A 142419-nucleotide genomic window follows, 5' to 3' on the forward strand; every position below is an offset into this window, starting at 1 on the left:
ATACAAAATCTACAGCTCTAAACCCTGACCGAGCCACTAACTTCAAGTTAATGTAACCTCATGAGTTTCAAGAGGTGTCTCTCTCTCCCCTTTTCTCCACCTCTCTGTCTGTCTCAGGTGCGTCATGTAATAGAGGATGGTATGCTCCATTTGTACATTTACTCTTTGAGGTCCATCAGCAAAGGCACCGAGATCACCATAGGCTTCGACTATGACTATGGCTGCTGGTAAGCAGGGTGGAATTGATCACCTAGTATCGTGCACACACACACACACACACACACACACACAATATCTCAGCAAAAAAAGAAACGTCCTCTCACTGTCAACTGTGTTTATTTTCAGCAAACTTAACATGTGTAAATATTTGTATGAACATAACAAGATTCAACAACTGAGACATAAACTGAACAAGTTCCACAGACATGTGACTAACATAAATGGAATAATGTGTCCCTGAACAAAGGGGGGGGTCAAAATCAAAAGTAACAGTCAGTATCTGGTGTGGCCACCAGCTGCATTAAGTACTGCATCTCCTTCTCATGGACTACACCAGATTTGCCAGTTATTGCTGTGAGATGTTACCCCACTCTTCCACCAAGGCACCTGCAAGTTTCCAGACATTTCTGGGGGGAATGGCCCTAGCCCTCACCATCTGATCCAACAGGTCCCAGACGTGCTCAATGGGATTGAGATCTGGGCTCTTCGCTGATATTCTTGTCTGGCAGGAAATCACGCACAGAACGAGCAGTATGGCTGGTGGCATTGTCATGCTGGAGGGTCATGTCAGGATGAGCCTGCAGGAAGGGTACCACATGAGGGAGGAGGATGTCTTCCCTGTAACGCACAGCGTTGAGATTGCCTGCAATGACAACAAGCTCAGTCTGATGATGCTGTGACACACCGCCCCAGACCATGACGGACCCTCCACCTCCAAATCGATCCCATTCCAGAGTACAGGCCTCGGTGTAACACTCGTCAGTGAAGAGCACTTTTTGCCAGTCCTGTCTGGTCCAGCGACGCTGGGTTTGTGCCCATAGGCGACGTTGTTGCCGGTGATGTCTGGTGAGGACCTGCCTTACAGCAGGCCTACCAGCCCTCAGTCCAGCCTCTCTCACCCTATTGCGGACAGTTTGAGCACTGATTGAGGGATTGTGCTTTCCTGGTGTAACTCGGGCAGTTGTTGCCATCCTGTACCTGTCCCGTAGGTGTGATGTTCGGATGTACCGATCCTGTGCAGGTGTTGTTACACGTGGTCTGCCACTGCGAGGACAATCAGCTGTCCATCCTGTCTCCCTGTAGTGCTGTCTTAGGCGTCTCATAGTACGGACATTGCAATTTATTGGCCTTGCCACATCTGCAGTCCTTATGCCTCCTTGCAGCATGCCTAAGGCACGTTCACGCAGATGAGCAGGGACCCTGGGCATCTTTCTTTTGGTGTTTTTCAGAGTCAGTAGAAAGGCCTCTTTAGTGTCCTAAGTTTACATAACTGTGACCTTAATTGCCTACCGTCTGTAAGCTGTTAGTGTCTTAACGACCGTTCCACAGGTGCATGTTCATTAATTGTTTATGGGTCATTGAACAAGCATGGGAAACAGTGTTTAAAACTTCTTATGGACAACATCCGGTGAAATTGCAGGGCGCCAAATTCAAATTAAATTACTATAAATATTTAACTTTCATAAAATCACAAGTGCAATACATCAAAATAAAGCTTATCTTGTTGTTAATCCAGCCACCGTGTCAGATTTTGAAAATACTTTACTGTGAAAGCATACCATGCGATTATCTGAGGACCGCGCTCAGCACACAAAACATTAAACAGTAACCAGCCAAGTAGAGGAGTAACAAAAGTCAGAAATAGCGATAAAATTAATCACTTACCTTTGATCTTCATATGGTTGCACTCACAAGACTCCCAGTTACCCAATAAATGTTTGTTTTATTCGAAAAAGTCTTTCTTTATATCCAAAAACCTCAGTTTTGTTAGCTCTTTTTGTTCAGTAATCCATTGGAACAAAGCGCGGTCACAGCAGGTAGACGAAAAATCAAAAAAGTACCATAAAAGTTCGTAGAAACATGTCAAACGATGTTTATAATCAATCCTCAGGTTGTTTTTGTCATAAATAATCAATCATATTTCAACCGGACAATAGCTTCGTCAAAAGAAAAGGAAAAACACGAAAGGCATGCTCCCGGTCACGCGCTGGACTCATGTCTGGAAATTTCCACTGTCCTCTCATTGAAAGTGGTGTTTCTCCCTAATTTTTCAGAGTTAAAGCCTGAAACAATGCCTAAAGACGGGCCACATGTAGTGGAAGCCATAGGGATCGTGAACTGGGTCATAAATAAGTCTTTGTATGGTGGATAGGCTTTCAATGGAAAAACAGCCATTTCAAAATAATTATATGCATATCCTAGCTTCTGGGCCTGAGTAGCAGGCAGTTTACTTTGGGCACGCTTTTCATCCAAAATTCCGAATGCTGCCCCCTATCCCAAAAAAGTTAAACCCTTTACAATGAAGATCTGTGAAGTTATTTGTATTTTTACGAATTATCTTTGAAAGACAGGGTCCTGAAAAGGGGACATTTCTTTTTTTTGCTGAGTTTATATATAAACACACACACACACAACAAGATTGGTCAACCTCAACCATGTTGTCTTTCTACCTTTTTTGTCCCCCTTTCTTTTTCTCCCTCGATCCTTCCACCCCTCTCTCTCTTTCCGTCTTCCCCCCTTCTCACTCTCTCTTCTCCCCTCTCTGTAGTAAATACAAGGTCGACTGTGCATGTGTGAGGGGGAACCCAGAGTGCCCAGTGCTGAAGCACAACCTGGAGCCCACCGAGAACCTGGAGGCCAGCAGCCGCCGGCGGGGCCGCAAGGACAAGGAGCCCATGATGCAGAGAGGGGACCACCTGGACCTGGGCCAGAATCAGAACATGACCCTGGACTGTGACGGCAGGGCCAAGGGCCTGGGGGCCGACGGCAAGCAGAGGAAGCTATCACCCCTCCGCCTCTCCATCTCCAACAACCAGGTAAGATTTCCCTGGCATCACCGCACGCTACCCCCATCACCGCACGCTACCCCCATCACCGCACGCTACCCCCGTCCCCATCACCGCACGCTACCCCCGTCCCCATCATCGCACGCTACCCCCGTCCCCATCACCGCACGCTCCCCCCGTCACCGCACGCTCCCCCCCGTCCCCCATCACCGCACGCTCCCCATCACCACACGTTCCCCGTCCCATCACACACAGCCCCCCCGTCCCCATCACACACAGCCCCCCCCGTCCCCATCACACACAGCCCCCCCCGTCCCCATCACACACAGCCCCCCCCCCGTCCTCATCACACACAGCCCCGTCCCCCCGTCCCATCACACACAGCCCCCCCGTCCTCATCACACACAGCCCCCCCCGTCCCCATCACACACAGCCCCGTCCCACCGTCCCCATCACACACAGCCCCGTCCCCCCGTCCTCATCACACACAGCCCCGTCCCCCCCGTCCTCATCACACACAGCCCCGTCCCCATCACACACAGCCCCGTCCCCATCACACACAGCCCCCCCCGTCCTCATCACACACAGCCCCCCCGTCCTCATCACACACAGCCCCGTCCCCCCCGTCCTCATCACATACCCTTCACCCACTCCCACTTCTCCATCACTCTCTCTGTGATGGATTGCCCCATAGGAGCCTATAAGTTGGCTTTCCCCTTAAAGACCATTGTGTTATCATATTTAGCTTGTTTTCCATTTAGTTAGCGTCCAATGTCCATGCGTGTAGCCATTTTTCAATGTTTCTGTTATATTTGCTGCGTTTCTGTTTTATTTGTGTTATCCATTAGTAGACTACTTGTATTCCTCTATCATCCATCTTGGTTCCCCCTCTCCCTGGCCCAAAGCACACTCCTACACCCAGCCATCTCTCACCATGCCATGTCACGCTAGTGGCAGATGAGACATGCTATCACACTGTGTCCTCCTGCTGCAGTAGCTCCTGAATGCACCACTAGGCATCCCTCTACTCAGTGTTACACACAGAGAGAAAGCCCTCTGTCTCTACGGTGGTCCCCAACGTTGTGTTCAGTAGATGAAACTGAGAGGAACAATCTGAACCTGTCCAGTAAGAAATGTCTGTTTTCCTATTCCATTGCTAAACAATTTGTTGCGTTGTCTAATAACCCCAACCCAGGCCATAGGTCTGATCGTCAAGCATGTTGCTTCTGTGGTAGGGACTGGTAGTTCCCTTTTTAAGGACTGATTTGAGGGAAGCACACAGAAGCATGGTTTATGGAAACTGGTTAGACTGATGTATGGTCTAGAACAGGCCTGGGCAACTCCAGTCCTCATGGGACTGATATGGTGTCACACTTTCCCCCAGCTAACACACCTGCCTCCAATAATCAACTAATGGTGATCTTCAGTTTAGAATGCAATTAGTTTAAATCAGGTGTGTTTGCTAAGGATGGGGGAGAAGTGTGCCACCAATCAGGCCCCCGAGGACTGGAGTTGCCCAGGCCTGGTCTAGAATGAGGAACGGTGAAGAGAGGCTCTGACGTCAGAGATGAAGTGCGAGGCATCTCTATCGGAACAACACACACAAACCATGAACTGAACATGCTGAATAGGGAAGCTGTCCACATCTGTCATTGTGCGCAAACAGACCTTCGTGTGACCACAAGAGCCACAACTTGACATATGACAGGTTAGTTGTTGGTGACAGGTTAGTTGTTGGTGACAGGGTAGTTGTTGGTTACAGTCGTAGTTGTTGGTTACAGGGTAGTTGTTGGTGACAGGGGAGTTGTTGGTGACAGTCGTAGTTGTTGGTGACAGTCGTAGTTGTTGGTGACAGTCGTAGTTGTTGGTGACAGGGTAGTTGTTGGTGACAGGGTAGTTGTTGGTGACAGGGTAGTTGTTGGTGACGGGAGTTGTTGGTGACGGGAGTTGTTGGTGACGGGAGTTGTTGGTGACAGGGTAGTTGTTGGTGACAGGGTAGTTGTTGGTTACGGGAGTGGTTGGTGACAGGGGAGTGGTTGGTGACAGGGTAGTGGTTGGTGACAGGGTAGTGGTTGGTGACAGGGTAGTGGTTGGTGACAGGGGAGTGGTTGGTGACAGGGGAGTTGTTGGTGACAGGGGAGTTGTTGGTGACAGGGGAGTTGTTGGTGACAGGGGAGTGGTTGGTGACAGGGGAGTGGTTGGTGACAGTCGTAGTTGTTGGTGACAGTCGTAGTGGTTGGTGACAGGGGAGTGGTTGGTGACAGGGGAGTGGTTGGTGACAGTCGTAGTTGTTGGTGACGGGAGTGGTTGGTGACTGTCGTAGTTGTTGGTGACAGGGGAGTGGTTGGTGACAGTCGTAGTGGTTGGTGACAGGGGAGTGGTTGGTGACAGTCGTAGTGGTTGGTGACAGGGGAGTGGTTGGTGACAGGGGAGTGGTTGGTGACAGTCGTAGTTGTTGGTGACGGGGAGTGGTTGGTGACAGTCGTAGTGGTTGGTGACAGTCGTAGTGGTTGGTGACAGGGGAGTGGTTGGTGACAGGGGAGTGGTTGGTGACAGGGGAGTGGTTGGTTACAGTCGTAGTGCTTGGTGACAGGGGAGTGGTTGGTTACAGTCGTAGTGGTTGGTGACAGTCGTAGTGGTTGGTGACAGGGGAGTGGTTGGTGACAGGGGAGTGGTTGGTGACAGGGGAGTGGTTGGTTACAGTCGTAGTGCTTGGTGACGGGGGAGTTGTTGGTTACAGTCGTAGTTGTTGGTGACAGGGGAGTTGTTGGTTACAGGGGAGTTGTTGGTGACAGTCGTAGTTGTTGGTGACAGTCGTAGTTGTTGGTGACAGTCGTAGTTGTTGGTGACAGGGGAGTTGTTGGGAGTGGGCTCAAAACAATATATCACAAGGCACTACAGAAGTGAGCCTGGTCTCTCGCTCTTCTTTGATAAGGGGTACGATTGCATTTCACTGTTATTCTGACTGCCTAGGACCGAATATAAGCTCTGAGCAAGTTTGTGCACAGACAAACCCACAACGTCCCCAGTCTCCCCCAGACCCCCCCCCCCCACCTACCACCTCACTACTCTAGACCCTGTAGTCTGTAGCCAGACTGCCTGTGGTTGGTCAGTGCCATGATAAAGCGCCTCTCCCCCTCTAACAGGATCCTACAGAGTTAGAGGGTGTAGAAGACCAGCCTGATCACTCCGTTAACAGTGAAGTAGAGATGGAGTCAGAGGAGACCATTGCAGAGAGAAAGAGGAAGATGGTAAGTTCCGTGAGCCAGGGCTGCAGCGCGCCCTGCTGTGTGCAGCCCATAACCCCCCCCCCCATAGGAAAAAGCTCATCCTTGCTGGTATGGGTCACTGTTTGTGTGGTGGTGGTTTCCCCCACGACCGCCCCCCCCCTCCCCACCTCCCTGCTTCTGCTGCTGTCTCTGCCTCATCCTGTTGCTGTGTAGTCTAGCCCGCGGCCCCCCCCCCCACTGCTCTCTGTCGCTCACTCACTTCCTCTGGCAGAGCCCTCAAACACTGAGGCTCTGTGTTTTGGTCATCATTATACATATTTTCCTCATTTATTTAATAGTTAATTTGCTAAACCATCACACATTGCACCATTCCGGGCCCTCCAGAGCCACAGGCCCCCCTACCCCCTCCTCCTCCCCTCTAATTAGCTGAGTAAACAAGAGCCCTAGCCTCAACACACGTAAGCACTGGAACACTCCCTGTGTGTCTGAGTATGACCCTCACGTACAGAATTGGCCAAATGTTTTGAAATGACCAATTACTCTCCTCTCCCCTGCTAAAGAGCTCTGGTGACCCAGAGAGTTGGGCTCACACACACTCTGGCACGCTCTCCCTCTTTCATATATACACACACACACACACACTCTGGAAATTACCCTGCTGTCAGCTCCCTTTCACACGACGAGGCCCAAGGTGTAAAGCGCTGACTCATCGTTCTGGCCAATGGACTGGCTTGCTCTCTGCTAAATAGCCCTGGGTAAAGCGACTTCTCTGTTGCCAGGGCCTTATTGAGTCTGGGACATCCAATGGCCTGCCTCCCTCCAAGGGAAGCTGCAAGCTGGTCCAGGAGGAGGAACCCTCCCCTCTACTGTGGAAGAAAGAGCTTCTGGATGCACTGTCGCCCTCTGGCGTAACTGTCGCCCTCTGGCGTAACTGTAGGCGTGCGTGCGTAACTGTCGCCCTCTGGCGTAACTGTCGCCCTCTGGCATGCGTGCGTAACTGTCGCCCTCTGACGTAACTGTCGCCCTCTGACGTAACTGTCGCCCTCTGACGTAACTGTCGCCCTCTGGCGTGCATGCGTAACTGTCGCCCTCTGACGTAACTGTCGCCCTCTGACGTAACTGTCGCCCTCTGACGTAACTGTCGCCCTCTGGCGTGCGTGCGTAACTGTCGCCCTCTGACGTAACTGTCGCCCTCTGGCGTGCATGCGTAACTGTCGCCCTCTGGCGTAACTGTCGCCCTCTGGCGTGCATGCGTAACTGTCGCCCTCTGGCGTAACTGTCGCCCTCTGACGTAACTGTCGCCCTCTGACGTAACTGTCGCCCTCTGACGTAACTGTCGCCCTCTGACGTAACTGTCGCCCTCTGACGTAACTGTCGCCCTGTGACGTAACTGTCGCCCTCTGACGTAACTGTCGCCCTCTGGCGTGTGTGCGTAACTGTCGCCCTCTGACGTAACTGTCGCCCTCTGGCGTAACTGTCGCCCTCTGGCGTAACTGTCGCCCTCTGGCGTGCGTAACTGTCGCCCTCTGGCGTGCGTAACTGTCGCCCTCTGGCGTAACTGTCGCCCTCTGGCGTAACTGTCGCCCCCTGGCGTGCGTGCGTAACTGTCGCCCCCTGGCGTGCGTGCGTAACTGTCGCCCTCTGGTCTGGTGTATGTACGGTGTTCAACCACACATCCACAACAATGCCCTGTCCCCATGGGCTCCTAACACTGGTGATGTGTGTGTTAGGCATGGTATGTCTCCACACTCATGTTAAAGATACAGACAGGGCATGGAACACACAGTTAATATGTTGAAGGTTGCACTAAGCTCTGGGTTTGGGTGTTGCAGATGATATGTAGTTGCTTGTCATCGATCTTGGTGAAAGTTGGTGATTGGGTTGGTTGCTATTGTCTTTGTTTTCTTTCCATGTGTCGTTGGTTCAGTATGTGGTTTATGACACTGGTGAGGTGGTGAACATGTGGCTGAGTTCCAGTGGTGGTGGGTTGTGTTGAAATCACTGTTCATTCATTCAGCCCAAATAAAGTCTTCCTACTGGATATGCTGGTGTAAGCAGACAAGGTGAAGAAGCCCTGACTTGACACTCGTCTACAGGCATATGGCAGCCATTCTCCCTATCTGCACCCCTCTTCTCTCCCCTCTTTAATAACCCTGTAGTGGCCAGGTCACCTCTCCACACCCCCACCTGTCTCAGAGGATCCCTGAGGGTGGTCGGCGACACACCCCTAGAGTGGGGAACCGTGGTGGAGTGTGTATGTTCTATGTGTGTTATTGGGGGGGGCCGGGCCTCTTGTCTTCTAAACCAGGCTGTCTCTCTGTAAACCATTCAGGCCAGCCCAGCGGAGGAGTCCCAACTGCAAGGCGTGGGGGCCTCCAGCTGTCTGGGACTGAGTAAACCGGAGGTAAACCTGACCCACCAACCCCCAAACATACCCCACTGCCTGCCTTCCCCTCCACCTCATAGGGGACCCCACTGACTGACAAACATACTAACCACCCCCACCCCCACCTCCATCTGCTCTCCACTGACCGGCCCTGTGGCAGACCCCAGTGTGTCTCTGCTGCTGGGGGTGGTAAAACTAGTCTGTTGGGGTCAGCCGTGGTGTTATAAACCACACCCTGAATGGTTTGGTAAGGGCTAATGTTACGTTTCCACCTCCCAGATCCAGTTAGTTTGGTCTCTCACATCAACAGGGTTTTTACTTGTTCTATCTCCATTGTTTTTTCCTCCACTGGAAGGGGAAATGGTGGTCCTTTTTCTGTCATTCTGCACCGCCGCTGTTTTTTTCTCTGCCAGCTAGCCAGCCAGACTGCCTCTTGCCTGTCCTGTGTTGCAATACGTGTCCCTCCCCCTCTAGGCCCAGTGGGGCAGGAGACTAGGCCACGTGGACTAACGCTTACCACTCTGTCTTCCTCTCCTCTACAGACCCGTGAAGAGAGGAAGATGGAGGCCATCCTGCAGGCCTTTGCCCGCATGGAGAAGAGGGAGAAGAGGCGGGAGCAGGCCCTGGAGAAGATCGGCACCAAGTCAGAGGGGGGCATCAAGGAGGAGCCCCCTGCCACCCCCGAGGCCGACATGCAGTCTCCTGGTATCATGACGGTAAGTGATAGTTGACTCAACATGTTCTTTATGCCTGCACTCTCTCTGACACATTGGTTCCACCAGGTCGTTAGTATAAAAGAGGATGTTGTCAATAATCTGAAGGGTTAGCTGAAGGTGACTATAAACCCATCCAAAACTATGCTACTGTACTATCCTAACCCTGTCTCTCCCAGCCCCTGCTAGAGGTGAAGGAGGAGCCGGGTCTCAACAAGCCCACGCCGGCCAAGCTGCGAGGCAGCAAGCAGAGGAAGAGCTTCTCGCGGAGCCGCACCCACATCGGGCAGCAGCGGCGGCGAGCGCGCACCATCAGCACCTGCTCTGACATACCTCCCGGCTCGCCCGGGGAACTCCTGGACCCCCTGGCCAATGACAGCCCAGACGTAGAGGCTTCCAGGGACCCTGAACCAGAGGCCCTCTCCTCCCATGCCCCCGACACCAGCCCCCCTTACAGTGGCTCCCCGGCCCCTGACAGAAACCGCTCCGGGCAGAAGTACCCCAAAACTAAAAAGGTACCATAGCCACTGCTCAGTGCTCACCCCTAAACACCACTAGTCACTATTCTATTTAGACTAATAGGAATGTTCTATTCCTTCTAGTGAAATGTTACTCAATACTTTAGTCAAATGCAGTGTGCTTGTGATTAAGCTCTCTCTCTTTGTTTCTCTACAGCACTTAGTGAGTGAGTGGTGCGTCGACAAGCAGGAGCGGTCATTGCGGACCCCAGAGCCGGTCCCGGAGAGGCCCCTGAGGATCAGCAGCGACCCGGAGGTGCTGGCCACCCAGCTCAACGCCCTGCCCGGCATGGGCCCCAGCCCGCATGTCTACAGCACGCCCAAACACTACGTCCGCTTCTCCTCACCCTTCCTGGCCAACCGCAGCCCCACCACCCCTGGGGTGCCCACCGGACGCCGGCGTTCCCGCGAGCTGCCCGACACGCCGCCCACCTCAGGCTCCTGCAAGAAGGTATGTTGTTCACCAGCTCACAGGGGAATGGAGAGAGTGTTAACTGTCAGGTATAGCTGCAGGGCAGAGGGACAGACTGACGGGGTTAACCGGCAGAGGGACAGACTGACGGGGTTAACCGGCAGAGGGACAGACTGACGGGGTTAACTGGCAGATGGACAGTATTATTGTCAGTAACAGAGACTTAGGTTTTCTAAGATGTAGCTGCCTTGGAGATCAGTGAATGTGATTTATATTTGTGGTTGACATGTCTGTGTCTTCTCCCCACAGCGCTGGCTGAAGCAGGCTCTAGAGGAGGAGACCACCACCCCTCCACCCAGCAGCGGCCGGCCCACCCTAGTCATGCCCAGCGAGGGCCCTCTCAGCCCCCCTATCAACGGGGACTCTGACAGCCCCCTCCCCTACAACGGCAGCTGCACCTTGCCAGGTGAGGACTCTGGTGAGGACTCAGGAATGTGTTTCTCATCACTTAGAAGGAACATAAGTCTTGTATGCAAGACTTGTCTGTTTTTTTTGCATGTGAGTAACCCTTCCTCTCTCTCTTTGTGTGTGTGTGTGTGTGATAGAGTTGCCCACTCCTCTGAAGAAGCGGCGCCTGGGTCTGTGTCCGCTGGATGCCTGCATGTCAGAGAGCTCCACCCCCTACGGCTCTCCCTGCGCCACGCCAACCCGGACCGACCTATCAGAGATGCCGGGTACACCCCTGCTGCTGGCCACGCCACCCAGCATCACCCGTACGGAGGAGCCGAGCCCCGAGCCTCTACCTAGCACCCCCACACACACACTCAGTGCCCCGCAGGAAGTAAGACACACACTCTCACCTACAAACACACACACACACTCATAGAGGGAAGTGAACGATGTGTTAATATCTCTGTTCCTGTGTCCACAGAGCGAGTCTTCCCTGGACAGCTCACCAGAGGGCAGTCGCAGACCCAGCCCCCAAGAGGCTGAGTGGCCACCTTCGCTGCTCTCCTCCCCCTGTGTAGCAGTCAGGGCTCCCAGTCTGGATGCGTTGCCCCCCCACGAGGCCAAGACCAGCGCCCCCTTGAGCCCCCAGCCCCCCACCGCCGAGTCCCAGGACTGTGGGGGAGAGGAGGGGCCAGAGACGGAGGCCGAGGGCAGCAGCGAGGCCCCCTCTTCCTCCACAGATCCAGCCTCTTCCTCCCTCCTCCCCCCCTGGATGAAGAGTCCAGAGAGAGTGGGTCTGTCAGGGCCAGGGGGTCTGTCCTTCTCCCCCATCAACTCTAACCTGAGGGACCTTACCCCCTCACACACCCTGGAGCCCATCTTGGCCTTCAGGCCTGAGGCGGTGGCTGTGGCTGGGGCTGGTGTTGTGACAGTACCAGTACCCTTGGCAGCAGGACCCTTCACAGAGGCTGCAGGGTCTCTCTTCTACCCTTGCCCTGAGGAGGGGGGAACCCTGGCCTTCTCTCGTTCACTAAGTGGAGACAGCACCGGAGAGGGAGGGTCAGGACAGAATCCCCCACAGAAGAAAAAGGTGAGTTGTTATATTCTCTATTCAGCTTGCCCATTCAAGCTGTGTTACGGTTGCTGGACTGATAAAGGTATTTCTGTTTTCGTGTGATGTCATGTGTTTTCCCAGGTATCTTTGCTGGAGTACAGGAAACGTCAGCGCGAGGCGCGGCGCAGCGGCTCCAAAATGGAATGCGGCTCGCCTGTATCTACAACACCTACCCTGGTGGAGATGTTCCCTCTGCCCTTGGAGACCACCCAAGAGCCTCCACCCCTGACTCCTGCTCCGGCCCAAGCTCCAGTGGCCCCTGCTGCAGTGGCCCCCACCCCACCTGAGTCAAATACCCCCCAGCCCAGCGAGGACACAGAGCCCCCCGTCGAGGGGGAGAGAGAGGGGGGAGAGGGACAGTGGACCTCGTCCACCTCGGTGGAGCAGGCAAGAGAGCGTGGCTACCACAGAGCCCTGTCGCTTAGTGACCACAGCAAGGACAAAGGTACACACACACACACACACCACTTGGACATAACTTCTTTACTGATGGTAGTTTAATTGTAATAATGTGCGCTTGTTACAGATGGAGAGACCGAGGGCAGTGAGGCCCCAGTCAGAGATTGTTCATCTCCTAGCCTGCAGAGGACCCCAACCCACACGGTAAGAAACATTCTGCTTTCTGGCTCAAACAGTAGTGTGAAGTACATGCTGCTGCCAAACACACAGCCATCACACAGCTTATAGTGTAGACCAGGGGTCAGTAAAGTTTGGATTTTAGTTTTTGGTCTGTAAAATTCTGCAAAAAATGTGTTTAATTCAGGAAATCTGTTCTCAAGTATTCCCACAAAGAATAAGAGACGTGATGGTGTCTGTGTAATCAAGGTATAACATGATTGTTATTTTCAAATACAATCTCTTTTTGTAGTCAGTTTGCAGTGTGCCCCCCGACCATTCGTTCCAACAAAGATCCTCCCGCGGCTGAATGTAGTTGCCTACCCCTGATGTAGGCTGTTATTGTTCATGACTTACCCGTTCCCTCGCTCAGTCTCTCTCTCCTCCCTAGCCGTGTTCTCCTGGTCCCAGCAGCCCGTCCCAGCCTGGCAGTCGCCCAGTGAAGGAGGAGGAGAGTGACAGCCGGCCTCGGACCCCCTCCCAGGCCGCCCCACAGCAGCCCAGCAAGCCTGCCGTACCCAAGACAACCCACCTGACCCCCACCAAGCTGCACCCTGCTGCCCCCCTCCCTCCTCCACTCCCCCCAGGCCCAGGGCTCCCCTTACCGCAGCCAGAGGGCCTTCCTCTTTGCTCCTCCTCAGTCCCAGCCACAGGCTCAACCAGGGCTGCCCCCCTTTTCCCAGTACAGCCCACAGTCCGCTCCGCCTCCCCCTCCTCCACCAGCACCTCCAGCCTCAGCGGCCTACTTCCCCAGCCAGTCAGCCCCCGCCGTGGGATCCTTCCCTGGGTTCAAGCCTGCCGTGACGTCCCCATTCCCCCCTGGAGCCCAGCCCCTCCTGCAGACTCTTCCTCCCCACGCCCTGCACTACCAGAGCTCTACCACTCCCCCTCCCCCTCCCCCACCACAACACCCTGGGCCCGGCCCAGCCCTGCTGCACGTTAACCTGCAGCCTCCTCCTGTCCAGCAGCACCAGCTCCTTCTGACCACAGCCCCCCAGTCCTCCCCCCCCCCCCCCCCCCCCCCCTCCCCCACAGAGCCAGACCCACCAGCTGCAGCAGCCCAGTGCCAGCACCCTCCTGTCACTCAACCATGGCCTGCCTCTTCCTCCACCCCCACCCCCTCCTCCTGCCTCCTCCACCGGTGTCCCCATGCAAGTGCAGGCCCCTCACCACTTTCAGAACTTGGGGGGCTTTCCAACCCCGCTGATGCACACAGGCGGCACAGCTAACCCCTCTGTGCCCCCCTCCACCTACCCCCCGCCCCACCAGCAGACTGGACTGCCCCCCCCCTCCTCCCCCTCCCCAGCAGCAGACTCAGCCGGCCCTGGCCGTGCCCACCGCCACTCAGATGCCCAGCGGAACACGTGGGGCCCCTGCGTCCCCCGCCCCCTTTCACAACGCTGGGTACCTGGGCACAGGGTGGCACTGACCGCCTCCCCCTTGACCCTGCCAGCCCCTGTGAACTCACTCTGAGAGGAGCTTGACGACAGACCGACAGACAGAGGAACACAACAAGCAACAAAAGCTGTAAATATTTTCTATGTACCTGAACACACGGCCAATGGAAAAACAGGAGAACGTGGGATAAAGGGGTGCTTTTTAAAGGACAAACTGAAAACAAGGACTGTGAAACAATCTTATTAAGAGACTTTGTGTTTGAAATGAAGATGGACGATTCCCCCGGTGCTCATCCCACTCTCTCCGACGTCCCTCCCTCCGTTTTCTTTTCAATTTCCCTCCTGTGGCGGAGAGAGTGCCTGACCGTCTGTCTGTCTGTTTTGGACTTCTATTGTAAGGTCCCGCACTTTCTGTATCAATGTACATTCCAGCCTCCACCCCCCTTTGTCAGTTAGTCCGCCTTTCACTTCTTCCTCTCTTTGTCTATTGTCTGCTCTTCTACACCGTTTATTTGTTTTATCTAGTGGCTCATTATAGCAAACAGAAAGCTTTTTGTATAGAGAAAAATTACAGAGTTATTTTTATTCCTCTGTGTAACAAATATCTGTGCACCGCTGCAGTGATTCAGAAAATACTCTTCTGGGAGACCGCTTCACTGCCCCAGGAGGCTGTGTGTGTGTGTGTGTGTGTGTGTGTGTGTGTGTGTGTGTGTGTGTGTGTGTGTGTGTGTGTGTGTGTGTGTGTGGACTGTATGTGTGTGCTGTGTGTCAGTGGGAGAAAGGGGAGTGATAGCGTGAAACGAGTGCAGTAGTCTTCTGAGGTAGCCAGAGTGAGGTCTCATCCGTAGGTAGGACGTTAGCGGTTTATTTTTCAATATCAATGGTTATTTGTAGAAATTGTAATTTAATGTATAGGTGGTTACTCCAGCTTTCTCCGGAAACAGGTTGTATATATTTGCTTCTTTTCTTTCCTATGCTTGTACAATTGGCTCCCATCCCATTTTGGAATCTGGTTGTAAATACGAGCGCTCTTCTTGGCAAAGATGAATGTTTCTGTGACAATAGCACTTTTTATTTAGTTTTTCCTCTCTGGACTATTCAGTGTAGTCTTTTTTATTATTTGTGTGTGTGTGTGAGTATGTTTGTGCAGAGGAGAGAGACTCAAACACTGCACTGGTTGGCTATTTTCATGGTTCATTATAATAAATCACTGTAATGACAGTTTTATACCACTGGTGGTGTTGGGTCTGTCTGTATGTTCTGTCTGTATGGTCTGTCTGTCTGTATGTTCTGTCTGTCTGGGAGAAGGAAGGCTGACATGTTGGCATCACTTTCAAACGGTTTAACGGATGCCTCCTACCTGACGTGGTCCTTGTTATCCGGGATCCTTGGGACGTCCCTACTTCATTGAAGTTACCGTTGAAAATGGCCAAGGAAAGGGTTAGGTAAGGATTATGGTTAAGTTTAGGGTAAGGATGTCCCAAGGAACCCCGGGTAGCACTAACCTACCTGACAAGCCACCAGCAAGCTGCCTGTCGCCTCCAAATAAAACACCTGTGAAAAACAACTTCACCATATCATGGAACCGTAGAGACCTGAACCATCTTCAGCATGTCCCCTGAGAATTCCTTTACAGAGTGAATTACCTTTCAGGTTTAAGGAACATGTACCATCATGCCAGCAACAGATATGCCCATTAATGAATATTTCTTTAGTGGTTGCCTCCCATCTTACTTATCACAACAGATTGTAGACAGTAACATCAGGAGAGCAATAGTAACTGCATCTAATGAGTGCCTGCCTCTCTTCCTGACAGGGGTGCATGTTGGGTAGTGGTAGTTCATCATTGGTAAGCAGATGGTGCGACATCTCTTTTTGATCTGGGATGCTGTGTGCATATCAATGCGGACACTCCGGTCTTGATGAACATCAATGATTAAACAGGCTCTTCATGGTTACAAGTGCTCTCCTGTCCCCGTTATGCATGACTAACCAGCACAAATGAGCTTCACAACAACACACCACTCGTGGCTTTGGAGTGTTTCTCCCATGTTCACAAGGAGACAATCCACAGTTCAGGGACATGTGGTCTAGAGAGGACATGTGGTCTAGAGAGGACATGAGAGGACATGTGGTCTAGAGAGGACATGTGGTCTAGAGAGGACATGTTTGATGAGAAGTCTGCAGTTCAATGCCTGGCCCAGTTCGTTTTGCATGGTCCGGTGCCCCGGGTGGGTGGAGTTTGCATATTTTAGATCATTCCATCGGTCCTTAAGTGAATTCTCCGCCCACCCGGGGCACCGGGCCATGCAAAACGAAATGGTCCAATCAGAATAGGGCTATAAGGGTTGGGCAAGTGAGTGCTCTTGGGTTGTGTATAGTTAATTGTTCCAGGAAGATAAAGTGCATTTTCAAAGTCATTTCTCTGAAGTGAAGCTAAAATACAGTAAATTGTGCATGAGACCAAACTCCCCAGCTCTTTCGAAAACTGTCTCCTATTTCTTTGGACCTCTTTTAACCGCACTAACAGAAAGAACAACACAAATCTTATCCACAAACACATGCAGGTGAGTTTGTGCTACAGTAGGCCAACGTTAACTATCAAGAGCTGACTGATTCCAGGAAATGTTTTATGGTTTTACCTTGGTCTCTGTCTAGATATGGCGTCTTCCAGCAGTGTCCTTGCTGAAGAGCAGTTCCTGTGCTCCATCTGTCTGGATGTGTTCACTAAGCCGGTCTCTATTCAATGTGGACACAACTTCTGAATGGCCTGTATCAGGAAGTACTGGGATAGCAATGACGTGCCAGTGTCCCGTGTGTGTATAAAAAAATAAAAAATAAATGTTTATAGGAGACCAGATCTGCTCATCGATACAATCATTTCTGAGATGGCTGCTCAGTTCAGGAAATCAGTTCAAGTGAAAGCCACCAGCAGCTCAGACCAACTGCCAAATCTGGAGAAGTCTACTGTGACATCTGCACTGGGATGAAGCTCAAGGCCCTGAAGTTCTGTCTGGTGTGTCAGACCTCTTACTGTGAGACTCATCTGGAGCTTCATCAGAGAGTCCCAGCCTTAAAGAGACACAAGCTGATCAACCCTGTGGACAACCTGGAAGACAGGATGTGTAAGAAGCATGACAGACGCCTGGAGCTGTTCTGTAGGAGTGATCAGACGTGTGTGTGTGTGTGTGTGTGTGTGTGTCAGACCTGCACTGAGGCTCACAACACAGTCCCTCTAGAGGAAGAGTATGGAGAGAAGCTTGCTGAACTGGGGAAGATGATGGCAGCAGTACAGCACATGATGCATACAAAATCTAGAAAGGTTAAGGAGATCAAACACTCTGTAGAGCTCAGCAAGAGAGTTGCAGAGAGAAAGATATTAGACAGTGTGCAGGTATTTGCTGCTCTGGTGCGCTCCATTGAGAGAAGTCAGGCTGAGCTCATTGAGGTGGTCAAAGAGAAGCATAAAAAAGCGGAGAGGCAGGCTGAAGGGCTCAGTGAAGAGCTGGAGCAGGAAATGAATGAGCAACAGAGGAGAAGCACTAAGCTGGAGCAGCTCACACACTGAGGACCACCTCCTACAGAGCTTACCATCTCTGCACCCTTCCACCCCCCAAGACTGGTCTAAGATCAGTGATCTGTATGTGGGGACTGGGAGGAGAGTTGTGTCCCAACTGGAGACACTGAATAAAGAGATGGATAAAGTCATTGAAGAGGGTGCAGCGCTATGCAAATCAAATAAAAGTTTATTTGTCACGTGCGCCGAATACAACAGGTGAAATGCTTCCTTACAGGCTCAAACCAATAGTGCGTAAAAAAAGGTAGGTGTGTGTGGGTAAGTAAAGAAATAAAACAACAGTAAAAAGACATTTGAAAATAACAGTACCAAGGCTATATACAGAAACCGGTTAGTCAGGCTTATTGAGGTAGTATGTACATCTTTATTTTTTTTCCTTTATTTAACTAGGCAAGTCAGTTAAGAACAAATACAATGCAAATAGTCCGGGTAACTATTTGGTTACCTGTTCAGGAGTCTTATGGCTTGGGGGTAAAAACTGTTGAGAAGCCTTTTTGTCCTAGACTTGGCACTTCGGTACCGCTTGCCATGTGGTAGTAGAGAGAACAGTCTGTGGCTGGGGTCTTTGACAATTTTTAGGGCATTCCTCTGACACCGCCTGGTGTAGAGGTCCTGGATGGCAGGCAGCTTTGCCCCAGGGCCGTACGCACTACCCTCTGAAGTGCCTTGCGGTCAGAGGCCAAGCAATTCCCGTACCAGGCAGTGATGCAACCGGTCAGGATGCTCTCGATGTTGCAGCTGTAGAACCTTTTGAGGATTTCAGGACCCATGCCAAATCTTTTTAGTTTCCTGAGGGGGAATAGGCTTTGTTGTGCCCTCTTCACGACTGTCTTGGTGTGTTTGGACCATTCTAGTTTCTGGTTGATGTGGACACCAAGGAATTTGAAGCTCTCAACCTGCTCCACTACAGCCCCGTCGATGAGAATTGGAACGTGCTCGGTGCTCCTTTTCCTGTAGTCCACAATCATCTCCTTAGTCTTGGTTACGTTGAGGGATAGGTTGTTATTCTGGCACCACCCGGCCAGGTCTCTGACCTCCTCCCTATAGGCTGTCTCGTCGGTGATCAGGCCTACCACTGTTGTGTCATCAGCAAACTTAATGATGGTGTTGGAGTTGTGCCTGGCCATGCAGTCGTGGGTGAACAGGGAGTACAGGAGGGGACTGAGCACGCACCCCTGGGGAGGTCCAGTGTTGAGGATCAGCGTGGCAGATGTGTTGCTACGTACCCTCACCACCTGGGGGTGGCCCGTCAGGAAGTCCAGGATCCAGTTGCAGAGGGAGGTGTTTAGTCCCAGGTTCCTTAGCTTAGTGATGAGCTTTGAGGGTACTATGGTGTTGAACGCTGAGCTGTATGAATAGCGTTCTCACATAGGTGTTCCTTTTGTCCAGGTGGGAAAGGGCAGTGTGGAGTGCAATAGAGATTGCATCATCTGTGGATCTGTTTGGGTGGTATGCATATTGGAGTGGGCCTAGGGTTTCTGGGATAATGGTGTTGATGTGAGCCATTACCAGCCTTTCAAAGCACTTCATGGCTACGGACGTGAGTGCAACATGTTTGTAGTCTTTTAGGCAGGTTGCCTTTGTGTTGTTGGGCACAGGGACTATGGTGGTCTGCTTGAAGCATGTTGATATTACAGACTCAATCAGGGACATGTTGAAAATGTCAGTGAAGACACCTGCCAGTTGGTCAGCACATGCCCGGAGCACATTTCCTGGTAATCCATCAGGCCCCGCAGCCTTGTGTATGTTGACCTGTTTAAAGGTCTTACATCAGCTACGGAGAGCGTGATCACACAGTCGTCCGGAACAGCTGATGCTCTCATGCATGCCTCGGTGTTGCTTGCCTCGAAGCGAGCATAGAAGTGATTTAGCTTGTCTGGTAGGCTCGTGTCACTGGGCAGCTCGCGGCTGTGCTTCCCTTTATAGTCTGTAATAGTTTGCAAGCCCTGCCACATCCGACGAGCGTCGGAGCCGGTGTACTATGATTCAATCTTAGCCCTGTATTGACACTTTGCCTGTTTGATGGTTCATCGCAGGACATAGCGGGATTTCTTGTAGGCTTCCGGGTTAGAGTCTCGCACCTTGAAAGCGGCAGCTTTACCCTTTAGCTCAGTGCTAATGTTGCCTGTAATCCATGGCTTCTGGTTGGGGTATGTACGTACAGTCACTGTGGGGACGACGTCCTCGATGCACTTATTGATAAAGCCAGTGACTGATGTGGTGTACTCCTCAATGTCATCTGAAGAATCCCGGAACATGTTCCAGTCTGTGATAGCAAAACAGTCCTGCAGTTTAGCATCTGTTTCATCTGACAATTGTTTTATAGACCGAGTCACTGGTGCTTCCTGCTTTAATTTTTGCTTGTAAGCAGGAATCAGGAGGATAGAGTTGTGGTCGGATTTACCAAATGGAGGGCGAGGGAGAGCTTTGTACGCGTCTCTGTGTGTGGAGTACAGGTGATCTAGAATTGTTTTTCCATCTGGTTGCACATTTAACATGTTGTGGATGTGACTCTGGACCCTGATACAGCAAAACCCTATATCATCCTGTCTACAAGTGGGAAAGAAGTGAGATAAACAGAAACAACAATATCTCCTTGACAACCCAGAAGTTTTCCACCTGTCCCTATGTCCTTGGAAATAAAGGCGTCTCCTCAGGAAGATTTTACTATGAGGTGACTGTTAAGGGAAAGACTAAGTGGGATTTAGGAGTGGCTAGAGAGTCCATCAACAGGAAGGGAAATATCACCCTGAGTCCTAAGGATGGATACTGGACTGTGGCACTGAGGGAGAGGTATAAGTACCTAGCCTGTACCTCCACACCTGTCCTCCTCTCCCTGAGGGAAAAGCCCCAGAAGGTGGGGGTGTTTGTGGATTATGAGGATGGTCAGGTGTCCTTTTATGATGTAGAGGCCAGGTCTCACATCTACTCTTTCACTGGCTGCACCTTCGCTAAGAAACTATATCCATACTTAGGACCTTGTGCTCATTTTGGGGATGAAAACTCTGCTCCTCTGATTATCTCTCCTGTCAATCACACAGACTGGGGATGACGTTTTGACATTGCAGAAGTGTGGCGATGTTGCCAAACATAATGGTATCCTGACAAATACTCAGCATAGACCTTGATTCCATTAAGTTTAAAATACATCACATGAATCACATATAAAAAAAAACCTGCAAATATTTTGTTTAATATTAGATTAAATTGTTCCAGTCTCTTCTATGGGGTCATTTCTTAGATGTACATATACATAAGATGTGTTTATGTAATAATGTCGTGCTGATGTGACTGTATTGTGATTTATTTCATGTAATCTCTGATATCAATGATTTAGCAGCCTCTTCATGGTTACAAGTGCTCTCCTGTCCCCATCGTGCATGGGGACAAAGCTTTACAACACAACACACGACTATATTTGGAAGTGCCTTTCTCGTGTTTGTTCTGTCTTTGTAACAAAAACTCCTCACATGTCATTACATTTGAAAGAAACACAAAAGCAGTGAGTATGTTTTAAAGTTTATTTATTTCCCCCCTGTTTTGATCCTCTAAATTGTTTTGTATTCTTAGGGTAATATTTACATGTTTTTATGTATATGGGATGGTTGGGACAAACCCATTTCCCTGGTTCCTCACCTCTTTTGTTCATTTATCCCAAACTTTTATACACACTCACACACTGCATGAAAAGGCACATTTACGGGTCTAACATTGTCCCGTACATCTCCGATTACATATACATGTCCGTAAATGTCCACACACAAAAGTGGTCTGTTATCGGATATGTACGGGATGTGTGCAGAGATTTTCGGACTGTGCACTCCAGTGTTTACCCGTAAATACACTTTTTCATGCAGTCAACTCCTCCAGCTCCACTTGGAAACCGCCTGGAACATATCACTGCTTGCAGACCAGACAGCCAGTATAGTAAGGTCGGTGGGGTTTGGACTAGCCAGTATAGTAAGGTCGGTGGGGTTTGGACTAGCCAGTATAGTAAGGTCGGTGGGGTTTGGACTAGCCAGTATAGTAAGGTCGGTGGGGTTTGGACTAGCCAGTATAGTAAGGTCGGGGGGGTTTGGACTAGCCAGTATAGTAGGTCGGTGGGGTTTGTACTAGCCAGTATAGTAAGGTCGGTGGGGTTTGGACTAGCCAGTATAGTAAGGTCGGTGGGGTTTGGACTAGCCAGTATAGTAAGGTCGGTGGGGTTTGGACTAGCCAGTATAGTAAGGTCGGTGGGGTTTGGACTAGCCAGTATAGTAAGGTCGGTGGGGTTTGGACTAGCCAGTATAGTAAGGTCGGTGGGGTTTGGACTAGCCAGTATAGTAAGGTCGGTGGGGTTTGACTAGCCAGTATAGTAAGGTCGGTGGGGTTTGGACTAGCCAGTATAGTAAGGTCGGTGGGGTTTGGACTAGCCAGTATAGTAAGGTCGGTGGGGTTTGGACTAGCCAGTATAGTAAGGTCGGTGGGGTTTGGACTAGCCAGTATAGTAAGGTCGGTGGGGTTTGGACTAGCCAGTATAGTAAGGTCGGTGGGTTTGGACTAGCCAGTATAGTAAGGTCGGTGGGGTTTGGACTAGCCAGTATAGTAAGGTCGGTGGGTTTGGACTAGCCAGTATAGTAAGGTCGGTGGGGTTTGGACTAGCCAGTATAGTAAGGTCCGGTGGGTGGGTTTGGAATAGTAGGTCGGTGGGGTTGGACTAGCCAGTATAGTAAGGTCCGGTGGGGTTTGGACTAGCCAGTATAGTAAGGTCGGTGGGGTTTGGACTAGCCAGTATAGTAAGGTCGGTGGGGTTTGGACTAGCCAGTATAGTAAGGTCGGTGGGGTTTGGACTAGCCAGTATAGTAAGGTCGTGGGGTTTGGACTGAATGAATATGTTCGCATGTTGATTAGTTCACATCACAGGAGGTTGGTGGCACCTTAATTGGGGATAACAGGCTCGTCGAGGTGATGACTGGAGTGGCATCAGAGGAATGGTATGATGCCATTCCATTGACTCCGTTCCGTACATTATTATGAGCCGTCCCCTCAGCAGCTTCCTGTGGTTCACATGTTAAGTTGAGCTTGTTTCAGCCCAGAAGCCCTAGAAGCCCTAGAAGAACACTAGGCACATTTACGACATAATGAGAGTGGATTTATAAAGCACTTTACACTCACCAGCTATCAGATGGAAAGTGATATATGCCAGTTAGGAGGATGATCAGGTGGCCAGGTTGGGAATTTAACCCCCTACTCTTACAATAAGTGCCATGGGATTTTTAATGACCACAGAGAGTCAGGACACCCATTTTACATCCCATCTGAAAGACAGCGCCCCTACACAGGGCAACGTCCCCTTCCCTGCCCTGGATCTCCTTAGACCAGATGAAAGAGTGCCTCCTACTGGCCCTCCAACACTACTTCCAGCAGCATCTGGTCTTCCAACCAGGACCAACCCTGCTTTGGTTCAGGGGCAAGCCAGCAGTGGGATGCAGGAAGCTATGCTGCTGGCAGTAGACTGCTGACATACTAGTTATAAAGTTGTGTTGCAGCCCTGTTTGTGTGGCAGTGGTAAGCTACGTGACTTGAGTTTACATGGGCTCTGGAGACTACTGATCTTTTCAAACACTTCTGTCCCTTTAAAATGGCCATAACATCCACATTTTGACCTTCAAGAAATTGTATTTTCATTCATTGATAAATGTGCTGGACAGAGAGCAAGAATGACTTTCTGTTAACGACACATTCTACTAGTGATAAAGTTGCAGATGGATTCTAAGGTTATAATCCCAGATAATACAATTCAAGACACTGAGCCACACTTTATGGAAACACTTCTTCCCATAGTAAAATGGCAATACACTACAATACTGTCGGTATATATTGTATGGCACACACATCTGAAGTGAATCAATAACTTTAACATACTGCATCGATTGTAAATATCATAGTCGAGACGAGATAATATTCCAACACTTAGAACAGCTATTTGTATTTGTTAATAGGCCTATTCTTCTACTTAATACATTGTTCTTCAGCGTGGTTTTCTCCAGGGTTGCCGAGGACACTGATTGGCAGCCTGCTCTAGACCTCTGGTCCTACATGGCTCTGATCTCTACCTCCCTGATTCTATCACAACAGTCATTCATTACAGCTACAACGTTTCTTCTTTACCTTCAACTTAGTCACATTTAATGTGGTGACAGCGGTGGAGCATCAGTCTCTGTTCAGCCGTTGTCTTCCAGTGTGGAAAAGGGATCCTTGGGACGTCCCAACTCTGATGTCACCCCATTGAAGATTAGATTTCAAACGGTTAAGGTAAGGGTAAAGGTTAAGGTTTTGGGTAGGGACATCCAAAGGTTGCCGGGTACCGCTAACCTTTCCACCACAGAGTCCAGTAACGTGGCTCAGCAAGCCAGACAGTTCTCATGGCCCACGCTCACCCACTGTAAACAGTCTTACAATGATGAGTCCAATGAAGAGCAAAGAGTGGAACACAAGTCAAGAAGGAATCCACAGGTCAGGTGCATGTGGTCCAGAGGTGAGTTTCCTCTGTTTGATCAGACGTCTGAACAATCCAATGCTGTAGCCTAGCGGTTATGTGTGGTCATGAGTTAGTTCACCGTTTCCCAAACTCGGTTCTGGGGACCTCGAGGGGTGCACGTTTTGGTTTTTGCCCTAGCACTACACAGCTGATTCAAATTTTCAAAGCTTGATGATTTGTTAATTATTTTATATCAGTTGGGTCAAATGCTAGGGCAAAAACCAGAACATGCACCCCTTGGGGTTCCCAGGACTGGGTTTGGGAAACGCTGGGTTAATTAGTGTTTTTCTATGGTAGGGCCTTGAATGGTGGGACAGAATCTCATGTTCTTTTTCACAAACAAACTTTCCTCATGTGACTTGGTAATATGTTTTATTGTCACACACCCGATAGGTGTAGTGTAATGTGTTGTTTTACAGGGTCAGCCATAGTAGTATGATAGGTGTTGTTTTACAGGGTCAGTCATAGTAGTATGATAGGTGTAGTGTAATGTGTTGTTTTACAGGGTCAGCCATTGTAGTATGATAGGTGTAGTGTAATGTGTTGTTTTACAGGGTCAGTCATAGTAGTATGATAGGTGCAGTGTAATGTGTTGTTTTACAGGGTCAGTCATAGTAGTATGATAGGTGCAGTGTAATGTGTTGTTTTACAGGGTCAGTCATAGTAGTATGATAGGTGCAGTGAAATGTGTTGTTTTACAGGGTCAGTCATAGTAGTATGATAGGTGCAGTGTAATGTGTTGTTTTACAGGGTCAGCCATAGTAGTATGATAGGTGCAGTGAAATGTGTTGTTTTACAGGGTCAGTCATAGTAATACAGCGCCTCTGGAGCAAATCAGGGTTAAGTGCCTTGCTCAGGGGGCACAACGGCAGACTTTGTTTCACCTTGTCGGCTCAGGTATTCAAACCAGCGACCTTTCGGTTACTGACCCAATGCTCTAACCGCTAGGCTACCTGCCTCCCCCCCACCCTAACCGCTAGGCTACCTGCCTCCCCCCCACTCTAACCGCTAGGCAACCAGCCTCCCCCCCACTCTAACCGCTAGGCTACCTGCCCCCCCCCCCCACTCTAACCGCTAGGCTACCTGCCGCCCATTAAGCTATCTGACTACTGGGTCCACTCAGTAACGGATTTCATTTCATAAAACAATGTGAAGTCTTCCATCTGTTGTTGCCAATATCAAGGTCATGTCTGGATGAGAAAGGGGCCGTAGGGGTTGGTCTTTACTAAGTGGGTTCTCTTAGAGTGGATGTCTCCTTTCTTTCATTCGTCTTTTTCTCGTTCTGTTCTTTCCGACAGCAGTAGCTCTCCTTTCCACCTCCAGAGTGACGGTATGAAGCTGGATCGTTGTGTTACATTATCTTTCCCTCTGACGGGCACCGACACCTGTGAACAAAGAACACAACTAGATTTACCAATGGCAATGTAAGCATATGGATACTGATCCCATGAAAGTATATCAGATAATTCACAAAAAGCATACACACCTTTGTACAGCATTTGACTGTTTATATGGAATTACCAGTCTCTGTGAGGAGAGAAGAGAGAGGTTAGCATTGGTAATGTCACTATGAATACCACTACAGCTTGTGTACTTGTAGTAACAGAGACACACCAGTGGGTGGCAGTAGTGAGGAAAAGTCACCAATCAGTAGAAGGTAAGGACATTCTTATCTAAATGGCTCGAAGACCTCCTTTATAAACATAGTTAATCAGTGGACTGACGCCTACGTTACTGCAACAGAACAATTAATCACTTTGCCAAAATGAGACTCAGTCATTGTGTTCTCTCTCTCTCCTTATAGCTGATTATGTGAAGTCAGACATCTTGAAACCCTTATAATATCGATAATTGAGGGCGTCTCGGATTTTGGAAGCAGAGTCTACTAGACTTAATTTGAATGTGTGCCCAATTGAGACACACACTCTCTCTCTCTCTCTCTCTCTCCTCCTGTCCCATAGCTGATAATTGCATCCTCGCTCTGTTCCATGGCGTTCTCCTGCACTACCAGGCAGCCCTAGCCAATGCTGATCCAGCTCATGTGATTCATCTAGACAGGCTGACAGCCAAGCTGTGTAAACAGCCATTAGTGATTCATGACTCTGTAAATTCTCTCACTTTTTCTTCCCTCTTATTTTCTACATCTCCCTCTCCTTTCCATTTCTTTTTCATCTCTCTCTTTTTTCTTTTCCTTCCCCCCTTCTTGTCGTTTAGCCATTCTCTTGACTCTGCCATCTTGTTTTCTTATCTTCCTCTCATTCTCACACTTCTCTCTCTCTTCTCTCTCTCATCTCTCTCTCTCTCTGACTCACCAATTCCCAATCCCATTGGTAATAACAGTAAGCAGGTGTTATGTGAGAAGCAGTTAAAATACGTGTTAATTGCTGGTGGCTCGGGTGTGTGAAATTATGCTGATAATATTTGCATAAAAAGGGACATAATATCAATGTCTACCATGTGGGATGTGGGATTTTCACAGCAGGGTACAGTTGTTAGCTTTGATACACACCCGCCCCATGCTATGGGCTTTGGAGGAGGGGGTTGATGAGAAGTGTGTATTTATTAGCCTAAATACATTAAAGCCCAAGATATGGAGGAGAGGGGGCTCAGACTTCAGTTACAGAGGTTCTGTTATTCTGTGCAACAGTGTTCTTCACTCCTGGTCCCGGAGACCCAAAGGGTGTGCAGGTGTTTGGTCCAGCCCAGCATTAACACATCAGTATGGCGCTGCCCTTCAGAGACAGATAGACACCCTTGGGGTTCCCCAGGGCAGGATTGAAGAGCATTGCTCTATGACCTTACACAGACCTGAACTATCACACATATCACTTTGTGAGACAGCCTCTGTATGGCATGCTCATATGAGGAAAGTCCACAGCTCGTATTCACAAAGCATCTCAGGGTAGGAGTACTGATCTAGAATCAGGTAACCCCTCTCCAGGTAATCTTATTCATAATGACCTAAAATCACAAACTGCTCTTAGATCAAGTGTTGTCCTTACTATCCAGCAGCTCATCAGCCATCAGCCCATCCTGACGGTTTCCCAGGACGAAGGCCAGGAAGGAGAGTATCAGGGCGTCCATGATGCCCATGATAGCCAGGATGTAGGCCCAGCGCACGGAGCACGCTCCCAGGGTGTATTTGTCTGTCTGCTCCCCACACATCCTCTTCACCTCGTCACTGTCCCAGCCATCTGGGTAGATCATACAGCCCAGAATCAGGCACGTACCTGGGAGAGGGGGAGGGAGGGAGGGAGGGATGGGGGGGATGGAGAGAGGAAGAGGAGTGAGAGAAAGGGGGAGATTACAGAAAAGAGAGTACAGGAGAAATACAGAAAGATGGAGGGAGAGAGAGAAAGAGACAAAGAGAGAGAGAGTCAGCTTAACCCATACAATATCTACGCAGCATTCTAAATTCATCCACTTGCAGTCTCTCCTCTCCTTTCCCCCAGTAGTCTCTCCTTTCCCCCAGTAGTCTCTCCTCTCCCCAGTAGTCTCTCCTCTCCCCCTCCACTTGCAGTCTCTCTCTCCCCCCTCCCTCATCTAGTCTCTCCCCCTCCCTCATCTAGTCTCTCCCCCTCCCCCTCTAGTCTCTCCCCTCTCCCCCTGTAGTCTCCCCTCTCCCCCCTGTAGTCTTTCCACTCCCCCTCCACTTGTAGTCTCTCCTCTGCTCCTCCCCTGTAGTCTCTCCATGCCCACGTCGTCTCTCCTCTGCTCCTTCCCCTGTAGTCTCTCCTCTGCTCCTCCCCCTGTAGTCTCTCCTCTGCTCCTTCCCCTGTAGTCTCTCCACACCCACTGTAGTCTCTCCACACCCACTGTAGTCTCTCCTCTCCTCCTCCCCCTGTAGTCTCTAATCTCCGCCTCCCCCTGTAGTCTCTCCTCTCCGCCTCCCCCTGTAGTAGTCTCTCCTCCTCTCCTCCCCTTGTAGTCTCTCCCCCCCCTCACCTTGTAGTCTCTCCTCCCCCCTGTAATCTCTCCTCCCCTCGCCTCCCCTCCCTGTAATCTCTCCTGTCCCCCTCCCCCTGTAATATCTCCTCTCCTCTGTTCACTGGCTGATTGATTCCCTCTCCTGACCACTGTCAGAGTGACCACTGCAGCTCCTCATGGACACAAACTGTACACCCACCCACTCCAGCCAGAGACACTGGGACTGTCTTCAATTCAATTCACTTGTTCAGAGCATGTGACAATAACACAGAGATGCAACACAGAGATGTCAGTGCGGGCTGTGGTAGCAGATCAATAAGAGTATTGTCAGATGATATCTAGCAGTCCCACACAGTCACAGCAGCAGAGTTGGTAGTAGAGGCATTTGTGTGTTGACAGTCGTGGAAGGGTACATTGCTGTCAGAGGCTAAGCTAAAGAGACAGAGAGACAGTACAGAGAGATAAATAGATTTAATTGACACACAGATAAATAGATTTAATTGACACACAATCTCAGGAAATGAAAGAGCAGCCCTCTCTCTCCATCCCTCTCTCTCTCTTTCCTTCCTCCCCCCTTCTCATTCACTCACAGAATCTCAGGAAATGACAGAGTATCACAGAAGCAATATTTGTGACCTGTTGCCACAAGAAAAGGGCAACCAGTGAAGAAAAAAACACCATTAAATACAACCCATATTGTAAATACAACCCATATTTATTTTTATTTATTTTCCCTTTGTACTTTAACTATTTGCACATTGTTACAACACTGTTATAGGACATAACATGATATTTGAAATGTCTATTCCTTTCAAACTTTCGTGAGTGTAATATTTTTAACTGTTCATTTTGTATTGTTTATTTCACTCTTGTTTTTAAAAAAATCTATTTCACCAGCTTTGGCAATGTTAACATATGTTTCCCATGCCAATAAAGCCCCTTGAATTTAAATGAATTCAATTGAAAGGGCAGAGAGGAACTGGAGAAAGTGAGAAAGAGAGACGTGGTTTCCTGTTAGTCTGGAGTTCAACAGGACATGTGGTTTCCTGTTAGTCTGGAGTTCAACAGGACATGTGGTTTCCTGTTAGTCTGGAGTTCAACAGGACATGTGGTTTCCTGTTAGTCTGGAGTTCAACAGGACATGTGGTTTCCTGTTAGTCTGGAGTTCACAGGACATGTGGTTTCCTGTTAGTCTGGAGTTCAACAGGACATGTGGTTTCCTGTTAGTCTGGAGTTCAACAGGACATGTGGTTTCCTGTTAGTCTGGATTCAACAGGACATGTTGACTTCCTGTTAGTCTGGAGTTCACAGGACATGTGGCTTCCTGTTAGTCTGGAGTTCAACAGGACATGTGGTTCCTGTTAGTCTGGGGTTCAACAGGACATGTGGTTTCCTGTAGTCTGGAGTTCAACAGAAGTGGGGTTTCCTGTTAGTCTGGATTTCAACAGACATTGATGATATGGATCAGAATTGTGGTAAATAATGACAAACAATGTTAACTGGTCTTTAATAATGCTCAACGGATGTAAAGCAATGTAATAGCTCTAATCTAATCCCACACCTCTACACCAGGGGTCCCAATTACATTCAGCCACGGAGACGAATGGTCAAGGGGCCGGAACAATCATTTACAAATCCTTGTACTCTGCAAATTGACCGGAGTAGCCCAAACCGATAGCATTTGACAAAAACATAATAATTTCAACCTTGATTACATTGGGATATGATCACATATGCCTCTCTATTTATGAATCATTGTGAGCAGATTTTCCTAGCCGTGAGTGTTAGCGCTGCGCCAGACTCCGGCACTGATGATCCACATTGCTAATCACTGTTCTAGGATCTGAGGATGGAACACCTCTGAGTTTCTCTCATTTTCAACACTGATCTTGTTACTAGGTGCCGTGTGTGAGAGAGCGTTAGATTGGATGCTCTGCATTTGACTACGGTCCTCTCACTTCCAGACCTTTTCATAAATAACACAATACGGTCCTGAGGTGGTCTTATAGCTTGGATCCAGACTGAGAGGAGGGAAGTCATTCTTAACTCTGCACTCATCATAAATACAACATATTTACCCGTTCACTTCCTCTTGCAGTGAGCCAGGGAGATGGAGAGTGAGGAGAGAGCATGGGATCCTACAGATTTAAGATCTTAAGTTGATCACTTTTGTGATCAATTTTCCTGCACCACAGGAAATGCAGATGAGCCTCGTGATTTACAAAAGTCCCTGAAAATCCACACGAACGCACGTTTATATTAACAGTATGGCACTTTTCATGTAGCCTACTTTTGGCCAGCTAATAGCCTAACCAGCAAACAGGCAACATCAAACGTTCAAATCCTGTTGTTGCAGGATTATTTTACTGTGACAATACGGGTTAAGATCCTACATCTGTAATGAACAAGGAGCCTAAAGTTTAAGTCTCCAGCAAACATTGAATAGGTCGAATTAATAAGCCAATGACAATTAATGAGCCACTGACGCCACCATGGGGCACTCTGTTCACAACGTTGACATCAGCAAACCTCTCGCCTACACAACGCCATACACGTGGTCTGCGGTTGTGAGGCCGTTTGGACGTACTGCCAAATTTTCTAAAACGATGTTGGAGGCGGCTTTGGTGAGGGATGGTGGGGTGGGGGAGGGATGGCTGGTTCAGGGCTCTATTCACACTCAGAGCTCTCTCTATGAACAAAAATATAAACGCAACATGCGGCAATTTCATAGATTTTACTGAGTTACAGTTTATATAACGAAATCAGTCAATTTAAATAAATTCATTAGGCCCAAATCAATGAAAAATGGGCCTCAGGATCTCGTTGTGGTATTTCTGTGCATTCAAATTGCCATCGATAAAATTAAATTGTGCTTGTTGTCCATATTTAATGCTTGCCTGCCCATACCATAACCCCACCACCACCACCACCATGGGGCACTTTGTTCACAATGTTGATATCAGCAAACCTCTCGCCCACACAACACCATACACGTGGTCTGCGGTTGTGAGGCCGGTTGGACGTACTTCCAAATTCTCTAAAACGACGTTGGAGGCGGCTTATGGTAGAGAAATTAACATTCAATTCTCTGGAAAGTGCTCTGATGGACATTCCTGCCGTCAGCATGCCAATTGCATGCTCACTCAAAACATCTATGGCATTGTGTTGTGTGACAAAACTGCACATTTTAGAGTGGCCTTTTATTTTCCCCGGCATAAGGTGCACCTGTGTAATGACCATGCTGTTTAATCAGCTTCTTGATATGCCACACCTGTCAGGTGGATGGATTATCTTGACAAAGGAGAAATGTAAACAAATTTGTGCACACATTTGAGAGAAATAGCTTTTTGTGCGTATGGAACATTTCGGGGATCTTTTATTTCAGCTCATGAAACATGTGTCCAACACTTTACATGTTGTGTTTATATTTTTGTTCAGTGTATACATCCTTCTCTATCTCTAGATCTTCCCCTCTCCCTCCTCTCTACTCCCTGCCTCTCTCTCTTTCCTTGTCTTTTCTTCCTCTCTCCCCATCTTTCTCTCTTGTCATCTTATCTCTTTCCCTCCCCCTCTCATGTGTTACCAGCATCGAATGTGGATCTAGTGTTTGTCTGCCAATCTTTCTGCATATCCCAGCTCTCCCTGTTCACCGTATAATATATATCCTTGCCTCTGCTTTGAGGTTAGATAGCAAGAGAACATGCCATTACCACATATTGCATACTATGTTTTTAGGTAGTTTCTGAAGATTCTCTAACCTTCTCTCATTGAAAGTTAAGAGTCTGTCCTTGTTTTCTCTCTTTCTCCTAACTCACCTTACATCTTTTTATTACCTCTTTCTGTCTCTGTCTCTCTCTCTTCTCCTCCTCCCAGCCGATAGCTGTTGGCAGGGTAGAGGCCTGGGGGGGAATCAGGGAGTGGAGGAGTCAGAGTCTGGACCTTTCAGTCCTCGTCTCCATCCTCCCTCCAACTGTTGCTGCTTCTCCTCAACACAGACAGCTCCTTAATCACAACTAATTACAGTCCCAGTTCTTTGCCCTTTCACTCCACGGCTGCTTAATGTCTTGATTGAGTCTGGCTGGTTGGTTGTGATTGAGGCTGGCTGGTTGGTTGTGATTGAGGCTGGCTGGTTGGTTGTGATTGAGGCTGGCTGGTTGTGATTGAGGCTGGCTGGCTGTTTGGTTGTGATTGAGGCTGGCTGTTTGGTTGTGATTGAGGCTGGCTGGTTGTGATGGACGCTGGCTGGTTGTGATGGAGGCTGGCTGGTTGTGATTGAGGCTGGCTGGCTGGTTGGCTGGTTGTGATTGAGGCTGGCTGGCTGGTTGGTTGTAATTGAGGCTGGCTGGCTGGTTGTGATTGAGGCTGGCTGGTTGTGATTGAGGCTGGCTGGTTGTGATTGAGGCTGGTTGGTTAGTTGGTTGTGATTGAGGCTGGTTGGTTAGTTGGTTGTGATTGAGGCTGGTTGGTTAGTTGGTTGTGATTGAGGCTGGTTGGTTAGTTGGTTGTGATTGAGGCTGGTTGGTTAGTTGGTTGTGATTGAGGCTGGTTGGTTAGTTGGTTGTGATTGAGGCTGGTTGGTTAGTTGGTTGTGATTGAGGCTGGTTGGTTAGTTGGTTGTGATTGAGGCTGTGTTTGTGCATGCAGGTTTTCTTTCAGTGTGAAGGTGAGCCATGCATATATAGAGGGTGTAAATTGGGGCTGAGAAAAGTATATGTAAATTGGGTGCTCTCCTCTCCCCCCTTTCCCTCTCTCACACCTTTCCCCTCTCCCCTCAATCCTCCCATAGTGCTGCTGGTCAGAGGGTCAGTGTGTTAAGGCTGAGGGTAATGTGGGGATGCAGGCTGTGTGACATGGATGCTGTGCCGTCTGCTGCATATGGCCAGGCTCATCAGCTCATGAAATGCACAAATGCAAACACCCATGTGCAAGTTGACTGTACAATTGACTGTACAAACAGAACAGTCAATGTGATTACAGCCAAAGAGATTCATTTTAGACCGTTGAATTGTAATGCTAGCAGGGAGCTGTCCAATCAAGAGGTGCTGAAACCCCCCACTGGAGACCTGCTGCATTCACTCAACTGGTTTACATGAGCTGCTCTGTGGTTTGGATTAGAGTGCATTCTTCCCCCTCATCTCTGTATGCAGCCAACACACCCCGGCAGACTATAGCATTGGCATGCTTCTTTTTCTCTCTCCCTCCACGACAACTTGTTTCACTTGTCATTGGGGCCGATAAGGATTTTACAAGGAGGCAGACAGAGAAGGAGAGGGGGAAAGATAAAGGAATGAGATAGGAAAGAGAGAGGGACAGAATGAGAGAGGGAAAGAGCTGAGCACTCTGTCTCTATGGCTCAGGCTCAGAATGACATCAATTGCAGCTGTTGCTTCTCTACTGTGCACAGGTGGAGCAGGAAGAGAGAGGGTCAAAGAGCATCATGTCAGGAACACGCACTTTGAGTTCATACAATGAGTGTCTGAACAGAGTAAGTGTTATGAGGTGCCTGTTGCTTTCTTTCCTAGGGAGAGAGGAGAGGAGGAAGGTGGGAATACATAGAGGGCGTGTGGATGGGGGAGAAGATCGAGGGATAGAGGGAGGGCTTGCTGAATGGAAGTACCATCGGGAGGTTACAGGGTTAGAATCCCAATGCGTCCCATCTGACACATAAAGAGAGGAAAGGAAGTGTTCAACTAAGACTAGTCCATCCTGTCCTTAATTGAGCAGCAATGGTGGTTCTTAATTAAACCAATAGATACTGTTGAAGTCAGAAGTTTACATACACTTAGGTTGAAGTCATTAAAACTTGTTTTTCAACCACTCCACACATTTCTTGTTAACAAATTATAGTTTTGGCAAGTCAGTTAGGACATCTACTTTGTGCATGACACAAGTAATTTTTCACAGACAGATTATTTCACTTATAATTCACTGCATCACAATTCCAGTGGGTCAGAAGTTTACATACACTAAGTTGACTGTGCCTTTAAACAGCTTGGAAAAATCCAGAAAATGACGTCATGGCTTTAGAAGCTTCTGATTCAATTGGAGGTGTACCGGTGGATGTATTTCAAGGCCTACCTTCAAACTCAGTGCCTCTTTGCTTGACATCATGGGAAAATCAAAAGAAATCAGCCAAGACCACAGAAAATAAATTGTAGACCTCCACAAGTCTGGTTCATCCTTAGGAGCAATTTCCAAATGCCTGAAGTTACCACGTTCATCTGTACAAACAATAGTACGCAAGTATAAATACCATGGGACCATGCAGGGAAGAAGCCATTGCTCCAAACCCACCATAAAAAAGCAAGACTACAGCTTGCAACTGCACATGGGGACAAAGATCGTAATTTTGGGAGAAATGTCCTCCGGTCTGATGAAACAAAAGTAGAACTGTTTGGCCATAATGACCATCATTATGTTTGGAGGAAAAAGGGAATGCTTGCAAGCTGAAGAACACCATCCCAACCGTGAAGCACGGGGGTGGCAGCATCATGTTGTGGGGGTGCTTTGCTGCAGGAAGGACTGGTGCACTTCACAAAATAGATGGCATCATGAGGAAGGGAAATTATGTGGATATATTGAAGCAACATCTCAAGACATCAGTCGGGAAGTTAAAGCTTGGTCGCAAATGGGTCTTCCAAATGAACAATGACCCCAAAGTTGTGGTGAAATGGCTTAAGGACAACAAAGTCAAGGTATTGGAGTGGCCATCACAAAGCCCTGACCTCAATCCTATAGAAAATGTGTGGGCAGAACTGAAAAAGCATGTGCGAGCAAGGAGGTCTACAAACCTGACTCAGTTACACCAGCTCTGTCAGGAGGAATGGGCCAGAATTCACCCAACTTATTGTGGGAAGCTTGTGGAAGGCTACTTGAAACGTTTGACCCAAGTTAAACAATTTAAAGGCAATGCTACCAAATACTAATTGAGTGTATGTAAACTTCTGACCCACTGGGAATGTGATGAAAGAAATAAAAGCTGAAATAAATAATTCTACTATTATTCTGACATTTCACATTCTTAAAATAAAGTGGTGATCCTAACTGACCTAAAACAGGGAATTTTTACTAGAATTAAATATCAGGAATTGTGAAAAACTGAGTTTAAATGTATTTGGCTAAGGTGTATGTAAACTTACGACTTCAACTGTATGTTGCATTTGTTCTGCAATTCATTACTATGACCTTTGAGTCTTTTCTACCCTGATCGGGAAAAAGTCCTATCCTATTCACACCAGAGAAATCTGCTTCTGTTCTCCATTCCTAAAGTAGAGGGGTTTATGGACGGTCCCTGGAGGACAGTGTGCCGTAAAAACGATAGCGGATCAAATTAATAGCCCAATCATTCTGTAGCAAGCCGCCCACGTCTGTATCAGCCCCAGGCCCAGGCAAGATCACAGCAGTTATAGTATTATTAGCTATTCATAATAGCCAGGGGGGGAATAAACAGTCGACCGAAACCCAATATTCTACATGCCTTATTCCGGGTACACTGTTGTGATTCCTCATGAAGAATATTTCAGATAATTTTGCTTTCAGATATTTTTTTATTCCGTCATAGAAAACGCAGAGCGTTATAGGATACGCCCTTTAGCAGATGATTTTTATCTGATTTTATCTGCTGATTTACAGTCGTGTGCATACACCTTTTTTCCGTAAGGGTGGCCCCAGTGGGAATCTAACCCACAATCCTGATGTTTTTCCCGTATGGGTGGCAACAACAAAATGACCCATTGTCAGACACAGCAATAGAAAAACCGTCTGTCTTTCATCACAACATAAATCTGCATGAATCATTATGATAATCCTCATAGGCATAAATATTGTTTTTCTGGTTTAAATCCCTCTATGAAAGCCCACTGACTGACCTCCTCTGGTTTAAATCCCTCTATGAAAGCCCACTGACTGACCCCCTCTGGTTTAAATCCCTCTATGAAAGCCCACTGACTGACCCCCTCTGGTTTAAATCCCTCTATGAAAGTCCACTGACTGACCTCCTCTGGTTTAAATCCCTCTATGAAAGCCCACTGACTGACCTCCTCTGGTTTAAATCCCTCTATGAAAGCCCACTGACTGACCTCCTCTGGTTTAAATCCCTCTATGAAAGCCCACTGACTGACCTCCTCTGGTTTAAATCCCTCTATGAAAGCCCACTGACTGACCTCCTCTGGTTTAAATCCCTCTATGAAAGCCCACTGACTGACCTCCTCTGGTTTAAATCCCTCTATGAAAGCCCACTGACTGACCCCCTCTGGTTTAAATCCCTCTATGAAAGCCCACTGACTGACCTCCTCTGGTTTAAATCCCTCTATGAAAGCCCACTGACTGACCCCCTCTGGTTTAAATCCCTCTATGAAAGCCCACTGACTGACCTCCTCTGGTTTAAATCCCTCTATGAAAGCCCACTGACTGACCTCCTCTGGTTTAAATCCCTCTATGAAAGCCCACTGACTGACCCCCTCTGGTTTAAATCCCTCTATGAAAGCCCACTGACTGACCTCCTCTGGTTTAAATCCCTCTATGAAAGCCCACTGACTGACCTCCTCTGGTTTAAATCCCTCTATGAAAGCCCACTGACTGACCTCCTCTGGTTTAAATCCCTCTATGAAAGCCCACTGACTGACCTCCTCTGGTTTAAATCCCTCTATGAAAGCCCACTGACTGACCCCACTAGAAGCAAAAGTTGACCAGGGAGAGTAAAAAAGCATTTCCACCAATCAGAAGTAGTCAGTATTTGCCACCAATGGTGTCTTCTCCCACTGAGATCTGTTTAGAGGTGGCAGAAGCAGATGCATCGTCATGGTGACTGGCGGCCTGCTGTCAATCCTGTGATCCGTACAGGAAATGACATATGTGCATGTGGGTGACTACAGCCAAAGATTGTTTATTATATTGACAAGATAGTCAAGTGACCACTCTAACAATGGAAATGCATGTTCTCAAAGATGGAAGGCAGGCAAGATCAGGTGGGGCCATTCTAGCCAATGAGAGGACATGTATGCATGTGAACAAAAGGGATAGATAGAGGGCTCATCTTTGTATCTGTGCCATTATAGCATCTGTCACAGCATGGGCTCCATTTTAAAGTAGTCAATTTTCTTCTTCATTGGCTAATTGTTCCAAGCGCATAGGAATCCACACCCAGTTGACTACTATAAAATGGTGGAAGCCCTCAATGGCAATGTCCATGCTAAAACGGGTTATATCCATGATGAGTCCTATCTCTATGGCAACAGGCTCTGATATAAAGTTGCAGAAATGCCATGTGCGTCCACTTATATTAGTACATTCATAACAACTTAACCATTACAAAACTTCTATTCGATCAAATAAGCCACACACAGCAAATCAACAATTACATTTTTTGTTGACACTCTCATAGACCTCTGTATAAAAATTCCTAATTTCATTGGCTTTTTTTCATGGACAGATTTTGGGCGGAGTAAAACCTCTTGCGTCGCCTCTTCCTGACTCTCTCAGGTAGCTGAGAGAGTCACACACTCCTGACACTGTGACAGAGGACGACATGAGTCACACACTCCTGACACTGTGACAGAGGACGACATGAGTCACACACTCCTGACACTGACAGAGGACGACATGAGTCACACACTCCTGACACTGTGACAGAGGCCGGCATGAGTCACACAGCCAGCTATCTCCCATTTCCTCTCCCTCTCTCTCTTATTTTCCACTTCCTCTCTTTTCCTCTCTTTAATTCCCTCATTCTCCCTCTCTCTCTCTCTCATGAGTAAACCCAACCCTGCCATATGCATCAATCCCTACTAATGAGTCATGAACACTCACACTCAACCCTTCTCTCAGATATGACTAGCCCTTTATCATACTCATAAAGAGCTGTAGTATTACAGTAGCCCTACACATTGCACAGAGGACACTGTTTCCCATGAACCTCTAGGGCGGAAGAGCAGAAGAGGTGATTGGGAACAGGTGTTCCAATTAATTACCGGCGGCAGACCCGCCGAGTATCAAGCGCCTGCCAACGAGGAGCCACAGTGACAAGAAATGCAGCCTCACAGGGAAAACAACATTTGTTGATGCACTGTATAATCATGTGAGTAGAGATGAAGAAAAAAAAGAAGAAAAAAAAAAAAAAAAAATCAGCCTAATAATGTTTTGATGCGCTTCCATGAGAGGCATAAGCTGAGTAGTAGTTATATAGTATCATAAAGTAACAAGGCTTTTTGGATGGGACCCAGCTACAGACTGGGGACTGCTTACTGACTGTGCTGAATGAGCAGCAATAGAAAAGCCATTTCCTCCACTCTGATGGAGAGCTGCAAGCCTCCAAGACAATTCACCCACAGGGTTAGTTCCTCATTGCACCAATCAACCCAGGTGTCTCAGCAATGCTTGATGTCTAACAAAAATCCTTTCCCTGAGTTTGTAGTTTAACAGAAAGAGATGGGCACTAGTATAGCCTCATCATCTCTCCATTAGATTTGAAGAACTTCATCACTATTCAGCGTGGATCCTTCCTTTCTTTCCCAAGTTCCTCAGATGTGGTGACAGGGTTCTGGAAGTGGAAGATGGCGAAGGCAGTTCCTGTGTCTGTTCTAGATGTCCTCGTCCCCCCCCACCCCCACCTGGCGCCGTTTGAAGTTGGCTGATGGGATTGTTTTAATATTCCTCTGATCTGGGCTGACGGAAGGGTACATGTGATGTGATCCTCTCTCTACTGCTTGGAGATCAGTTTGGAAGTACCAAGCTGACTAATGATGGACAGAGAGGAGGGGATAGAGGGAGTGATCTTGCACTGTCACTTTATGCAACCGTCTCTGTTGTGCTGTAATCATGAAAATAAAATTCAGCTGAAGTGGGAAGAGAATGTTGAAAGGGACAATAGTGAGAATCTGGAAGCAGAGTGTCACAGCGAGACAGTGGAATACTGAAATAATTGTGGAATTTAAATGTGTTTATAAAGCTGAAAATGTCTACAGAGTGAGAGATGTGAGTGGCTGAATCTAGTTTCCATGCTAAATGATGGACTGTCAGTGGTTTCTTTGTCGGTGTCTCTCTCTGCCCACTCTGATCGTATGTCATGATGATCAACAAGAATGATCAGCAGGAGCTTGGTGAGTAGTGATGCATGGCAGAGCTGTATCAGAGGGAAGGCTTTGATGCCAACCAGTGTCCATGGGGCGAGGGCAGCAGGGAACGGCTTAAAGGGCAGACGGGTCCATATCCGGCTGGTTGCCATGGAGACACACCTTTTAACTCTCCAGCGGTGCCGTTCATGCCCATCTCCCAGCAACAAGAGAGACAGGAAGCGAGCGTGTAGTGTGCTGTATCCATGGCAGCCCAGGGGAGTGATCGAGCCAAGCTCGGAAAGAATATTGACTGCAGAGCTGGCAGCGAACAACGGTGAAACAGCGCATCTCTCTCTCATCCACGCATCCTCCGAGCAGTAACCCCCATAAACAGGTCTGTGTAAACGAACTGGGTTACAGCTAGATCAACACCGCAACACAAAAATAACTTAACTACAATGCTAAACCACAAGCTATAACATAGACAATCTCATTAAAGTATCTCATTAAAGAGAAGTATGGTGTTTGAACCCAGGGGTGATTGTATAATAAGTCATAAGTGCAGCAATGCACACACAACGTGTCCTCATCCAGCCTCCCTGGAGTATCAACCACCCGTTCCCGGAGACCAATATACTGCGCTAAATTTATCAGATAACAACCTCTGCTGTTGTGCTGCTCGGCGAGTGCCGAAGCCGTTTGATGTCCTCACAACACAGACCTCATTTGTACAAGTTTTTTTTGCCCACAGTCTTGGCAGGGCACGCTTTGAAAGAAGCACTCTGTCAACATCATTAGCTGTTTCTTTCACAGCGGGAACATTGTTCCTCAAAACCAGCTCCGCTCGGTACTACCAGTCCTTTAGATATCGCACCAATTAATAAAAACGTCTTGGCTTAAAGAGATCCAGATCCCTTTAAATATACACCGGATCACATACAATTGGTGCTAATTTCCCACTGGACACAGCGGTCAGTTCAACGTCTAGTTTTGATTTACATTTGGTTGAGTTGTCAACTAACGTGAAATTAAAAATTTCACAATGTCATTGGATTTAGGTTAAACGTTGGGAGAAAAAAAGAGTAAATGCCCTTACGTTGATGACTTGTTGCAAATCCAATCAGTTTTCCACATTGATTCAACGTCACCCCAATGCTTTTTATTCATTGAAATGACATGGATAGAACGTTGATTAAACCAGTTTTTGCCCAGTGGCTAGTTTCCCATTCACATGACTGCACTTGCCTTCCTTCACAGTAATTACTGTTCGGGGCAATTCCCCAAGGGGTGTTAGTGCTTACTTAACAATGACAGGGTGCTCCAGGAAAAACATCCCTGCTGGTCGCTTATTAGACCCCTATGCCAGGTCCCGGTCTCTGTGGCCGGCTAGCAATAGGCTGTCATGTTTCCCATCAACTCTGGGGTCAGCTGACCACCTACATCTTCACAGGCTGCTTCTCCCAGACGGGGAGAGACTTGGTGCTAGCTAAGGTAATACAAGCTGGAGGCACGGCAACATGCCAGCCAAGCCCAGGAAAACCCAATCCATTATGATGTATTGATTGATGAGCAGATTAAAATGATGGGTGTCGAAGTGCTGGGAGATAATGAGGCAGCCATGTGAGGATAACATGGAGAATGAGATTGCCCTCAGGGCTTGGGTTTACGGTTGAAAGAGGTGGTCGAAACGATGACTGATTGATTAGCCATGGGTCAGGAGGAGCAGGGGAGAAAGAGAGAGACCGGATGAGTAGGATGAGACGTACGCGCTCCAACACAGCGGATGGCTGCCCAGGTCCAGCACATCAAAGGATTTGCCCTGTGTCCTCCTTTGATTGGTGTGAAAACTTAAAATGGATGCCGCCGGCGAGGACTGAGAAGTAATGAATAAAAAAGTTAAAAGGTCCCTGAAAACTTTGGCTGGTACGAGACAAGTCACCACTGCCCACACAGTCAGATATCAAGCACACAGTCTCTTAAAGATGAGCAGTTTACAGGTAGTGGTGTTGTTTTCTAGACCTGAGTAACTGGGCCAAGTAGTCTTACCCTCGCTGCATCTCATTCATTCACCATAAAAATCACCCAACAACAGAACCCAAAAATGACAGCCAGGTGTCATAACCAGCCGGTTGGAGAGACTGATAATGACAGCCAGGTGTCATAACCAGCCGGTTGGAGAGACTGATAATGACAGCCAGGTGTCATAACCAGCCGGTTGGAGAGACTGATAATGACAGAAACAGGAACTGCGCGACAGTCTCTTAATTAACAAAGCAAACTCAGACACACCAACATCACACACACGCTGCTGCTACTGCTGCTGTCTCGCTACTTTTTAATGGTTCACCTTGTCCCTCCCTCTCTCCAGAAGAGGGGGATAAATCAAACCCCTGTCTCCTTTGCTTGGCTCTGGTGATCCAGGAGATAAACACAGTTTGGAAATCTATAAAGCCAACTCCTCTGAACGCTGGCTGGGACATAGAGACTGGAGGAGACGTGGGGGTCAATACATCTATAGCCTATCACTACTTAGACTACAACAACACTGTCGGGACTGATGGATCAAACAGTGATTTTATCTAACAGCTGGTCTCATGGAATAAAAGGTTGAGAGCAGAAGGTTTGGTGGTGAGAAGAGTTCACCATGCTGTATGCTAGATGTGCTTGTCATAGTTTATCAACATGGCCAATACAAGTCAATGTTAATGGAGAGCTTCATAGCCCCCGTTTTAGGGTGTTGTAGCCTCATCAAGAATATCCAGCATAACAAACAGATCTTGTTCACACCTGTTTTCATGTGTGTGTCTTGTGGTTTGTTTGATTGGCACATGTAGGCCAAGGTCTGAGTTTTTAACAATAATGATCTCAATTTCAATCAGAACACCCTCAAATCGAATCAAATCCCATTTTTTTGTCACATGCGCCAAATACAACAGGTGTAGACCTTACAGTGAAATGCTAATTTACAAGCCATTAACCAACAATGCTGTTTTAAGAAAAAAAAGTATTAAGAAAGTATTTACTAAAATAAACTGAAGTAAAAAATGTATAAAATAAAAAATAATTAAGGAGCAAAAATAAAATAACAGTAGCAAAGCTATATACAGGGGGTTAGTCGAGGTAATGTGTACTCGTAGGTAGAGGTAAAGTGCATAGATAATAAACAGAGTAGCAGCAGTGTAAAAATGGGGGTGGGGGGGGGGGACAATGCAAATAGTCCGGGTAGCCATTTGAGTAGCTGTTCAGGAGTCTTATGGCTTGGGGTATAAGCTGTTAAGAAGCCTTTTGGACCTAGACTTGGTGCTCCGGTACCGCTTGCCATGCGGTAGCAGAGAGAACAGTCTATGACTTGGGTGGCTGTAGTCTTTGGCAATTATTTTGGCCTTCCTCTGACATCGCCTGGTATAGAGGTCCTGGATGACAGGAAGCTTGGCCCCAGCGATGTACTGGGCCGTACGCACTACCCTCTGTAGTGCCTTGCGGTCGGAGGCTGAGCAGTTGCCATACCAGGCGGTGATGCCACCAGTCAGAATGCTCTCGAGGGTGCAGCTGTAGGACCCATGTCAAATCTTTTCAGTCTCCTGAGGGGGAATAGCCGTTGTCGTGCCCTCTTCACGACTGTCTTGGTGTGTTTGGACCATGATAGTTTGTTGGTGATGTGGACACCAAGGAACTTGAAGCTCTCAACCTGCTCCACCACAGCCCCGTCGATGAGAATGGGAGCGTGCTCGGTCCTCCTTTTTCTGTATGCAAATTGGAGTGGGTCTAGGGTTTAGTCTAGGCCTTTCAGGTTATGTCGATATAGAACTCGTTTTACTGTGGATATAGATAATTTTGTACCTGTTTCCTCCAGCTTCACAAGGTCCTTTGCTGTTGTTCTGGGATTGATTTGCACTTTTTGCACCAAAGTTTGTTCATCTCTATGAGACAGAATGAGTCTTCTTCCTGAGCGGTATGACGGCTGCGTGGTCCCATGGTGTTTATACTTGCATATTACTGTTTGTACAGATGAACGTGGTACCTTCAGGTGTTTGAAAATTGCTCCAAGGAATAACCAGACTTGTGGAGGTCTACAATTTGTTTTCTGAGGTCTTGGCTGATTTCTTTTGATTTTCCCATAATGTCAAGCAAAGAGGCACTGAGTTTGAAGGTAGACCTTGAAATACATCCACAGGTGTGACACAGTGAATTATAAGTGAAATAATCTGTCTGTAAAAAATTACTTGTCGTCATGAACAAAGTAGATGTCCTAACCAACTTGCAAAAACTATAGTTTGTTAACAAGAAATTTGTGGAGTGGTTAAAAAACGCGTTTTAATGACTCCAACCTAAGTGTTTGTAAACTTATGACTTCAACTGTATGTACGGTCACTGTGGGGACGACGTCATTGATGCACTTAATGATGAAGCCAGTGACTGATGTGGTGTACTCCTCAATGCCATCGGAAGAATCCCAGAACATATTTCAGTTTGTGCTAGCAAAACAGTCCTGTAGTTTAGCACCTGTGTCATCTGACCACTTCCTTATTGAGCGAGTCATTGCTGTTTCCTGCTTTAGTTTTAGCTTGTAAGCAGGAATCAGGAGGGTAGAGTTATGGTCAGATTTGCCAAATGGAGGGTGAGGGAGAGCTTTCTACGCGCCTCTGTGTGTGGAGTAAAGGTGGTCTAGAGTTTTTTTTCCCTCTGGTTGCACATTTAACTGGTAGAAATGAGGTAAAACGGATGTAAGTTTCCCTGTATTAAAGTCCACGGCCACTAGGAGCTCTGCATCTCTATATGAACATTTTATTATTTGTTTATGGCCTTATACAGCTCGCTGAGTGCCGTCTTAGTGTCAGCATCGGTTTGTGGTGGTAAATAGACAGCTACGAAAAATATAGATGAAAACTCTCTTGGTAAATAGTGTGGTCTACAGCTTATCATGAGATACTCTACCTCAGGCGGGCAAAACCTCGAGACTTACTTAATATTAGATTAATATTAGATGGAACGAAAACCCAGCCAGCTGTATGTTATCCATGTCGTCGTTCAGCCACGACTCGGTGAAACATAAGATATTACAGTTTTTAATGTCCCGTTAGTAGGATAGTCTTGATCGGAGCTCATCCATTTTGTTATCCAATGATTGCACGTTGGCTAATAGGACTGATGGTAGAGGGGGATTCCTCACTCACCGACGGATCCTTACAAGGCACCCTGACCTACGTCCCCGATATCTCAGTCTCTTCCTCATGAGAATGATGGGGATGTGGGCCTTGTCAGGTGTCTGAAATAAATCCTTTATCTGTAGTTAATTGATACCCTTTTTCCTCTAGTCATAATTAAACAACTCTAAACTGTCATTATTTCTTAATTATGAAGTCAGGAAGGGAAATGCTTAGGACTGGGGTTTTTTTACAAGAAAGCTGACAGGGAGAGAGAAGAGAGAGGTCTCTATAGACCTTCTCACCTGTGGTTGAGCAGTGAGATGCTGCTTGCTGGAATGGGCTGCAGCATTGTGTTTGAGTTCATGTGATTCAAAAGAGCAACTGAGTTTATTTTCTACCTGCTATCCCCTGCTTACAGCAGATATGAATGTATTTGCACGACTCATGATTGCATTTCATCTAAAACTGCTCCCACAGGGCAACTTGAAATACCAAACGCCTTCAAAGCCTTTCATTCATATTTGACGCAACTATAATTTATTCACAAACCAGAGTTACGCAGTGTTATTGATATGGCTCACGCATTTCTAAAAGACCGAAAGGGATTCAAGATGATTCAACACATTCTACAAGGTCATGTACTTTGCATTTCGGCATTCTGCATTTTTTTTTTATGGATAAACAATTCTGACAGTGAGATCTCGATTGTGAATGCTCTTTCTGCTAAGGTTCACAGACCTGGGGGAAATTCAGCCAAGAGAAAGTCACTCAATTGTGGCTCTATAGAGAAATCCTTGTTAGATACGCCAAAGTTAAAGTAATGTCTTAAACATACATGTCTACATTAAGAACACAATTCTGAAACTAAATGCCCTGATTTCTAGTCTTATCTTTAGTGGTTGGTGTTTGCAGCAGAGTGTTTCCATGGTTATTTGACGTTCTGAGGTTATCTTGTTTCAGGTTGTCTGCTGTCTGACTGCGTTAGGGAATCTCCTGCTTGTAGAGCAGGGTTTCTTAAACTATGGGTCGGGACCCAAAGTGGGCCCCGGGCATGTGAGAGGTGGGTCGCAGTTATGAGAATACATCTATCATCACACACTTTTTTTTCTTAATTTGGGTCGTTGGATGACGATTTGGGTCACGGGAGGATGGTCAATTCCTCACTTAGGTCTCGTGCTGAAAAGGTTTAAGAACCCCTGCTGTAGAAAATTAAGTTGTTGATATATAGATCTCTAAGCGCTGGGGAGGATGAGCTTGACAGGGCCAGAGCTGCAATCAGGACCTCAGGGTCTGCTCCTTCTCTGTAGCAGCACTAATGACCTCTATGGAACCAGGGTAATCAATTCTTAATGAACCGTGGAAAGACTTCTGTCTGTCACTTGACATGTCTACTGCTGCCATCTTAAATCCTACACCACCACCAGCCACTATCTCCACATTCAGTGTTTCCCCTAGCATTTCTTTCACCAGCAGTGGCAGAAGTAGCGGGGGGGGGGGACACACACTGTGGACACACTTCCAGGATTACAACCTAGCTAGCTAGTTACCTTGGAGGTTTCTCGGACGATCTGACGTTTTAACGTGTCACTCTGATCTTAAAAGCGCGTCTCGGCAGACATTTGGTGCACCACTGCTAAATGAATGTAGGACAAACACTGACATTTGATGTTCTTGTCAATGCTCTATTAAAGTTTATTTGAGCACATATGTCAACACTTGACCATAGCAAAAAGGTTTTGTCTAGCTGCAGTAAGACAAACTTCAAAATTACAAGTAGGTTGTGTCAACTTATTTTTACAATACTACAGTAGATGATAGCTACTTCTACAATTAAGTTCTATATTTGGCATAAACCCACCTGCTTTAAATAAGTCAGCTTCTCTCACAATGATCAGGGTTAGCTGAGTTGTATCAGAGAGAGAAAGTGAGAGACAGTATTTTCGCTTATGCTCCTTGAGATGATCACTTTCCCCTGCTGGGGGATTTTTCTCTGATCCCTTGTGCAGTGGTGGGTAGCCTAGCTATTTAGTGACGCTCCCTTGGGGGCGGATGATACAGATGTAGGATCTTAATTTGATCACCCTGTTGCAGGAGAACTTAACTGCAATGCAGGAAATGTAAAACGTGTAGTTTATTTGATGTTTATTAAAAGCCTTCAGAAGTTTAATTTCCACTTTAGATTTTTACTTACGAAAAATGTAAAAATAAAAATACAAAAATGTCCATTAATTATAATCCACATAATAATTCACATTTCCTGTTGCTACAGGATTATTAAGGATTACTATTAAACAAATCAAATTATATTTTATATTTGAGATTCTTCAAAGTAGCCACCCTTTGCCTTGATGACGGCTTTGCACACTTTTGGCATGCTCTCAACCAACTTCATGAGGTAGTCACCTGGAATGCATTTCAATTAATAGGTGTGCCTTGTTAAAAGTTCATTTGTGGAATTTCTTTCCTTCTTAATGCGTTTGAGCCATCAGTTGTGTTGTGACAAGGTAGGGTTGGTATACAGAAGATAGCCCTATTTGGTAAAAGACCAAGACCATATTATGGCAAGAACAGCTCAAATAAGAAATGACAGTCCATCATTACTTTAAGACATGAAGATCAGTCAGTGCGGAAAAATTCCAAGAGCTTTGAAAGTTTCTTCAAGTCCAGTCGCAAAAACCCATCAAGCTCTATGATGAAACTGGCTCTCATGAGGACCACCACAGAAAAGGAAGACCCATAGTTACCTCTGCTGCAAAGGATAAGTTCATCAGAGTTACCAGCCTTAGAAATTGCAGCCCAAATAAATGCTTCACAGAGTTCAAGTAACAGACATCTCAACATCAACTGTTCAGAGGAGACTGTGTGAATCAGGCCTTCATGGTTGAATTGCTGCAAAGAAACCACTACTAAAGTACACCAATAAGAAGAAGAGACTTGTTTGGGCCAAGAAACACGCGCAATGGACATTAGGCCAGTGGAAATCTGTCCTTTGGTCTGATTTTTTGGTTCCAAGCACTGTGTCTTTGTGAGACACAGAGTAGGTGAACAGATGATCTCCGCATGTGTGGTTCCCACCGTGAAGCATGGAGGAGGAGGTGTGATGGTGCTTTGCTGGTGACACTGTCTGTGATTGATTTAGACCTCAAGGCACACTTCACCAGCAAGGCTACCACAGCATTCTGCAGCGGTATGCCATCACATCTGGTTTGCGCTTAAATGTTTAACTTTATTTAAACTAGGCAAGTCAGTTAAGAAGAAATTCTTATTTACAATGATGGCATACCGGGGAACAGTGGGTTCACTGCCTTGTTCAGGGGCAGAATGACAGATTTTTACCTTGTCAGGTCTGGGATTTGATCCAGCAAATCCTAAGGCTCTAACCACTAGGCTAACTGCTGTGTAAGAGCTATTTGACCAAGAAGGAGAGTGATGGAGTGCTGCATCAGATGACCTGGCCTCCACAATCACCCGACCTCAACCCAATTGAGATGGTTTGGGATGAGTTGGACCGCAGAGTGAAGGAAAAGCAACCAACAAGTGCTCAGCATATGTGGGAACTACTCCGAAGACTTGGAAAAGCATTCCAGGTGAAGCTGGTTGAGTGAATGCCAGGAGTGTGCAAAGATGTCATCAAGGCAAAGGGTGGCTACTTTGAAAAATCTAAAATATATTTTGATTTGTTTAACACTTTTTTGCTTACAACATGATTCCATATGTGTTATTTCATAGTTTTGATGTCTTCACTATTATTCTACAAATATAGAACATAGTACAAATAAAGAAAAACCCTTTGACTGGTATAGTACTTTAGCTCTAGAGAGAACCTTGTCTCTCCACTCTTTTACCCATACCGTGAGTGTCTGACTTGGAGTTGCCAATCTTCTTCCTTCACCCACCACCCCCTCCATGTTCCTTAGTGCTAGGTCCCTCTGTGGTGCTTCTTTCTTCACCCACCACCCCCTCCATGTTCCTTAGTGGTAGGTCCCTCTGTGGTGCTTCTTCCTTCACCCACCACCCCCTCCATGTTCCTTAGTGGTAGGTCCCTCTGTGGTGCTTCTTCCTTCACCCACCACCCCCTCCATGTTCCTTAGTGGTAGGTCCCTCTGTGGTGCTTCTTCCTTCACCCACCACCCCCTCCATGTTCCTTAGTGGTAGGTCCCTCTGTGGTGCTTCTTCCTTCACCCACCACCCCCTCCATGTTCCTTAGTGGTAGGTCCCTCTGTGGTGCTTCATGATTAGCATGATTAGTACTGTTACTGAGCTGTAGCTTTCATCAGCAACAGCAGACTGACACATACACCATGTGAATCCTGCAGGACCTCTAGGAAAGGCTGTGTTATCTCTCCTGTCAGCTGTACCAGCGTCTCAGTCAGTCGACCAGTCCTAATCCCATTACTAACCCCCCCATTGAAAGAGCAACAGCAGGAAATAACACTAACGCTAGCTGGCCGGTGCCACGGAACCAGGGCAAACACAGTGAGTTACCCCCACCCACCTGTGGCACCGAGGCTGATACCCCAGGAGAAAAGGTCATCCAAAAAGACACAGCTCTTTAGGAAGCGTGACATGCACCGGGGAAAGCCTTCACCTGAAAAATCACAAAGTTCAATTTGTGATTCAACTGTGCCGGTCTACAATGAAAATCCACTTTAATAGCTATTAGAGCATTTGAATGACTACCTTACTGGAAGTTGGTTTAATGATGCAGTAGAGTCAGAGTACCCGTGGTTACGAAAGCTTGAGTTTGACTTCAGAGAGAAACAGCTTATTGACAGATAGGCCTCCATCAAATATAACATTGCTCTGAATTTTCCCTGTCGTATGGCTGATGCTTGCACTCCATACCAAGCACATTTGATTGGCAGGAAATTGATCATAAGATAGTTGAGTGTTAGAACCCATTTTGAATGAGGCTATATTGTACTCCCAGAGGACTAACTGTTCTTTACGGATTTGCATTGTCATGCTATGTTAGATGTGTCTCTCTGGAATCGGCTGTCTTTCAAACCTCTCTTCTGCTTTACATTTCTCGCTCTCTCTCTCTCTCTCTCTCTCTCTCTCTCGTCACCTTCTTATCGTCACCCTCTTATATCTAAATCATAAGTCAGTCACAGTTTAGTCCCAAAAGACCGTGCAACTCTTCAATCAGAGATGTCACTCTCACTTTATTTCTAACAGGCCTAGCAAGTCCTCCATCACAGCTGCCAATCAAACTCATGACAAATTGACGAGCTATTTTATCAAAGTAATTGTGTGTGTACGATAAGATCACAACACCTTAAACTATTTCCCACATCTGAATAATAAGACTGCATATAAACCACCAGATCTAGTAATGAAATGTTGTTGAAGCTAATCCCAATAATGGCATCTACAGTCATCGCAGATACACAAGCATGGGAGATTCTCTCCTCTTAGCACAAACCCATCTTATGGGTCGTTGGCAGGTACAGGATGTGTCAGAATGACATCCTAAACCTGGCACTGTATCTGCCACCTGTATCTCCCACCTCTAATCCACAGGAAGAGACATAAAACACCTCCTGCTCTGACACCTTCACACCTCCTGACGCACAACGTCTGCTTTCTGATTTATTTACCAGCAGACAGATCTATTAAGAGACATTCTATGCTGATCATTTGGGAGCAGGGTTTGAGAAATCACACATTTCATGCCTGACAGGCACACCATGTAACTTCCTGATGACTGCATTGGAGGCTTAAATGTTCATTGGCCCATTGTACATAACATTACTCTCTAAAAGGATGGTGTGTGTGTGGCTGACAGCGGGGCCTGGTCCGGTGCTTTGCTGAATGGGGAGGGAACGGAGAGAGGGATGAGTTAAAGAGGAGAGGGATAGAGGGGTGGGCCCTTTTTCTCTCTCTCTCTCTGGAGTATACTGTGGGAGAGTCTCTGATCTGTGGAGTATGCTGTGGGAGAGTCTCTGATCTGTGGAGTATGCTGTGGGAGAGTCTCTGATCTGTGGAGTGTGCTGTGGGAGAGTCTCTGATCTGTGGAGTATGCTGTGGGAGAGTCTCTGATCTGTGGAGTGTGCTGTGGGAGAGTCTCTGATCTGTGGAGTGTGCTGTGGGAGAGTCTCTGATCTGTGGAGTATGCTGTGGGAGAGTCTCTGATCTGTGGAGTATGCTGTGGGAGAGTCTCTGATCTGTGGAGTATGCTGTGGGAGAGTCTCTGATCTGTGGAGTATGCTGTGGGAGAGTCTCTGATCTGCGGAGTATGCTGTGGGAGTCTCAATGGGCTTCCAAAGAGCTGGAGTAGTGAGCCGGCTTTCATCAGCCCCATTCACAACTCCTCTTGATGTCCCACCACACTACTACTGCTGTCCTCTAAAACTCTGACTAATGGCGCTAGAGTGAGTGTGTGTGTGTGTGTGTGTGTGTGTGTGTGTGTGTGTGTAACTGGGACTCCCGTTTGGTCATGTTACATCATCTCCCTAATCATCTCAGGCCCAGCCAGCCAGTCCATCACGTTACCACTGACCGGAAGGATAAGAGCTGGTTGATGTCATTAGCTATTGACTTTAGTGGTACTATGACACACAGCAACTGCCCACTGGCTAAGTGCACAACATTGTAAAGTTGTGAGTGGAGAAGGAGGCTAAGCTCTCATTTATGGCAGGTCATATTCAGTTCAGAAAGACATTGGTGAAATATGTAGCCTGGTCCCAGATCTGTCTGGGCCCGAGCTTGAACTTCTAATGGCATGGCTTTCTTCCTGACCTCATCTCTTGATAGTACTTTTCAGCATCAATATTTTAACTCTTCTTCTCTCTGTTTTTTTCTCCAAATCCTTCTTTCTGACCATCACTTTCCATGTTCTTTAATGTGCTTTTATCTTTTCCTCCCTGCTGGTCTTCATCCCCTCCCTTAGTTGACATCTCTTATCCACCTCCTCTCTTTCCCCCAACAAGGCACCATGTGATGTCTCTCACTTGCCTCTATTTTAAAGAAATGTGAGAAATGGAGAGCCACACTGTGCAAAGATCCCCAACAGCAACAGTACTGTATGAGTGCTGAACAGACTGTGTGTATTTAAATGCCAAATCATGCAATCTCATGCATAGGCACGAGGTGGCCCAATCCACAGACTGAGGGGTTGTGACAGACACCTATGATAAATTAAAGACACGGTAAAGAGAGCACACACACGCAGACACGCACACACTTGAATAAATAGACAAATAAACAGTACTGCCTGTAAGCAGCAGAGGAGCCAGACGGTGACAGCAGCTGTCTCCCATTAGAGGAGCTTTGTGCTGTTCTGCACAGAAACCTCTGGATCAATAAACCATGAGCAACCAAATGGGCCTTTTAATGTTTGATGCTAATGCCAGCTTCCGTCTCAGGGGGCCCATTGGACCAGTACTGATTGCAGCAATGTGCGGCCACTTACCCGTATGGGCAGCCTAGTAGTCCAAACAGAGCCAGGAAACAGGTCATTGAAATGCCTACACAACACACTCAAGAGCCCCCCTGGTTCCTTTGTTTGCTTGTGGAAGCCATATCCAAACTGAGCATGGAGCCCCTGCTGAATACATGAATGATAATCACCTTCCTGTGTGTTCAGGAATTTGCCTTGGTGAGGGTCTGAAATAGGGATGGTCAGCGGAGTTTTTGTTTCCATCCAGGATGGCGAGCCGAGCACCAATCTGCTACCCCACTAGAGCCAGACAGGCAGGCATTGTCATGCTGCCAGAGCCGACCCATCACATCCTCCACTAGAGTGGAGAAGCGCCTGGCATTTGGTGGAAGTTGTCACAGGATGAGTGTGATTATCATCGACCGACCATGCAGTGTGGTTGTCATGGAGGGGGCTGCCTGTCAGTCTTAGTTTGGGAGTTAATTGGTCCGCAGTGAGCGGGGTAGTCAAGGTGACGCAAGGGGGGAGAGAGGGAGGATGGAGGGAGGCAGGGCAGGGCAGATGGTCCAGCTGCTCCAGTTTGCAGGCAGCTACTGGGCTGAGTGCAGACTGGGCATGTCTACCTGAGAAGTGCAGTGCGCAGTGGGCCAGTTTAGCAGATTATTCAACAGTGTTAATCGTAGTAAGGAGACTTCTTCAGGTTTTGCTGCAGCCTGCAGGGGTGGGAACATGTCAGTTGGTTTCATGTACATTTCCTTGAAAAACACACCTGCACAGAAGCAGACATTTAGAGAGCACTGTTCTAGGGTTGCTGGTCAAATGCCTGCAGGTGGATTGTTCTCATCAGATGTTCAGCCTCTCCTCTGCTTTTAAGGAGAGGTGCCTCTTCGCTATCTGCCGTCTTTGACAGACACAACAGCCAGTAACTCCTGGATAGAAGTCTGACTACACTGAGCCTAGAAGGATTTGACAATCATACCTGGGATCTGTGGCTGCAATGAGAAAATAAAAAGTACAATATATTTCCAATTACTACTCCCCAGGAACGTCTTAATAGCCAATTTCACAGTGACCTCAACATGACATATCTGAGAGAAGGAGAACGGAGAGAGAGAGAGAGAGAGAGAGAGAGAGAGTCAGTGAGTGAGTTGAATGAGGCAGCGACTGCCTGAATGCTGATGATACATGTCATTGCCATGAGCAAAGTGCTGTGATGGATCAATAAAAGACAAGGAAGCAATGAGCAGCCAATAGGCCCAGAGCACTCAGACCTCTCATTGTCATCGCCAATGTTGACTCCTCACCACACAGCACTCCATAAAACCACGCTCTGCAGCCTTACGGCAGTGTGGTACACTGTGATGCCATATTTCTTGACAGAGCCTTTGGGACACACACACACACACACACACACACACACACACACACACACACACACACACACACACACACACACACACACACACACAGACTGTTGAGTTCATAAAACATATTTGTCACCTGTATTTTTGGAGAATCTCATTGGTGAAAAGGCCCCATTACTTGGCAGAGATCATTAAAAAAAAATCTTAATTTACATTTTGTAAATATTTACAATATGTTTAGTAAAGTGTGTTTTCTGGCATCATACAGGCCGTGTTAGTCAGTTTGTTGATCACCCCCTGTATAGTCTGAACATGATCAGATCTGTACCGTATTATGAAGACCGTATCCAGAACATCTGAGTAGGACTGCTGATCTAGGATCTGTCCATATAATCATACTCATTATGATCTAAAATGCTAAACTGATCCTAGATCGGCACTCCTACTCAGAGATGATTTTGTGGATATGGGCTCTTCCCTGTGAGGGAGGGGAACCAACCAAGTGGTTTCCACTGAGGGAGAAGCAGTGTCTTTCTTTCATGTGGAAAAACAAGGTGAGGATATGAACACCCAGGCTGTGCTCATTGGGCAGGGCTTCTGTTTTAACTCAGTCTGGGACGAGAACGCTGTGGAGTCCTCCGGATAATCTCCATGCTGGTGTTTATGTTCAACATGGATTTACAGCGAGGCTCCTGCAGCTATACAGACGGATGGTGTTGTGGGTCTCAGACCAACATCTGGCAAGCATCATTAACACCATTCAGAATTTCTTTTTATCAGTGGTTTGTGTTACTTGTTACAGAGATGAGTTGAAGGATCATTGCCTTTGATTGATCACTGGTTGATTGTATACACCCGCTTTAAAGCCACAATCTGGAGTCTGTGTGCATTCTTTACCAGCTTAAATTCTGCAAAGTAACTTTCACTGTGATGCTTGTTTACAAGCTTGGGTAAATTCTGATGTAAGAGAGCATCACATGCAGACTACACCACGGGAGTGCGTCCGCATGCCACTGGGATTTTATCTATCTGACAAGATGCAATCATGACATGTAGGTTAAAACTCAAATCAACTGTGCATCAATTACATTCATTTTGGGTGGGTCGAAACACATGAAACATTAATGGATATTTAGCTGGGAGATTAACATTGGGTTGTTATTTTACCTAACATTCATATGGTTCTCTTTTAAGATGGTTCTTTGTAGAATTTTGACCTGGAGTCATACATAATCTTGTGTTTTTCTACTCCAAGGATTCATCTACAGATAAAATGGGAAACCTAGTTAGTGTTTAGTTATCTTTAATGAATCTCTTATCGTGTGTTTTTCAAGCGTCTATGTGGGTTTGTATCTTCCTGATATACAATAAGGAGGGGACCTGCAGCACCTGGAGCATCCCAAATAGAGCCAAGTCTGCGCTTGACACCTGCGTGTGTAAATGTATTTTTGCAAGGCTTGTACACGCAACTTGGCCGGTGTGGTTTGCGTGTCCGGCTGTATTTATTGTGGTTGTCTTTGCTCCATTAATATGTGTTTTAAAGATAGTGCGACATTGTATGATGATTTAAGACAGATAAACAAACATGGCTGTCATCTGCAAGGAGCTTTTGCTCATTTTATAGAAATATTTTTGCTTAACCTACCTACTTAACCCCCGACATACACTTCTTATCAAACTGATGTCAAGTATAACACTATCAACCACACTTAAAGCTAGAATCCTTCATTTAAACAATAGCAAAGGGCATCCCCGCCCGTTCTGCAAAAACATATAAGGGATTGGGCTGGAGAAATGGAACCACTCTAAAATTCATAGACAGAGCTATAGATGCAAGGACTAACCACCAATGATATCGAATCCATAGTTTTAACCATGTTTTAGGCCATACCGTGTTTGTTTACATTTCCGTTGTTTACAAACACTGGAGTAAAACAAGCTTATATTTAGGGTTCTGATGGGGCACGACAGTTGAACTAAACTCATGAGGCATTTATCAGTTATATTCTTCAACAATCAATTGGCAGTTTATAATTTACAAGTCCACGAATGGATGTAGCAACTAAGGATTCTAGCTTTAACACAGAGTTATAATTGTTTCTACCTGGCTGATTGAACAGCTGGAATACAGAGATTTCTCTCTGGTTGTAGAACTGCTGAAGTTCTGAACTCCTTCACCCTTCAAGGAATCAATATGCAGACGGGGGAACTTACCCGCAGCCAGTTGCATCCAGCCGCAGATCTTGTAGACCGTGCCTGTGCTGCAGAAGAAGAAGAGCGTGAAGCAGCCGATGCACCCGATGACCAGCGCCATGGACATCCCGATGAAGAAGGACGCGGCTTTGAAGGCGCCGGAGGGGATGGTGCTGAACTCCATGAAGCTGCCCTGGCACGTCAGGTCCCGGGACAGCCCGTTTCCGATGCAGTAGTGGAAGAGGCCGAAGTAGCCGGCCTGCGGCGTGTCCATCCCGTCTCCGATCCAGTAGGGCTGGATGAAGCACACTACGTTGACTATAGCGAAGAGGATGGTGAAGATGCCCCACAGAACCCCGATAGCGCGGGAGTTCCTCACGTAGTTGGTCTGGTAGATTTTGGCAGCCTCGGAAGCGGGAAGCATGGTTGTAGGAGCCCCAGGCACCATCATTCAGTCTCTAAAGGTTTTTATATTTACGAACTGTTCACACACAGAGCTTTAATCAAGCACAAAGCACATCCCGGCCGCGTCAAAGTGACACGATCTCCCAGAATAAACTGCTCCCTGCAGAGCGAGTGTTTAGCCTACTGGATATTACTAAAGCCTCGCAGCTTGCAATGTGCTTGTGTCCGCCACCGTTTTTCTTGTCTTTATTGAATGGTAGGCTGGGTATCCGAGAGATATTACGATTAATACTGAGGAGGAATCTTCTGAATGAATGATCACTGAGATAACAGCATGTAATAATCACCGGGTGTTAATTCGAAACGGACATGTATTTAGCAAATACTCTACAGCCATGGTAGGCTAAACAAACATCCTACGGTCAGAACTGCATTCGATTGAGGGCGCACAGAGATGAATAATCCATGAAAAATGCTAAAGTCCACCGAGAGCGGCTGAGATCCCCCTTCACAGACGCGGCTACAACCTCATCTTCCACCGAATACCAATGTTGCTGAGGTGGAGGAGGTGCATTTAACTGAGATGATGAAGTCGCGAGTGTTGACAATCTGCTCACTGTGCATCATGTGCTCTGCGTCCATATTTGACCAAAGAACACCTGTATTCCAGACAGGCGCAGTCCGACTGCCACAACCGAAAGACCTATCAAAACCCCTCTGATAAAGCACCATGCGCAATACAGCCTATCACCTTATCCCACTCTCATGCCCCAGTGCAATGATGGAATAGGAGACATCTAAAATAAAATCGTTAAATCTAAAAAGCAACACTCGTATTTGATTTAGTCTAGATTGGCTCTGACTCGTGAGGCAGAATATTGAAGTCTCAGCTCTCTCTCTCCACGTCGCCTCTCTCTCGGTGTTGAACTATGTCCACCGAAATAGGATGGCTTCTGTAGCAAAACAAGACGCGCTGGTATTTAGCGCAGTGAACAAGTACACATCAACAAAAAGGGCAGGCTATAAAACTCAACCCTGCGACATGGCATTTTATCACAAAGTCATGATAAAGGCTAATTGGCTAAACTTAATCATGATTGCAATAACTAGGTAATCACTATAAATGCATCACCTGTTTGATAGCCTACTCCAAGTCTCCAACTTTGTGTGCTATGCAGTGGGCAACAGTATGCACAGTACTCAGTGGTACGGTTGACTTGATGCTCTTCTTGTTGATCACTTGATGATTCTGAAGTGGATTCGACTGCTCTGCCAGTACCTTCTCTCGGTGCAGTCTATTCTTATTCAGGATTAGCCTTCTCAAAGCTGCATGTGGCATATTCCTCCCCTTGGCACGGTAGAGGTAGCCTATTGGTCTAACAAGAAAAACAAACAACATGTACACAGGCAGGAAAGCATTTTATGTTCATTATTTAGGAGAAGACATGTGGTTACAATTATTTTGAAACTGAGAAAATAACTTTATATTTACAGTAGCATACCTATGAGTTTATGAATGGTGTAAGACATATTTAATCATTCTCAATGTGAAAAAACAAAACAAAGAAATTAAACTTCATAGCTGTAAAAGACAAGGAGCCCATCCACACAGACTCTGAGCAAAGTGTGTGTTCAGGTTTCTTAGATGGGTGACCCGTTGAGAATCATGAAAACTATGAAACCTTGTGCTAGAATGTCTGTCATCCTGTCAGTTATAATTCAGCAATCTAACTTTGTGTTAAAAGGAAGTTATTGTCAGTTAAAAAAATATAACCATATAAACATGTATTTCTCGAAAATCAAATGTGGTACGGCTGTCAGAATGATCGGACCAACGCGCAGCATGGTTTTAGTTCTACATCTTTTTATTTATAGTGAAACGTTGCAATACACCAAATACTAGAAATACAAAAACCAACAAACCGTGATGCAGAGAGGTAAAACACACTACTCAAAATTAACAACCCACAAACCCAAAAGGAAAAACCCCCTACATAAATATGATCTCCAATTAGAGACAACGAGAACCGGCTGCCTCTAATTGGAGATCATCCCAATAACCCCAACATAGAAATAGAAAACTAGAAAACCCACATAGAAATAGAAAACAAGAAAACCAACCAAACACCCCCTGTCACGCCCTGACCCATCTACTACAGAAAATGACCTCTTACAAGGGTCAGGACGTGACACACTGGGACCTTTTTCAGCTACAAAAATGCACAAAATAAACCTTTAATTAATTTCCTTCATTCGATATTCTAACATATATTGAAATATGTTGTTGTAGTTGTTCATAACATCTCAAAATAAATTCTAGAGGCTATATATCACGTAAACAGCATAGGATGATGGTGGAAGGAATTGGAGGAAAATAACAAGGGTAAGGATGGATAGAAAGAAAGGACCATGACATGTAAGAAAGAGAGAATAGAAAAATGTATGATTTTTTTTACGAATGTATGAAAAGGGACAGCATTTGGGGAATAATAGAGGTGTTCCAGGATCAATTAAAAGGTGTGCAGACTCATTTTTGTTAGATTTTTACCAAGAGGTTGGAATCTCCCCAAATCAATATTCAAATGGCATGGGGTGAGTCTAGTATAAGGTTACTGTCACAAAATGGTGAAAACTTGAGCGTGTTTTATACAGTATATAGGCCTAAGCCTCTACAAAGTCATATAAATGATTTCACAACAAGTGCCAGGTGAAGTGGGACATTAATGCATTTCTAATGAGAAAATGTTGTCCCACCTCATCTACTAACGAGCCTGCAGTGTCCCACTGTAAACGCTATATCAGCTTTTCCCACCAGGCCGCCGATACAGATCTGTATAGGGTTGCAAAGCTACCGGTAATTTACCAACATCAACATCTTCGGTAATTTGGGTACTTAACAGGTAATCTATTACAGTCTATGGTAACTGGTAATTTAGGACTATACTTGAATAACTATTTAAAAAATGTATTCATATATAGTATTCCATTTGTATTAATTTGTCCATATTGTGGGGCTTCTAGTGGAAAGACCATATGTTCAAGAAAAAATTGCCTAATTAAACTAATGAAAAAAGCATCAACAATGGCATTATTTTCCAAAACATTTACAACAAATAAGTGTGTAAAAACATATAAAGGTTATTTCATGCTAAAACCCTCATATTAAACACCAATGGTATTCAGTAAACTGGTGGTTTATTTAAGTGATAATGCCCGAGAAGCCGGTGTTTGAACATTTTTGCAATAAAACGAAATGTCCTCAATTAAATCACTCGCTTTCATACATCCAAAACATCGCAAATAGGGGTGATGGCATTTGGTGATAGAAAACTACAACTCCCAGAGTCAACTGCTTTAACCTGGCGGTGATTGGCTTGTTATGAAACAGGAAATTGTGACGCACCATTTGGAGACGCGGGAAACTCTTGACATGTATACAGGGATGTTGGATACGGCTAATTTCACTGCATGAACTCAAACCAGGTAACGTTTTTCAGTATGCTTGCAGTAACAAAATATTAACTTTCAACAACTAAACATTACCCTTGAGTTTCCACGAGAGCTACACTGTTGTTGTCAGTTGAGTTAGCTAGCACTGCTGCAGAGGAAGGAAGGCAAAGACAGACAATTTGCACAATGCACTGCTAACGTTAGTTTGTGAAGAGTTACCTTGTTCTGTAACCGTCTCTTTATCTCTATTACAGGCCAAACTACTTTAAGTCATACACTTTACGGTTCGGTGTGTGTCTAAAAGCAGCCTAAACAATGGCAGCACAACTTCAGCACCTAGGGTATGAGGATAAAAAGTTGCAGCGCGTGATGGAGAGGGTGCCTTGCAGAGATGTCCAGGCGAGCACGCTGCTGGCGTTGATGGGAGAGGTCTGTCTGATTTGAAACATTGTAACATCAAGTTCCTTATGGTAAACAGTTAAATAAAACAACAGAGGGATGCTATGTTAGTTAGCTGGCTATGACTATCCAACACTGGAACTCTTCCAAGTCAAGGTAAGCTTTAGGTTTTACTAATTTATTGCCATCGGGGGCGTCAGTTTAACTGCTACACTGCTTACATTGTACTGCATGATTGTAGCAGGGTTACTCACTTGTTAGTTCTATTAGCTATGTTGACTATGATGGTACTTTAGCTAATATGGTGGCAATGATGTAGGCTGTGTGTAGCGGTTATGAAAGGGTTTGGCTCGGACAGTTTTTTCCGCCTGGTCTCAGACAGCTGATGTGTTTTGCGTTGAAGTCCACAAGCAAAGGGAAAATGTGAGCGGAGGAAAGCACGAGAAGGAATACAACGTAGCTGCTATGAAAGGGAACTATGTTAACGTGTGATCAGGGGTGTATTCATTCCGATGATTCTGTTGAAAAACGTTTCTTAAACTGATGGAAACGGGGATAAACATGCATGTATTTGTCCAATAGAAACACTTGTTTGGACTAATGATTACACCCTAGTTCAATGAGCTAGATGCAATATTGAATGTGTCACTGTCTGTCACCTCAAAATGTTCTCTTGAACTGTGTGCATCTACTTTGTAAACTTTCATTCATATGCTAGATTGTAGCAACCTCATGATGGGTAATGGGAAAATTCTAGTATCATGTAGTAGCCTAAACCTATCGATGTTACATTGAACTGGGTGAATGGAATATGAATGACAAACATCCAATATGCTGTAATAGAAATAAGGCCATGCTCATAAATCATCCTTCATCTTAAACACCACCCATCGCCACTATTAAATAATACATTTAAAATGTTTTCTTGCCCAAATATGAGTCATTGTATTCACACTTTAATACATTTTGTGCCTACAGCCAGAGCAATGCAGCTACCCTTCCATTTTCATTTATGGTCATCGTGCCACAGGAAAAAGCCATGTGATGCACACCTTGCTGAAGGAACTGGAGCTTCCCTATGCCACAGTGAGCTGTGTGGAATGTGTCTCTGTAGGACTGCTGTTTGAGCAGGTTCTCCTCTCCCTCTTTGGCTCCGACTCTGCCTCCCTACTGTCCCGCAGTCCCTCCCTGTCAGACTTCGTACGAGTCTACAAACAACTGTGTGTCCAGGCCTCAGCCAAGCAGACACGATACATTGTGAGTACAAACCACCCTCACCTGTGATATTCCTGCTTGATAATCCACTTCTTTTAAAAATTGCATCCTCAGTTACAATGCAGATTCTCTTTCTGATGAAGTATAGCATGAATTGTTATAAAGCATAATTTGTGGTATATAATGTATGATGAAACAGTTACAGTGACCTCTGCTGTGTGTATCTGGGTAGGTGCTGGACCGGGCTGAGCTCCTTAGAAATATGGAAACCAATCTCCTCCCTGCCTTCTTGCGCCTTCAGGAACTGGTAAGAGTCATGTTACCTGTTGAGCATACTACCTCATTAAGTTGCAGACAGACCGTGACTGATGGATGGTGAACTAGCGCAGAAGGGTCCCTTTTTGATAGATAAGCTTGAATTGAAGGAGGCACTCGAATAAGTGCTTTGAAAGGCAGAGATGAGGAAGAATGACAATCATTCTTGATAATCATTCTTTGCATATTAATTCTGAACATCAAAAATGCAGTTAGACGACCAGAATGTTTTGGTTTAGTTTTTAAAGCTGAATGCCTCCTGTTTTTATCTTGGTAGAAGTGTTTTAAACAGCTGTGTGAATGGCATGTAGCTAGTGCAGTCACGGTGACAGATGTGCAGTCACGGTGACAGATGCACCTTTTGAGGTGATAATCCGAAGCAGTATTGTAATGTGAAGTGTTGGTAGAATGCACTTGGACAGCTGTCTTCATAACTGTCCTCCCTCTTTAGTTTACTCCGGTTTGAAGGAGGAAAACACATCGCCTTGCATTGATGTTGTAAAGGTGTTGTTGACTACCAACATAGTTGTATTCTTTGTGAATCCACAATGCAATGCCAAATAACTGATCTGTGATCAGATTTTGTACCTCTACGTAAGTGACACTGTTTCTCTGGCAGGTTGAGGACAATGTGACGGTGATCCTGCTCAGTGAGATAGTATGGGATAAGTTCCGACCCAACACTGGCTGCTTTGAACCACTGCTGCTCCACTTCCCTGACTACAGTAAAGGTACAGCTGTCAACAGACAAGCATCTATGGCCTTTAGCATTGAATTAGGTACAGATGGATTAGTGGCAGTGGAGGCTGCTGAGGGGAGGACGGCTCATAATAATGGCTGGAACGGTGCAAATGAAATGGCAACAAACACATAAAAACCATGCATTTGATACCATTCCACTGATTCTGCTCCAGTCATTACCTTAAGCCCGTCCTCCCCAATTAAGGTGCCACCAACCTCCTGTGATTAGTGAGAACTCTTTGTACCTGTGGTTTTGCACCAACACATGAGAAGTGACTGTGACAGAACACAGCAAACAAAGGCATCCGGTCGAGATAATTAACACTTAGGATTTAATCAATGTTTGAAAAAATGTATGAGTTCCTGTACATAAAATGACAAAAATCGTGTATGAGGGAGTCTTTGTGTGTGACTTCATTTGAGGCAGGCGTTGACTGTGTGTGTGTGTTGTCCCTGTGCAGGGGAGCTGCAGCAGATCCTGTCTGAGGACAGCCACCCATCCTACTCCCCAGAGCTCTACTCAGCCTTCATCAACATCCTACTGGGAGTCTTCTACTCTGTCTGCAGGGACCTCCGAGAGCTCAGACACCTGGTCAGTTACACACACTCATAGTAACACTGAACTCTCACACACATGCTCACACATTCAGACCACACTCAGTAAGGACACAGACACACTCAAAGTAACTCTCAACTAGCTGTTAACACTCTCCGTCATAACACGCTCTGAGAGCCCAGACAAAGAACTAGCCCTTGCACCTCTCTCTAGATGTGTCTTGATGCCCCCTTGTCAGTCTGAAATAAATGTATGGCTTGCACACTTATCCAGTCCTTTAAGATGTATTCTGGGGGCTTAAAGAAGTGTCAATAGCTTGGTGCAAGGGGTTCATTTCAGATTAGGCAACAGTTTGCTCTGAAAACTTTACACACACTCTTCATGCTACCCTTTGAGGATTCAGTATGAGTTTGTTTCCAGGCTATCCATCACAAGTTTATTTAGTCCACTTGAGTTACTACTTTTAAGGATTGGGATTTTCTTTGATATGCAGAATTTTAATAATGATACAACTTTGGCAGACATGTTTACATTCGCATAGGACTTGTTGTCCTTTCATATTTTTAATTCTCCTTTCAAACAGGCTGCCCTCAATTTCTCTAAATTCGTTGAACCTTTGGAGCAAGGCAAAGGTAATATATTCATATTTCTAGAACCGTAACCACATCAATATTTAAATGACTTCGCTGTCTTCCCTTAGTCTCTCTCTCTGTACTTTAATTTGATGATGGATTCCTTTCATGTCACCCTAACTCTAGCTTGTCTCTCAGATTATCAATGTTTAAATTCCACCCTTCATTTTCTCTGCCCTCAGTGAAAGAGGGTGACACTCACAAGCTGTGGAGGAACATCGAGCCTCACCTGAAGAAGGCCATGCAGACGGTGTACCTGCGAGAGGTGTCCAGGTCTGTCTGTGTACATCTGCCTCAGCCAAAGATGATCGACTCCCATTGATTTAGCTTCCGTGACCGACCTCCTTCTCTCATGGACTGATGACAAACGGGCTTTATTACACAACAGCGGCTCAGTGCTGCTGGCTCTGTAATAGTGGTGTGTCCCCTGACTTTGTCATGTCTCTTCTGCTCAGTGTGCAGTGGGAGCAACAGCTGCAGATGGAGGAGAAGGAGGCAGGAGCCGTGAGAGGTAGGCAAGGAGAAGTGTGGACACACAGATACACACAGATACATAGGCACGCGTGCACTGGGAACAAGACCGGTGGAAATAACCTAGTTAGAATCTAGTGACCAGGACCAGTTCAGACCCCAGCTATCTCCTCCTTTGTGTTGCTGCTTGTCCCCAGCCTGAGAGGGAGTTCAGGGGAGTGGACCCTCTAAACTACCCCTATGTTTATCCCTGAATGGAGGGCCCACTCCAGACTCATTGGTATTAGATACCCAGACAGTGGAAACAACAGCAGATGATTCTCTCGTCTCCTATCCACAAGCCATCTGTAGATGATGCTGTTGTACATGTTTCCCAGGTAATGACATTGAGAGCTTCCTCTGCCTTTCTCAGGTCTGTCTGCTCATGCCCATGTGGAGCTGCCTTACTACTCCAAGTTCCTGCTGATAGCTGCGTATCTGGCCTCCTACAACCCTGCTCGCACTGACAAACGCTTCTTCCTCAAGGTACCTGCTCTCTCCTCAGCACCTGAACCTCATTCTCCTCAGCACCTGAACCTCATTCACCTCACCGTCTCAAAAGCTAGACACGTGATTGTCAAGTCATGGTTGGAATAGGAGTCAGTTGTTAAACATCAATGCTACCTGCTATTCACCAACTCTGTTTGCCTGCTACTTTGCCTACTCATATTTATAGATCAGCTTTAATATTGCAGATGGATTGTAGTTTCTATCAATGTAATTGTTTGCATAATTTCCCCCCATCCTTGTGTGTGTTTTTTAGTTATTGGTGATTGTATGATTCTCTCTTGCCCAACAGCACCATGGCAAAATAAAAAAGACCAACTTTTTGAAGAAACATGAAAAGGTGATTATCTTTAGCTGAAGCTGTTGTACTATTCTTTAGGTTTAGTCAATGAGATGTTCTACCTAGTGAATTCACCTCCTTCCCATTCAGACCAGTAATCACCTGCTGGGGCCCAAGCCGTTCCCTCTGGACCGTCTCCTGGCCATCTTCTACAGTGTGGTGGACAGCAGAGTGGCCCCCACTGCCAGTGTTTTCAGTCAGGTCAGCTGAGACACTCATGCTTTCTGCAGTGTCATCCAAGGGATAATAAAAATAAAAAAAAATGTAACCTTTATTTTGACAGGGAGTCATGCTGAGATCAAGGACTCTTACATATGAGCCCTGTATCAAACATACACATCAATATACACTATACACATGAATATACACATCAATACATGAAAAGTAAAACGCAATCATAAATACTGAACAAAAATATAAATGCAACATTCAAAGATTTTGCAGAGTTTCAGTTCATATAAGGAAATCAATCAATTGAAATATATTCATTAGGCCCTTATCTATGGATCTCACATGACTAGGAAGGGGAGCGACATAGGCCCACCTACTTGGGAGCCGGGCCCACCCACTGGTGACCCAGGCTTGGCCAATCAGAATGAGTTTTCCCCACAAAAGGGCTTTATTACATATAGAAATACTCCTCAGTACCCCCCCCATGATCCTGCAGGTGAAGAAGCTGGATGTGGAGGTCCTGGGCAGGAAAGATTTCTGGAACATTTCTAGGATCTTTTATTTCAGCTCATGAAACCAACACTACATGTTGCGTTTTATATTTTTGTTCAGTATAAAACAAATTCATTCTTCAGTGAAAAGGTCAGCTCTGACTCTGAACTGGGATCATGGAAAATGATGTAGCAATGTTATTTAGTGGAATTCCTGGAATAGTCCTGTGATGGTAGTATTAGTGTATGATTGGATGATTCTTATTCTAATTCACCAGCTGTCCCCTTGGCTAGATTATTTCAACCCCTGAACTGCTCTTGAATTGATGTGTGGTATGGGCTAAATGTGAAGTGATTTTAAAATGATTTGATCTCCAGTCTGAATTCTCTATTTGTGTAAAGCCAAATGAAACATGGTTGATGACAAGCCCTCATACCCCCTGCCCAGATCTCCTCCCTGGTGACCCTTCAGCTGTTGAATCAGGTGGGCCACGATGACCAGCTGGATGCGCCCAAGTACAAATGTGCCGTCTCTCTGGACTTCATCCTCGCCATCTCCAGGTGTGAATGTTACTGTTGTCTTTAGTGCAGGGCTCTCCAACCCTGTTCCTGGAGACATACCCTCCTGTAGGTGTTCGCTACAACCCCAGTTGAAACTGACCTCTTTCGGTTCATCAGCTAATTATTAGAACCTGGTGTGCTAGATGAGGGTTGGAGGGAACCTACAGGAGGGTAGCTCACCAGGAACAAGGTCAGGGAGCCCTGCTTTAGTGTTTTCACCACAGATCTGTTTTACTGCTAGACATTTCTATTTTTAGAATATCAGATGCTGACTTTTGTGACCCCCTGCTCTTAATTTCCAGGACTGTGAGCTTTGACATGGTAAAGTACCTGTATGACTTCCTCTAGCCATGGTGGTGTAAGGGAGAGGAATTCACCTGGACTCTGATGGAATGGAATGTACTGGTGGACGTTGGACAAACATGAGCAGAAAGGTTGGAGATGCCTCGGTTGTTTGGACTCCTCACTGTGTGTGCACTGTGCAGGACCAGAGGACTATGGAATCATTAGCCCTATGCTTTACTGCCCCCTGGTGACTGACTGGAACCACTGTCAGACACCAGCATCTGCAGCGTTGTGAATGTTCTGCATTGTGAATGCGCCTATTTGATTGTGGTGAACAAACAATAGAGAACATTCATATTTTACTGGATTCACAGGAGCCCTTTGGACACCTTGGGGTTTTGGTGGACTTCAATATTATTTTTCAATACTTCAAAATAAAATGTCCCTGTTAAAATTAAAAGGTTTCATTATTGTGACAGGATTCTCTCCATAGTCTGACATCTACAGCTACGCACAATAAGAACCTGGTAGAATGACAGATTCATCGAAGACTTCTTTTAAGGTACAAAATGTAGGGCATAAAATGTAATATTTCTACGTTTCCTTCTCTCTGATTCTAGATCTTGCGTTCCCATAAAGTCAAATTGTCCCATTAATTTCTCTGTTGGCGTAAATGGCTGTGCTGATAGTATGAAATAAGGTTGCCACAAAAATCGTGTAAATAACAATTATGGACAATAATCGTGAACACGAAAGAAACATCTTCTTGAAACCTTCATTTTAAGGGGGGGTCCACTTTATTTACAAGTAGATATAAACAAGTTTACCCAATAGCAGTTTTAAATTTTTACATGAGGGTAAAGTTGGTCATCATTTTACGAGCAGAACGAGAGGAGAAACTTTCTTTCCAAGTGGTCAAACCCATTCATTTTTGAGACGTGGTTGTCACCAAAGCTGTGTTGTATTCTTCAGGTATGTCATGGCTATTTTCAAAGATTCGGTATAATACATTAAAAGCGCGAAACACTTTTTGAACAAAAATGACTGACAATATCCATGGCCGTTTTCATGACAATGAATCGTTACCCAAAATTCCATAATGGTCAAAGCCCCATGCACTACGTAGTCTCTGCTTCCCTTTAAGCTATATGTGGTTTTTAAACATGCTGCGGACTGTCAGACTGCCCTGATCAGCGTCGCTTTTTCCAGATTCGTTCAGATCCATGTAAGTGCGGCGTAACACTTTTGTAGTGCTTTTTGGATGGATGTTACCATGGAAATGGGTCCTGGTTGTCATGGCAACCGTACTGGCGCAGTCTGCCTTGTGACTCACCTCCCTGTCTCCCTCATTATGCCACAGAGGCTGTAATGTCTGTGAGGCATTTTGATTTCTAAAACAATAGTGAGCAATTAAAGCTGTGGAGTGTGATGAAAATATAACAGATTTCAATCTTTATTTGACGATTATATACTAGAGCAATTTTTGGGTAAAACATTTTTTTCCTACAGAATGCAGAAGGTTAGCGGGCTATGGATCTATATAAAGGTCATTCTAATGCCATCTAGGTGAGCGCATTGATCATTCATGTATAATGTCTCACACACTCACAGAAACACAAACACATTTGCATAATTTATTTTTTACACTTTACTGTCTTGTTGGGTTGTGTTAAGATATTCCTTCGATTGAAGTCCTGAAAATGCTGACTTTAATTTCCGAACAACTGGGGCCAGTGCTATGTTAAAACATGCTGGTCTTATTTTTTACAAAGTGCGTTTTGTGACAAGTATCAAAGTTATTGAGATCCCTAACTTGTGGAAGTACCTGTTTTTCCTGAGGAACTGGACCGTTTAGTCATGGCACAGAATAAACTTGGGTTCTAGTCATATTTGAGCTGACAACTGATTGTACTGGGAGGAAAGTGGGTGAATTATAACTTCCTCCAATAGAACCCGGACGCACAGTCATAGAGAGGAACAACTCAACTGAGTTTGGTTCTAAAGATAGATTGAGACGTCATTATCGATGTGATTTGGAAATGATAATTACGCTACAGGAATCTGTCTCTGAGGTGGGTGAGGGATTTAAACAAATATATATTTATTTCTTTGTCAGGAATGCATGGGTTATAATGGGTAATCACCACCTTGGGTAGTCACCACTCCACTCCCTCCACCCTCCTCTTTATCCTCCACCCTCCTTATGTTATGACCTAGTTGGGTCTCCGGTTCAGCTGACGGTGTGAGAAATCTCTCATCATATAGACCTCTCTCAGATTTAGATCATGCTCAAGGGCACTAACCAGCCAGTGATGGTTGACTGAGTCATTTGTATGCAGGCAAAGGGCATTTTCCATCGTCATTCAACCTCTTGTGAATTCCGACAACAAAGAATGCATTCAAAGCATGGCCCTTCAGCATTGCTAAGATAAAGATTGTCTTTATACAAATCTGGGCTAGGTCTTTTGAGGGCTCGTGGCTCAGTTCCTATGTGACCCTTCGGCAGTCTATTACAATGGAGAGTGGAGATGGAGGCGTCTGAGGGCAGACTCTAAACACTGTGCCTCCGATTGTGGATCATGGCGACTATGTGGGTGAGATCCAAGGTCTTCATCATCACTTCCATGAAGTCTTCGTCAGTGTGAGCCCCTGCCACAAACTCCTCCAAAGACAGCTCCCCTGATGGGTAGAAGGTAGAAGACAAGGTCAAGAGATTGTTAGCCTGAAATGGAAAGGGACAGAACTTGCAATCCTACAAGTCTATGACAAAAAAAGAAGTGGACACTCGCCATCTCCGTTGACGTCTATCTTGTCAAACACCCGGTTGGTGAACTCCTCTGCATCAACTTCCTGGTTTTCGTTCCCATTGATTGCACGGATAGCCTGAAGAAGAGAAAAGCGAGTTAGCCTGCATGCCTTTGTGTGATACAGATTCCATTATACAGCACTGCCTATCTGGACTGGTCTCTATACCTTTATGATGTTTAGCAGCTCACTTCGATCAATGCACCCGTTGCCGTCCACATCATACAGCTTAAAGTACCAGCGGAGCTTATGTTCCATTTTACCCCTCATCACCAGACTCAGAGCAGCCACATACTCCAAGAAGTCTATGTAGCCATCCTGTAAAAAGGAAAGTGTGTTAGTCTCTTTTTACCATCTCAGATTATCTCAGTCATCTCCTCAAGATGTAGGTGATCATGTTCTGCTTAGTTATCATCCCTGATAATGGATATTCTATGTATAATCGCTGTGGGATTATCTCCACACTGATCTGTGCCAAGGCCGTGGCAAGACATACAGATGTAGGATCTTAATTTGATCACCCTGTTGCAAGTTAACTTTCCTGCAATGTAGGACATTTTAAAACCTGTAGTGTATTTGAGGTTTAAAAATTTCTGACTTGATTCTCTTATATAAAAATATATCAACCCCTTCAAAGAAATTCCATTAATTATAATCCACGTAATAATTCACTTTTCCTGTTACTATAGGATTATTTTCCTGCTGTAGAAAACTGGCTCACATTAAGATCCTACAAAATGGCTTGGCAGCATTAGTGCCCTCTGGGTCAACCCAAATGAGTCGCACTTCCCTCAGCTTTACACTGACACCCTCACTTCACTATGCCTGTGTTTACACAGGCAGCCCAATTCTGATATTTTTTTCACTAATTGGTCTCTGACCAATCAGATAAATTCTGAAAAAGAGCTGGTCTCTGACCAAATCAAAAAAATGTAGTCACATGCAGATGTTAATGCAAGTGTAGCGAAATGCTTGTGCTTCTAATTCCGACCATGCAGTAATATCTAACAAGTAATCTAATAATTTCACAAAAACTACCTTATACACACAAGTGTAAAGGAATGAATAAGAATATGTACATATAAATATATGGATGAGCGATGGCCGAACGGCATAGGCAAGATGCAGTAGATGGTATAGAGTACAGTATATACATATGAGATGAGTAATGTAGGGTATGTAAACATATAAAGTGGCATTGTTTAAAGTGACTAGTGATACATTTATTACATCCAATTTTTAATTATTAAAGTGGCTAGAGATGAGTCAGTATGTTGGCAGCAGCCACTCAATGTTAGTGATGACTGTTTAACAGTCTGATGGCCTTGAGATAGCTGTTTTTCAGTCTCTCGGTCCCGGCTTTGATGCATCTGTACTGACCTCGCCTTCTGGATGATAGCGGGGTGAACAGGCAGTGGCTCGGGTGGTTGTTGTCCTTGATGATCTTTTTGGCCTTCCTGTGACATCGGGTGGTGTAGGTGCCCTGGAGGGCAGGTAGTTTGCGCCCGGTGATGCGTTCGGCAGACCTCACTACCCTCTGGAGAGCTTTACGGTTGTGGACGGAGCGGTTGCCGTACCAGGTGGTGATGCAGCCCGACAGGATGCTCTCGATTGTGCATCTGTAAAAGTTTGTGTTTTTGGTGACAAGCCAAATTTCTTCAGCCTCCTGAGGTTGAAGAGGCGCTGTTGCGCCTTCTTCACCACGCTGTCTGTGTGGGTGGACCATTACAGTTTGTCCCTGATGTGTACGCCGAGGAACTTAACTCTCCACCTTCTCCACTACTGTCTCGTCGATGTGGATAGGGGGCTGCTCCCTCTGCTGTTTCCTGAAGTCCAGGATCATCTCCTTTGTTTTGTTGACGTTGAGTGTGAGGTTATTTTCCTGACACCACACTCCGAGGGCCCTCACCTCCTCCCTGTAGGCCGTCTCGTCGTTGTTGGTAATCAAGCCTACCGCTGTAGTGTCGTCTGCAAACTTGATGATTGAGTTGGAGGCGTGCATGGCCACGCAGTCATGGGTGAACAGGGAGTACAGGAGAGGGCTGAGAACACACCCTTGTGGGGCCCCAGTGTTGAGGATCAGTGGGGTGGAGCTGTTGTTTCCTACCCTCACCATCTGGGGGCGTCCCATCAGAAAGTCCAGGACCCAGTTGCACAGGGCGGGGTCGAGACCCAGGGTCTCAAGCTTAATGATGAGTTTGGAGGGTACTATGGTGTTAAATGCTGAGCTTTAGTCGATGAACAGCATTCTTACATAGGTATTCCTCTTGTCCAGATGGGTTAGGGCAGTGTGATTGCGTAGTCTGTGGACCTATTGCGGAGGTAAGCAAATTGGAGTGGGTCTAGGGTGTCAGGTAGGTGATATGAGCCTTGACTAGTCTCTCAAAGCACTTCATGATGACGGAAGTGAGTGCTACGGGGCGATAGTCATTTAGCTCAGTTACCTTAGCTTTCTTGGGAACAGGAACAATGGTGTCCCTCTTGAAGCATGTGGGAACAGCAGACTGAGATAGGGATTGATTGAATATGTCCGTAAACACACCAGCCAGCTGGTCTGCGCATGCTCTGAGGATGCGGCCGGGGATGCCGTCTGAGCCGGCAGCCTTGCGAGGGTTAACGCGTTTAAATGTTTTTCTTACGTTGGCTGCGGTGAAGGAGAGCCCACAGGTTTTGGTAGCGGGCTGTGTCAGTGGCACTGTATTGTCCTCAAAGCGAGCAAAGAAGCTGTTTAGTTTGTCTGGGAGCAAGACATCGGGGTCCGCGACGGGACTGGTTTTCTTTTTGTAGTCCGTGATTGACTGTAGACCCTGCCACATACCTCTCGTGTCTGAGCCGTTGAATAGCAACTCTACAATCAGATCAGCTCTGAAAAAGAGCTGATGTGATTGGTCAAAAAAATACCAGTTAGTGGAAAAAAGATCAGAATTGGGCTGCCTGGTTAAACGTAGCCAACGTGCACAATCTAAGATTGTCATACTGCACTTCCTAATCAGCATCCAGGATTCTAACAACCGTTTTGTAACATAATTACCAGCCTTGTTCACTGCACTGTCCTGAAGATCTGCAAATAGCAGTTAGTCACATAGTTCTGTCCCCAGGGAATAGTACCATGGTACCAACCTCACCAGCTACACTCATAAAACTACTAGCTACTTACAAAAATGGGAAACTCAAAACACATAAAGGTCTGATCTGGCACACAGCTCTTGAGATCTGGACATTCCTTAGGCTTCAATGTGATAAAATGGAGATTCAAGAAATTTATTTTTAGTGAACATTCAATATTCTTATCACTTTAACCAACTGTTCACATGCATCATGTTCTGCCATTAAACTTTCACATAAGCTATCACTAATTAAAGCCAGCTTTCTCTGATGCTGAAATAATTAAATTGATTCTTAAATCAACCAGAAAGTACTGGAGAATACCAGAACCTGGTGCTGTCTTTCTAAAGAGAAAAATAGCAGATAAACTCAGACCGCACTCCTACCACAGAGATATTGACAACTTGTCTCTCATGATAATCCTCATACTAAATCGCATATGAATCCAATCCAAGCCTATTATAATCAAAGGTGACAGGGTTACTAAATATAGTTCTGTAAATTGAACCTTTAATACTTGTGAGACGATTAGCTTCTTCAAACTCATCTGGAAGACTAGTCTAAACAAAACCTTTGGATTCAAGAGATTCCCTATGTTTTACTGTGGATTCTTGCTGGTTTAAGATGCACACTTTTTAAAATGTACTTTAGCTTTTGGAAAATGGCGAACTAGGGTTCTTATTTGAGTAGAGGCATTATGATATTACTATATATTTAGGTGCACTTGTAATTAGTGCATAGATTCTACAATACAGCCAATCATATCCTAAGGTGTCCCTTTCACCATTTTGAGTGTGCCTGAGGCATTCCTACTTTGACATATAAATGTAAAGCCCATTTTAGCCTATAGCATCCCCTTTGCAAGTAGCCTCGGTTCAATGAATTCCGCATAGTCTTACCTTGTTCATATCGAACGTGCGGAACATCTGCTCGATGTAGGCGTTGGCCTCAGCATCCAGTCCCCGGAGCCCAAAGAACTGCTTGAACTCATGCAGGGTGAGCTGACCCGAAGGACACTCGGTCATGAACTTCTTATACCAGAGGTGCTTCTCCACGGCCTGGAGATCTTCCACGGTGGATCCTGTAGAGTTACCCATGTCTGTAGAGTCGACTGACTGTGTTGTGATGGCTGGAGCCTATAGAAGTGTTGAGAGCCCTATTGGTCCGCCTTAAGAGCCCTATTGGTCTACTGTGAAGCGGAGGGTATCGCTCTTCACAGTCACACAACGATGGGACCTGGGGAGGAGGTGGGCACCGGCCAGGGCTTTTGAATCAGGTCGGACAGGCCACACCCTGTTGTGTTTTCCTTGTCTCTAGTTGGCTGTAACCCAGGAGCAGCAGCTGATGAAGGGCATAAGGTCCCATTGGAGGAAAGGAGGACTGTACACTGTCCACCAACCATGGGACAGGGATGCTGACTAACACCTTGGTATTCTCCTCCCAAACTGATACGTACTATTTAACGGCCCAGTGCAGTCAGAACGTGAGAGATAGATAGATAGATAGATAGAGATATATATATATAAAAATAATCAGTTGAAGTCGGAAGTTTACATACACTTAGGTTGGAGTCATTAAAACTAGTTTTTCAACCACTCCACACATTTCTTGTTAACAAACTATAGTTTTGGCAAGTCTGTTGTGTCATGCACAAAGTAGATGTCCTAAGTAATTTGTCCAACAATTGTTTACAGACAGATTATTTCACTTATAATTCACTGTATCACAATTCCAGTGGGTCAGAAATGTACATAGACTGTGCCTTTAAACAGCTTGGAAAATTCCAGAAAATGACATCATGGCTTTAGAAACTTCTGATAGCCTAATTGACATAATTTTTGTCAATTGGAGGTGTACCTGTGGATGTATTTCAAGGTCTACCTTCAAACTCAGTGCCTCTTTGCTTGACATCATGGGAAAAATCAAAGGAAATCAGCCAAGACCCCAGAAAAGAAATCGTAGACCTCCACAAGTCTGGTTCATCCTTGGGAGCAATTTCCAAACGCCTGAAGGTACCACGTTCATCTGTACAAACAATAGTACGCAAGTATTAACACCATGGGACCACGCAGCCGTCATACCGCTCAGGAAGGAGACGCGTTTTGTCTCCTAGAGATGAACGAACTTTGGTGCGAAAAGTGCAAATCAATCCCAGAACAACAGCAAAGGACCTTGTGAAGATGCTGGAGGAAATAGGTACAAAAGTATCAATATCCACAGTAAAACGAGTCCTATATCGACATAAACTGAATGGCCGCTCAGCAAGGAAGTTGCCACTGCTCCAAAACCACCATACAAAAGTCAGACTATGGTTTGCAACTACACATGGGGACAAAGATTGTACTTTGAATGTCCTCTGGTCTGATGAAACAAATATAGATAGAACTGTTTGGCCATAATGACCATCATTATGTTTGGAGGAAAACGATGCTTGCAAGCCGAAGAACACCATCCCAACCGTGAAGCAAATTAATTACTTAAAAATCATACAATGTGATTTTCTGGATTTTTTGTTTTAGGTTCCGTATCTCACAGTTGAAGTGTACCTATGATAAAAATTACAGACCTCTACATGCTTTGTAAGTAGGAAAACCTGCAAAATCGGCAGTGTATCAAATACTTGTTCTCCCCACTGTATTTCCACACTGAGGTTGGAATAATACTGTGAAAATGATAATGCCTTTTTAGTATAAGAGCTGTTTGAAAAGGCTGCCTGAAATGTCAGCCTGTTTTGGTGGGATGGAGTTTTGGCCCGCCTGGTGACATCACCAAGCTGTAAATGATTTAATAGACCAATAAGAGTTCAAAACCTAATTTTCAGTTTTCCCCTCCCCACTCAGACAACTCCCAGACAGTCCTAACAAAATTCTTGCTTGAGAAATTGCTCTTTGCTGAAAAGCTATTTTTGTTTCTTTTTGACAATTTTAGTTGAAAACAGTCACAATAAGCTACTTAATTGTTACCTAGAAATGATTTGATATTGAGATACAAATTACACATTGGACCTTTCATTTTTTGGGGTTGTATGTTCTTTACTATTTATATTTCGAATGCTAAGGGAGGACAGCAATATGGTCCAATTCACGTACCTATCACTATAAAGCGTTGTCATCCCTGCTGCCTCTGATCAGACAGACTCACTAAACAAATACTGTTTCTAAATGATGTCTGAGTGTTGGAATGTGCCATCTGGTTTTCTTAATCGAAGGAATTTGATGTATAGCATTTACTTTCACTTTTACTCAAGTGTGACAATTTAGTACTTTTCCCACCACTGTAAATGCACTGCAGCATCAGTCATACATATGCATTGCTTCTCTGGATCAGCAACAGTGAAGTAAATGCTACTGTTTCTGGAAACTGTTTTCATTGAAGACTGAGCTCTTTAAAACAGCAACGACAGACTGTAGCTCTTAGGGTGACAAAGTTCTAACAATCTGGAATCATTTCATGTTATCTCACCTATTTGCAAGCCTACATCAATCATGATCATGAGTCTGTGTGGTATTTGACTGGAAAGGGAAGAAAATAGTGAAGAATGTCACACAGTTCTGTGTTTAGTTTGGTTTATTGAGATTCCTTCACATTCATAGACCAAGTAGGATCAGGTCATTACTCATTAATACGTTTGTGACCACAAGACAATAGTTTATGCTTGCAGAAAGCATCTGTATTACAGTGCCAGACTTTGATTCTCTATACAGCGCAACAGTAACATTGACGCCAGACAAGCAGTGGATTTAGCATAATGCACAATAAAGTACTTCAACTGTGGTGCTTAGGCCCAGATAGAACATTATGGCACATCCTACAGTCAGAAGTGTCTTACTTAGTACTGGCAGTACATCCAACAAGCCTCGCCACCACAGACCATGTATAATAACGCCAGCCCAGGACCTCCACATCCGGCTTCTTCACCTGTGGGATTGTCTGAGACCAGCCACTCGGACAGCTGATGAAACAGGAGTATTTCTGTCTGTAATAAAGCCTTTTTGTGAGGAAAAACTCATTCTGATTGGCTGGGCCTGGCTCCGCCCCTGCCCAGTCATGTGAAATCCATAGATAAGGGCCTAATTTATTTAAATTGCCTAATTTCCTTATGAACTGTAACTCATTCAAATTGTTAATCGTTACATTTTGCATTTATATTCTTGTTCAGTATACAACAAAGAAGTTACTGCACACACTTGTTTTCACCTCGCGCATCATTGCACGTGTGATAGAACAGCAGAATGTGTACTGCAATTTGTTTTTACCACGCTGCTCACCTCCGTAACACAGGAACTGTGGTGCCATTTCCCCTAATGCAGATTCCATCTTAAAAGGCTTTATCTAGACCAGGGGTGTCAAACTCATTCCACGGATGGCCAGTGTCTGCAAGTTTTAGGTTTTTCCTTTCAATAGAGCCTTAAACAACCAGTTGAGGGGAGTTCGTTACTAGCTGGTGACCTTAATTCCTCTGAGTACAAGAGAGGAGAAAACCCGCAGACACTCATTCATCCGTGGAATGAGTTTGACACCTGTGGCATACACTGAGTACACAAAACATTAAGAACACCTGCTCTTTCCATGACATAGACCGACCAGGTGAAAGATATGATCCCTAATTGATGTCACTTGTTAAATCCCCTCCAATCAGTCTAGATGAAGGGGAGGAGACAGGTTAAATAAGAACTGAGACATGGATGGTGTAAGTGTGCCATTCAGAGGGTGAATGGGCAAGACAAAATATTTAAGTGCCTTTGAACAGGGTATGGTAGTAGGTGCCAGGCACACCGGTTTGTGTCAAAAACTGCAATGCTGCTGGGTTTTTTTAAACTACAGTTTCCTGTGTGTAACAAGAAGTGTCCACCCAAACGACATCCAGCCAACTTTTTATTTTTTATTTTTATTTCACCTTTATTTAACCAGGTAGGCAAGTTGAGAACAAGTTCTCATTTACAATTGCGACCTGGCCAAGATAAAGCAAAGCAGTTCGACAACATACAAAAACACAGAGTTACACATGGAGTAAAACAACATACAGTCAATGATGCAGTAGAAAAAAATAAGACTATATACAATGTGAGCAAATGATGTGAGATAATGGAGGTAAAGGCAAAAAAATGCCATGGTGGCAAAGTAAATAAAGTATGGCAAGAAAAAACACTGGAATGGTAGATTTGTAGTTTGAAGAAAGTTAAAAGTTAAAATATAAATAATATGGTGCAAAGGAGCAAAATAAATAAAATAAATAAATACAGTAGGGGAAAAGGTAGTAGTTTGGGCTCAATTAAAGATGGGCTATGTACAGGTGCAGAGATCTGTGAGCTGCTCTGACAGCTGGTGCTTAAAGCTAGTGAGGGAGATAAGTGTTTCCAACTTGACACAACTGTGGGAAGCGTTGGCGTCAACATGGGCCAGCATCCCTGTGGAATGCTATCGACACCTTGTAGAGTCCATGCCCCGACGAATTAAGTCTGTTCTGAGGTCAAAAGGGGGGTTCAACTCAATATTAGGAAGGTGTTCCTAATGTATGGTATACTCAGTGTATATGAGTGATTGAAATAGTGATTTAAGTACAGAAAACAGTCAACACATTTCCAACTATAAGGATTATTTTTGCCATGATTTTGAACACAATGCTGCCATTCATATAGTATTTTCACAGTTTTTACAAATAAAACAAGTTAAAAAAATAATACAATAATAAAAGGATACACATAAGCATAGATAAAGACAATTCTGTATTTGTTCAACTCAATAGTGGTTAGAATTACTGATAGACAGTATAATGCAGGAATGGGAATAGTCTTGAGACAGACTGAACATAAATGTAATTGATTAGATTTGGTTCTGGGTGCCGAGATTAAAATTTGAAAGACCCATTCCCTGTCCGGTAGCCCTGGAAACATACTTCTCACTTATTTACAGTCACATGAATAGCTGGCTGTGGGGACAAAATAGCTGCTTAGAGTTAGATCCCTATACTGTACATCCTATTCATGTTACAAATGACTATTTGTAGGTAGGTAGTGTAGTTGAATTGACGTTATACCCTTTAGAAAAGTGTTTCAATACCAGAGATGTCTTAGTGTGTTTAATACCTGATTCTTCCCCTCCTGTTACTGGTTTTGGAGAAGCTTTCCTTGAACATTATTCTAGCAGTTTACGATATGAAAATTCAAACATGTAACTTTCATATTGGCATTACAGTACAAGGAATACACATGCAACTGATACATGCATATACTGTAAAACACTAGACTGTTAGTAAGTGTAAGGAATTAAACAATGAAATGAATGAATGACTTCAGTAAGGTGCTCTTTCCATTCTACTTCAACTCTCTCCCAACTTTCTCACCACTGTTGCACTTCATTTTCCCAAAAGATCAGTGAGATCTTCTGATTTGATGTCTTGAGCAGGCTGTCCGGTTAGTGCTAGGGTTTAAGGTTAAAACTCTCAAAATCATTCTAAGACTTCTTCAAGTTTAAAGAGACTTGACATGTTTAGTCTGGTCACCCTGATTTTGTGTCAGGGCTGGGGCAGATCTGCTTGGCAACCCCTCCACCGCCCCTTCTACGCCACCAATGCAGGTGTCTGTAGATGGAGTCAAAGACGGACGCGGTGTACCGTGCAAACAGTGTGGTCCACTTTAGCATTTGCATGAACCAGTTCACAGAGCGACTCACAAAGGTCACAAACACTGTGGTGTAGTGTGCAAGTAAGAGAAGGCTTCGTCCAAGTTGTCTTCCATTGTTGATGATCAGATTGACTCGTGGGTCATGACCCGGCCCCATCCTAATAAATTCAGTTGTGTGGTTCCAAATGAAAATGGATAAGAAGGTTAATCATTGTATAAAAATACAAACATTATCTTGTAAAAAAAGAGCGTTTTGGCGCATGTTGCACATTTTTCCTTAAGACGGTCTCTTGACAAATGGTAAACAGTCGGAAATTTACAGACGCTCCCTTGCTGTTGTGCAATCCTCCACTGGCCAATCGATGCTCTGCAAGTTATGTTTCCGGGATGTTTGGTGATGTGGCTATGCACAGAAATACAGCAGAGGAGATTCTTCAAATAAAAAGCAGAAACCGGTATCTGAGAAGTACTCATACAGGTTAGTCCCTCGTTCTTTCAACTATCAGCACACCATTCCCAGAGTTGCAGTTTAGAACAGCTGCCACACGCTACAAAAAACAAGTCACAGCGATATATTTAGCCAATGACAGTTATCCTTGTTAGCCAGCTAGCTAGCTGCTTGTCTACGTGCACTGAAAAGCTAACTCGTTCGCTGTTTTTATACAAGCGCAACCAATACAGCATCATAATTCCGATTTATGTATATACATCAAATACTCTTACTGTGGTTGGAGACAGCACTGTCAAATTGTTCAGAAAGTAAGCCATCCATTTCTCCCCATAATCTTTGCTGTTCAGGAGTAGTGGGCAAAACGAAGTGACGCAGCCGCAGTCGACTTGCCCTATTGTTCGGCAGTGTTCGGCTCTTCCGGTGACACTCGAACCCCGAGGCCCTCTGCACGAACTATCTGGGTCACAAAACAATAATGCCCGTTAATGTATCTTGCCACAGATATATTATTGGCACAAAGGACGATTGACTGCAGTGGCGGTCGGTGCCGTTTAAGATGAGGGAGGATGATACGTTTTTTTACGAGCATGGCCTTATTTCTATTACAGCATATTGGATGACTGTCATTCACATTTTATTCACCCAGCTCAAATCAAATTTTATTTGTCACATACACATGGTTAGCAGATGTTAATGCGAGTGTAGCGAAAGGCTTGTGCTTATAGTTTCGACCTTGCATATCTAACAAGTAATCTAACCTAACAATTTCACAACAACTACCTTATACACACAAGTGTAAAGGAAGGAATGAATAAGAATATGTACATATAAAAATATATGAATGAGTGATGACCGAGCGGCATAGACAAGATGCAGTAGATGGTATAGAGTACAGTATATACATATGAGATGAGTAATGTAGGGTATGTAAACATATAAAGTGGCATTGTTTAAAGTGACTAGTGATACATTTATTACATCAATCTTTCCATTATTAAAGTGGCTAGAGTTGAGTATGTTGGCAGCAGCCACTCAATGTTAGTGATGGCTGTTTAACAGTCTGATGGCCTTGAGATAGAAGCTGTTTTTCAGTCTCTCGGTCCCGGCTTTGATGCACCTGTACTGACCTCGCCTTCTGGATGATAGCGGGGTGAACATGCAGTGGCTCGGGTGGTTGTTGTCCTTGATGATCTTTTTGGCCTTCCTGTGACATCGGGTGGTGTAGGTGTCCTGGAGGGCAGGTAGTTTGCCCCCGGTGATGCGTTGTGCAGACCTCACCACCCTCTGGAGAGCCTTACGGTTGTGGGCGGAGCAGTTGCAGTACCAGGCGGTGATACAGCCCGACAGGATGCTCTCGATTGTGCATCTGTAAAGGTTTGTGAGTGTTTTCGCTGACAAGCCAAATTTCTTCAGCCTCCTGAGGTTGTAGAGGCGCTGCTGCGCCTTCTTCACCACGCTGTCTGTGTGGTTGGACCATTTCAGTTTGTCCCTGATGTGTACGCCGAGGAACTTAACTCTCCACCTTCTCCACTACTGTCTCGTCGATGTGGATAGGGGGCTGCTCCCTCTGCTGTTTCCTGAAGTCCACGATCATCTCCTTTGTTTTGTTGACATTGAGTGTGATAGTTGACATTGAATATGAATGATAGTTTACAAGGTAGAGAATCATGGTGACAGACAGTGACACATTCAATATCGCCTTCCACACTTTTGCCTGCATCTAGCTAATCTAGGGAGTAATCATTAGTCCAACAGTTGCAAATGTGAATTTTTTATTGGACAAATTGAGGTATTTCTATCCCAGTTTCGCTCCGTTTAAGAACCGGTGGGCCTGGTGGCAATTAATAATTATATATAAAAATGGTTTTATAAAGCTTACCTTGGAAGAAATCCAGTGTTGGTTAGCCATAGCCAGCTAGCTAACATAGCATCCCTCTCTGTTTGAGCTAGGTGTTTGAGTACATTAAACTAGCTAGCTGCATGCGCTAGCTAAGTAAGTGAAAGTAACAAAATAAAATACAACAAAATATCTCTCTCTCACTTTTCCTTAATTTTGGAATAAATTATTTTGTTCAACTATTGTCTTTCTCTCTTTGAGTCAACTACTCACCACATTTTATGCACTGCAGTGCTAGATAGCTGTAGCTTATGCTTTTAGTACTTGATTCATTCTCTGATCCTTTGATTGCGTGGACAACATGTCAGTAAATGCTGTGATAGGTTTCTAGGACGTCCTCTGGAAGTTGTCATTATTACTGTGTAAGTATATGGAAGGGGGTGAGAACCATGAGCCTCCTAGGTTTTGTATTGAAGTCAATGTACCCAGAGGAGGACAGAAGCTAGCTGTCCTCCAGCTACACCATGGTGCTAACATACAGAGTGCTGCTGAGGCTACTGTAGACCTTCATTGCAAAACGGTGTGTTTTCATCAATTATTTGGTGACGTGAATATATTTAGTATAGTTTGATCTAAAAAGGATAACTTTTTTAATATTTCACTATTTTTACGAAATTCATTGAGGATGGTCCTCCGAGGGGCCTGCACTGATTGACTGTCCAGGAACCCTCATTCTATGATTTCACTGGTCTCAATTGTTCTCTTCCACTGCAGTTATGTCCATTGATTATTTGAGTCAATCTATGTTTTTGTCTTAAAATAAATTCTATACACAGAAATGTGAATCATAACATAACAGGGGCGCTAACGTTGTAAATGCATCATAATGTAAACTCCATAGAGATTTTTTTGATCCAGTTTCTGTATAATCACTTTGTGACAACTGCTGATGTAAAAAGGGCTTTATGAATAATGATTGATTGAGATAGAACCCTCAATGTCTAAACTCTAGAATCCTCATATCTAACATGTCAAACCAAGGTGAAAGTATCATGTTAGGACATGAGTTTACTTTGATCAGGGATCTTGCATGGGAAGAAACACTGCATGGAGTATTCACCATTTAAAAACTTTAGATAAGCTTATCATTTATTTTGTTGTGGCATCTATGGACTCAGAAGATATGAAAACCCCAAAATATATTGGGAAAGTTTAGGTAGGATCTTTTGAAACCTACTGACCATGACCCAAGTCCCACCTGTCCAGATAAAGGCGTAATGTCTCTGTCTTGTACCACCAGTTTCGGCTACATGCTCAGCCGGCTGTCCCAGGGCTTTACCAACGTCCTGCAGGAGTTGTCTGGGGACGAGCCCCCCGATGGAGCCCCTCAGGTAAGAGAGACTCCCTCAACCCCTCACAAGCTTACATAACATGGCACATGTTTTCTGTCCTGGGCCCATATTTATCAATTGTGTGAGTTGTAGTGCTTAACTAGGATCAGCTCTTCTCTGTCCATAATAATAAATCCATTGTGATCTAAAAGGCAAAACTGATCAGCACTCTAACACATTGTTCCCCAAACTCGGTTCTGGGGTCCCCCTGGGTGCACGTTTTGGTTTTTGCTCTAGCACTACACAGCTGATTCAAATAACCAACTCATCATCAAGCTTTGATTATTTGAATCAGCTGTGTAGTGCTAGGGTAAAAACCAAAACCTGCACCCAGGGGGAGGGGACCCCAGGACCCAGTTTGATTCACCCTGCTCTAACGGATCACCATTGGAGGCCTTAATGTTCTCCAAGTCACCATATTTGTAACCACTCTTCTTCTCTGTGGCCCTTTTGCAGGATATGTTGGTCCCCCAACTCCCCCCTGGAGATGCCCCCGGGGCCCCTGAGGAGTCTGGGCCTGGGGTGGAGGAGGAGCCCCTGGAGATGCTGGCCCATCTGGAGCAGCTGACAGTGCATCTCAAGGAGGTGGTCAGAGATAAGGACAGCCAGCTGGCCACCTTGGAAACGCAGCTCAAGGTGAGGCCTGGGTACAGGTGGGTGTGTTGGCCTGCATGTGTTGTTTTGACTTTGTGTGTGTGTGTGCATGCGCCTATGTGTATTGCTATGACTTTGTATGCGTGTGTGTGTGAGACATGAATGCGGTGGTTTTATATGGATGTGCCCTCAATGCATAGCTTAGATTTTCTTTCAGTCCTGTGTGGGTTGGGATCATGAAATATTCATATTTGATGCATTTCTTGTCAAATAAAGATTGTGGTCAGAAATCTACTGAGATTATGCTGTTGTTGCTGGAACACAAGTTTCAGTGCTGTGTTTGTTGTTGTGTTTACAGAGCGAAAGGGAGACAGCGGAGGCACGATTCACTAAACTAAAGCTGCAGGCCAAAACCAAGATGGCTGCTCTGAACAAACAAATTGCTGACCTCAAAGGGCAGGAGGGAGCAACAGTAAGTCCTTTAGCCGAGTTCAAATAACTCCGCGTTCAATAAGCATGGTTCTGATGTGTATTTTAGCTGTAATGTATACAGTTAAAATGTTGTAGATTCTTTACAGCCAGTTTGGTCTACACTAGACTATTTTGTCATCAATAACATTTTGAAATCCTTGTCTATTTCCTGAAGAGCTCTCCAGACAGCTCCTTCACCAGCTCAGCTCCTGCTGTGGAGGAGGAACTCCAGGAGCTGAGGAAGCAGCTCAGTGAGGTCTCGACCTCGGCGAAGAACCTCCAGGAGCGTCTCCAGATGTCTGAACAGGCCCTGTGTGAAAAGGAAGCCGTACACACGGAGCAGGTGCCAGTTTCGTTGTTTCTCTAACCATTTTCAATGAAAAGGTTCCAGATTGTTTAAAAGGGGCCCGTCAGCTGACTGCAGAGATGTCACGTTTTTAGGTTCGTGTGCTTCAGGCAGTTGTCTGTGAAAAGGACATGCGTTTCCAGGAGCAGATCCAGAAGCATGAGGACGAGCTGCTGATGGTCACAGTGCAGAGGCAGAATGAGGCTGAGCTACAGCAGGTACAAACTTCATTCTCTGACTCACTCTACACTCCCTCATACAGGCCAGGTCCTATACTCTGTTTTTAGCCTGTACCCAAGCCCTTAGTGTGTGTGTTGCTAGGCTCTACGTGCAGCCCAGCGGCGTTGTGAGGAGCAGGAGGAAGCCATGCGGTCACGCTGCCAGGTGCTGGAGATGCTGCAGGGGGAGCTGAACAATGCCGACCAGCAGAAACAGGTACAGACACGCTCTACTGTGCTGGTCAGTTAGAGCCATAGTGGGAATGGTGTTTTCTCTACGAAGGTCCCACAATAGAATAACAATGCAAACTGACTGACACTTGGGCAAAATGAGCCCATCTGAACAGACTGACACAGAGTACTGTATTACATTATTCACCAAGTTACTAGTGTGACAGCAGAGTGACACTGACTAAGTATGTTTGGTGATTGACAAATTGCATGTTACATAAGGGCTGAGGGGTAGACTCATTTCTCATCTAAATGCAAAATCACTTCTTGACTGGCACAGCTGAGCAGTTCTCGTTGTAGACCCTACCATCCCCGTCCTTCATCTGTCTTCATTCTCTCTCTTTCTCCCTCTTTCTCCCTCGCTTCCTCTCTCCCTCGCTTCCTCTCTCCCTCGCTTCCTCGCTCCCTCGCTTCCTCTCTCTCTCTCTCTGCCTCCTCTCTGCAGATCCTCACGGCTCAGTTCCGCCATATGGAGCAGGAGCTGGCTGAGGCTGGCAGGCAAAGGGAGGAGGAGAGACAGCAGTGGGCTGGGTGGTCCAGCCAGGCCCAGGCAGAGCTGGTGGCCCTCCGAGCCAACCTGGAGGCCTCCGAGAGGGACAGAGCAGCCCAGCTAGCCAACCTGGAGACCTCAGAGCGAGACAGATCAACCCAGATGGAGGAGCTGACAGTGAAACTGGAGTGGGCCGCTAGAGAGCGGGAGGAAGTGACCAACAGAGAAGTAGCCAGGTTGGAGAAGGAGCTTGCTGCCTTAAGAGAGGAGCATGGAGAGGGGCAAAGGGCAGGACAGGCCCTGGCTGAGCTGTTGACAGGCCTGCGCTCTCTGGCTGGAGAGGGGGCTGAGGAGGACAGCTCTGTTCCCACCGACCTGGCCCTGTGCCTGGGTACACTGGAGGCCCGGCTGGAGAGGCTGAGGGTGGAGCAGAGGGAGAGCGAGGAACGCTGCACCCAGGTCACCCACTCCATGGAGACTTTGCAAGGTAAGGGAACCGAATACACTATCAAGCAAGTTTTGTTTATAAGTGTAAAGCATTCATGATAACCTGACAAGCGGCTTGCTTGCAGCGTATTTAATAATTGTGTTGTTTTTCTTTCAGAACAACTGGATAAGCGCACCGCAGAAGGCGAAGAGGCAGTTGCTAGGATACAACAGCTGGAGCAGCAAATTGGAATGGTGAGCAGTCAGACGCACTAAATTAATTTAGGAGATTGTTACGACTACTAAATGAATGAAGGTAGCACATGTTGTAAGCTTGTTTTGAATCCTGTAATAACCTGAAAATAAACATAAAAATGTACTTTGGGAGAAATAGCTTATATGGTTTATTATCTGTGAACCCCAAATTATCACACTCTTCAGTCTGTTGTACCCATTGCTAGATTCTCTAATGTTCTTCGTCTATTTCTGTAATTTGACCAAATGGTGGGCTCATTTTCATCTGTGTAAAAGACAAAGCTATGGATGTCTTGCAAGGCTCATTATTTGAGAAGTTATGCAATGCCAAAAAAACAATGACCAATCAACCAAAACTTATGTTAATATATGGCATCTATTTATGTCAGATGTTTTCACACACAGTGAAATTACAGCGCATTCAGAAAGTATTCATAACCCTTGACGTATTCCACATGTTGTTGTATTACAGCCTGAATTCAAAATGGTTGAAATCAATTTTTTTCTCTCACCCATCTACACACAATACTCCATAATGACAACGTGAAAACATGTTTTTAGAAGTGTTACTACATTTATTGAAAATGACATACAGAATTATGTCATTTTCGTAAGTATTCACACCCCTGAGTCAATATAGCTAGAATCACCTTCGGCAGCGATTACAGCTATGAGGCATTGTGGGTAAGTCTCCAACAGTTTTGCACACCTGGATTGTACAATATTTGCACCTTTTTATTTATTTTTATTCTTCAAGCTCCATCAAGTTGGCTGTTGATTATTGCAAGACAGACATTTTCAAGTGTGGCCATAGATTTTCAAGACGATTTAAGTCAACTGTAACTAGGCCACTTAGGAACAAAACATTAGGAAACCTCCAAATATTGAGTTGCACCCCCTTTTGCCCTCAGAACAGCCTCAATTCATCAGGGCATGGACTCTACAAAGTGTCAAGCGTTCCACAGGGATGCTGGCCCATGTTGACTCCAATGCTTCCCACAGTTGTGTTAAGTTGGTGGGAAATCCTTCTGGTGATGGACCATTCTTAGCGCACATGTTGAGCGTGAAAAACCCAGCAGCGTTTCAGTTCTTGACACAAACCTGTCTTGCCTATTCACCCTCTGAATGGCACACATACACAATCAATGTCTCACTTGCCTCAAGGCTTAAAAATCATTCTTGAACCTGTCTCCTCGTCATCTACACTGATTGAAGTGGATTTAACAAGAGACATCAATAAAGGATCTTTCACATGGATTCACCTGTTCAGTCTATGTCATGGAAAGAGCATGTTCTTAATGTTTTGTACACTCGGTGTATATTTAAGCAATAAGGCCAGAGGAGATGTGGTATTTGGCCAATATACCACGACTAAGGGCTGTTCTTAAGCACGACTCAACACGGAGTGCCTAGACACTGCCCTTACCCGTGGTATATTGGCCATATATCACAAACCCCCAGGTGCCTTATTGCTATTAAAAACTGGTTACCAATGTAATTAGAGCAGTAAAAATACACCCATGGTTTAAGGTCTGATATACCACGGCTGTCAGCCAATCAGCATTCAGGGCTCGACCCACCCAGTTTATAATTGGCATTGTGTTTTAGGTTATTGTCCTGCTGAAAGGTGAATCTGTCTTTGTTGGAAAGCAGACTGAACCAGGTTTTCCTCTAGGATTTTGCTTAGCTCTATTCCATTTATTTTTATCCTAAAAAACTCCATAGTCCTTGCTCATGACAAGCATACTCATAACATGATGCAGCCACCACCATGTTTGAAAATAGGAAGAGAGGTACTCAGTGACATGTTGTGTTCGATTTGCCCCAAATATAACTTTTTGTCCTGAATACAAATGGTTAATTTCTTTGCCACATTTTTAGAAGTTTTACTTTAGTGCCTTATTGCAAGCAGACATGTTTTGGAATATTTTTATTCTGTACAGGCTTCCTTCTTTTCACTCTGTTAATTAGGTTAGTATTGTGGAGTAACTACAATGTTGTTGATCCATCCTCAGTTTTCTCCTATCACAGCCATTAAACTTTAACTGTTTTAAAGTCACCATTGTCCTCATGGTGAAATCCCTGAGCGGTTTCCTTCCTCTGCGGCAACTAAGTTAGGAAGGACGACTGTATCTTTGTTCACCATGCTCAAAGGGTTATTCAATGTCTCCTTTTAAAATGTTTACCCATCTACCAATAGGTTCCCTTCTTTGCAAGGCATTGGAAAGCTCCCTGGTCTTTGTAATTGAATCTGTGTTTGAAATTCAATGCTTGGCTGAGGGGTAATTGTTTGTACAGAGATGAGGTAATCATTCAAAAATCATGTTAACCACTATTATTGCACACAGAGTGAGTCCATGATAACTTTTTGTGACTTGTTAAGCACATTTTTACTCCTGAACTTATTTAGGTTTGCCATAACAAAGGGGTTGAATACTTATTGACTCAAGACATTTCAGCTCTTCATTTTTAAATAATAATTCCACTTTGACATTATGGGGTATTGTGTGTCATCCTGTGACACAACATTTCCATTTTAATAAATGTTTAATTCAGGCTGTATCACAACAAAATGTGGAAAAAGTCATGGGGTGTGAATACTTTCTGAAGGCACTGTATGTTCAATCTAATTGTTAGACGATTCCCTTTCCAAACAGAATTGTTGACAGTGCGGAGTCACAATAGAACACGACAACCCCAGTCTGATACAATATGATCTATTGGTGTGCTGTTATTTCACTGTGCTGTGAGGACTGCCCAGCCAGCACATTGAGTGTCACACATGCTTATTCATGTGGGGAAGTCTCTCTGGTCTCTGCCCTGACTACTGGGGCAGGTCAGTCAGCCACGATCTATCTCAGAGGGGACAGCCTGAGGGACAGAGACAGTGGTTGGGTTTAATAATGCTGAGGCAGAATGTCCCCCTGTCATTTGGGTCAAGGCAATGCTAATCGCCTCTCCACTGATCCTCTGTTATGACTGTAGCCCTGGGCTGACCTTCACGCCCAGGCCCATCATAACTACAGTGTAACTATTGTGTAACTACATTACAGCTGTGTGAAACTGTTAACTCAATTCATTTTGAATATAGTCCCACTTCAATGGGATTGATCTATTATTAAGTCATAAAGTTTACACCCTCTGTGTGTTCAGAAATAACCCAGGCGTTTGTTTTTCTCTCCTAGGCTGCTAGGGAGTCATTGGTCCAGTGTGTGACTGACCCATCTGTGGAAGAAGTGACTGATGCTGATAAAGGTAAGGAGACCTATTTTAAAATGTGTGTTTTTATTCTCTGAATCTGAAAGCCAACCACCAGGACTTTGACCAGTCATCCATCCTGCCAGCAGCACACACACCCTCTATTGATGTGTTTGCATAGGCTTGGACACGGTGTGCTGTCACAGGCCTCGCTGACAACAGAGTTTGGCATAATGACGCAGATGTGCTTACAGGCCTTACCCATTTCACAGTCTGACTAAACCTGAAAGACTGGTGGTTTAGTAGACATGTCAACAGTATGTTAACATTGTTGACAGTATGTTGACAGTATGTCACTAATCATCTCAATTGTTAACATTTAGAAGCAAAAATCTGAAAATCTATAATATATAGGTCTAGTCATGAACTACTAGGAGGTGCCAGAGGTAGGATTGAATTTTAGTTCCTGCAATGGCTACATGAAAAATATCTGTTTTGGCATTTCAGGTATGATCAATTAATTGTGCATTGTGTGATTATTAGGCTGGCTATTAATTTTCATCTTTATTGATTTCCCCAGCCCAAATATTGGCTCTGGAGCAGCAGCTATTGGAGAAAGACCATGAGTTGACTGCCCTGCGAGAGAGTCTTGTGCTGGCTGAAGAGCAGGGCTCAAATGATGCATTCAAGGTAAGCGCTGATCAGATTCTAGACCAGAGTGAGGACACTGCCATGGCCCCCTGCGACAGTCCTACAGTGCTGCCAGACCTCCTAGAAGACACGCGAGAGGAGGACACCACCCTGGTGGCAGAGGATTGCGCAATTCTGTCAGTCTCCGCTGATAACGAGAGCAGTCCAGAGCTCATTGAACCCCAGTCTGACTCTCCCGGAGAATCTAAGGGGGCCTCCTCTGATGAGATGGTCACTAGCAGTGACTCCGAGGTGGCCCACAGCAGCTGGACCCTCCTAGAGGCTGTGAACCAAGATGAAGGTCAGCAGTCGCCTCCCATACTGCAGGGCTTTGGCCAGCTCCAGATGCAATCCTGGGAAGAGAACAGCTCTGAGCAGGAAACATCCACAGTCCAGGTGGAGTCCTCATCAGTCATTATCCGTGAGACTGTGCAGGTGCACCTCAGCCAGCAGGGGGCGACCCTCTCCGACTTTGCCCCTGGACAGGTGTTTGCCCAGGCCTTGGCAGATGAGCTGCAGAACAGGTACAGTGAGCTCATGGCTGAGCTCCAGAGATTGAGAGAGGCTGCCTCAGAGTCACAGGAGAGAACCCAAGGCCTTGAGGAAGAGATTCGGTCCCTGGCAGCTGCCAAGGATGAGGCGGAGTCCCAGGCCCAGAGATTTGAGGAAGAGCTTCAGTCAGCCAGGTCAGAGATGGACACGGTGGCCCAGCACAGTGGCTCCGAGTTGGAGAGGCAGAGCATGGAGATGCATCTCCTGGAGGAGCAGCTGGCCAGCCTGCAGACAGAAGGCCACTCCAAAGAGCAGAAGATCCAGGCTCTGCAGGCAGACCTGGATGAGGCTCAGCGCTCTCTCTCTGAGCAGGAGGGCCAGGCCAGGATGCTGAGCGCCCAGCTGGAAGAATGGGAGATCACCACCTCTGAGCTGGAGCAGAAGCTCCAAGACATGGAGGCCAGACTGCTGGAGTTCTCCCAGGCTAGGGACATGGCCAAAGCTGTACTGTCTGAGAGGGACACTGAAATTAACGAGCTGCTACTGCGCATCACCCAGAAAGAGCAGGAGATGATGGAGCTGAGCAACGGCATGTCTGCCAAACTGCTCCTGACCAGTGAGGAGAAGTTCCTAATGAGCACTGAGGTCAAGAAACTGAAGGAGCAGATCATTGAACTTGAGAAAGCTGGAGAAAAGGAGAAAGCGACAGGGGAGAGTCATGTAGAGGATGGTGATGAGCTCACTAGTTTGCGAAAGGACAAAGAGGATCTGACAACCCAAGTGACCACCATTAAAAAGAGGTTGCAGGCAGCCCTGGTGCAGCGCAAAGAGCTGATGAAAAAAGTTGCAGAGTTTGAGAAAGATGCAGATCAAAGGAAAGGACAAGTAGGGAAAGCAACGGAGGAAGCCCCTGCAAGTGTACCAGCTTTAGAAAAAGACAGAAAACAAGAGGTTATGGCAATTGAGACTACTTTCGAAGATTTCAGACAAGCCTTGAAGTCCAAAGAAGAGGCCATGGAAGTTTTGGAACAGAAAATCAGCCAGCAGGATCAGGTTTTGGAAGAGACACTTGAAATGAACAGAAGGCTGAGTGAGGGAGCTGAGCAGACTCCAGAGGCTGACACCTCAGCTGAAATCACTGGGTTGCAGTCCCAGGTGGCCTCACTGGAGTCAGATTGCGAAACACTGCAAAAGAAACTGCAGGAGGCCCAGGACTCTCGAAAAGACACTATCTTCAAGGCCAAAGAAAAGGACAGGCACCACCGCGAACAGCTAAAACAGCAAAAGGAAGAGTACAACGGGCTGTTGGAGCGTTTGGAGGAGCAGATTGGTGAACGAGATGGGCTGTTGACTAGACTGAGCGAGCTCGAGGAACTGCAGGCACAGAAAGAGGTGAGCACAGAGAAGGAAGTACATGCTGAGCTGGAGGCCAACGCTGCAGTGGAGAAGATTGAGAAGCCAGCTTCAGGAGATTGGGTCCAGGAAGACTGGGTGGAATTTGCAGCTCCTGAGAATGAAGCACAACAACAACAAGGTGATAATCCAATTACCAGTGCCGAGGAACCCTCTCAGCTACTTTCAGCTGACATTGAGGCCTTATTACAAGCTCTGAAAGAAGAGGTCCAGGCTGAGAAGGCATCTTGTACAGAGTTGGAGGGCCAACTGCAGGAGAGCCAGGCTAGCCTGTCACTCAGGGAAAGTGAGCTTCTAGTGCTGGGCAAAGAGTTGCAGGCCCTGAGAGAGAAGGAGAGCCAGATTGAACATGTCTATGAGGAGTTGGAGGCTCTGAGGGAGAAGTGTCTACAGGCTCAGACCTATGCAGAAGCTGTGAAAGCAGAGTTGGAGGCTGCGGCCAAGGGAGCCGCCTCAGACTCCGCTGAGTCCACCATTGCCACCCTGCAGACAGAGGTGGAGGAATTCAAGCAGTTCCTGAGCAACAAGAACGATGAGATCATGGAGCTTAGCCAGCAGCTGGGTGAGCAAAGCTCCCTCCTCCAGTCCATGCAAGAGACAGTGTATGAGAAGGACCAGTCGATCGCCTCCCTGCAGGAAGGCCTGAGAGCAGAGAAGGAAAAGAGCCAGAGACTGGAGGCCGAGGTCCCCCAGAAGCAGGAGGAAGAGAAAGGCAGCGACTCCAAGATCCTGCAGCTTCAGCAGAAGCTCAAGGCCGCCCTTATCTCCCGCAAAGAGGCCCTCAAAGAGAACAAAAGCCAGAAAGAACAGTTGGCCTCCATTGAGAAAGTCATCACTGAACTGCATCAGAAGATGGAGGCTAGAGAAGTCGAGCTGGAGAAGCTGAGAGCAGAAAGAGAGAGGCTGATAGAGGAGGTTGATCGGACCTTGGTGGAGAACCAGAGCCTTGAGGGGTCCTGCGAGAGCCTCAAGCTGGCCATGGAGGGTATGTTGACAGAGAAAGACTTCTGTAAAAGAGAGGCAGAGTCTGCCAAAGAGGAGGCTGCTCGGGCATGCAGAGAATGGGAGGAGAAGGTGCATGGGATGAAGGATGAGTATGAGACTCTGCTAAAGTCCTATGAGAACGTGAGTGATGAGGCAGAGCGTGTGAGACGTGTGCTGGAAGCTGCTAGACAGGAGAGGAAGGAGCTTGTTGCTAGAGCCAGGACCCACGAGGCAGCCAGGCAGGAGGCTGAACGGCAGAAAGAAGAGGCCCAGAAAGAGGTGGACACTGTCAAAGACAAGATGAGGAAGTTTGCCAAGACCAAGCAGCAGAAAATAATGGATTTAGAGGAGGAGAACGAGAGTCTCAGAGAGATGGATGAAAAGAAAGGAATAAGAAGGGAGGACAAGGCACTCAAAGGAGAACTTGAAAGACTCAAAGAGAAGTTTGAGGCTCTGAAAGCTGATTTGAATGCCACTACGGCACAGAGGGACTCCTTAGAACAGCAAGTTGTTGAGTTGAGGGAGCAACTAGTCCAAGAGCTAGAGAAAGGGGACAGATTAGCTCCAGATAAAACCCCCATCTCTGATGATGTAGTGGAGGAGACCATTGTTGCCCAGCAGTCTAGTACAGTCATGACTAAAACTACCCAAGAGCCAGTTAAGAGCCAGCCTCAGGACATAGAGCCACATAGCCAGGCCATAGAGTCTGAGGTAGCTGCACCTGAAACGCCCTCTGTTGAGGAGATGGTGAAGACCGAAATAACTGAACATACACAGGCCCTAATTGATGAGAAATTGAGCAAAATGGAGGCAACCCTACAGTCAGAGAGGGAACTGAGGCAACAGCGCGAGGCTGAACTCACTGCTGAGCTGGCCTCTCTGGAGCAGCGCCTTCAGGAGAGTAAAGAGAAGGAACAGACCCAGAGGGAGGAGCCAGTGAAGACGGACATGTCTGAAAGTGAACAGACCGTAATTGAGGGAAAACGGAGGGAAATGGAGGCAGCCCTACATTCAGAGAGGGAACAGTGGCAAGAGAGTGAGGCTGAACTTAAGGTTGGACTAGCCTCTCTGGAGCAGCTCCTTCAGGAGAGTAAAGATAAGGAACAGAGCCTGATGGAAGAGAGCTCTAAAAGGGAGGCCCAACTCCAGGAGCTCCACAGCAGCCTGGAGGTAGAGAAGGACGACCTAGAGGAGCGTCTGATGAACCAGCTGGCCCAGCTGAATGGCAGCATCGCCGGCTACCAGCAGGACGCGACAGACAGCCGGGAGCGTCTTGCGGAGCTGCAGAGGGAGGTGGAGAGACTGGAGAGGGAGCGGGCTGAACTGGAAGCCCTGGCCGAGAGCGAGAGGGACCGGGCAGCCAGGCTGGAGGAGGACAAGAGGCAGGCCCAGAGAGAGCGGGCCGAGGCAGAGGCAGAGTCAGGGAAGCAGAGGGAGCTGGAGCAGCAGCTGAAGTCCGCCCAGAGGGTGAAAGAGGGCAGCCAGAGCCGGGCAAAGCAGCTGGAGGAGCTGCTGAGAGAGAAGCAGCTGGAGGTGCGCCAGATGCAGAAGGACTGCATCCAGTACCAGGAAAGGATCAGTGAGATGGCCAGGGAGGGCAAGGCTTTGCAACTGGGCAGCAACGACGTCCACAAAGAGCTTGGGCAAGCCTATCTGGAGAGGACCAAAGTCACAGACGCTTTTAAGAAGACTGAGGCTGAGCTATCTAGCTGCAAAGCCCAGCTGGTTGAGGCCCAGACAGAGGCCAGCCAGGCCCAAGCTGAGAGGAGAGCCTGTGAGCAGACCGCTCTACAGAGAGAGGCTGAGTTGAAAGCAGAGGCAGAGCAGAGCCTGGACTCTGTGAGGTTCAGGCTGGGAGCCGAGCTGAAGCAGATTGAGCTGAGGTTGGAGGAGTCTTACCGGGAGAGGGAGAGAGAGGAGGATGCCACCCGGGAGGCAAAAGAGCTAGCTGACACCGCTGAGAGACAGGCCCAGCAGATGCAGACCCGCCTGGATGAGTCTCTGGCCCGACTGGCTGCCTTCTCGCGCTGTATGTCCTCCCTGCAGGACGACAGGGACCGCGTGCTGGATGAGACCCGGCAGTGGGAGAGTCGCTTCAACAGCACCCTCCAGGGGAAGGAGGCCGAGGTGCGGGAGGGAGAGACCCGGTCCAGAGATCTGGCTGAACAGCTGCAGAAAGAGACCGCTCGGAGAGAAGAGCTACAGCTTACAGTGGACAGGTAAAAATGGCTACTGTTCCTGATAAAGTTAATTAACTAAATTGCCCCAATTTCCAGCCAGGTTTGTGATACACTATGCTGTGTTATGTAATGTGTTTATTTGTTATTTTTTGTCCAGACTGCAGAAAGCAGACGAGCAGTGGCAGCTGAAATGGGAGCAGGAAGAGAAGAGGCTCCGTGAGAACCAGGCTGCCCTGGAGCAGGACAGGGAGGAGCTTCAGAAGTCCCTAGCCCAGACCGAGACCTCCCTGGCTGACGCTCGCGCCCAGCTGGCCTCCCTGGAGAGCGAGGCGGAGGGGCTCCGCCACAGAACCCAGGTCCTGGAAGAGGCAGTTGGGAAGCTGCAGGGAGAGACCAACGAGGCCAGGTCCCAGCTGAAGGAGAGGGAAGCAGAGGGGAGAAGTCTGGGCCTGAGCATGGAACAACTGGAGACAGACCTGCGCTCCTCCAAGACCCTGACAGAGAGCCTGCAGACAGAGCTGAGTGAGAAGGAGAGGAGAGAGGTGGAGCTGCTGGGGGAGAAGGAGCAAGCCGTGACCCAGGTATGGATCACTTTTATTTCATCTCTGCTTTATGTCAATGAAAATGTTTAAACCCATTCCCCTGCATCTTCTTGACTTTTTACATGCGTGCTCCCCCTCAGGCTGCAGAGGAGTCCAGGAGGGAGGCTGACTCCAGGGCCCAGGAGGCTGAGAAGGAGCTGGAGGAGAGGAGAGAGGAGGTGCGGGGTCTGGCGGACCGGCTGCGGAAGGCAGAGGAGGAGAGCAGCCACAGCAAAGCCAGGCTGGACGCCTTCACCAAGGCCATGGGCTCTTTACAGGACGACAGAGACAGAGTACTTGGCATGTACAAACAGCTGGAGGAGAAACATCTGCAGGTAAAAGAACAATGATAACATGTGTACAGAGGAGGTCAAGAAGAGATTCTGAATGGTAAACCGGTAGTAAATGTTTATTTATGTACATGCATGTCATCGACATACTGAAACTGTATGTAGTGATAAGAGTGATATTATTAGTGTGATAGTACTCTAGAATGTCTTCCTCGTGCCCCAGTTGTATAACCCATCCCTCTACGTGATGGATCTGTTGTCCCAGGTGATGATGGAAAAGGACGCTCTGATCCAGGAGGCTGCTGCGGAGAATAACAGTCTGAAGGAGGAGCTGCGCTCCCTATTGGTCCAGAGGGATGACCTCCATGCAGAGAAGGCCAAGCTATCTGCCCAGCTTCATGGCTACAGGGACGATCTTACCCAGGTCCTCACCATGAAGGAGTCCCAGCACAAGCAGCTCTTGTCCGGCCAGCTTGAGCGCATCGCTACCCTGGAGAAGGAGAAAGAAGAGCTAGGGGCTAAGATCAAGAGCCTGGAGGGACGGGAGGCTTTCGTTCAGGCGGTGGAGAGGGAGACCCTCAGCCAGGCTGGTGATAGTGGAAACATGCAGGTGAGAGACGCTCCCGGGGCGGAGGTAGAGAAGCTGAGGGAGCAGCTGCAGGCTGCCAGGACCCAGGTGGAGATCCTGGAGGAGAGCCTTGCCAAGGAAAGAGAGGTGCAGGAGGCTCGGCAGAAGGAGCTGAAAGAACTGCGTTGGGAGGGAGGGGTGACGCGGACGGAGTCGGAGACAGCGGCCGAGAGGGTGGCCGAGCTGGCCCGAGACCTGCTGACCACGGAGCAGAGGCTGCTGGAGGAGAGGGAGGTGGCCGGCCAGCTCCGGGCCCAGAACCAGGCGTTCGGCCAGGCCATGGCGTCACTGCAGGGCAGCAGGGATCAGGCACTCAGCCAGGTCCAGGAACTCAGCCTCAGACTGGAGGAGATGAGCAGGGCAGGGGGCCAGCAGACACCCACCATGGGCCATGGAGGATCCACTGCAGAGGTGTGGGGACTGAAGAACGCCCTGTCAGCCCTGCAGAACGACAGGGAGAGACTGGTAATCAACCAGAGTTATTTCCATTTTACACAAAGTATTCCATAAAAGCACTATGACGTGTCTTTGGCTATGCCGGATTAAGTGATATGACATGCTATTCTATAAAATCATTTATCTGTAATTAATATTACCTGATTAAGCTAATCATGTAAGTGAAATTAACTAGAAAGTCGGGGCACCACAAAATAATATTTATAGAGCTGTTATCTTCTGAATAAACTCTTAAAGACCTGGTAATATTTTACCTCAATAGCAGTAAATATTTAATCGTCACCTTATTCAGTCTCATCTGAAAGTTGTAAATTCTTGGTTATCTTCACGAACCCTGGCTAACAAGTTGAATCAGCAATACAAAATTTGGTTTAATAATTTATTTACTAAATACCTAACTAATCACACATAATTACATATACACAGAATGGATCATACATTGATTACAAATGATGTCATAAAGGAAAATGAAAGCGCGGGAGGACTGAGTAACAAAGGGAGAAGCTACTCTATCGTAAATACAGAATCTTATGCATTCTAAATAACCGCCCATTTGGAAAAAGAAAATGCAATAAATATTTACTCTGAGCTGCGCTTCAATAGGTTGATCGTAGATGGAAGGCCAGGTTGCCCAGCAGGGATCTCTTGTCCTCTGAAGAATGTCTCTGGTTGTAAACTGGATACGTTGTAGTATCGTTCTGTGTGTTAGACTGGATACGTCGTCCGTCCTTTCCTAGCCCACGTTTACAGCGGCTGCTGCTAACTCAACGGCTAGGAGGTATCACTTCTGGAGTGAATAAGAGTTCAAAGTTCATACCAAGTTGCCATACTCGTGCTATATTCTGGCCGGTATAGTCGAAATTCATCCTTTCGGCGTGTCGATCGTCACCTTCACCTTGAACACGATGCTAATTTCGTTAGGTTATTATCTGAGCCCTTTCAACGTAGGACCGTCGTCCTCACGTCCTCGGAACAGAAAGTTGGATTTTCGTCCACGGGCTTATATCGGGGTGACGAGAAGGGCGTGTTTCATAGTTTACAACCAATGTCTGTTCACTTGGGCGGGGCCTCTGAGTGAGCAGAGTTTCTCTATGACAAACCGTTCTCTCATTTAAGAAGATAACATTACATTTAATCTTTTCACAAATAGTTTCAATTCCATGTGAATCTGATAACTAGAATGTGTCGACTTTCCAAGATACAGTTTATGTCATCCTGTCATTAGTAGTAATGTCCCAGACAACAACTGATCTGAGATCATATTCATTAAGTACCAAATGCATATTTTCAACTGGTTGGATTACCGAAATATGGTTCCGTTTCCCACCTTTTGATGTTACCAGACTCTGTTACAAAGGCTTTACAAGAGTCAACTCTACAAAGTAGAGAGAGAGAAAAGAGGAACGTTTTTTATGGGGGTCATAAACCTCCCCCAACAGGCCAACGTCAGGACAACTACTAACACATCCACAATGGTAGTGACATCATAGTTTACCTGCACAGTGTTTTCATATACCAGTATCTACAGTAACACGAGCTTTGTTTCTCCCTGTCCTGTAGTTGGAACAGCTGCAGCGGCAGCACTCAGAGCTCACTCGACTGGGAGGAGGAGAGCTGTCTAGACTCAGCCAGGAGCTAGAGGAGGAGAGGAGGAGGGCTGAGGAGATGGTGGACAGGATGAGGGAGCTGGACAACCTGAGGCAGAGGGAGAACCAGGAACTAGAAATTCTCAGGTGAGACATACTTCATAAAGAGCTGCTTATGTTATTTAAAATCCAAACATTCTTAATCATGTTTAGAGGTATATGAGTGTCTATGCCTCGGCTACATAGGTATATCTGTCTCTTTCTAGGCTGGAGCAGGTTGACTGGCAGGCCCAGGCAGAGGTCCTGAAGCAGCAGACCCTAGCCACCCTCTCAGACCGTGACCAGCAGGTGCGCCAGCTCGGTGCCATGTTGGAGGAGGCCCGCGCCACCAGGCCCAAACCACCGGAGGAACACCACCAGAGACAGGTCTGATAACTGATAACGACTGTACTTGGACCAGGGATTAGTGAGATGGAAGACGTAATCTACTGCTGTTCATGTCCAAATCAAATTGTATTTGTCACATACACAGTTTACAGCGGGTTTAAAAGGTGCAGTGAAATCACCTTTTTCTGGACCAATCAAAATAACAATGAATTAAAGGAAGGTAGTATGCATAGTAATAAAACTGATATCTTCACAATTGGATGTACAGTATAAATGATGGATGTGCTGTGTCAAGTACGACTTGTCCAAATATGAAGTGGATAGTGTCTTGGTCATGCAGTTGAATAAATAGTATGCAATAGAAGAGCAGTGTTGACTGAGGCAAGAAGCATTCTGCTTGCTGCATACATTTGGCCTGTACTGGACAACGTTATCTACAAATCTAGGTTTAAGTTATACATTGGTGCAGTTAAGAGTCGTACTTTACTGTTAATTGTGTGATTATAGTTCACCTCTGTTGTCGCTTCTCCATGGCTATTTATGTATTCTTTATTGTTTTTTGTGCTCAGGCACCTGTTGAGGCAGACCTGTCATCTAAAGTAGGGGTCCTTCAATCAGAGAGTGGCCCGCTGAATGAGCTTCAGCTGCGAGAGCAGCGGATTACACAGCTCAGTAATAAGGTAGAGAGAGACCAGACTGTTCCTCCTTCCTGTCACCCATCGCCTCTTGTCCATGTCTAACAACCCTACCTACAATCATTCTGTTTTACTACTACGCTATCTCACAACTACCTCTGATCACCCTCTCTGACTTACAGTACTAAATGACATGGTTGAATGAAAGGTACTTCATTTCATGATTATGGATTAGATGATTCCATATTTCATCTATGTGTCTCCCTCTGGCTCTTCCCTCTTCATTTCTCTTGCATGCCCCTTTTCCATTTTCTTTCACCGTTTCTTCTCTGCTGCTTCTTCGTTCTTTTGGTTTTGTGTGTGTGTGTGTGTGTGTGTGTGTGTGTGTGTGTGTGTGTGTGTGTACATACATACATACATACATACATACATACATACATACATACATACATACATACACACACACACAGTCTGCTGAGCCCGTTGCTGTCCCTCCCTCCCCTCAGCTCTCGCAGGTGTTTGAGGAGAACCGCCATCTCTCCTCCCAGTTCCAAGGCAGTTCCCAGAGGCTGGACGAGGCCGAGAGCCGCTGCACTGCCCTCCAGAGGCAGCTCCAGGAACTGCATGAAGACAAGCGCAAGGTCAGCACGCCCTTGGATATCACTCTGCTCTGATTCATTCACTGTCCCTAGTTGATACATGCTGAACATGTTTTTAAAGATAATGTGTCCACTATGGCACAGAGGAACTAGATTTACACATTGACATGGAGCGATTTAAGCCTCTACTATAGTGATTTCTACAATGTTTTGTGATTTTGACTATTTCTTGTGGCCCCCAGGGGACAGGGGAAGTGGACAGTGCCCCCGGAGCTCCTCAGCAGCACATTGGCCCTTCAGAGAGCGAGAGCCTCAGGGTGGATTTTAAAGAACTTCAGCGCAGGTACCAGTTCTCAACCCCACGACACCCCCCTTTAAAAACACACACGCATACAGTAAACACACACACGTTCTCTCTACCAATGACCAAAACACACACACGTTCTCTCTACCAATGGCCAAAAACACACACGTTCTCTCTACCAATGACCAAAACACACACACACACGTTCTCTCTACCAATGACCAAAACACACACTCAAAAGAGGAACAATAACAAACAGAACAGACACAACAAACCCATTCAACACCACACAGCCCCAGCCCATGATAACGCAAGCATGTCCGACATGCTAACGTGTCCTTTCTTTGTGTCTGTCAGACTGGATGAAGAGCAGCAGTATCGGGTGGCTGTGGAGGAGCAGCTAATGGCTGCCCAGGACCGCCTCAAACTGTAAGAGACTCATCATGACCGCTTAGTGTCTCCCGTCACATGACAGAGGTCATCCTCTGCCTGCCCCTACAGCTCTACACTCACTGACACAGTGTGATTCTAATGAGGAATGAGCATGTCAGCTCGCTGCTGTGATTCTGTCAGGCTCTATAGAGATGCTCTGAGAGTTGTGGAGGTATTGTGTTGGTAATGGGATTATTGGCCTCAAGTCATCGTTTGGCATATTTGTGTTGGATCCTATCGGAGTGCTTTCCTGTGTGTGTCAGACAGTGTTTACTCAGTATCTCTCTCCTCGCTCACCTGCTGTAGGATCAACCAGGGTGAATGGCAGTCGGCCCACGAAGGGCAGTTCTCTGCTTCTGAGACAGCTGTCCTCATTGAGCCACCAGGAGGCTCTGTTACCCGAGTAAGTACCGACACAGGATACATTTCTGAACATGAAATGTCCTTTCACCATTGCCATGTAAGAATGGTCTGTGACTACTACTACTACTGCCTCCTGTAACTGGCTATACTTCTCTCTCTCTCCCCCTCCCTCTCTCTCCCTCTCTCCCCCACCATCAGATTCGGAGCAGCAGCGGGCCAGGCCTGATGAGAATGCTGCGCGTGGCCTTCTGCTCTCGCCAGCGCACACCCCTGCTGGTGTCCCTCTACCTGCTCACCGTGCACGTGCTGCTAGTGCTCTGCCTGGGGGGTTACGTTTAGGACCCCCTCCACCCCTTAGAGACGGAGAGAGGAGAGAGATGGAGAGATAAGACATGTGACACAGACCCACCCACCCCCTCCAAGACTGATATCATATTACTGTTACATTCAATACTGTAGAATAGGAGAAGACTCGTGACACACACACACACACACACACACACACACACACACACACACACACACACACACACACACACAGACATGCACTTTTGATACAACAAAAAAATAACGGAAGTGTATCTTAGCCTATTAACCAAAGTGAATAGTTGTTTTATATACTGGGAGTCAAAAACACCCTCTGCCATCATTGATTTGATTCCATATTTAATATGTTACCGTTAGCGTACATGATCAGTCAAATGTTATTGTAGAGGAAATGAGAAGCAGTATTGCACTACCTCAGAACTGTTGTTTATTAGACTTCTATAAAGGGACAAGGATATTATGCAGCTTTTATTGTACCTGGGGGAACTAACATGGAATTATACTATACAGTAGATCTACACAGTGTTTAGTTTTTCAGCCAGTTTATATTAGTGGTGGTTCAGGTGCCTTTAAATGAGGAGAATAAAGGGTCACTTCATGTCTGGATGGAGTGAGGGTTAGGATCTGTGGACCTGTTCCTATCTCTCTTACTCTCCTATGTTCTCACGTACAATGGACACCAACTGAAACGTGTACAACCTGCTGACGACTACATTCCCACAACAATCTATTTATTTTATTTTTCTTCCTTATTTTTCCTCTCATTTTCTCTTTAATTAAAGAGAGAACACCGTCATTGGCATATTTGACTCCTGTAGTATTTGTATCTCGTATGTACTGGATGTGGGTTATCCAATCAATTCCCAAATTTCTTCCATTGTTGCATGGATGACGGTTTTATTCTATTGATTTTTATGGCAGATTCATTTGCCATTCTGGTGTAATGTTGTCCATTCCAGATGAAATTGTGTATTTTTTTCTGTGACACTACAAATAATGTCCATCCAATCTATGATTCCTATAATTTAGCATTATTTATTGCTTACGCATTCAAACTGCATAATCTACTACAATGTATGGTGAACACAAAACTGCTGGGAAAAATGACTAGTCAAAAACGTATTCTTGTTGTCTGTTGTCCCACTCCACATCTTGTAACTCACTTGTCCTCTGTTAACTTCTATTGTAAATGACCCTGTACTGTGCTGTATAGATTGAATTGTCATGATGATGATACCTGTTTTTCAGCACAGCCCACTGAAAAGTATAGGGCCAGATGTGTACCAGTTATTTTCAAAGGGGACCAGTTAGAACATAACGGGTGAAAATATGAGACAAAAAAATGGGAATTACACATGGTTTATGACCTTATGAAAAATAACTGGTGCAAAGTAAATCTGGTGTTAAATCTCTGTATGATAAGTGTTGGTTACTCTTGGGCTATTTTTTTAAATGAAATATATTGGGAAAACAAATGGATGTTTATTACGGAATGAGAATGTGTGCTTTTACAAATGAACAAACCGTATCGTTTTGAAAACAATTGTGTCCAGTTTTAATACCGTAGCGAGCCTGTAGCTACTTGCTTATTATCGGCCACGCGCATTATTTCCTATATCAACAGTTTGCGTGACTCTATCCTCGTTCTGGTTGAGACTTGTGAAAATATACATTTCTGATATTATTGCATCAAGGAAATTTGTCTGGCAACGCAAAGGTACGTGTAATTACCATGACATGATGTTTCTTTGTTTGAATTAAGTATGTATCACCGTGATATTAGAATTTCTTAACGTGTCTATCTTTCAGGAAGTTGCAGATTAGTTCTGTACTGATCTCATCGGCTAACGTTACGTTATATTGTTTCAAAGGAAGGTCTAGCCTACTTGGAAGATATAAATAGTTACTGTGTAAATTATAGCCAACTTATGTTTAGTTGTACTACTATTTTGGGTAAATACAGACAAATTCAGGCAAAATGCACGCATCAAACAGGTGACTTTATATAAGCCAGATCCTTTTATCACCGTTATATTTTTTTTAAATATTTTGTATTACCTTATTACTAAACCAAAATGCCAAAAGCATGTCCTCAAGTTTACAACCTTTAGATATAGGCACAAATACCAGACTTTGATAGGATGTGTAGCTGACGGTAACCAACAGTTTGTGTGGTACAAGAACGCATCAGGTAGCCGACCTACATTACATCAACATCAGCCTGGACAGAGATACCCACCACTTCCATCAGGTTACTTTGTGTTTTGTTAAACTATTCATGAAAGATGATAGCGTGTTATTTTATGATGAGAGCACTGCACCTCAGTGCTGCATAAATAACTAAACTTCCTTTTTTGTGACCTCAGCAGAATGAGACCATATACTTGTGGTTAGCTGTCAGTTTTTCTACTGATGAAGGGGAAATGTTAAATCCCTTGAAGCTTATTTATATTTGCAGGTACAGGTGATTGTCCACAAGGTACATGCAGTGTTCAATAAAGCAGTGTTTCTCAACTTGTTTTTACACCAGGGACCAACAAGCTGTGGTCCCTCTTGTGTGCACACATACACTATACTTAGACTTACAGTACAAATCTTTTGTTTTGTTTCTCTTCCTAGATGTGGAAGTCAGTGGTGGGACACAACGTGAGCTTAAAGGTTGCAGAGGGGGATGACTGGGAGACCGACCCTGACTTTGAGGTTAGCTGCTGGGATGGAGGAAGCGAGGGTCCTTACGGAGCTAGTGTATTTACTAAAGCACTCTCTAATCAATATTTTCTCCCAGTGGAATTCATGTTTTGTTTGTGCTTGGTCCGTAACCGCCTCAGTCCTGTTTTCAACGACACCTTGGTCTTCAGACTACAGTTAGGTGATGAGAAGGACGTGTGTTCTGTGTTTCAGAATGATGTGTCAGAACAGGAACAGAGATGGGGGGCCAAGACCATTGAGGGGTCTGGTCGAAAAGAACACATCAGGTAACCATTGAACAGTAACTGGGGCTGGGTGGTCAGCCTGAGATGACCAGACCAGAAGTTACACATCAAAGACAGATCACAGGATGATTGGTGTATTATGCCGTTGGAGAGCTATGGGGGATGGTTAGCTCATCTGTGTATTGCTGCTTTAGCTCTGTAGAAACAGGAAAAGGAAGTGAAAACAGTGTGTAGGCTGTCAAGCAGTGAGTCTTACCTAATATGGGTTGGTGACTCAGTAAATCTAAAGGTTAGCCACAGACTAGTGTAACTATGTAGTCCCGGGGTCAGCAGATAATGTAAAATGGGAATAAAGTTATGCAACAAAGTTCTTATGTGTGTGTGTATGCGTGCATGTGTGTATTTCCATGCATGTGTGTGTGATCCCTTCATCTCCCCAGTGTATCAGAGCTGAGACAGAAGGTGTCCCAGGAGCATGAGGTGGGGAAGCAGAAGGAGCGAGCGGAGGCTCCCAAGGCCTCTTACGGTTACGGAGGGAAGTTTGGAGTGGAGAAAGACCGCATGGACAAGGTTAGGTTATAACATGTCATCATGTGATGTTCATACACTACATGACCTGCTCGTCGAACATCTCATTCCAAAAAATCATGGGCATTAAAATGGGGTTGCTCCCCCCTTTGCTGCTATAACAGCCTCCACTCTTCTGGGAATGCTTTCCACTAGATGTTGGAACATTGCTGCAGGGACTTGCTTCCATTCAGCCAAAACAGCATTAGTGAGGTTGGGTGATTAGGCCTGGCTCGCAGTCGGTGTTCCAAATGTGTTTGATGGGGTTGAGGTCAGGGCTCTGTGCAGGCCAGTCAAGTTCTTTCACAGCGATCTCGACAAAACATTTCTTTATGGACCTTGCTTTGTGCATGGGGACATTGTCATGCTTAAACAGGAAAGGGCCTTCTCCAAACTGTTACCACAAAGTTGGAAGCACAGAATCGTCTAGAATGTCATATGCTGTAGTGTTAAGATTTCCCTTCACTGGAACTAAGGGGCCTAGCCCGAACCATTAAAAACAGCCCCAGACCATTATTCCTCCTCCACGAAACTTTACAGTTGGCACTATGCATTGGAGCAGGTAGCGTTCTCCTGGCATCTGCCAAACCCAGATTCGTCCGTCAGACCGCTAGATGGTGAAGCGTGATTCATCACTCCAGAGAACGTGTTTCCACTGCTTCAGAGTTCAATGGCGGTGAGCTTTACACCACTCCAGCCAACGCTTGGCATTACGCATGGTGATCTTAGGCTTGTGTGCGGCTGCTCGGCCATGGGAACCCATTTCATGAAGCTCCGGATGAACAGTTCTTGTGCTGATGTTGCTTCCAGAAGCAGTTTAGAACTCTGCGGTCCCGTTCTATGAGCTTTTGTGGCCTACCACTTTACGGCAGAGAAGTTGCTCCTAGAAGTTTCCACATTTGCTTTAACAGCTCTAGCGGGGCAGCAATTTGATGGACGAACTTGTTGGAAAGGTGGCATCCTATGACGATGCCACATTGAAAGTCACTGAGCTCTTCAGTAAGGCCATTCTACTGCCAATGTTTGTCTATGGAGATTGCATGGTTGTGTGCTTGATTTTATACCCCTTGCAGCAACGGTTGTGGCTGAAATAGCCGAATCCACAAATTTGAAGGGGTGTCCACATACTTTTGTATATATATATATATATATATATATATATATATATATATATATATATATATATATATATATATATATATATATATAGTGTATTTTGCTCATAAGGTCTTCAGTCAAGTCCAAATAACGCATCAAGCACAAGGCTTCCTCTAATGCAGTGCTGCTCACCCCAAAACATATGCTGTCAGACAGTACAGTTGTGTGTGCTGACTTATTGCAACTTTTATGGACTTCAACAGTTTATCAAAGATAATTTCCGGTGTTGATGTATTATGTGTGTGTAATTACCCAGGGGGCAGTGGGGCATGGCTACGTGGCGCAGGTGGAGCAGCACTCATCCCAGACCGATGCAAAGAGAGGATTCGGGGGGAAATTTGGAGTGCAGAAAGACCGTGTGGATAAGGTGAGGAAACTATACTCTTACTGACAAAGATATCACAGGATTTGATGAACAGGGTGAGGGATCGTCCTGGTAATGAACATTCCTTCTCTCTTCCTGTAGTCTGCCATGGGTTTTGAATACAAGGGAGAGGTGGAGCAGCATACATCTCAGAAAGGTACAGCCTTAAGGACGTCTAATACACATACTTTCTGATTTCCAAGTAAGTCGACTGCATGTTGTTATCCTACCCAGATACTCCTGGCATACCTCTCACCCTGCTTTTATCTTTCAGACTATTCAAAGGGGTTTGGAGGGAAGTTTGGGGTGGAGAAGGAGAAAGTGGACAAGGCTGCCTTAGGTTACGACTACAAGGGAGAGACTGAGAAGCACCAGTCTCAGAAAGGTTAGAGTGGTACTGTACTGTGGGCTGTTTGTAGGTAGAAACGTTTTTTCGTCAATTATTCATATTAGATTTCTAGTTCATATTTGAAACAACCTCATCCCTCACTCTCCCTCACCAGACTATTCAAAGGGTTTTGGAGGGAAGTTTGGGGTGGAGAAGGAGAAAGTGGACAAGGCTGCTTTAGGTTACGACTACAAGGGAGAGACAGAGAAGCATGAGTCACAGAAAGGTCAGTTACTCACAATTGTAACCACAGCTGTGTTTGTAAAAGTCAAGGACCATGTCCACATTAAACTGACCTTTGATCTCCACGTTCAGACTATGCCAAGGGCTTTGGGGGACGCTATGGAGTCCAGACAGACCGCATGGATAAAGTGAGTCTTTCTTGACCCTGAAGGCTCAGGATGACAGTAATTATTGATGCATTTTACATTGACCTGTACAAACACACTCAGGCTATGAGGCTTACTCATTGATTGGAATTATGGTTCCCCAATCCCCATTCACTCTATAGAGTGCAGTGGCCTTCACAGACATGGAATCCCCTACCTCAGCCTATGAGAAGACACTACCATTGGAGGCATGTAAGTATGTGCTTTATAGTTCCTCATAAACATTTAGTTCTCAAGTTCAAAGAGGAAAATATGTTTTTTGCTTTTCCTGTCTGTCTGTGCAGCAAGTGCAGGGGCAGGCAACCTGAAGGCTCGCTTTGAGAACTTGGCTCGGTCATCAGACGAGGAGAACAGAAAGCGAGCGGAGGAGGAGAGAGCCAGGAGACAGGCTAGAGAGAAGAGAGAGCAGGAGGAGGCACGACGCAGACAACAGGTACTGCAATAAAAATGTTACTCCAATAAACATGCACACACTGACACAGCGGTATGTATCTCTTGTAGGAACAGAACAGCAGGGAGGAGGAAGCAGAGCAGCATCAGCCTCCACCTGTTGAAGAGCAGAGACCTCCACCTGTTGAAGAGCAGAGACCTCCACCTATTGAAGAGCAGAGACCTCCACCTGTTGAAGAGCAGAGACCTCCACCTGTTGAAGAGACCAACAGGAAGCCCCAACCACCACAGCTGCCCACTGCCAGGGCATTGCCTCAGTTACCAAGAGATGAACCTGAGCCAGTGGTAGATAGCTCTGATTTAATTCAATGCAACTCACGGATGACCTAAAAACTGTCATTTCTTCTACACTACAATGTAATAAAATGAATTGCTGAAATTCACACCTACTCATTTTCTGTGGTCTCAGGAGGAAGAGGAGGAGCCAGTCTATGACCAGCCCCCGTGCCTGCCCCCACGGTCAAGTGACCTGCTGGAGGCGGAGCCACCTCAGGAGCAGACCCCATCAGAACCAGAGCAGGAGGATGAGGGAGAGTATCTCACCAGTACCTTTCCCAGAACCTGATCCAGGTCAGTGTGCCACACCCAGTGGGGTAGAGGGGTTGGGTAACCCATTACTGTGTCATATCAAAGACTGACCCTTCCATGTGTTCCTTCTACAGCTGTGGATAATGACTATGAGGACCTGACATGCGGTCAGACAGCAGTGGCCATTTATGACTACCAGGGAGGTAGGTAGTTTACTGTCTCAATGACTGCGTTGTGATATGTCACAATTCTCATCTATGTCTTGGTCATACTGTGATGTTGTTACTTCCATTGTGGATCAATACAGAAATCAATGTGAAATCAATTGCTCAACACAGAAGTCTATAAACCCTTTCGGAGACAAAATCCTAAACTAATGTTATTCTCACACATGAAGAGGCAGATGATGAGATCTCCTTCAACCCGGATGATGTCATCACCAACATAGAGATGGTGGACGAAGGCTGGTGGAAGGGACAGTGTCACGGACGCTTTGGACTTTTCCCTGCTACGTTCGTGAAAATGATGTAGTGAGCGTGCCTATAGTCTCCAACACACAGACATATACCTGAGCCCATAGGACCTGTGGGTCTTTTCACAGGGGGAACATCAGCATATTGATCCTATCTGACAGGTATAGTTTGATTGTACCATGGGAGAATCTCAATTGCATACTCCTCTATCCTCACTTTCTCAATAGCCATTGGAGAAGGGACCTCTGGCTTTCTCATCCAATGGGTTTTGAGGTGAGGACGCAAGGAGTATACAATTGAAATTCTCCCCATGTGTTTTCTAATCAATTGATTTATATCCGGTCAGTAGTCATGACATATAATGGACAGTCATTGTGCTTCATATTGCTCAGGGTGGGATGCAGGCCTTCCCCTTTATAAAAGTTGATTGCTAAATGATCCAGTAATATTCTCATACACTTGCATTTCAAAGGATTATCTAAGTCACTTAGCTATGGAATGTTATGTTTAAAAATAATAATTAACTACAGAGAATTGTATTTTGGCTATTGATGGAATTCAACTTCAATTACATGTTCATATGTAAGCAAAGCAAAATATCTGAAACACCAGGTTAAAAAGGTTCTTTCTAGAATCAACTGCATGTAATCAATAAAATGTCAATGTACAGAAACACATTTATTTACTCCAACGTGACAGCCAGAAGATTACATGGACAGTTTGTTACATGTATAATGAATGTCTTTGTAATGATGGGCTAGGCTACAGGAAGAGCAAATCAAACAGGAATGGAGCTACCAACAACAGGTAGCATTATTGGGGTAAAATGTAAAGAATCTACCATATTTTCTTCTGTATACCACAGCAATAAGAAAACATGGCCTTCATTCAAGTGAAGTATGTCAATGCAGTACTATACCATTGTGCCCAAAAATACAACTCTGTTGTTTCCTTTCATACATTAAAATGGGCTTACAGACAATGGGTTGCACAATATAGATCATTTGCCTCATATCACCATTTAACTTGAACACAAGGCAACTCAAGTCCACAAAGATCATGTATTCAATCTCCGATACATGATATTCAAGGCTCATGTGTGTCACAGGTTCTAAGTCAGAAGTCCTTTGGTTTTCTCCAGGCTACCAGGCAATGCCCTTCTTTTTTTTGTTGGCCTTTCCTCCCGATTTCTTAGTCATGCGTTTGCCTTTCAGTTTCTTGGCCTGTCGTTGGCTCATCCATGTTGGGTACTGTCCGTGCTCGTCCAATTGGGTCGTCTTACTGCGCTTGCTGTCCATGTCCATCTTTCCATCTGAAAAGCAAAAATCAAAAGGTGTCAAAACTCAAGACATTGGAAACGATACAAAATGCTTGATCTATGTGTGTGTTCTCACCATCGACTTCCTCTCCCTCCATGTCTACATCCACTTTCTTCTCCTTTATCTTGCCAGCTGGCACCACTGTAGCTATGTCCTGAATGTCATTCATGGAGATCTCTCCTGTGCCACCGTGGGCCAAGGCTTGCTTCAGCCGAGCCAGTTCCTTAGGGGCGTTCTTCGCTCTCTTCACAGCACGCATCTTCCGCTTCCATTTGCTTCGCAGACTTTTGGCCATTTTAAAGTTCTGAAAGACAGGGTTACATAATGGAAACACAGATCCACTTGCATAAGACATCTCGACTGGCTTTAACTATAGTTCAGTGACAGTCCCTGCAGAGCCATACATTGCACCTGTACACAGCCCATCTGTAAATAGCCCACCCAACTACCTCATCCCCATGTTTTTTTTTCTTCTCCTTTGCACCCCTGCATCTCTACTTGCACATTCATCTTCTGCACATATATCACTCCAGTGTTTAATTTCTAAATTGTAATTATTTCGCCACTATGGCCTATTTATTGCCTTACCTCCCTAATCTGACTACATTTGCACACACTGTATATAGACTTTTCTATTGTGTTATTGACTGTACGTTTGTTTATCCCATGTGTAATTCTTTGTTGTTTGTGTCGCACTGCTTGGCTTTATCTTGGCCAGGTCGCAGTTGTTCTCAACTGGCCTACCTGGTTAAATAAAGGTGAAATAAAATAAAACATACGATTGAGTTCTTGGCTCATGTAAACAACACTCATGCCATCAACTCCCACCATGCCACGTTAGCTAGCCAGCAAAGACATTCGTCTAGCCCAAATACCCCTCAATCATAACTCGAGGTTCTTGTATAATTAATCATGATGAATTGCCGTTAAACTGTTCATGATTTTACTGTCCTTGCAAGACTCCACATAAACAGTCAAATTAGCTAGCTGGAGTACTTAGCTAGCTTTTAGCTAACGTGGCTAATAGCTACCTTGCTAAAGAAAACGGATTGTTTTAAAACAATCGATCTGCCTATACCATTCGATGTTTTTGTACTTCAATAACTAGTATTCGGTGTACTCAATTTACTCGTATGTATGGTATTGTAAAAAATAAAAGCACGTTAACATACATAGACGCAGATGTATTCTCCGTACAGTTGATACGCAGGCAGCACACACGTGTTTGTATTTTCGACAACCGTAAAGCACGTCAGACGGTCGTTATGTTGGACACATTTGCGACAACTTACGTCCTCTTAATTTACTATCATACTGTGACCTCGTATTGATTTAATCGAAAACCTACAACCTACATATTTAGTGTAATACATTATCATTGGTGGATAACCGACGAACTTCCCGATGCACTTTATTCTCAATTTATCGATACGTATTATCAGCTATTCTGGTGCAGTTCACAGTTCTTTCAGGAGATGGCGAGCTCATTCTATACTGCAAGCCAAAGCCACCTGAGTCTCATTAATGATCATCCAATTATCCACAAATTCACATCTGCTCCAGAACAAGTGTGTTGAACCACTTTGACCTCTGTCTGCAAAAACAAAGGGCAAACAAAAAGCAAAGTATGTGAGTACAGTAAATTAGAAATGATATGTTATACCATCACAACAATTGAATGATCTACAACCATTCAAGAAAAATACATTATTGTTGGCATGGTTGAATTGTCTTTGTACTATTTCAAATGAAGAATTTGCAAGTCTGCAGTTTCTTCTGGGACGGCAGGTCATCTAGCGAAACCCATGAGAGCGATTGGGGTGTAAAATCCAAGGGCAGGTCCTATTTTAGCCCCACTTGGGGCATGGCCCTACATACAGTAGGCCCCCACTCTTCCCTAGGAGATGTGAGTTGAGCCCTGCACTTTTCCAGCTGACCTCCTCGGCTCCATGCTCACGCAAGTGGGGGCCAACCAGCCCCAACTGCTCCCTCTTTCCTCTTCACATCCCAGAGGAACATTGTATTCGGTGCAGCCCCTCCTCAGCCCCAGCCCCTCAGCTTCTGTGAACTAAAATAGCAGCTCGGCACAGCAGGAGCCATGCCCGGCGAGAAGGTCCTGTCATGTCCCTAAAAAAGATCCAGGATGGACAAAAACCTATTTGGAGCCTTGGGCCAAATTGGGGTTCCTGGTTCACACTCAAAGTAAACAGTTGGTGGGGAGAAAACAAACTCAGGCGCTGACCCTGGCCTACACCCACAGTGGGGGTTGTCAGAACCCCTTATTTTGTGAGATGGAAAAAGAGAGAAAGAAAAGGGAAAACAGAAATCCCTCGTACTGACCTGGGCCAGATTCACAAAACACTGATTACGCAAAAAAGTAAACTTTTTTGTTGTTGTAATTTGATCCCCCTTTTCTCCCCAATTTCATGATATCCAATTACGATCTTGTCTCATTGCTGCAATTCCCCAACGAGGCCAAGGTCGAGTCAAGCGTCCCCTGAAACATGACCCGCTAACCACGCTTCTTATCACCTGCCCGCTTAACCCGGAAGCCAGCTGCACCAATGTATTGAAGGAAACACTGTTCAACTGATGACCGAAGTCAGCCTGCAGGTGCCCGCCCCACCACAAAGAGTCGCTATAGCGCAATGAGCCAAGTAAAGCCCCCCTGGCCAAACCCTTCCCTAACCCGGACGACGCTGGGACAATTGTGTGCCTTCCTATGGGATTCCTGGTTGTGACAGCCGGTTGTGACACAGCCTGGGATCAAACCCCAGGCTGTAGTGACGCCGCAACACTGCGATGCTTTTCTTTCTAACTTCTCAAATATCTTCTTACAAGTCTTCTTAAGATGTTTGTTGCTAGGCAACTGATTTAGCTAGCTCTCTAGCTAGCAATGGCAATCATGTTAGCATATTTCGTACAGAGATTACTGTTCTAAAACATATTCTTGGGTTTAAAATAATCAATAATTAAACTTTCAGATGAAGTTTGTGAGTGAATTATACATGTTCAATTGCTTTCATGAGCTTATTCTCTCATAGCCCTGAGTTTAAGACAAGCTATCTTGAAATTAAGAACATTTACAAAAGCTTTATTTTCAAGAATCTCTTAACTTTTTGCTTAAGGAGAAACATAAGAAATAGCGCAAGAACATTTCCAATATCCTTTTTGAGAAATGGCAACTAATGTTTAGCTTTCTTCTTTAGTCTATAGTTAAGGAGAAAAGCTCAGTTAAGAAGACATTTCTTCTTAAGAAGGTTTTGTGAATCTGGGCCCAGGTGACATCACCCTTGACAACCAGCTGAGGTCCCTGTACCCATGGTGGTATTAGTGTTTTGACTCCCCCAATTAGGACCCTATTACTGCAGAGAATGGGTCTGTGTGCGTAGAGTAATTAAGTCCCAGGGCATCATGTTCAGAAAGAGGCAGGGTCTACACACACACACACACACACACACACACACACACACACACACACACACACACACACACACACACACACAGGAGAGCAGGTGGCACCGTCTTAAGAGGGCAGAGTAAACAAGAGGGCTGTCCTTTCAAGGAAGACAAAAAGGAAAGCCTCGTCTGTGACTGAATATAAAAGGCTAATAGACTCTCTTCTGCCAAGTTAATGGAAATATTCTGCATTTGATACCCAAAAGCAGAGTTGTATTCCTTACAAGTTTAAATGAAATAGCCATTGGTGTACATACTAATATAACAGTAGTTGTATTTGTGCTCAGGTCTAGGTGTGTTCAGATGAACAGTAGAAATCAAAGTTATCCTATTGGCTACTACAACATAGTTCTAAAGCCCTAAACATAGTTCTAAAGCTCTTTGCCTCTTTAGAAAGCAGATCAAATCTTACTTGGCATATTTTCGTGAGCATGAGCGGTAGCCCAGGACATTTGACAGACTATGGCCCCTTCTTCCAAATATGCTTGTTGATCCAATACGCAGTAGTTACTCATCCAAAAAAACACGTTGATGGAGCGATTCCCAAATCCATAGTGAGGGATATGAATTGGCAATCAGTGGCCAGGCACTGGGGGCTGCCTTTAGCATTCAGGTCAGGACTGACAGACCATCTGTTTCTGTTTTCTGAGAACAGTTCTGTTACTGTGCAGCACACCTCAAAGCCTCACTCTGCTGGATTCAGATGTTGTTGAATAGGCTACTTTGCATTTGGTTTCTTATATAACCGTTTATATGGATCATTACTTGCAAAGACAGATGTATTACACTGACAAGGTTATATGACGTAAGATGACTCAACAATATTATAAATAAAAGGATGTTGTTTATACAGGGCTTTAAGATTTCAAATGATTTGAGATTTTCACATTAAGGGTTATTGCAGTGGTAAGAAACATTTGTATTATAAAGTATTCAATAAAAATAATGATTGTAGTGCATCTAATTTGAATATAGCCAAAATGACCTAAGGGAGAATTTGGTGTAGCCGTAGTATTCATTATGTGATGTTTTGTTTTAGCAGATGCTCTTATCCAGAGCGACTTACAGGAGCAATTAGGGTTAACTGTCTTGCTCAAAGGCACAGACAGATTTTTTACCTAGTCGGCTCAGGGATTGGAACCAGCAACCTTTTGGTTACTTGCCCAACGCTCTTAACGGCTCGGCTACCTGGCGCTCATGATGTGTAACGTGAACCTGTTGAACCAGGCACTGTGGAATTGGAGGGAGGGAGGTGAGCGTTTACCTAGACTACCTCGTCTCCCAGGGCGACGGATGGCGCAGGATGAGAGACAAAGAGCAAAGGACCAAGCCCACGTGAGCAGACAGGTATTTGACCTCTGCAGGGAAGAAATACCTCCTTATTTCCTGTTTAGCTATATGTGTTATATACTTCCAGTGGTGGAAAAAGTACCCAACTGTCATACTTGAGTAAAAGTAAAGATACCTTAATAGAAAATGACTCAAGTAAAAGTAAAAGTCACCCAGTAAAATTCTACTTGAGTAAAAGTCTAAAAGTATTTGGTTTAAAATATACTTAAGTATCAAAAGTAAAAGTATAAATAATTTCAAATTCCCTATATTAAGCAAACCAGATGGAACCATTTTATTTTTTATTTACGGAAGCCAGGGGCACACTCCAACACTCAGACATAATTTACAAACTAAGCATGTGTGTTTAGTGAGTCTGCCAGATCAGAGGCAGGGGATGACCAGGGATGTTCTGTTGATAAGTGTGTGAATTTGACTATTTTCCAGTCCTGCTAAGTATTTAAAATGTAACAAGTACTTTTGGGTGTCAAGGAAAATGTATGGAGTAAAAAGTACAATATTTTCTTAAGGAATGTAGTAAAGTAAAAGTAGTCAAAAATATAAATAGTAAAGTACAGATACCCCAAAAAACGACTTAAGCAGTACTTTAAAGTATTTTTACTTAAGTACTTTACACTACTGTATCCTTCCATTGTTGAGGCTCTTTTCACAGTCAGTTCTCAGTTTTCATTGAACATTTATGTGGAATTGCTTTATATTTCCATAAGGGATTAAGTAAATCACCTTTGATGATTTACAAAATGAAATTACTCACATTTGAAACGATTTAAAAACATTTTTTGAAGTTTGTGTAGACCAACAATTTGCTGTTGACATCATTACTAATCTGATTTTATGGGTCCCTTCCGATAAGGAGCCTATATACTTTGCACTAAATAATGACATTTAAAGCCCCGTGTGTGACTAAGAGGCCCCTCCAGCATCTGAACTCTATCTACATCACTAGCTCTGTACTGTAGCATAATCATATTGATTCCCTGAGTCCATAAGATACAGCTCAATGAAACAACTCCCACTGAGAAACAAGAAAAAACTAAAATAAGAGCCACTGTTTGACTCAGAGACCCCCAAGGGGCACACACACACACACACACACACACACACACACACACACACACACACACACACAGCCACACTCCTGACACACACAAACACATCACTAGGTCTGCAGGCAGGGTGTCTGGGGAGACAGAGCGTAGCGGTGCAGCAGTCTTGGGGCCTGTCCTTTCCCCCTGCCGGGGTAGTGTATATCCACTGGACTGTGTTGACGGTGTGTTCCTGTGCCTGCGGCTGCTACAGGGCCAGCTGAGCTGCAGCTCCCAGAGAGCCTTGCTGTGGCGCCGACCACATATTTCCCAGCCACACTTGGAAGAAGATTGGCTGTGAGTCGCTGTCTTGTCCTCCTGCCCCCCTAAAGCTTTTGCACTGTGGTTTTGTCCTTGCTGTTCATGTAGGTCTCACTTCACATATAATTGGCTGACTGGCTGTTACTCTACTTGTTTCGTTGACACTGTTAGGGAGCGCTGGGGTTGTTCAGTGCCACATCTAGTACATGTAAACCAGCATTATAATGAATGACTAATGGAACAAATCTTGAAGGTCTGGAATCACACACCCCTTTCATCCTATGATTCTTGGACCTTTTGCATAATAAATGGGTCACTCTGGTCATTGGGTATGTCTTAGTTATATATGATTCTATCTTAAAGGAATCCAATACATTGGACGTTAGTTGAGAGTCACTCAAATATATTTATTCCCTCAAATTAGTAGGAGTAGATAACGGGCCACACAGCCAAACTAGAATTGAATCAGTTCAGCTCAGAGGGAGATGGGCCAACCGTGGCAGGTATAGCTGAACATTCCAAGCCCGCAACAATCCTACCAAACAATAAATAAACTCATTAATAAATCAATCAAATTCTAGACAAGAAACAATAGAAAAATGCTCATCCCAAGGAAAATGGACTTCATTGGAGCGCCTTGCATGCATATTATGAGTAATGAGCACATCAATCATTTATTTTTCATTATGCTTCTGATTGCGTTGCCCTCAATCATTTATTTTAAATATACATTGCTGTCATAAGCGTTATGAAAGAAATCATGAAGATTTAGACTCATAATGCATTATGAATGTAAACTGAACAACAATATAAACACAACATGTAAAGTGTTAGTCCAATGTTTCATGACCTGAAATAAAAGATCCCCGAAATGTTCCATACACACAAAAAGCTTTTCTCTCAAATTGTGTCCACACATTTGTTTACATCCCTGTTAGTGAGCATTTCTCCTTTGCAAAGATAATACATCCACTTGACAGGTGTGGCATATCAAGAAGCTGATTAAACAGCATGATCATTACACAGGTGTACCTTATGATAAAAGGCCATTCTAAAAGGTGCAGTTTTGCCACATAACACAATGCCACAAATGGCTCAAGTTTTGAGGGAGTGTTGAATTGGCATGCTTGTCTGCAGGAATGTCCTCCAAAGCTGTTGCCAGATAATTTAATGTTAATTTCTCTAAAATAAGCTGCCTCCAACGTCGTTTTAGAGAATTTGGCAGTACTTCCAACTGGCATCGCAACCGCAGGCCATGTGTAACTACGCCAGCCCAGGCCCTCCACATCCGGCTTCTTCACCTGCGGGATCGTCTGAGACCAGCCACCCGGACAGCTGATGAAACTGGGTTTGCACAACCAAAGAATTTCTACACAAGCTGTCAGAAACTGTCTAAGAGAAGCTCATCTGCGTGCTAGTCATCCTCACCAGGGACCTGACCTGACTGCAGTTCAGCGTCGTAACCGACCTCAGTGGGAAAATGCTCACCTTCAATGGCCACTGGCACGCTGGAGAAATGTGCTCTTCATGGATGAATCAACTGTACCGGGCAGATGGCAAACAGCGTGTATGGCGTGCTGTGGGCAAGCGGTTTGTTGATGTCAACGTTGTGAACAGAGTGCCCCACGGTGGAGGTGGGGTTATGGTATGGGCAGGCATAAGCAACTGACAACTAACACAATTGCATTTTATCAATGGCAATTTGAATGTACAGAGATACCGTGACGAGATCCTGAGGCCCATTGTCATTCCGTTCATCCGACGCCATCACCTCACGTTTCAACATGATAATACACAGACCCATGTCGCAAGGATCTGTACACAATTCCTGGAAGCTGAAAATGTCCTAGTTCTTCCATGGCCTGCATACTCACCAGAGATATCACCATTGAACATGTTTGGGATGCCCTTGGGTTGTTGTGTACGACAGTGTCTAGCAGTTCCCGACAATATCCAGCAACTTCACACAGCCATTGAAGAGGTGTGGGACAACATTCCACAGGCTACAATCAACAGCCTGATCAACTCTATGTGAAGGAGATGTGTCGTGCTGCATGAGGCAAATGGTGGTCACACCAGATACTGACTGGTTTTCTGATCCACTCCCTACTTTTCTTTTTAAGGTATCTGTGACCAACAGATGCATATCTGGATTCCCAATCTTGTGAAATCCATAGATTAGGACCTAATTTATTTCAATTGACTGATTTCCTTTACATGAACTGTAACTCAGTAAAATCGTTCATATTTTTGTTCAGTGTAATTGTCTGTCTTCTCATTGACGTCACAGTTTGCGCAGTAGGATCTTAATTTGACCACTCTTGTTGCTGAGAATTTTCCTGCGGATGTGCTTTGTGATTTACAATAATTCACTGAAAATCCACACTAACACACGGTTATATTAACAGTATTGCACTTTTCATGTAGCCTACTGTTGGCCAGCTAATAGCCTAACCACCGATCAAGCAACATTATGGACTAAACATGAAAATATTTTTGCTTCAGGAATATTTTGCTAGGTCAAATTAAGATCCTACATCTGTATGTCGGTCCCATTAGTCATTCTAACAGTGTCCCAAATGCAGCAGTTCCAGATATGCTAAGCATGTCAACATGTTAATGTCTAATCTACATACAGTATTTCCCAAGACTCCAACAGACTGAGTTCATTCAAATAGCATCCATTTGAATTGTTAGCTTGTTTTCATTTCTCATAATGTTTGTTCATGTGCAGCCTGTCCATGAGTTTCCTCGCATCAATTTGCTCTCCACAGAACAGTAGCGGTGCTTGGGTAAAATCCCTGGGGAAGCCAAGACCCCCCACCCCAGTGCATATTCCATGTAACAGACATGACCTACAGCATGCTTAAGAAAGTTAATATTTCTGACATTTCCGGACTACTAAACAACTATATATTTAGAACCACAGAGAGGTACCGCAAGTCACAAAGAAAACAGGAGCAGCCTCCACTATTCCAGCACCATTTCATCTTCAACATTTCAACATCATCAAATCAACTGTGCTTAGTCTAATACAGTGACAACTAAAGACACCAAAAACAATTTAGTCCAATCAACATAAGCTAAATATGATGTGACTGTCCATGGTTCTGATTTGTGTGTGCATGTTCATGCAAGTAGAAAATGATGTTGACTCACCCTACTTGTAGAGAAATGCCAATGCCATTCTCCTCTTTCATGTTGACGAAACGGTCTATCACACTGTCATAATGTACCCACTTTTACTTTTTGTTGTCCCAGGCTAGCTGGCTAAAATGCTTTCTCGCTAGCCTAACTTCCATTCATGGGCAACGTTAGCTAGTTACCATTAGCCTTCTACATCTTGCTTCTGTTTATATTGAACTTCCATCCTCTCAGGCCAGGGGCACAACAATGTATGAATTAATGGTTGGATCAGAATCGCCGTTATAGTCATTGGCCAGTGAGGAGAATTAAGTAAAACCACAAGTCCAAATCCCTATCTCCATCCATGGCTAATATAGGAAAGGGCTCATTTTAGCTAGCTAGACACCGGAGAATAACACAACGAGATGCAACAATTCCAGTTGTTTCTGTTAATGATGTATGCTCTCAAAGCGATTTGATAGGAGAGACACCAAATCCAAGCAGGCTTCCCTTTACACTTTTATTTTTTTCGCCAGGACCATTCACAGTTGAGCTCGCTCAGTTTAGCTCAATGCTGATTGGCAAATTTTGTATACTTTTTTTGACAAGGGAGGCCAAATGCCCCCTGGCTTCCCTTGCATTCAATGCTAAGGGCAGACACAATGTCGTACTCGTTTTGTCGAGACAGTATCAGATAGATGGTCTACAAGAAAAGAGACAGAGGGGCACTGTTTTGCTCCCTCGGATGCTTTCTCCTGTGAGATACATTCTCAGCCTCTTGCGAATTGAAGGAAAATTATGAAACAGAGAGACGAAAGAGGAGTTATTTTATGTTTTAAAATGACATTTTATGTAAAATGTTTGGGGAAGACTGGCTTCCCTTGGCGTCCATGAATACATGCCACTGCCACAGAATAAACGCTTCCACTTAAGGAACAAAGTACAGATGTAGGATCTTAATTTGATCACTCCTTTGTTGCTGAGAATCTTCCTACGCCGCAGGAAATGCAGATGAGCTTTGTGATTAACAAAAATTCACTGAAAACACACACTAATGTCTGGTTATATTAACAGTATTGGACTTTTCACGTAGCCTATTTTTGTCCGGCTAATAGCCAAAGCAACGATCAAGCAACATTATGGACTAAACGTTCAAATCCTGTTGCTGCAGGATTATTTTGCTAAGACACTATTGGTCAAATTAAGATCCTACATCTGAAGCTCAAACTGTGCACAGCTGTCCCTGAGCCCTACAATAGGCTACCACTCGACATAACTCTTTACAATGGAGTTTTTTGTCACAATTTTTCTCCTGACAAATTGAAATTATCTTGAAGGTCTGTTGTTCTGTTTGCTTGACATTAGTTTGACCTTGGTGAATCCTCCTTGAGAGTTTTCATTTCTAATTCCCTTTTGGAAGACCTCCATATGTCTAAGGGATGTATTACTCTTAGCCCAGGCCTGGAATAGGGTCAGAAACCGCTACAGGAAAATGATAGTCTTATCTTTTATTATTCATGCTGTGTCATGTTCCTTAATGGGCTCTTTCTATGAATTTATGCGTGCATTAAACACTTGGCAACACTCTTTATCTCAACACATTAAGTTGCTCATAAAAAAATACATTTTCATTCCACGCTAATTGAGGAAGTAAAACTGTAATTACAAAATTGTTTTTTTTTTCTATAATGGCTTGACCACTTGTATCCCTAGTTCCCAGCTGCTAAGATTTCATCAAATCCCCAAAATATACACCAAAAGCCACTTAGTCATAGTATTTGAGGAAAAGTATTTTTGTAAGACCTTAACGGTGAATTAGACAATGTTTGTACTGTACTAAGCTCTCTCTCTTTCCCGTTGGCATTTTCCATTTTGCTATGTTAGTGTCTGTCTGCTTATGGTGGGTGTCACGTCGTGTGTGTAGGTGGCAGGGAAGTGTGTAGGTGGCAGGAGAAACAAACTTGGTGTAACTGGAGTAGTTTAATAAAGTTAAAAACAAACTCCAAAACTAAAGTGCATAATAAAATAAACATGGGTACAATAACCCGTCGCGCACCAATCCAACAACATGAGCACATAACAACTAACAATCTCTGACAAGGACATGAGGGGAAACAGAGCGTTAAATACACAACATGTAATGAATGGGATTGGAACCAGGTGTGTAGGAAGACAAGACAAAACCAATGGAAAATGAAAAATGGATCAATGATGGCTAGAAGACCGGTGACGTCGACCGCCGAGCACCACCCGAACAAGGAGGGGCATCGACTTCGGCAGAAGTCGTGACAGTGGTGGGTTCATTGCGGCGTTAAGTGTTGTTTTTGTCAGTCTAATTGATTTCAGGTGCTCAGAGAGAGGCAACGATGGAGGGGGAATGCTAAAATAGGAGCCAATTTACCAGGAGAGAAATGGCCCCACTGCTAAGTAGGCTTCATGCTTGATACTTCAAACCCAGTGCACCTCAGTATAGCCCAGTCATTTAACATTGGCTGTTTCCACTCTGTCCATTATAATCTCTCTCAGCACATGACAAGCCCTGCTGTCCCCTTGAGGTGTCTCCTGTTCTGTACCTTACTGATGATACACTGGTTACACACAGACACTTATATAAGAGCAAGACGGAGAGGTCTGGGTGCATGGTGTGATCAGCCTGTCCCCCAGAGCGACTGCACACCACCACCACCACTACCAACACCACCACCACCACCAACACCACCACCACTACCACTACCACCACCACCACCACCACCACTACCACCACCACCACCACCACTACCAACACCACCACCACCACTACCAACACCACCACTACCACTACCACCACCACCACCACCACTACCAACACCACCACTACCAACACCAGCACCAACACCACTACCACCACCACCACCACCACTACCAACACCACCACCACCACCACCACCACTACCAACACCACCACTACCACCACCACCACCACCACCACCACCACTACCAACACCACCACTACCAACACCAGCACCAACACCACTACCACCACCACCACCACTACCAACACCACCACCACCACCACTACCAACACCACCACCACCACCAACACCACTACCAACACCACCACCACTACCACCACCACTACCAACACCACCACCACCACTACCACCACCACCACCACTACCAACACCACCACCACCACCACCACCACCACACATGCAGGTCTGTCTTTGCCAGGCATGGTGAGCAATCAGTCCATACCCTCAGTGGAGAGGGGTGAGGTGCAGTTGCCAAGTCAACTGCTGGTTAGCCACCCTGAGTGGGATTCTCTGTGGAGGGGTATGACGAGGGGAGAGGCTGAGGGCAAAGGGGGCAGAGAGGAAAAGCCAGGGGCCTTTTTCTTGCCCACACCCACCCAGCTGGGGCCAATGGCAGCCAACATGGGAGAAGATCTCCTCACAGCATGTTTCACAGGCACAATGAAAGATGGTTTAGGATTTTCATTGTATTGTATGAGTTTTTATTTCATTCGTTTTAGACGTGTTGGTGTGGTTTTTGATTTATAGCTATTCTTACGATAGTGGGAATCCCTTATTGAGGGAAGGGTTTTCACTACACCCCAAAGCCTACATGATAAATACCTGTTCTACTGTTAGTATATCAGTGGTGCAGTGTGGATATCAGATATCCTATATGACTGAAGCTACTATAGGTTAGAGCGGCAACATAAACCCCCTCTGGTAATGTTATTGATCCTTTACTATGGTATAAAGCTGGGTGTTCAGATCTCTCTAATGCCATAATAAAATGCCTTGTCACTGCAGTAGCGGTGTGTAGGTAAAATCACTGGGGCAGCCAGGAAGAAAATCTTATTACAACCTATGTGTTGTGATATTTGCGTTGTTTGCTTTATAACCTGTTAGTTCATATGCTTTGACACCGTGATATTTAGGCCTAAAGACCGAGACAATAAGAAAACACAGTGGCAGAATAAATTCAACCACACCTTTGTTTCATCATTACAAAACCAGAGAGCAACATCTGTCAGGTGAAGTCCACAAAACATATTGCATGTAACAAACAGTTACATGACCAATGGCATGGTCAAGCAAGTTAATATTTCAGAAATTTTCGGACTACTTAACAACTATAGATTTAGAACCACAGAGAGGTACCACAAGTCACAAAGAAAACAGGAGCGGCCTCCACTATTCCAGCACCATTTCATCTTCAACATTTCAACATCATCAAATCAACTGTGCTTAGTCTAATACAGTGACAACTAAAGACACCAAAAACAATTTAGTCCAATCAACATAAGCTAAATATGATGTGGCTGTCCATGGTTTTGATGTGTGTGTGTGTGTGTGTGTGCGTGCGTGCAAGTAGAAAATCATGTTGACTCACCCTACACCAATACCATCCTCTTCTCTCTGTCATACAGTACATGCTTTTATTTTTTGTTGTCCCAGGCTACCTAGTTAAAATGCTTGCTCGCTAGCCTAACTTCCATTCATGGGCAACGTTACCTAGTTACCATTAGCCTTCTACATTAGCTACATATATTGAACTTCCATCCTCTCAGTCCAGGGGCACAATGTATGAAAATAAATTGTTGGATCAGAATCGCCATTATAATCATTGGCCAGTATGGAGAATTAAGTAAAAGTCCAAATCCCTATCTCCATCCATGACTATTTTAGGAAATGGACACTTTTAGCTAGCTAACCACCGGAGGACAACACAACGAGATGCAGCAGTTGTTTCTGTCAATGACGTATGCTCTCGATGCGACTTGATAGGAACCAAATCCTAACTAGCTTTCATTGACACTTTTTTTTGGATGCGCCAGGACCATTCACAGTTTAGCTCAATGCTGATTGGCTATTATTATTTAATCTTTTTTCATCAAGGGAGGCCAAATGCTCGCTGGCTTCCCTTTCATTCAATGCTACTGGCGGCAACAATGTCACACTCTTCTGGACCAGACAGCATCAGATAGATGACCTACAGAGACAGAGGGGCGCTGTTTCATTCGCTCGGATGCTTTCTCCGGTGAGATACATTCAGTCTCTTTCGAAATGAAGGACATTTATGAAACACAGAGAGACGAAAGATATATCTTTTTTTGTCAATTAATTGGGGAAGCTTGGCTTCCCTTGGCATTCATGAATACACACCATTGTGTCACTGGAGAGTCTGTGGGTATTCACTGTAATTCACTACATGGTATTGATCCTTCACTATGCTATAAAGCTGGGTGTTCAGATCTCTCTAATGCCATAATAAAATGCCTTGTCACTGGAGAGTCTGTGGGGATTCATTGCTGTATAGAACATCCAGACTGGAATGCCCAGGATTATAAAGTGGCAATATCTTTGCACTGAAAGTCATTTAGTCAAATCTGACAGAGAAGGCCTTTCTCCTCCAAACTGAAGGACAGTTACTTGAGACTTCTCTCTGTGAAGAACATCCTTATAATGTTTTCCTCAGAGATGATTGTCAGTTGTAATTTGGGCGTCTTCAATACTCTTTACCCTGTATTTCCCATCAAGACCCTCTTTTGGGGCATTTGTGGGCCTCTTGACAGGTCATTTGTGGTCCAGTCTCCCTGATAATTTGGGGCAGGTCTGCTGTGGAGGACGGATCATTTTGAGGACTTTCTGAGAGTCAGATCTTTCACATAACTGGAAACACAGTAGATAGAATGTTTAATCTGCCGTCTTTATTGAAGTGTATTTGAGCAGACGGATACATGAGTGGTCTTATTCTCTTCATTTGTACTCCGGCTGACCCAGCAGGATGCCTGTGATGGATGGCAATCGCTGCTAGTCTCCCCCCTCCCTCAACTCCCTTCACTCCCTTCAGAGCTCTCAGCCGACTGGGCTGACGTCCAGCGCTGGAGAAGTGAATCGCCGACCGTGGCTGAAGCCGCCTGCCTCTCTCCTGCTGAGGCCCGGGATCTTCACAGGTAAATCACAGTCCAAAGCACTCCTGAGAAGAAGAGTCTATTTTTCCTGCCCTTAATGGGCCTGTGGAGGACAGGGCCTGTTATTTCAGACCTGGATCACACCCAAAATACTCCAGCTAATGCCGCACTACACTCTGCCCAGAATCCACAATGACCCGCCGGGGCGGTCCCCGATCCTATCCTCTCTCCACAGTACCTTTCTCTAAGAAACCAACAACCTCTAGGGAATCCATCCTGTCATTTGGCATTTTAAGCGCCTTCACATCTCATTCTACCCGTTTTTTTGTCTTTTCTCCATGCAGACTCCTCTTGAGCAACATTGATAACCACGAGCTGTAGTTGTATAGCATCATCCCTCACATTGGATGGACATGGTGACGGTCCTGAGAGGGACAGATAGAAGCTGAGTTGAGGAGAGTTAAACAGACAGATTCCGGAAGCCTTGACCCATTTCACCATGTCCCTGACACGCTGGGGTTTACCAAGGATGCGTGCTCTGCCTCTTCCAGTTTGTGTGTGTGTGTGTGAGAGAGAGAGAGAGATTATGGCAGCTTCCCCAGCTGAACTCTATGTGGAGGGCCACAGGTAGAGTAGGTTGGCCCAGCTGTGTCCCCTAGGGGTGGCTAGAACGCTTCCCCACATATACCTGTACACACCTTGTACAGTACAGTTAGTCTGGGTGATGAATGAGCAACAGATCGTGACACTTTATTGCTTAAAGGGGCGTGTTTATCCCATCTCAATGTGCTCAGTGTCAGTGTAAATGTGTCAAGCCCAGGAATGTGTGTCTTGGAGATTTAGAGTGCGCTTTGCAGTGGTGCTTTGTGTTTATTGAAATGTAGTACAATGTGATGTAAAAGACTGAACCTAAAATCATAATCTCAAAGCCCAATGTACGTCAAGCACTTATTGATATTGACGAATATGCCTTTCAATCATAGTGCTATCTGCGATCTTTATTCTGCATAACCTGTGTCACTGTAGTACACAGAGCTAGTTTCACAGCGTCCTTGTTTACCTCTGGTTTCTTGTACACATCCCTTTATACATGTCCATTTATCAGACCCACCACAGTGTTATGCCAGTGTTCTCTTCTTCCCTGTCAAACAGCTGACTGATACAGCTGAGCAGTTGCTAGGAAACGCCTTCTCCCTGCCCAGTCAATCTTTAGGGAGCCTATATGGAAGGAGGTGAGGTGTGTGTGTGTGTGTTTCACTTGTTGTTGAATGACATGTGGCCCTACAATTGAAGTCAGCCTATGCTACCCTCCAGTCCCTCGACTTCTTGGCGCTGACGAAATCGTCCCACCTACGTAACAGCCAGTGGAATCCTGTGGCGCGTCATTCAAATACCTTAGAAATGCTATTACTTCAATTTCTCAAACATATGACTATTTTACACCATTTTAAAGACAAGACTCGTTAATCTAACCACACTGTCCGATTTCAAAAAGGCTTTACAACGAAAGCAAAACATTAGATTATGTCAGTACCCAGCCAGAAATAATCAGACACCCATTTTTCAAGCTAGCATATAATGTCACATAAACCCAAACCACAGCTAAATGCAGCACTAACCTTTGATGATCTTCATCAGATGACAATCCTAGGACATTATGTTATACAATACATGCATGTTTTGTTCAATCAAGTTCATATTTATATCAAAAACCAGCTTTTACATTAGCATGTGACGTTCAGAACTAGCATACCCCCCGCAAACTTCCGGTGAATTTACTAATCTACTCACGATAAACGTTCACAAAAAACATAACAATTATTTTAAGAATTATAGATACAGAACTCCTCTATGCACTCGCTATGTCCGATTTTAAAATAGCTTTTCGGTGAAAGCACATTTTGCAATATTCTAAGTAGATAGCCCGGCATCACTGGGCTAGCTATTTAGACACCCACCAAGTTTAGCCCTCACCAAAGTCAGATTTACTATAAGAAAAATGTTATTACCTTTGCTGTTCTTTGTCAGAATGCACTCCCAGGACTTCTACTTCAATAACAAATGTTGGTTTGGTTCAAAATAATCCATAGTTATGTTCAAATATCCTCTGTTTTGTTCATGCGTTCAAGACACTATCCAAAGTGTAAAGAAGGGTGATGCGCCTGATGCGTTTCGTGACAAAACATTTCTAAATATTCCATTACCGTACTTTCGAAGCATGTCAACCGCTGTTTAAAATCAATTTTTATGCCATTTTTCTCGTAAAAAAGCGATAATATACCGACCGGGAATCTGTGTTTCACTTCAAAGAGAGAGAAAATAAAAACATGGGGTCGCCTCGTACACGCGCCTCAGTCTCATTGTCCTCTGATAGACCACTTACCAAAGGCGCTAATGTTTTTCAGCCAGGGGCTGGAATTACATCATTCAGCTTTCTCCCGGGTTCTGAGAGCCTATGGGAGCTGTAGGAAGTGTCACGTTACAGCAAAGATCCTCAGTTTTCAATAAAGAGAGCCAAGAAGCCCAAGGAATGGTCAGAGAGGGCACTTCCTGTACAGAATCTTCTCAGGTTTTTGCCTGCCATATGAGTTCTGTTATACTCACAGACACCATTCAAACAGTTTTAGAAACTTTAGGGTGTTTTCTATCCAAAGCCAATAATTATATGCATTTTCTAGTTTCTGGGTAGTAGTAATAACCAGATTAAATCGGGTACGTTTTTTATCCGGCCGTGTAAATACTGCCCCCTAGCCCTAACAGGTTAACATCCTTACCATTTATCGCCCTCCAGGTTCCCTTGGAGAGTTCATCAATGAGCTTGACGCCTTGATAAGTTCCTTTCCTGAGGATGGCTCACACCTCACAGTTCTGGGTGACTTTAACCTCCCTACGTCTACCTTTGACTCATTTCTCTCTGCCTCCTTCTTTCCACTCCTCTCCTCTTTCGACCTCACCCTCTCACCGTCCCCCCTACTCACAAGGCAGGCAATACGCTTGACCTCATCTTCACTAGATGCTGTTCTTCTACTAATCTCACTGCAACTCCCCTCCAAGTCTCCGATCACTACCTTGTATCCTTTTCCCTCTCGCTCTCCTCCAACACTACCCACTCTGCCCCTACTCAGATGGTATTGTGCCGTCGCAACCTTCGCTCTCTCTCTCTCCTGCTACTCTCTCCTCTTCCATCCTATCCTCTCTTCCCTCTGTTCAATCCTTCTCCAACCAATCTCCTGATTCTGCCTCCTCAACCCTCCTCTCCTCCCTTTCTGCATCTTTTGACTCTCTATGTCCCCTATCCTCCCGACCGGCTCGGTCCTCCCCTCCTGCTCCGTGGCTTGACGACTCATTGCGAGCTCACAGAACAGGGTTCCGGGCAGCCGAGCGGACCTGGCATTTTTTCACTCCCTCCTCTCTACATTTTCCTCCTCTGTTTCTGCTGCTAAAGCCACTTTCTACCACTCTAACTTCCAAGCATCTGCCTCTAACCCTAGGAAGCTCTTTGCCACCTTCTCCTCCCTCCTGAATCCTCCTCCCCCTCCCCCCCCTCCTCCCTCTCTGCGGATGACTTCGTCAACCATTTTGAAAAGAAGGTCGACGACATCCGATCCTCGTTTGTTAAGTCAAACGACACCGCTGGTCCTGCTCACATTGCCCTACCCTATGCTTTGACCTCTTTCTCCCCTCTCTCTCCAGATGAAATCTTGCGTCTTGTGACGGCCGGCCGCCCAACAACCTGCCCGCTTGACCCTATCCCCTCCTCTCTTCTCCAGACCATTTCCGGAGACCTTCTCCCTTACCTCACCTCGCTCATCAACTCATCCTTGACCGCTGGCTACGTCCCTTCCGTCTTCAAGAGAGCGAGAGTTGCACCCCTTCTCAAAAAACCTACACTCGATCCCTCCGATGTCAACAACTACAGACCAGTATCCCTTCTTTCTTTTCTCTCCAAAACTCTTGAACGTGCCGTCCTTGGCCAGCTCTCCTGCTATCTCTCTCAGAATGACCTTCTCGATCCAAATCAGTCAGGTTTCAAGGCTGGTCATTCAACTGAGACTGCTCTTCTCTGTGTCACGGAGGCTCTCCACACTGCTAAAGCTAACTCTCTCTCCTCTGCTCTCATCCTTCTAGACCTATCTGCTGCCTTTGATACTGTGAACCATCAGATCCTCCTCTCCACCCTCTCCGAGTTGGGTATCTCCGGCGCGGCTCACTCTTGGATTGCGTCCTACCTGACAGGTTGCTCCTACCAGGTGGCGTGGCGTGAATCCGTCTCCGCACCACATGCTCTCACCACTGGTGTCCCCCAGGGCTCAGTTCTAGGCCCTCTCCTATTCTCGCTATACACCAAGTCACTTGGCTCTGTCATATCCTCACATGGTCTCTCCTATCATTGCTACGCAGACGACACACAATTAATCTTCTCCTTTCCCCCTTCTGATAACCAGGTGGCGAATTGCATCTCTGCATGTCTGGCAGACATATCAGTGTGGATGACGGATCATCACCTCAAGCTGAACCTCGGCAAGACGGAGCTGCTCTTCCTCCTGGGGAAGGACTGCCCTTTCCATGATCTCGCCATCACGGTGGACAACTCCATTGTGTCCTCCTCCCAGAGTGCTAAGAGCCTCAGCGTGACCCTGGACAACACCCTGTCATTCTCCGCTAACATCAAGGCGGTGACCCGATCCTGTAGGTTCATGCTATACAACATTCGCAGAGTACGACCCTGCCTTACACAGGAAGCAGCGCAGGTCCTAATCCAGGCACTTGTCATCTCCCGTCTGGATTACTGCAACTCCCTGTTGGCGGGGCTCCCTGCCTGTGCCATTAAACCCCTACAACTCATCCAGAACGCCGCAGCCCGTCTGGTGTTCAACCTTCCCAAGTTCTCTCACGTCACCCCGCTCCTCCGCACACTCCACTGGCTTCCAGTTGAAGCTCGCATCTGCTACAAGACCATGGTGCTTGCCTACGGAGCTGTGAGGGGAACGGCACCTCGGTACCTTCAGGCTCTGATCAGGCTCTACACCCAAACAAGGGCACTGTGTTCATCCACCTCTGACCTGCTGGCCCCCCTACCTCTGCGGAAGCACAGTTCCCGCTCAGCCCAGTCAAAACTGTTCGCTGCCCTGGCACCCCAATGGTGGAACAAGCTCCCTCACGACGCCAGGACAGCGGAGTCAATCACCACCTTCCGTAGACACCTGAAACCCCACCTCTTTAAGGAATACCTGGGATAGGATATAGTAATCCTTCTAACCCCCCCCCCCAAAAAAAAAGATATAGATGTACTATTGTAAAGTGGTTGTTCCACTGGATATCATAAGGTGAATGCACCAATTTGTAAGTCGCTCTGGATAAGAGCGTCTGCTAAATGACGTAAATGTAAAATGTAAATGTAAGTCGGAAGTTTACATACACTTAGGTTGGAGTCATTAAAACTCGTTTTTCAACCACTCCACACATTTCTTGTTAACAAACTATAGTTTTGGCAAGTCGGTTAGGATATCTACTTTGTGCATGACACAAGTAATTTTTCCAACAATTGTTTACAGACAGATTATTTCACTTATAATTCATTGTTTCACAATTCCAGTGGGTCAGAAGTTTACATACACTAAGTTGACTGTGCCTTTAAACAGCTTGGAAAATTCCAGAAAATGATGTCATGGCTTTAGAATCTTCTGATAGGCTAATTGACATAATTTGAGTCAATTGGGGGTGTACCTGTCGATGTATTTCAAGGCCTACCTTCAAACTCAGTGCCTCTTTGCTTGACATCATGGGAAAAATCAAAGGAAATCAGCCAAGACCCCAGAAAAGAAATCGTAGAACTCCACAAGTCTGGTTCATCCTTGGGAGCAATTTCCAAACGCCTGAAGGTACCACGTTCATCTGTACAAACAATTGTACGCAAGTATAAACACCATGGGACCACGCAGCCGTCATACCGCTCAGGAAGGAGACTCGTTTTGTCTCCTAGAGATGAACGAACTTTGGTGTGAAAAGTGCAAATCAATCCCAGAACAACAGCAAAGGACCTTGTGAAGATGCTGGAGGAAACAGATACGAAAGTATCTATATCCACAGTAAAACGAGTCCTATATCGACATAACCTAAAAGGCCCCTCAGCAAGGAAGAAAACACTGCTCCAAAACCACCATAAAAAAGCCAGACTACGGTTTGCAACTACACATGGGGACAAAGATTGTACTTTTTGGAGAAATGTCCTCTGGTCTGATATAGAACTGTTTGGCCATAATGACCATCATTATGTTTGGAGGAAAAAGAGGGAGGCTTGCAAGCCAAAGAACACCATCCCAACCATGAAGCACGGGGGTGGCAGCATCATGTTTTGGGGGTCCTTTACTGCAGGAGGGACTGGTGCACTTTACAAAATAGATGGCATCATGAGGTAGGAAAATGATGTGGATATATTGAAGCAACATCTCAAGACATCAGTCAGGAAGTTAAAGCTTGGTCACAAATGGGTCTTCCCCAAGCATACTTCTAAAGTTGTGGCAAAATGGCTTAAGGACAACAAAGTCAAGGTATTGGAGTGGCCATCACAAAGCTCTGACCTCAATCCTATAGGAAATGTGTGGGCAGAACTGAAAAGGCGTGTGCGAGCAAGGAGGCCTACAAACCTGACTCAGTTACTCCAGCTCTGTCAGGAGGAATGGGCCAAAATTCACCCAACTTATTGTTGGAAGCTTGTGGAAGGCTACTCAAAACGTTTGACCCAAGTTAAACAATTTAAAGGCAATGCTACCAAATACTAATTGAGTGTATGTAAACTTCTGACCCACTGGAAATGTGATAAAATAAATAAAAGCTGAAATAAATCTATTATTATTCTGACATTTCACATTCTTAAAATAAAGTGGTGATCCTAACTGACCTAAGACAGGGAATTTTTACAAGGATTAAATGTCGGGAATTGCGAAAAACTGAGTTTAAATGTATTTGGCTAAGGTGTATGTAAGCTTCCGACTTCAACTGTATATATACATTTCAGTCTCGGGGGGTTATTGTCTGGGAAGTAAAACCACAGTAGTAGTTAGTGCACTGCTGTTCAATGGAGTAGTACTATAGCTGCCATTTCTCTAGAGATTTTCCTCATGTTGCTTACCATTTCTCAACGTCAAACAAATCGTGTCAATTTGACAGTTATTCCACTTTTAGAAGTGTCTGGAGCAAGGAATTCTCCTTCACTTCTGATTCAGCGTTGGTGTGTGGGGGTGTTTTCCCATTATTTCTAAAGTTTCTGCCTGGTGTTCTCTGCCACGTTGTGCACACCGTCTTCTCTCCCACGCCCACCTTCCATTCCATCCCCGTGAGTTGCCCCGTTAGGTTGGGTCCTGTTCCTCCAACAGTGTGAGCGCACATGTGTCTGTTCATCTGAAATTCTAGAGCGATGCAGGAAAGCTACGCGTTTCATTCCCGGAGAAAAGTGAGTCCGTCAGTGAAGTTATTTCTCCATACCTGACTAGGATTGGTCATTGCATAGATGGTACCTTTTTACTAGGCTGACTAATAAGATTGGATTCTGAGGAATAGTTCTGTTAGTTTTGATAACTGAATATAGACAGTACTCTTCTTGCAGATGGACTGTGGGAGGAGAATGAGTGCTTATTCCCCAGCATATGGGATCTTCCTGGAAGGGTCCGCTGAATCACTCAGACCTATCATAGTGACCTTCACATCTGTTTCCTCCCGCCCCACGTCTCAACACAGTGTGTTTTAGACACCTTTAGTTCTCTTGATAACACCATGTTAAATGAATATACATCCGGGAAGTTAAATCTTCACAAGAATTCCAGCTGACTGACAGTCTTGTTAGTGTACCTATTGTCCTAAAAACCACAGGATCCAAGCTATCATTGGGAGCATTGACAACCCCTGTATCTTGCTCTTATGTATTCAGCAGAAATACCCTCACTGTATGACGGACCGCTCAACCCAAGCTGTAATCATGTCTCTGTAAAACACGTGGTATTGAACTACTGTATGGCTCCTCTATCACTTTTACAAGGTTGCAACAAGCCCAGATGCATTTGTTCTGTTATAGATTCTGTAAGGGTGCAGGATCATTCTTCATACCCAGCCTCCCCGATCCAACCCGCATATCTTAATTCCATCGACTCATGCTGGTCACGGGGGTGGTATCAGAGAGAGAGAGTTGAGAGAAGTGCGTGTATAGTCTTGTAAACCGGACCCTAGGCAACAACGTTGGATACATTGTGGGAGGCAACCTTGTGTGTGTGTGTGTGTGTGTGTGTGTGTGTGTGTGTGTGTGTGTGTGTGTGTGTTGGAATCATATCAATGCATTCCGGCCAGCCGAGTTTGGTTAGACATTTAATATACAAACACCTATAGGCTGTGAAGTTAATGAATCTCCAGATGTCCACATAATCGTAATATGGAGAGAAGTGTGTGTGAGTGAAAGGTTAAGTAGTTATCATATCTGAAGCTCGTTCTCATCTCTGTGAAGTTCAAGGGTTATGTGAAACATTTCAGTAGCACTGTTTAAGGCCATACCTTTTCATTTCACAGACGTTATGAAATTCTAAAACATCTGCTGTTTGCAAATCGGTGAAGGTAATGCTTTCAGATCTGTCTTGTAGGTTTAAGCTTGACTAAATAGAGTGAAATTCTGGATTTTGTGGATGCCATCTTGTGTTGAAGTCTCTCTTGAAGGTCAATCAGGTAGTCAAGGATGTAGAAATGTATGTAATTTCCATCTGAAGCAGAGTGGATGCTTGTGTGGGAGTCTGAGTGGGAGTATAGATGTCTCAATGATAAAAGTGTGTGCGTGCGTGCCTCTTGAGTCAGCCTACATCATCTCCGCTATTCTCTATTCAATTATAGGATTTTCAGTCAGATACAGGTTGTTTTACCATGACAGCAGAAGTGTGTGTTTAAGTTGTAATGCCTCTAGGTTTAAATAGACATGTGAAAATTGGTTTCCTCTCTATTTTTCATACTTACCCAGCACTGCAGTTTAAAACATTTTTAACATTGTTGAGGTCCTCTGAAATTCCATAAAATTACTACTGATCTTAGCAAATGAAGCCCTCCAGTGAGAGTTCATTGTTAATTCCAGTTTCCTGTGTTTTCCCAGTCCTCTCCTTTTCGGCTGCCTCTCGGCCTGAACGGAGTAAACCTCACTTCCTCACTCCTGACCCGACGTGCCGTTTTCATTTTCTGAAGATCCTCTGAGGATTACAATTTCAAGTAGAGATTTTGTAGCACAAACTGCACCCTTTACCGGATCAGAAATTGATTCTGTGAACATGTTGCTCAGAGAGACAGACATAGTTGATAAAGTAACCTATTGTCTTTATCTGCGTTGGGAACTCATTGTATACACTATAAGCAATTTGTGTCTTTCACAATAATCTGTGATACTGGGGAGATATAATGGATGAGTATATCAAGTGGCGGTGTTAAGTGAACAAAAATACTGTATTTAATGTATTCTATACTATCTACTGTATCTTAGTCTATGCCACTCTGACATTGGTCATCCATATATTTATATATTCTTAATTCCATTCCTTTACTTAGATTTGTGTGTCTAAGGTATTTGTTGTGAAATTGTTAGATATGACTTGTTAGATATTACTGCACTGTCGGAACTAGAAGCACAAGCATTTCGCTACACGCGCAATAACATCTACTAAACATGTGACCAATAAAATGTGATTTGATTTGAAAAAAATTAAATGATGAAGAGGACAAATGAGTCTATATATCTTTGATTATTAAGACAAAATGACCTAAAGGGACCTAGCTATATGTACAGACGTGTCTCTATGATGAATTGGTGTGTGTGTGTGTGTGTGTGTGTGTGTGTGTGTGTGTGTGTGTGTGTGTGTGTGTGTGTGTGTGTGTGTGTGTTGATCCTTGAGTCCTCTGAGTAGAATGACAGGGGTTGGGGGGTGAATTGCCCCACTGTGACAGCTTTATAGAGGGAGAACCAACCTATCATTATGTCTCGTCCTCTTGTGAAAAAGCCATCATAGCAGTCTCTGACACTAACGCAGCCCCCTATCTCAGAGTCATGACAGAGCTCATGTGGCCAGCAGGTCCTGGATCAATACCGCAGCTGTGTGACTCCTTCTCCATCCGTGTTTGACGGACGCTTCCTATCTCCACCTGTCCACCTCTGTAATGTGGAGGGATGCACACAGGGTGGCTGATGAGTATCAAAGTCAATATTTAGTGTGAGAGACGGGGGGTTATGGCAGAGGTACAATCAGTGCCTCACCCTCTTGTTCTCCAAGTGTAGGCTATTCATGTTGGGCCCAATTCAGACTTGAGATATATGTAAATAGACTTAACATGAATTTAAGTCAATAAAACAAGGACTTAAATCAACCTTTTTTTTTTACTTAAATCCACGTTAAGTCTACTTATCTCAAGTCTGAATATGTAGAATGACCTCTAAAATGGTACAGACATCCCTGGAATAGCAGACATTATTCAGTCTCTCCTCTTTTTCTCCCTGGTCACGAAGAAAGGGTTTTGTGTATGTTTGGTAGTGGAAGTAGGGAGCCAAGATATCAGTATGTTGGACTGGTGTCCCCATTGATATTCCTTCAGTCTGTTACACATTCAACGCTGCGCTATACTGGCTCTCCACCAGGTTTCCTTGAAAGACCAGATTAAGCTTTAAGCCTCCAATCATTGCTGTCAATACACATTGACAGTTATTCTACGCAGGGCCGTGTGCACTGAATGCCAAAACACAGAGGGAACTGAACTTTCAGACAAATCCCGTTTGGGGATGTGAAAGAAAGATCTCTTATTGTGTCGGACATGCAGCAGTGTTTATTCCCTGCAGGAACCCCCCCCCCCCCCCCCCCCCCCCGCCTAAATCTGTTTAAAAGAGCACACCACATTGCTGTGATGGGATTATCAAATTCAGAAATGATGACATCAGACATTTGAATCGTTTCTTCTATGGTGATAATTTGGAGACGTGCTGACCCTCTAGCCCTCCAGGATGTCTCGTATTACAGCTTGACCTCAGATGAACTACAGTCATTTCAGAACTCATAATCTCCTAATCCCCCTATTATAGCCTAGCCACCGACGGTTGTCTTCTAACGTTTGACACTTGATGCACTTGACACGGAGGTTATCAGGCAATTGGCTCAATTGCTCATTCTCCCACCGTTATGTTAAATGGATGAGACTGGGGCTTTAGTCCTGATAGCCAGTGTAGTATAATAGTGATAACATAAGTCATTCAGTCTAACAACAGAGGGGGGCCTGGAAGAGACAGGCTTTCGTCTCCCCCTCTCACCACCGGTATTGATTCTTCCAAGCCTCCCTGTGAGGATGCTCCACCCAGGCCAGGCAAGCTCTTACCTATGAATGATTCATGGAGCAGCAAAGCGTGGAGAAGAAATGGAAATGAGGAACTCTTTTTCCAAATAAAAGAGGAAACGTTTTAAGAAAAGTGTCAGGGTGAGATTAGCTAGCGGGGCCAGGCAGTAGGGGAGCTCTCAGCTCTCTACTACTGTTGTTGGTACACTTTTAGAAGAAAGGGTTCCAAAAGGGTTCTTCAGCTCTCCCCATAGGAGAACCCTTTTTGGTTCTTAATGGAACCCAAAAGGGTTCTACCTGCAACCAAAAAGGGTTCTTCAAAGGGTTCTCTTATGGGGACAGCCGAAGAACCCTTTAAGGTTCTAGACAGCATTTTTTTCCTAAGTGTGTACTGACAGTAGCTACATGATGTTTCCTCAGTGAACCCTTGATGCTGACGTATGGGTGCTGTTGTTGGTGGATAGCATGGGAGACACATAGTAGGATCTGATTATTAAGCTTGTCGGTTGCGGTTAGTTGCTTTGACGTGTTCATTATGCCAGGTTGCCAGGTCAAATAAATGAACTCTCCACTCGACACTCCATTGGAGGAATGAGGACTTGAGATATAATTCCATCAGGTTTACTGTACTGTAGACCTACCAATTGCCTCAACAGGCTCTGTAGTGTTAGTGTACCATTATGTGAACTGCTGAGCTGAAGTATTGAACACTACAGCCTCTCCTCTTGAGTTATCATTGACATTTAGTTTGGCTACTGGAGCTGACCTTTGCCCTCACAAACTGTTATTCTACAACTGATAGGGAAAGAGTCAATCTCTCTTAGTCCCTAAGCCTTGGTATTTTCATAAAGTGAGCCCTTAGGCAAGGCAGGCTGCAAAACTTAGACTGGAGCCAAATGCCCTGTCTCCCTGTTCTGTGTTTGATCTGGTTCAGTCAGGAAAATAGGAAATACAGGTGGTCAAAAACAGAGCATAGCAACACGTTGTGATTGTGGTGTATATCACTGACCAGCTGTCCCTTTCCCCTCCACACCGTTCCACCGTTTCCCTTTGGGCCGTGTAGCTTTGTAACATCCCTGTTCATGTTCATCTTAAGTAATTATTAGCATCCCACTGGGCACAGACGTCAATTCAACGTCTATTCCATGTTGGTTCAATGTAATTTCATTGAAATGACGTGGAAACAACGTTGATTCAACCCGCGTGTGCCCAGTGGGATGGTCGTTAATCAGGAAGGAAGGGAAGGCGGCCACGGCTCACGAGTGGTATCTAAACACTGGCCACTGATGCTGAACACTAGTGGCAGAGCTAACGTACAGCGAGGGGGTATCTTGACAAACAGGACGTGAAGGATATCAGTCTCTCTCTCGTCTTCCCCTGTCTTCTCTGATGTGATGTCAGTATGATAAATCCATGTGTTCTATCTGATAGAATAGATAGATAGATAGATATTCCAGCGTAAAAATGGTCTGTCCTCGGTTACAACACTCACTACTGAGTTCCAAACTGCTTCTGGAAACAATGTCAGCACAGGACCTGTTCGTCAGGAGCTTCATGAAATAGGTTTCCATGGCCGAGCAGCCGCACACAAGCCTAAGATCATAATGCGCAATGTCAAACGTCGGCTGGAGTGGTGTAAAGCTCGCCGTCATTGGACTCTGGAGCAGTGGAAACGTATTCTCGGGAGTGATGAATCACGCTTCACCATCTGGCAGTCCGACAGACAAATCTGGGTTTGGCGGATGCCAGGAGAACGCAACCTACCACAATGCATAGTGCCAACTTTAAAGTTTGATCGGTGTGAAAGAACTTGACTGGCCTGCATAGAGCCCTGACCTCAACCCCAATGAACATCTTTGGGATGAAATGGAACACCGACGGCGAGCCAGGCCTAATCACCCAACATAAGTGCCTGACCTCACTAATGCTCTTGTGGCTGAATAGAAGCAAGTCCCCGCAGCAATGTTCCAACATCTAGTGGAAATCCTTCCCAGAAGAGTGGAGGCTGTTATAGCAGCGAAGGGGGACCAACTCCATATTAATGCCCATGATTTTGGATTGAGATGTTAGACGAGCAGATGTCCACGTACTTTTGGTCATGTAGTGTACATTTGCCAATTTGGCTTGGTTTACATGGGTCCATGGTTATAGAATTCTGAGCAATTACAGCTCCTTTTCTGTTTCCGAGCCCCTTCCTAACAGACACTGCTGGATTGCTTGATAATGGTGACAACTGACCCTAAAGCAGTACAGTTGATGCTCATTACCAATGAACCATTTTAGTGACTGATGAGTATATGGACTTGAGTATCCCAGCATGGACATAACCACTGTATTGTTAATGTGATAAACAGAGACTGGGGGTGGGTGGGAGTCAGGGATACAGGGGGTCAGTGGCAATGTTCCCTCTAAGAAATGCCATGCCTCGCAGAGACGCAGATTGAACTTCACTGAGTTTGCCCCATTAGTTTGCACTATAGCTCATTTTTTCTATGATCGAATCAACATAATATCAGCCGCTTTGCAATGAAACAAAACAAACCTAAGTTTGCAAGATTGAGTCTGTGATTTTGTTTTAGGCAACGGAGTATAATTCTATTGCCGGGGTAGCCCATGAGCGGTCTTTCAATTACACGCTAATGAATGCGCTTTTCAGATCAGTTAAATCGGAGCGCAGAGCTGCGCTTGTGCACATTTTTACAGGTAGCTATTTGGCCCATGGTGTTACAGACCAAGTAAAACTTCTGAATTAATGTCAAGCCCTTCATAAAAGTCTCAAGCAATGTAGGCCTGCGTTGAACACCACATATAGGCTACTGTAGGCTATATCATAGAAATTAAATGCTATTTCCATGTGAAAATGTGGGATTTGCTCCATTGGTTTTGTTGGTAGGTCTACATGATGCTCAAATAGCCACTATAGCCTATTGGCTAATGTCTAAAACTGTATGGATACAGCGTCGGTGTTCAAATCAAAGTTTATTTGTCACCTGCGCCGAATACAACAGGTGTAGTAGACCTTACAGGGAAATGCTTACTTACAGGCTCTAACCAATAGTGCAAAAAAGGTATTACGTGAACAATAGGTAAGTAAAGAAATAAAACAACAGCAAAAAGACATGCTATATACAGTAGCGAGGCTATAAAAGTAGCGAGGCTACATACAGACACCAGTTAGTCAGGCTGATTGAGGTAGTATGTACATGTAGATATGGTTAAAGTGACTATGCATATATAATGAACAGAGACTAGCAGTAGCGTAAAAGAGGGGTTGGCGGGTGGTGGGTGGCGGGACACAATGCATATAGCCCGGTTAGCCAATGTGCAGGAGCACTGGTTGGTCGGCCCAATTGAGGTAGTATGTACATGAATGTATAGTTAAAGTGACTATGCATATATGATAAACAGAGAGTAGCAGCAGTGTAAAAAGAGGGGTTGGCGGGGGAGGGGGGGGGGGTTGGGGGGTGCACACAATGCAAATAGTCCGGGTAGCCATTTGATTACCTGTTCAGGAGTCTTATGGCTTGGGGGTAAAAACTGTTGAGAAGCCTTTCTGTCTGGCACCCCAGTACAAGCGGTAGTAGAGAGAACAGTCTATGACTGGGGTGGCTGGGGTCTTTGACAATTTTTAGGGCCTTCCTCTGACGCCACCTGGTGTAGAGGTCCTGGATGGCAGGCAGCTTAGCCCCAGTGATGTACTGGGCCGTACGCACTACCCTCTGTAGTGTCTTGTGGTCAGAGGCCGATCAATTGCCATACCAGGCAGTGATGCAACCAGTCAGGATGCTCTCGATGTTGCAGCTGTAGAACCTTTTGAGGATCTCAGGACCTATGCCAAATCTTTTTAGTTTCCTGAGGGGGAATAGGCTTTGTCGTGCCCCCTTCCCGACTGTCTTGGTGTGTTTGGACCATTCTAGTTTGTTATTGATGTGGACACCAAGGCACTTGAAGCTCTCAACCTGCTCCACTACAGCCCCGTCGATGAGAATGGGGGCGTGGTCGGTCCTCCTTTTCCTGTAGTCCACAATCATCTCCTTAGTCTTGGTTACGTTGAGGGATAGGTTGTTATTCTGGCACCACCTGGCCAGGTCTCTGACCTCGCCCCTTCAGACTATCTCATCTATGGTGTTGAACGCTGAGATGTAGTCAATGAATAGCATTCTCACATAAGTGTTCCTTTTGTCCAGGTGGGAAAGGGCAGTGTGGAGTGCAATAGAGATGGCATCATCTGTGGATCTGTTTGGGCGGTATGCAAATGGAGTGGGTCTAGGGTTTCTGGGATAATAGTGTTGATGTGAGCCATTACCAACCTTTCAAAGCACTTCATGGCTACGGGCGTGAGTGCTACGGGTCTGTAGTCATTTAGGCAGGTTGCCTTTGTGTTGTTGGGCACAGGGACTATGGTGGTCTGCTTGAAGCATGTTGGTATTACAGACTCAATCAGGGACATGTTGAAAATGTCAGTGACGACACCTGCCAGTTGGTCAGCACACGTCCTGGTAATACGTCTGGCCCCGCATCCTTGTGTATGTTGACCTGTTTAAAGGTCTTACTCACGTCGGCTATGGAGAGTGTGATCACACAGTCGTCCGGAACAGCTGATGCTCTCATGCATGCCTCAGTGTTGCTTGCCTCGAAGCGAGCATAGAAGTGATTTAGCTCATCTGGTAGGCTTGTGTCACTGGGCAGCTTGCGGCTGTGCTTCCCTTTGGTGTCTGTAATAGTTTGCAAGCCCTGCCACATAAGATGAGTGTCGGAGCCGGTGTAGTATGATTCAATCTTAGCCCAGTATTGACGCTTTGCCTGTTTGATGGTTCGTCGCGGGGCATAGCAGGATTTTTTGTAAGCTTCCGGGTTAGAGTCCCGCACCTTGAAAGCGGCAGCTCTACCCTTTAGCTCAGTGCAAATGTTGCCTGTAATCCATGGTTTCTGTTTGGGGTATGTACGTACAGTCACTGTGGGGACGACATCCTCGATGCACTTATTGATAAAGCCAGTGACTGATGTGGTGTACTCCACAATACCATCGGAAGAATCCCAGAACATGTTCCAGTCTGTGCTAGCAAAACAGTCCTGTAGTTTAGCATCTGCTTCATCTGACCACTTTTTTTATAGACCGAGTCACTGGTGCCTCCTGCTTAAATGTTTGCTTGTAAGCAGGAATCAGGAGGATAGAGTTGTGGTCGGATTTACCAAATGGAGGGCGAGGGAGCGCTTTGTACGTGTCTCTGTGTGTGGAGTACAGGTGTTCTAGAATTTTCTTCCCTCTGGTTGCACATTTAACATGTTGATGGAATTTTGGTAGAACTGATTTAAGTTTCCCTGCATTAAAGTCTCCGGCCACTAGGAGCGCCGCCTCTGGGTGAGTGGTTTCCTGTTTGCTTATTTCCTTATACAGCTGACTGAGTGTGGTCTTAGTGCCAGCATCTGTCTGTGGTGGTAAATAAACAGCCACGAAAAGTATAGCTGAAAACTCTCTAGGCAAGTAGTGTGGCCTGCAATAAATCACAATATACTCTACTTCAGGTGAGCAAAATCGAGAGACTTCCTTAGATTTCGTGCACCAGCTGCTGTTTGGAAATATGCACAGACCGCCCCCCCCCCCCTCGTCTTACCGGAGTGTGCTGTTCTATCTTGCCGGTATATGCAGTGTATATCCCGCTAGCTGAATATCCATGTTGTCATTCAACCACGATTCCATGAAACATAGAATATTACAGTTATTGATGTCCCGTTGGTAGGATACTTGTGATCGTACCTCGTCTAGTTTATTGTCCAATGATTGCACGTTGGCGAGTAGTATTGATGGTAACGGCACCTTTCCTGACCAGGCATCCAGCTCTTTGTCCTCTGTACCTGTGTCGCTTCCTCTTGCAAATAACGGGGATGTTGGAGAATGTCCTGTGCGTCGTCCTTGTTGTAGAAAAAATCTTTGTCTAATCCGAGGTGAGTGATCGCTGTCCTGATATCCAGAAGCTCTTTTTTGTCATAAGATACAGTTGCAGAAACATTATGTAGAAAATAAGTTACAAATAACGCAAAAAAATATATACATAATAGCACAATTGGTTGGGCACCTTTAAAACTGCTGCCATTTCTTCCACCGCCATTTTGAAGACTGTTCACTGTAAACGCGCGCTCACAATGTTCAAAACTTCTCACAATGTTCAAGTGTCCGCTCACAAGTCGAAAAATGTGCTCAGTGCCCCAAAAAAATTTAGGGAACATTGGTCAGTGGGTGTAAATTCAAATGAATGAGGATGACCTGCCCCTGGACAAATTCCATTGAGGGTATTTGGGTGCCTGGGCCAGCGTGATTAAGAGGGAATTGATCAGTGTCTCACTGTCCCTTTTCATCTGTCACCAGACCAGGGCTCAGCAGCACCAGGCCACTCACAACTCTGGAAGCACCACACGGTACTAGCTCTGCAAAGGGAATGAATGGGAAAAGGTATTTGAAGAACCTTAGGGTACTTGGCACTGAACATCTTTCCCAAAAGGTTCTTCCAAGAATCCCATAGGAGGTGGGGTTCATCGAGGAACGTCCTTAGTTGGTGGGGGTTCTTGCAGGAACCTAACTGCCCAACTGAAACATTTGGATTTGGATTTGAAAGGACAGCAGGTGCAGGCACTTAACTGAAAAATGATTTAAAGATCTCCTCAAATTAAGTTAAGGTTTGTCCCTTGAATGATCTAAATTCATATTGTTTTGATGAAACCATCTATCTTTTAATATTTGTGCAAATCTTTCTAAAACAGAAAATGGACACATTCAATGGATATAAAGAGAGGTAAGACTATGTACTAATATTTTAAAGGCTAACTGAACTACTGACTTTTGTGTCTGTGTCTGCAGGTATACAGACGAGGAGGCATACAAAGGTATGTCAATTGATATTGGTATGTTATTATGCAGATCACATTTACCATCCTCCTTCCTTACCTCTTTAATGAATATCCCATA

General features: G+C 45.5%; 7 protein-coding genes and 1 long non-coding RNA gene across 22 annotated transcripts in view; 4 read left to right on the plus strand and 4 right to left on the minus strand.

The window, feature by feature from the left end:
• The window catches only part of LOC115180212 (lysine (K)-specific methyltransferase 2E), a 35844-nt gene extending 22380 nt beyond the window's left edge, over window positions 1–13464 (plus strand). For 9 of the 14 annotated variants that reach the window (XM_029742116.1, XM_029742122.1, XM_029742117.1 and 6 more), the window contains 13 exons: window positions 118–227; window positions 2768–3035; window positions 6152–6256; window positions 8568–8639; window positions 9164–9337; window positions 9514–9849; window positions 10010–10303; window positions 10574–10742; window positions 10870–11105; window positions 11196–11804; window positions 11910–12273; window positions 12355–12431; window positions 12835–13464. In XM_029742116.1, the coding sequence (XP_029597976.1) occupies window positions 118–227; window positions 2768–3035; window positions 6152–6256; window positions 8568–8639; window positions 9164–9337; window positions 9514–9849; window positions 10010–10303; window positions 10574–10742; window positions 10870–11105; window positions 11196–11804; window positions 11910–12273; window positions 12355–12431; window positions 12835–13386 (3366 nt within the window). In that variant the 3' untranslated portion in view covers window positions 13387–13464. Of the gene's footprint in view, window positions 1–117; window positions 228–2767; window positions 3036–6151; window positions 6257–8567; window positions 8640–9163; window positions 9338–9513; window positions 9850–10009; window positions 10304–10573; window positions 10743–10869; window positions 11106–11195; window positions 11805–11909; window positions 12274–12354; window positions 12432–12816 lie in introns of all 14 variants that reach the window. The other 5 variants (XM_029742126.1, XM_029742127.1, XM_029742121.1 and 2 more) reach the window with 4 other exon arrangements.
• Window positions 13465–25208: 11744 nt separating this feature from the next.
• On the minus strand, window positions 25209–56112 carry LOC115180514 (LHFPL tetraspan subfamily member 3 protein-like). The gene is made up of 4 exons (XM_029742664.1): window positions 55022–56112; window positions 26940–27167; window positions 25424–25464; window positions 25209–25322 (listed from the first exon to the last, which is right to left on the minus strand). Exons 1-3 carry the CDS (start codon window positions 55449–55451, stop codon window positions 25445–25447), a joined length of 678 nt encoding a protein of 225 aa, XP_029598524.1. The 5' UTR covers window positions 55452–56112; the 3' UTR covers window positions 25209–25322; window positions 25424–25444.
• Window positions 56113–58778: 2666 nt separating this feature from the next.
• On the plus strand, window positions 58779–66038 carry orc5 (origin recognition complex, subunit 5). The gene is made up of 14 exons (XM_029742150.1): window positions 58779–58888; window positions 59110–59284; window positions 60233–60511; window positions 60702–60776; window positions 61404–61515; window positions 61987–62117; window positions 62665–62713; window positions 62896–62986; window positions 63169–63224; window positions 63597–63709; window positions 64023–64070; window positions 64161–64271; window positions 65181–65293; window positions 65596–66038. Exons 2-14 carry the CDS (start codon window positions 59171–59173, stop codon window positions 65639–65641), a joined length of 1338 nt encoding a protein of 445 aa, XP_029598010.1. The 5' UTR covers window positions 58779–58888; window positions 59110–59170; the 3' UTR covers window positions 65642–66038.
• Window positions 66039–67015: 977 nt separating this feature from the next.
• On the minus strand, window positions 67016–72771 carry guca1aa (guanylate cyclase activator 1Aa). The gene is made up of 4 exons (XM_029742151.1): window positions 72388–72771; window positions 68552–68701; window positions 68368–68461; window positions 67016–68257 (listed from the first exon to the last, which is right to left on the minus strand). Exons 1-4 carry the CDS (start codon window positions 72583–72585, stop codon window positions 68130–68132), a joined length of 570 nt encoding a protein of 189 aa, XP_029598011.1. The 5' UTR covers window positions 72586–72771; the 3' UTR covers window positions 67016–68129.
• Window positions 72772–77113: 4342 nt separating this feature from the next.
• Window positions 77114–79049, minus strand: LOC115179990 (uncharacterized). Its single transcript, XR_003873020.1, has 2 exons — window positions 78835–79049; window positions 77114–78659 (listed from the first exon to the last, which is right to left on the minus strand). It is a non-coding gene; the product is annotated as an uncharacterized LOC115179990 (long non-coding RNA).
• golgb1 (golgin B1) lies at window positions 78247–101841 on the plus strand. 2 transcript variants are annotated; one of them, XM_029741816.1, is made up of 22 exons: window positions 78247–78589; window positions 81700–81790; window positions 82247–82426; window positions 82743–82856; window positions 83031–83198; window positions 83297–83419; window positions 83523–83636; window positions 84096–84627; window positions 84745–84821; window positions 88007–88076; window positions 88600–93817; window positions 93936–94359; window positions 94461–94694; window positions 94915–95742; window positions 97294–97466; window positions 97586–97745; window positions 98276–98386; window positions 98848–98982; window positions 99183–99283; window positions 99602–99673; window positions 99983–100079; window positions 100238–101841. In XM_029741816.1, the coding sequence occupies exons 2-22, from the start codon at window positions 81710–81712 to the stop codon at window positions 100376–100378; spliced, it is 9153 nt and encodes a 3050-aa protein (XP_029597676.1). In that variant the 5' UTR covers window positions 78247–78589; window positions 81700–81709; the 3' UTR covers window positions 100379–101841. The 2 variants fall into 2 exon arrangements, with proteins under 2 accessions (XP_029597676.1, XP_029597677.1); XM_029741817.1 differs by lacking the exons at window positions 78247–78589; window positions 81700–81790; window positions 82247–82426; window positions 82743–82856; window positions 83031–83198 and having other exon boundaries at window positions 83341–83424; window positions 83518–83636.
• Window positions 101842–101977: 136 nt separating this feature from the next.
• On the plus strand, window positions 101978–108289 carry LOC115179988 (hematopoietic lineage cell-specific protein-like). Its single transcript, XM_029741818.1, is given in 16 exon segments — window positions 101978–102083; window positions 102986–103066; window positions 103268–103341; window positions 103740–103869; window positions 105281–105391; window positions 105491–105545; window positions 105663–105773; window positions 105892–106002; window positions 106092–106147; window positions 106288–106357; window positions 106450–106598; window positions 106667–106900; window positions 107025–107152; window positions 107154–107185; window positions 107278–107346; window positions 107541–108289. Coding segments are annotated over 15 exon segments (1545 nt in total). The 5' UTR covers window positions 101978–102083; the 3' UTR covers window positions 107675–108289.
• llph (LLP homolog, long-term synaptic facilitation factor) lies at window positions 108284–110205 on the minus strand. Its single transcript, XM_029741819.1, has 3 exons — window positions 110108–110205; window positions 109011–109239; window positions 108284–108928 (listed from the first exon to the last, which is right to left on the minus strand). Exons 2-3 carry the CDS (start codon window positions 109228–109230, stop codon window positions 108759–108761), a joined length of 390 nt encoding a protein of 129 aa, XP_029597679.1. The 5' UTR covers window positions 109231–109239; window positions 110108–110205; the 3' UTR covers window positions 108284–108758.
• Between the last annotated feature and the right edge of the window lie 32214 nt (window positions 110206–142419).

The sequence above is a fragment of the Salmo trutta genome, chromosome 40 (assembly GCF_901001165.1).
Source record: "Salmo trutta chromosome 40, fSalTru1.1, whole genome shotgun sequence".
In the NCBI taxonomy this organism is placed as follows: Eukaryota; Metazoa; Chordata; class Actinopteri; order Salmoniformes; family Salmonidae; genus Salmo; species Salmo trutta.

Bases quoted from the DNA above. Each gene is read 5' to 3' on its own strand.
- LOC115180514 (XM_029742664.1), bottom strand. From the start codon at position 55,451: ATGATGGTGCCTGGGGCTCCTACAACCATGCTTCCCGCTTCCGAGGCT. The intron at 27,168-55,021 runs GTAAGTTCCCCC...CCCCTCTCCCAG, and splicing joins CTGGATGCAACTGGCTGCGG to GTACGTGCCTGATTCTGGGC. The intron at 25,465-26,939 runs GTAAGGACAACA...CTCTCCTCACAG, and splicing joins GGCTGATGAGCTGCTGGATA to AGACTGGTAATTCCATATAA.
- orc5 (XM_029742150.1), top strand. From the start codon at position 59,171: ATGGCAGCACAACTTCAGCACCTAGGGTATGAGGATAAAAAGTTGCAG. The intron at 61,516-61,986 runs GTACAGCTGTCA...GTCCCTGTGCAG, and splicing joins CTTCCCTGACTACAGTAAAG to GGGAGCTGCAGCAGATCCTG. The intron at 64,272-65,180 runs GTCAGCTGAGAC...CCCCCTGCCCAG, and splicing joins CTGCCAGTGTTTTCAGTCAG to ATCTCCTCCCTGGTGACCCT.
- guca1aa (XM_029742151.1), bottom strand. From the start codon at position 72,585: ATGGGTAACTCTACAGGATCCACCGTGGAAGATCTCCAGGCCGTGGAG. The intron at 68,462-68,551 runs GTATAGAGACCA...TCTCTTCTTCAG, and splicing joins AGCTGCTAAACATCATAAAG to GCTATCCGTGCAATCAATGG. The intron at 68,258-68,367 runs GCGAGTGTCCAC...TCTACCCATCAG, and splicing joins GATAGACGTCAACGGAGATG to GGGAGCTGTCTTTGGAGGAG.
- golgb1 (XM_029741816.1), top strand. From the start codon at position 81,710: ATGCTCAGCCGGCTGTCCCAGGGCTTTACCAACGTCCTGCAGGAGTTG. The intron at 94,695-94,914 runs GTAAAAGAACAA...CTGTTGTCCCAG, and splicing joins TGGAGGAGAAACATCTGCAG to GTGATGATGGAAAAGGACGC. The intron at 97,467-97,585 runs GTGAGACATACT...GTCTCTTTCTAG, and splicing joins CAGGAACTAGAAATTCTCAG to GCTGGAGCAGGTTGACTGGC.
- llph (XM_029741819.1), bottom strand. From the start codon at position 109,230: ATGGCCAAAAGTCTGCGAAGCAAATGGAAGCGGAAGATGCGTGCTGTG. The intron at 108,929-109,010 runs GTGAGAACACAC...TTTGCTTTTCAG, and splicing joins GGAGGGAGAGGAAGTCGATG to ATGGAAAGATGGACATGGAC.